The 144,179-nt window shown below is 40.4% G+C and overlaps 1 protein-coding gene across 1 annotated transcript; it reads left to right on the top strand.

Moving 5' to 3' along the window:
• Nucleotides 1–23,926: 23,926 nt before the first annotated feature.
• Nucleotides 23,927–100,143, top strand: LOC140741608 (neurexophilin-1). The gene is made up of 2 exons (XM_073071906.1): nucleotides 23,927–24,304; nucleotides 96,897–100,143. Exons 1-2 carry the CDS (start codon nucleotides 24,245–24,247, stop codon nucleotides 97,647–97,649), a joined length of 813 nt encoding a protein of 270 aa, XP_072928007.1. The 5' UTR covers nucleotides 23,927–24,244; the 3' UTR covers nucleotides 97,650–100,143.
• Nucleotides 100,144–144,179: the final 44,036 nt, after the last annotated feature.

The raw sequence follows: 144,179 nt of genomic DNA, 5'->3' as shown, positions 1-144,179 counted from the left end.
AGTATTTCACTTTCTATGCATTTGAATTACAAAATCCGTCACAATTGTACCCTTGAGGCACATAGCATGATCAGGGAAATTGAATTGTCTGTTTCCATGCTTGAAACCCAGAGTTGGCTGAAAACACAGCATTGACTAATTTCCAATTAAGTCTCGGCTTGAAAACTGAAACATGCAAATGTGAATGGGAAACAACCTGATCTTCAAACAGGGAATTGGACAGTTATAAAGAATGAGAGCTGCATCCACCTGTGCTTATTGGGACAGTTTATATTTGAGCCACTTTTTGAGATTCAAAAGTGCCTCAAATACATACAAACTGAAGGCAATCACATAAACTGAAGAAGGCAACAATGGGTCCTTCTCTAACAACATACTAATGAACTAAATGTAACAGCATTTTGTTCCTAAACCCTCCTTTATTTTGTGTGGGCTGTGATTCTTTTTTTTTATTAACAAAATATACTTTATTCAAAAATAAAATTATTTACAATACACCATTGGATAACTCTCAATCCTTTACAGACATTTCCATTACATTTTATACATTTCCACACGTTCAACCACTCACGTAGCACTCTGGCGGTTTATCTTTACACACCATTGTTGAGGGGTAAACTCCCCACCACCTGACCCCTCGCACTCCCTAAACTGTGGTCCTTCCCCACCGGGCCCTTGCGGTGGCCGCACCAAGTTTGAGTGCATCCCTCAGCACGTACTCCTGCAGCCGAGAGTGTGCCAGTCGGCAGCATTCCCTGACGGACATCTCCGTGTGCTAGTAGACCATCAAGTTTCGGGCTGACCAAAGAGCGTCTTTCACCGAGTTGATGATCTGCCAGCAGCACCGGATGTTGGTCTCGGTGTGCGTCCCCGGGAACAGCCTGTAGATCAGAGAGTCCTCTGTCACGCAGCTGCTGGGGATGAACCTCGACACTGTCCCTTCCATCCTCCTCCACACCTTCTCCACAAACCCACAGTGTGCAAAGAGATGGGTCACCGACTCCTTCTCCTGTGGGCAGAGGGGTGAGGAGACGACGTTCCGGGCGTACAGGAGGGATCGGACTGGGAGGGCCCCTCTCACCGCCAGCCAGGCGAGGTCTTGGTGCCTGTTGGTGAGGTCTGGCGATGAAGCATTTTGCCAGATGAACTGGATGGCCTGCTCAGGGAACCACCCCACTGTGTCCATCACGTCCTTCTCCTGCAGTGCCTGCAGGACCTTACGTGCTGACCACTGCCTGATGGCCCTGTGGTCAAAGGCGTTGATCTAGAAGAACTTTTCTATGAAGGACAGGTATGGCGGCAGCGACCAGCTGACAGGGAGTGGGGCCAGACCCATCCTTCGTAGCCAGGGTGACAGGTAAAACCTGGGCACATAGTGGTACTTGGTGCCCACGTACCTGGGATCCACACACAACCTGATGCAGCCACACACGAAGCTGGCCATCAGGGTGAGGGTGACATTAGGAACATTTTTGCCCCCATTGTCCAGGGACTTGTGCATGGTGGTCCGTCTGACCCGCTCCATCTTCGATCCCCAGACGAACCTGAAGACGGCTCGGGTGATTTCCAAGCTGAAGGAGCGGGGGACTGGCCACACCTGTGCCAAGTACAGCAGCCCTGAGAGCACCTCACACCTGATGACCAGGTTCTTGCCCATTATCGGTAGGGAGTGCCCTCCCCACAGTCCCAGTTTCTTCTTGACCTTGGCAGTCCGCTCCTGCCAGTTCTTCCTGCACGCCTCGGCCCCTCCGAACCAGATCCCCAAGACCTTCAGGTGATCAGCCCTGATGGTGAAGAGGATGCTGGATTGGTCAGGCCAGTTGCCAAAGAGCATGGCTTCGCTCTCCGTGTGGTTGACCCTGGCCCCCGACGCCTGCTCGAACTGTTCGCAGATGCTGATCAGCCTGCGAACTGACTTCGGATCAGAGCAGAAGATGGTGATGTCATCCATGTACAGGGAGGTTTTGACTTGGGTCCCTCCACTGCCTGGCAGTGTCACCCCTCTTATGCCCCCATCCCTCCTGATGGCTTCGGCAAAGGGTTCTATGCAGCACACGAACAAGACAGGGGAGAGAGGGCAGCCCTGCCTGACTCCAGACCTGACGGGGAAGCTGTCTGTTTCCCACCCGTTGACCTGGACTGCGCTACAGATGTCCGTGTAGAGCAGTTTGATCTAATTCCGGATTCCCTCCCCAAATCCCATTTTGGAGAGTACATCCGCCATGTACGTGTGTGATATCCTGTCGAAGGCTTTCTCCTGGTCCACGCTGACCAGGCAGGCGTCCACCCCCCTGTCCTGCACGTAGGCGATGGTGTCCCTCAGCAGCGCGAGGCTGTCCGAGATCTTCCTGCCCGGTACAGCACAGGTTTGGTCTGGATGGATCACCTGCTCCAGTGCAGACTTGACCCTGTTGGCAATAACCTTGGACAGGATCTTGTAGTCCACATTCAGGAGTGAGATGGGCCTCCAATTTCTAATGTCTTCCCTCTCCCCCTTCTGCTTGTAGATGAGGGTGATGATGCCCTTCCGCATGGATTCTGAAATGCTGCCTGACAGGAGCGTAGCGTTGTACACTTCCAGCAGGTCGGGGCCCATCCGGTTCCACAGAGCCGAATACAACTCGACCGGTAAGTCGTCGCTTCCGGGAGTCCTACCCGACTCAAAGGAACGGACGGAGCCAGTCAGCTCGTCCAGGGTCAGCGGCTGCTCCAGACTCTCCCGCTTGCCGTCGTCTAAGACCTGCGGGATAGACGACAGGAAGTTGCGGGAGACTGTGGAGTCTGTGACCTTTTCTCCGTACAGACCGGCATAGAAGGACCTGCAGATCCTCAGTATGTCTGTCTGCGAGGACGCGACTGAGCCGTCCTCTTCCTTAAAGTTGTGGATCACAGAGCTCCCCCTGTGCACCTTTTGGAAGAAGAATCGTGAGCACATCTTGTCCTGCTCCACGGTTCGGATCCTTGATCGGAAGATGATCTTGGAGGATTCGGCGGCAAAGTGCTGGGCTTGCCGGCCCTTCACTTCTCATAATTCTTCTCTGACTGTGGTAAACTATGTATACCTGTCTGGACACGTCCCTCTGCTGACTGCTGCTGTGGCTCCTCCCACAGACCCCTGGATAAAGGTGATTGTGTCACTGCTCCTCCCTCAGTCCAGAGCAGTCATCCAGCATGGAGGTGCTTCATTTTACTGCTAATAAAAGCCTTTCAGTATTTACTCTACTTCCAGTCTTTTGGAGTTATTGATAGTGCATCACTGACATCCACCCCCCTCGACTGCAGAAGGAGTTGCTGCTGCAACTCTGTCTGGAGCTTATACGGTTCCCTTTGCCCCTGCCCTGCTTTCTGGATACCCTTGAGGATGAAGAACCTCTTGATGTTCTCCTTGGTGGTTTCCCACCAGTGAACCGGGGAATCAAAGAAGACTTTCAAGGTTCTCCAACCTGTGTAATCCTTCTCTAGTTCCTCGATGTTCTCTGGGGTCAGCAGCTTGACGTTCAGCTTCCACATCCCCCTCCCTGCCTTCCGGCCCTCCCGCAGGTGGCAGGTTTTGGAGAAGCAGAGCGCCTATCCTCATGTCTGTTCCACCACTCCACCAATAGGTTGGGCTTGTACAGCGTTATTTCCCATTAAGAATCACTATGGCACAATCTCTATCCATGATGATACAACATTGTGATTCTTTTACAACTCCTGAAGTGTAGTCCCATTACGGTATGTAACCACATATGTAAATTCAAACTGAACTGATTATCTGAATGTTGATGGCAGAGTTCAACAATTTAGATGCCATCGGACGTGGAAGATTTGGACTCCTTTATTTTCTGGGTAACTTTAAAAGGAAGATTACACTTTTCTATTTTGCCCATTTTGCCGATTTGCCCATTTTCGATCTTATGATGAAAAAAATAATATTGATGAAGCAGCTCAAAGATGAGAAAATCTGCAAATGCTAGAAATCTAAACAACACACACAAGATGAAGGGTGTCGGCCTGAAACATCGACTGTTTATTCTTTTCCATAGACACTGCCTGGCCTGCTGAGTTCCTCCAGAATTTTGTTTGTGTTGATGAAGAAGCTAATGATGGTTGTCTTAAGCCAGACACTGCCCCAAAAGGACCCTATGGTCATAATTAACCTAATCTTTTTGTTAGATATAGTGTAAGATTTTTCTCTTTGATTCCTATTGGCTTCAGTTTTACTCTCAAATCTTATACCACATTTGATCAAATGCAACCTAAATACCTGAGAGGGAATTTAATCTCACTCCTGGAATTTGGTTCTTTGTGCATGTTTAGACCAAGACTATGGCAAGATCCTGAACTGAGTGATTCTGGAGAAACCAAGACCTGACCTTCACATCTAATTAATGACAATAGCCAATTGACCAGTAATTCTTTTTTTTACTTTCCATGTACACTCACTGATCTGCTGATCACCTCTACCATTTTACATTTCTGTTTTATTTCCAGAACTTGAGCATTTGAGGAAGAGAAGCTAAAATCAGATGTATCTGTCATGGTCCGGATCGGTTTCCCTTTAAATTTATCTAGGTTGTGTTTTGATCCGGACCATTGACTCCTTGTTCCCCTTTGATTCCCTGTTTCACGTGTCCCTCGAGCTTGGTGATTAAGGTAATTTACTCTCAACCAAACCGGCAGTTTATAAGCCCCTGGCTTTAGTCGTTCGGTGCGAGAGCATTATGGAGCATTAGTGAAGTCACCGTAGCTACCGCGAGCCAAAGTCACCTAGCCAGAGCTAACTAAGTTTCTTGCCGGAGCAAGCCAAGACTCCTCCCACAGCAAGTGGCAGCAATTCTCCTTCCCTTGCCAGAGTGAGTCCGGGCAAGGTTAACACGCCAGGGGTGAGTTAAGAGCTCCCACAGCTTGGAACAATCTTGGGTCCAGTGATAGTACCGTCCGTGGTTTTGTCACCGTATATCCAGTTCAGTAGGCAGGCCAATTGCCGCTACTTGAATGGACTGTCATGGTGTGATCTCTGTATCCATGTCCTGTCTAAAGAGGGGTCCTGGCCCTGTACCCTAGAAGGGTCCTGACCCCGGTGTTGAAGAGTCCCGGCTCCATGCCTGGTGTCTTAAGGCAGAGTGCTGGCTCAGTGTTTCATGTCCTGTGTTTGATTATCAAGTCCTGGTCCTGGTGTTCCAAGTCCAAAGTATCAAGTGCTGGCCATGGCGATCCAAGTCCCAAGTCTCCACGTCCGGGCTGTGGCATTCCTCATCTCCAAGTCCAGGCCATGGCGTTCCATGTTCTAAGTCTCCAAGTCCAAGGTCTGTGTTCCTCCAAGTCTCCAAGTGCAAGGTTTGTGTTCTATCCTTGTGTCACGGTTCTCCTTGTAAAGAGTAATAAACACTATTTTATTTAACTTTAGAAAAACATGTTCGTGTCCTGCTTTTAGGTCCTCCTCAAGCACCCTTGACCCCCAACTTGTAACAGTATCAGTGTTATGGTGGAGTAAAGGGAATTACACCTCTAAGAGGACAACAACTTTGTTGTAGGGTTTGGAGGCTTACATGCCGCAATGACCCAGAGAGCTATATTGGCTGGAGTCAGAGCCTTGTGCTTTAGCTCTTAGTAGGGTTAGCCATGCCAAACAGGTTAAAGGGTAGAGGCCAGACTAAAAGTGGTCCACTGGTCCTCTGGTTCGGGAGTTCATCTTAGGGCAAAGAACACTGACTGGTCAAAACAATTGCTGTGGAAACAGCAATGAAGTATCCTTTTTTGTTGCTGCCCTAACAGGCAATAAGTAAGTAAGGGAAATTACAGAGGCATGAGAGAGGAGCTGGCCAAAGTTGAATGGAAGGAGACACTAGCAAAAATGATGGCAGAACAGCAATGGCTGGAGTTTCTAGGGGAAACTTATAAGGTGCAGATATATCCAGAAGATGAAGTGGTATTCTAAAGGGAGGATGACTGACAAGAGAAGTCAAAGATAAGATAAAAGCAAAAAAGAGGGCATATAATAGAGCAAAAACTAGTGGGAAGTTAGGGGATTGGAAGCTTTTAGAAACCAACTAAAAAGACATAAAGAGAAAAAAAAATGAAATATGAAGGTAGGCTAGCCAATAATATAAAAGAGGATATAGAACATTTTTTCCAGATATATAAAGAGTAAAAGAGAGACAGGAGTAGATATTGGGCTATTGGAAAATGATGCTGATGCTGGAGAGGTAGAAATTTGGGACAAAAAAATGTCAGATGAACTTAAAAAGTATTTTGTATCAGCCTTAGAAGAATGGGGGGGATCTCATTGAAACCTATTGAATATTGAAGGACCTTGACAGAGTGGATGTGAAGAGGATGCTTCCTATGGTGGGGGAGTCTAGGATCAGAGAGCACAGTGTCAGAATTGAGGGGTGCCGATTTAGAGCAGAGATGAGGAAAAATTTCTTTAGCCGAAGGGTGGTGAATCTGTGTAATTCATTGCCACAGAAAGCTGTTCAGGCCAAGTCATTGGGTATATTTATTCTTCTAAACTCAAGCGAGTACTGGTCCAGAGCCATCAAACAGTCCTCGTGTGTTAACTCTTTCATTCCTGGGTTCATTCTCGTAAACTCCCTCTGGACCCTCTCCAAAGCCAATACGTCTTTTCCTAGATAAGGGGCCAAAACTGTTCACAATACTCCCAGGTGATAGGTCCTTGATTAATCAGGGTGTCAAAGGTTATGGGGAGAAGGCAGGAGAATGGGTTTAAGAGGGAAAATAAATCAGCCATGATCAGACTTGGTGGTTTGAATGACCTAACTCTGCTCCTATGTCTAATGTCTAATGGTATTTAGCCACTGTCAAAAGTAGATTGTTACTGAGTAAATATCAATTAATAAAAATTTTCTAAAAGCCAGATGACCAGAAATTATATTGCACATGCATATAGCCACCATTCAAAAGCTTTAGTTGCCAAAGGAACACCTATCACATCTTAACAAGGATGAAAAAATGTTGCCTAAACTTGAGGTAGGGCCCAGACTGTCAGGACAGGGGAGCAGGCTAGCTGTTGTACGTCTAATCCAGATTGAAAGTCATTGGGAGCCTCAAAGTTTTATTGGTGGGGGTCATTGCAGGCTTGCATGGAGGTCATGAATGAGGGATGCCAGATCCTGGATTGATTGCAGTGATAGCAAAAGAAAGATGAGTGGCTGGTGGGAAATCTATACTGCTGTGTGGGGTGACCCTAAGGATAAATATACTGTGGCTCTCTCCCATACTGTTCTACAAAGATTTGGTTAGCAGAGGGAACTAGGGCTGAAAGGAGTGCACTGTGCTGTACTGCACTGTGTATGTTCTAAATGGTTGTGTTGTAGAGGGAAGACTGAACATGAAACAGCTACACTGTGTGGTGCCATTTAGAGTTATAATGATGCCAATTCCAAACTATCCAGCTTGGTTTGTTCAAGAGGTTATGAAGCAAGATGATTGCTCATTGACACAAATTGTAACAGTTGCACTAATTGCTGGTTAGATTGCACTTGGATTATTGACTGCAGGTCTGATCAACACACTATAGAAAGAATGTGACATAGCAATAGAGAATGCAAAAAAGATTCACAAAGATGTTACCTGGACTGGGGCGGGGTGGGGTTGGCTTGAATTATAAGGAGCAAGTGGATAGACTGAAGATATTTCCCTGGAGCAAAGGAAGCTGAGGGGTGATCTGACAAAGGTTTATGACATTATGAGGAGCATAGATTTCCCATAGTAGGGCAGTCTAAAGCTAGGGGGCATCTGTTTAAGGTGAGAGGGAAAGATTTGAAGGGGACCTGAGGGGCAAGTTTTCACACTGAGGGTAGTGGGCTTATGGAGCAAACTACTAGGAGAAGCAGTTGAGGTTGATACAATTATAACATTTTAAAAATGATAGGTACATTGATAGGAAAGATTTGAAAGCTATACGGGCCAAATACAGGTAAATGGTATTAACTAAGATAAGCATCTTTTCAACATGGCTGATTTGGGATGAAGGTCCCGTTTCTATGCTGCATTAATCAGTGAAGGTCACTCTAGGAATAATGAGGCCTAATTTTCCCTGCATTGTGCTTCTAATATCATCACACGTACTGGGAAATGCTGTCAATTTCCCAGAGTAGCAAATAGGTGTGGGAATACTCATTAAATATTTTGTGTTCATTTGTAAGCCTACTTTAAGTCATGTGCTGTGGAAAGAAACAGCATTCTGAAATTTAGTGCCAGGGCCAGTTTGTCTGTATCATTGGACTGGAAACTGAACATAAATAAAGTCTTAGCTATCTTGAAGAACACATGAATAAGAATTTTGTTTGCATCTTGCATCCTGTGTGGACTCCATGGGGAGTGTAAACTGACATTTGATTGTGCTGCTTCGGCAGGTGGCACCTCCACGATAGTTATTCTAAACACCGTTGCCCTCAAAGGCTGCATCCTCAACCCCCAACTCTATTCCCTGTACACTCAGGACTGTGTGACCAGATTCAGCTCTAACTCAATCTACGAGTTTGCAGATAATGCCACTGTAGTGAGCCGCATCTCAAATAATGTCGAGTCAGAGTACAGAAAGGACATGGAGCTCAGTGACATGGTGTCATGATAATAACCTTTCTCTCAATGTCAACTAAACAAAAGAGCTCGTCATTGAATTCAGAAAGGAGGGACATGCACATGCTCCTCTCTATATCAACGGGTTGAGAGGTTCAAGTTCCTAAATGTGAACATGACCAACAGCCTCCCTCGTGCAACTACGCTGATGTCATGACCAAGAAAGTTCTCCAATGTTTTTATTTCCTTAGGAAACTAAAGAAATTCAGCATGTCCCTTACCAATTTTTATTGATGCACAATAGAAAATGTTCTGTCTAGAGGCATAATAGATTAATAAAAGAACTGTTCTGCACATGACTGCAAAAAAATGCAGAGTTGTGAATATCACAGGAACCAGCCTTCCTTCCATGGACTCAGTCTACACTTCTCACTGCCTCAGTAAGGCAGCCCCACCCATCCCAGACATTCTTTCTTCTCCCTTCTCCCATCAGGCAGAAGATAAAAAAGTATGAAAGTCCATACCACCAGGCTCAAGGACAGATTCTATATCACTGTTATGAAATTCTTGAACAAACCCATTGAACAAGATAGACTCTTGACCTTACAATCTACCTCCACTTTTTTTGGTAGCTTTGACACTTTAATCTGCATTGTTATTGCATTGCCTTATCCTAGCTCAGTGCACTGTGTAATGAATTGATCTGTATGTACAGTAAGACAAGCTTTTTCACTGTATCTTGGTACATGTGACAATAATAAACCAATACCAATACAAAGTAATTTAATGTGTATACACCCTGCAATTTGCCTATCACCACAATAGGTCTACAGCAGATGCAATTTCACTGGTTCTCCACTCAGCTTTGGATCACCTGGACAATAGTAATACCTACATCAGTCTGCTGTTTATTGTTACTGCTCAGCATTCAACACAATCATACTCGCAGTTCTAATCAAGAAGCTCCAAAATCTGGGCCTCTGTACCCACCTCTGCAGCTGGATCCCTGACTTCCACACCAGGAGAGCACAGTGTGTACAGATTGGAAATAACATCTCCTTCTTGCTGACAATCAACACTGATGCACCTCAAGGATGCGTAGGTAGCCCGTTGCTCTACTCTCTCTACACCCATGACTGTGTACCCAGGCACAACTCAAAAGCCATCTATAAATTTGTCAATGACATAACTATTGTTGGCAGAGTTTCAGATGATGACTCGAAAGCATACAGGAGTGAGATAGATCAACTGATTGGGTGGTGTCATAACAACACCCTTGCACTCAATGTCAGTAAGACCAAGGAATTGATTGTGGACATCAGGAAAAGTAAGCCTAGGAAACACACACCAGTCATTATCGAGGGATCAGAAGTGAAAAGGGTTAGCAATTTCAAGTTCTTAGATGTCAACATTTCTGAGGATCTATCCTGGGACCAACGTATTGATGCAATTACAAAGAGGGCACAACAGAGGCTATATTAATTAGCAGTTAATTGGAATGTTGCCAAAGACACTTACAAATTTCTAAAGATGTACCAAGGAGAGCATTTTAACTGGTTGCATCACCATCTGGTATGGAGGGGCTACCGCACAGGATTGGAAAAAACTGCGGAAAGTTGTAAATTCAGTCAGCTATATCATGGACACTAGCCTCACCAGCATCAAGGATACCTTCAAAAGACGATGCTTCAAAAAAGCAGCACCTCAGTAAGGTGGAAACCATCATTAAGGACACCCATCACCCAGGATATGCCCTCTTTTCATTGCTCCCATCAAGGAGGAGGTTCAGCAGCCTGAAGACACACACTCAATGTTTCAGGAACAGCTTCTTCCCCTCCATCATCAGATTTCTGAATGGACAGTGAGCCCATGAACACATGTTTAGTATTTATCTGTCTTTTTGCACTACTTATTTAATTTATTTTATATATATACTTCCCAGTTTTTATTATTATGTATTGTAATGTACTGCTGCTTCATAACAACACATTTCACAACACATCTCAGTGATATTAAATGTGATTCTAATTCTATTTCTAATTCTGATTCTAGGTTTCTGTTGAATTGTACATTGCTAACAATTTATAGGAACAGGCTGAGCTAATAAGTTTGTTGATGACACAAAAGTCTGGGGTGTTGTGGATAGTCTGGGGGTTGTCAGAGGTTACAACGCGACATCAATAGGATGCAGAACTGGGCTGAGAAGTGACAGATGGAGTTCAACCCAGATAAGTGTGAGGTGGTTCATTTTGGTAGATCAAACTTGAAGACAGAATATAATATTAATGGTTAGACTCTTGGCAGTGTGAAGGATCAGCGAGATTGTAGGGTCCATGTCTATAGGACACTCAAAGTTGCTACACAGGTTGACAGTGTTGTTAAGAAGGCATATAGTGTGTTGGCCTTCATCAACCGTGGGATTGAGTTCAAGAGCCACGAGGTAATGTTACAGCTAAGTAAGAACTTGGTCAGACCCCACTTGGAGTACTGTGCTCAGTTCTGGTCACCTCACTACAGGAAGGATGTGGAAACTATAGAAAGGATGCAGAGGAGATTTACAAGGATGTTGCCTGCATTGGGGAGCATGCCCTGTGAGAATAGGTTGAGTGAATTTGGCCTTTTCTCCTTGGAGCGACAGAGGACGAGAAGTGACCTGATAGAGGTGTATAAGATGACAAAAGGCATTGATCATGTGGACAGTCAAAGACTTTTTCCCAGGCCTGAAATGGCTAACACAAGGGGGCATAGTTTTAAGGTGCTTGGAAGTAGGTACAAGGGGGATGTCAGAGGTAAGTTTTTCAGATAAAGAGTGGTGGGTGTGTGGAATGGGCTGCTAGTGAAGGTGGTAGAGGCAGATACGATAGGGTCTTTTAACAAACTCTTGGATAGGTACATGGAGCTTAGAAAAATAGAGGACTATGCGGTAGGCAAATTCTAGGCCATTTCTAGAGTCAGTTACATGGTCAGCATAACATTGTGGGCTGAAGGGCCTGTAATATACTGTAGATTTCTATGTTTCTATGTAACAGCATCCCAGTAGCAAGCATTGAGCAATTAACTTGTTCCCAAAATTCTTGAAAAACAGTCATCAAAACAAAGGAACACACACAAAATGCCTAGTAGGCAAGGCAGCATCTATGGAAAAGAGTAAACAGTCGATGCTTGGGCTGAGACTCTTCATCAGGACTTCTCTGTGTTGCTTGAATTTCCAGCAATGGCAGATTTTCTCTTGTTTAACTATTTTCTAAATGGAGAAAAAATACAAAAGACTGAGGTGCAAAGGAATTTGGGAGTCCTTGTGCAGGATTCCCTGAAGGGTAATTTGCAGGTTGAGTCTGTAGTGAGGAAGGCAAATATGATGTTCAAGAGGACTAGATATAAAAGCAAGGATGTAATGTTGAGACTTTATAAAGCACTGGTGAGTCCTCACTGGAATATTGTGAGCAACTTTGGGCCCTTTCTCGTATAAAGGACATTCTGAAACTGGAGAGGGTTCAAATGAGTTTCACAAAAATTATTCCAGGATTGAATGGCTTGTCATATGAAGAGCATTTAATGGCTCTGGCCCTCTATTCACTAGAATTCAGAAGAATGAGGGATGACCTAATTGAAGCTTATCAAATAGTGTAAGGCTTTGATAGATTGGATGTGGAGAGGATGTTTCCTATAGTGGGAGAGTTTAAGACCAGAGACAACAGCCTCAGTATAGACGGGAGTCCTTTTAGTACGGAGATGGGAGGAATTTCTTCAGCCAGAGAGTGGTGAAACTGTAAAGGCCAAGTCTTTATGTATATTTAAAGCAGAAATTGATAAACTCTTCATTGGTCAGGGTATGAATGGATACAGGGAGAAGGTAGGAGATTGAGGCTAAAAGGGAAATGGATCAGCCATGATGAAATAGCGGAGCAGATTCAATGGGCCAATGGGGCTTAATTCTGCTCCTATATCTTATAGTCTTGTGGTAACCCATTTCAATTTATCAATGTTGTTACAGCCATAGAAAATAAATAAAACTTAGTGATTAATACTTAGTTCTCAAGAATCAGAATCAGGTTTATTATTATCACTGGCATGTGATGTGAAATTTGCTGATTTAGCAGCAGCAGTTCAATGCAATACATAATCTAGCAGAGAGAGAAAAAAACATAATAATAAATAAATAAGTAAATCAATTACATATATTGAATAGATTTTAAAAATGTGCAAAAAAAATACTGTATATTAAAAAAAGTGAGGTAGTGTCCAAAGCTTCAATGTCTATTTAGGAATCGGATGGCAGAGGAGAAGAAGCTGGTTCCTGAATTGCAGAGTGTGTGCCTTCAATCTTCTGTATCTCCCACCTGATGGTAACAGTGAGAAAAGGGCATGCCCTGGGTGCTGGAGGTCCTTAATAATGGACGCTACCTTTCTGAGGCACCGCTCCCTAAAGATGTCCTGGATTTGTACGCTAGTGCCCAAGATGGAGCTGACTAGATTTACAACCTTATGCATCTTCTTTCAGTCCTGTGCAGTAGCCCCTCCATACCAAACAGTGATTGCAGCCTGTCAGAATGCTCTCCAAGGCACAACAATAGAAGTTTTTGAGTATATTTGTTGACATGCCAAATCTCTTCAAACTCTCCTGTCTTGCCTTCTTTATGACTACATCGATATGTTGGGACCAGGTTAGATCCTCAGAGAACTTGACACCGAGGAACTAGAAGCTGCTCACTTTCTCCAGACACACAAAATGCTGGTGGAACACAGCAGGGCAGGCAGCATCTATAAGGAGAAGCACTGTCGACGTTTTGGACCGAGACCCTTCGTCAGGACTAACTGAAAGGAAAGATACTAAGAGATTTTGAAGTTTTCAGACGACACTACCGTCATCGGACTCATCCAGAATAGTGATGAGTCTGCATATCGACAGCAGGTGGACCAACTGGCGCTCTGGTGCAGTCGGAACAATCTGGAGCTGAACACGCTCAAGACAAAGGAGATGACAGTGGATTTCAGGAGACATCCCCCCGCTATGTCTCCCCTCACAGTCCTCAGTAGCCCTGTGTCCACCGTGGAGAACTTCAGGTTCCTGGGAACCACCATCTCTCAGGATCTGAAGTGGGAGCAGAACATCAGCTCCATCCTGAAGAAGGCCCAACAGCGGATGTATTTCCTATGGCTCTTGAGGAAATACGGTCTGCCTCAGGAATTGCTGCTGCAGTTCTACACTGCAGTCATTGAGTCTGTCCTGTGCACCTCCATCATTGTGTGGTTTGGAGCCGCCACCAAGCAGGATAGAACCAGACTACAGCGCACAGTGAGGACTGCCGAGCGCATTATTGGAGCCTCCCTGCCCTCTATTGTGAACCTGTACTCTTCCAGGTTGAAGAAGAGGGCGGGGAACATCATAAAGGACTCCTCCCATCCTGCGCACGGACTGTTTGATCTGCTTCCGTCTGGTAGGCGCTTCAGATCCCTCCAGACTAAGACTAATAGGCACTGGAGAAGTTTTCTCCCTACTGCGGTCACTTTGCTGAACAGTTAACTGCCGGTTAACTGTCAGCTAACTATTACTTGGATTGCACTACCTGTATGTATAATCTATATTTTCATTTATATTTATCATTATTATTGTTATGAGCAGAGAGACAACATCTGCCAGAAGTAAATTCCTTGTATGTGCATAGGTACTTGGCGATTAAAGTCTGATTCTGATTCTGATTCTGATTCTGATTTGAAAGTAGTGGGGGGAGGGGGAAATGCGAAATAATCAATCTCTTCATGGACACCCTGCTCTGGATCTCTTTATTGCTAATTGCTGACGGGACAGCAACCTCATTTCGCTTTTCCCCATAGTTCAACCACTAATTGACTAACCAGCAATAAAAATATTTTGTATCACAAGTAGTTTTTATGTTCTGTATTGGTAGAAAAAGTTAAAAGAAACTTTTTCATATGAGGAATGAAACAGCTTACAGTAACCATCACACCATATTTCAGGCTATTTGCACCGATGATGAGTGAAGTTATGAATTGGTCAATTGTTCGATATTCCTCATCCTTTGTAAATAATAGGCACAGAAATCGACATTTTAAATTGTGAATGTATTAATAAAACAGCATTCTTGCCATGCCTTTCATGGTCTCAGATTGTTCTGAAAGACTTTACAATTAATGAAGTGCATTTTAAGTAATTTTTTGATTGGCTTGCTCCATATTTGATTCAATTTTTTTCAATTAATTCTTCTCTTCAAATTACTCTACAAAGCAGCATGAGCCTGTTGTAGTACGTAATGGCTTTTGTTTTGTGTTGAATGAAGCCATAGATATAATCAGCCCATGATGAAATAATGCTTGAGATAATTCCTAATCTTTTTCTTCATTACTGTCTTAGGTCCTTCCATGATAATAACCACACTATACTGATGGGTTAAACTAACTGATCAGGTCAGCTTCCTCCTGCAACACGTGGCAATGTGACTCACAGAAAAATGTAATTGAATTCCATGACAGTTAATGGAAGTGCTTGGTGTGGTGTGCAGATTCATTGTGACATACTAAATGTTTCCACTTTTATTCCATGACAGGTAATAATACGCTACATACTGCAAACAAAGTGGTACAAGAGATGAATTAGATTAAGAAGATTTAAGTTTCAAAAAATGTAATAGAAATCTGTGTGAGTTCTGAAGTGAGCAATTAATTCTATCAGAGTCCACACTTTGATAGAATCACAAGCCTATTGGCATCAATTCTTCAGCAACAACATGACAGCCAAATGTGGTGCAGTTCAAATCAACATTAAGCTGTCAAAACCACTGACATGGTTCAATAATTCCTATATCGTATTAACATCCCTCCTACTCCCAATCAAAGGCAATAGCAATTAGATTCAAATATTATCAACTCAATAAGTAGTCATATACTTGAAGAATTTTACAACTAAGCTGTTATTTAACTCCCCTGAATTCTTTTTAATATATTATTTGCTGTGAATATTGGCTGCTGGCATGAATTTAGTCAAGAGATGATCACTCATTACTGGGCAGGGATGGGTTATTCAAATAGTTAGCATAAACTCTCAACATGTCCTTCAATTTGTCTTGCAATGTACAGTGGCTTGTGACCTAATGGCATATCTGGAAAATAGTATTTGAAGCCTTACAGCTCAAATGGAACAGGATGTGCATTCTCAAGGACCAAAGATCAAGCACCATATACATTTACAGGTATCAGGAATTTGCTGTGGTGTGTTGGCATGACATGCATCAAAAACAACAATTATACAGAAAAAAGAATTGCATAAAAATAAAGTTAGAAGTAGAGATATGCAATAAAATGTATATAATACGTACAGAAATACCAACATGTATTTGCAATGTAAATAGCATTATGAAAAGTGGTTTAGTGGTTCAGTACAGTGCAGTGAATGAACTAACAAACCATAAAATGAATCTTATATTGGGCCCTCCTCCAATGTCAGAGCTACAGAGACAAGATGGAGTTACATCCCATTTCTAATGATTTGCCTCCCTTTTCTCCTGAGGCCACTGAATCATACAGCACCGGTTAGAATAATTTTATGAATCCAAACACTTATTAGGAATAACACTGCCACAAATCCTGGTCAGACATTTGAGAATGTAGTGCAGGGAATAAATACAGATGTAAATATATTCCTTTATATTTCATTGCCTTTCATTTCATTCTTTTATTAAATTCTGTTACCAATTCACTGATTTATATAAATGTTTCAAATTGTGGCCATCACAGGAGACTTCTACCTTGATTTCCCCTACTTACTGAGCCGATGGAGAGAAACAGACAGGTCGGGTGGGGGAAGTTTAGCTCTAGTTGATTCCCAAAAGGCATTGGTGTGTTCAAATGCACAATATCACATGCTGCCATTCAGTAAAGCTCTAATATTATATTTTGATTGTTTGTGTAATATTTTCCTACTTAATCTCAAATAACTTTTCAAAATAATCTGATATTAAAGTTTGTGTACAATTTACTTCAATATACAGCTTCTACATAAAATTACCCCAGAACTGTCAATCAGATGTATCACTTGTGCAAGTGTTATGGATTAAAACTACCACATGGATTACATCAATTATTTGGATTCTACCAGCCATATGCATAACGTGAACCATGTATTTTTAACAGTGTTTTCAGATTGTACCAACAAAATCTATTTTGCCAGCCTTATTTTACAATATGATTATATTTGTAACTGGTTTGTACCATCCATGCTGATTAAGCCTTCAGCAGTAGCTACAGAGATTGCGCCAGATAAATTCAATTAGAACCTGTCAAAGGATTTGCAGCTGCTGTGACATATCAGAAAAAGGTGCAAATGCAATAATCTTTCTGCAACTAAAATCCTGAGTAATGAAATAGCTACTATTTTTCTGATTCTAATTTTGGAATTGAGTTACTTTTAGAAATAAAGGTGGGTTCAGGTATGATATCATCACAGCTAATGACTTACTATAATTACTACCTAAAGATATTATCGGGATTAGGAATTTATTACATCATGTTTTATCTTCCAGTTGCTTGTGCCATGTACTACTACAGTTGGTAATTCTCAGAAATCAATATTGAAAACCTTTTAGTACACAGAACATAGAATATTACTGCACAGGAACAGGCCCTTCAGCCCACAATGTCTGAACCAACAGTTACTCCAATCTAAACTATTCTTTGCACAGCCTTCTATTCCCTGTCTGTTCATGTGTCCATCTAAATGTTTTTTAAACATTGCTCCTATCTTTGCTTCCACCCCTGCCACTATATAAAAAAATTACCTCACAAATCTCCTTCAAAGTTCCCCTTCTCACATTAAACTTATGCCCTTTAGCTTTTCACATTTCCATTCATCTATCAGATCATCTACTCAGACTCGAAAGCAAAAGACAACAAGCTGTGCAAGTGCAAAATAAAAAAGGGATAATAAATAAATAAGCAATAAATATCAAGAAAGTGAGATGAAGTGTCCTCAAAAATGAGTCCATAGGTTGTAGGAACAGTTCAGTGAAAGTTGCAAGTGAAGTTGAGCGAAGTTATCCCCACTGGTTCAAAAACCTGATGGTTAAGGGATTCTCAATTTTTATACTCAATGACCTGACTGATGAAGGCAAGCCTGCCTTATTCCTTCTTTACACCCCATCTACTTTGTTGTCACTTCCTACAGATTTGCATCCTTAGATCCCTCTGCACCAATCCTCATAGAGGGATCAGAAGTGGAAAGAGAGAGCAATTTCAAGTCCCTGGATGTCAATATTTCTGAGTATCTAACCTGGCCCTAACATATTGATGCAGCTATAAAGAAGGCAAAACAGGAGCTATATTTCATCAGGAGTTTGAGGAGATTTGGTTTGTCTTCTAAAACACTCAAAAACTTCAGAGGGTGTAACGTGAAAAGCATTCTGACAGACTACATCAACACCTGGTATGTGGGGGGGGGGGGCGGGGGTGGAGGGCTACTGCTCAGGATCGAAAGAACCTACAGAAAGTTGTAAAATTAGTCAGCTCCATTTTAGATGCTAGGCTCCGTAGCATCTAGGAAATTTTCAAAAAACGGTGCCTCAGAATGGTGGTGCCCATTATTAAGGACCCCCATCACCCAGGACATGCCCTCTTCTCATTGATACTGTCAGGAAGGAGGTACAGGAGCCTGAAGGCACACACTTGGAGATTCAGGAACAGCTTCCTCCCCTCTGCCATATGATTCCTAGATGGACATTGAACCCATGAACACTACCTCACTATTTTTATTATTTCTGTTTTGCATTACTATTCTTAATTTAACTATTTAATACACGTATCATTACTTACTATAATTCTCTCATTTAGTTTTCTATATTTATCATGTATTGGATTGTACTGCTGCTGCTAAGTTAACAAATTTTATGACATACTTTATGCCAGTGTTATTAAACCTGATTCTGATTCTCTTGAGCATAAGACCCATCCAATCACTGTCCAACCAATATTGTGGGCACCACAGTCACGTTACAGTTAGAGCTATGCTATTACATCTTGGGGCATCGAAGTTCAGAGTTCAAAATTTTTTGCTGAAAATAAAGTATGTAAAGAAATCTTAAATTCCGTGAAGATGCTCAATTTCACTATTTTTAGATCGTACTGATGACCCTGAAGAATTAAACTGCTATAAATATTTATTTGCTAATTTAGTTGCAAGTTCTGCACATTAAAAAATATGGAGACAATGGAAAGAGATTCAGGAATAATTAAGAATTAAAACCCATTACATTCAAATATAACTTTGATATGAAACAGTGTTGCTGCTGAGTTCACAAATGTGAATCAACTGATAATAGTGTTGAAACTACTATTGAAGTCTAACTCCTAATCATTATTTATGAGATGATTTCTGCCATCCTTTCCTGTAGAGCTGTTATTGGCAATTATTCGGCAGCAATTAGTGATGATTCCATAGCCTGGGAAGGTGATAATTAGCCGCAGTAACAATACAAATGATAACTAACTGAAGTCAATTATCACAACAGGCTGCACCATGCAGCAGTCTTCAGGATGTATTGGGAGGTGAACCCATGTAATGAATGGAGCATGATAACACCACTGATGGTGTGTTAAAAGAACATCGGCACTAATGCAAAAGAATGTCATAACTAATGGTACAATTATGTTGCAGAACAGCTTTTGTGGAATTATGCATGAATGGAACCATTTACATTGCTTGCTAGATTGCACACACCACCTGCAGTGCTGGGAGAACTCTCCAAATTTCTTAATATTGCAATTGGAAATTTCAATAAAGGTCATTGATGTGAAGTGTTAACGCTTTTCTCTCTCCATGGATGCTACCTGACTTGCTGTATATTTTCATTTTCTGGCTTAGATTCAAATTTCCAACATTTGCAAGTCTTTTTGTTTCTCAATTGCTATTTGTCGCAACTACGGATTCAGCAGCACAGCAGATTCGGCAATTGCGTTCGTGAATTTGCGCGTGTCAGCTAATTACTATTTCAGTGTGATAGTATTTAACGCCATTAATTCTGTCGCAGTGTTTGTCCAGACTTGAACACAACAACGTCGCACTACCTGCTTGCATTCGGCCTTGCCTGAGAAATTGGACTGTCGAGTCTACTGACTCTGAAGACTAGCGGTATTCGTTTTATTCTCAGTTGTTCTTTTCAGCTGCAATATAGGCTTCATTTTCCATTTCAGAGTTTTAGTTAATGGCCCTGTTTGGCTCAGTGTTTATTGTTTTCTTTTCCCTTTAACACTGTTCGCATTAAAGTCTGTGAACTATCAACCAGCTTCAGTGTCTCTCACTCTGCACTAGGGCCATATCCACACCAGGTGACACTATTATAGACAATGACCAGGTAATTTTTATTCAACTCATTGTGATGGATTGTACACACAAAAGTTCATATGCATTTTTATACAACCAAGATTACTCTTCACTTTTCTCAAGCGCTCCATTCATGAAATAGTTGGCAGGTCCAACGGATCACGGATTAAATAATTGAGGACATATTCACTACCTATAAGTGGAATTCTGAGTATTTCAAAAGCTGGCAAGTATCACAGCAGCAGACTGTATCTCCTGAATAACAGTTATCTACAGCACTGGAAATCCAACCAATTATCAGTGTGAAAGTGTCAATTATCATTGACTGAAATTTACAATAAGTTAAAATCGATTTTAATATGAAGAAATATGCTGCACGGATGTAAATCAGCTGATATTGGTATTGAAAGTTTTATCAAAATCCAGCCTTTAATCATACTTTGGAAATTGCTTCACAATATCTTTTCTTGTAGATTTAGTAACCACTAATTTAGGTTGCTGAACCTTGAAACCAATCTCATGAATTTAAACCGAATCACCTCAAACCAACTATATCCTTCCAAATGCAGTCTCACCAAAACCCTCATAGATCAAAACCTCACAGCTGGCATAAAGCCCATAGTCTACCAGGCAGTAGTGATCCCACTTCTCCTCATCTCAAACCATTGGAATGCTTCGAACATTGCCCTGCAATACCATCCAGATTTCATTGTCGGGATGAACAAACATGTACATATAATTCTGTGCTACATTTGCAGAATCTGAGAGATAGGATCATGGAGTCATAGAGCACTAGAGCACAGAACCAGCCCCTTCTAGTCTGTGACGGTCTAATTTTCTGCCTAGTCCTATCTAATCAAATGCCCCATCAAGCGTTTTTCTAATTAGCAAGCATGATTTCCCTGTGGAGTTATTACATTCCCCCGTGACTGTGTGGGATTCTACACCCCCCCCCCCCCCACACCACCCCGTGCTCTGATTTCCTTCCATATCCCAAAGACATGCAGGGTTGTAGCACATTAGCATCACAGTGGGACAATGTTGAAGTTATGTAGTAAGGAAGTACAAGCAATAAAACCGTGTTAACTCTGCCTAACCAAATTGTGATTTTCTCTTACCACATCATTAATAATGGGTTTCAGCAAATTCCTGCCAACTGATGCTGGATCAAAATTGCCTAAAATTATTAATACACTGTGAAATATTCAGAACATTGACTTTAAAATACAGCCCAAACATCAAGGTGTGGAATTAGGAAAAATTCCTACAGACAAAGTGCTGGATAAATCTAATGTTCTCTCCCTGAAAAGACATTGACAAATTAACTGCCAAAGGTGAAAAGAATATTTTGCACTCAGAAATGGTTTTCAAGAAACTTCAGGAAACTGTTTCATTATTCGATTCACTATGTTTGATCAATATCTAAAGTACTTTCACTTTATCCAATCTCTTTTAAAATCTTTTTTAATGCTACTTAGCTAAGCTTTTGATCAACTATCTCAATGTTCACTTCGGTGGATTGGTATTAGAATTGTTTTATAATGCACCTGTAAAATGTTTTGGGTAATTATGCAACATCAAAGAAACTGCATATGTGCAAGGTTACATTGGATGCTCTAAGTTGAATAATAGCACATCACTAGCAGCATTAGTCTCCATTGGTGTCACTCTCCCTCAGAAAGTCTTATTGACCACAATGGAAGCTCTGATTTTGGCCAACATCCTAACTTGAGCAAATGGTTTCCAGAACAGCAAGGAAAATATTGACTCCGAGACAATGATTAACGTCAAGAAAATTATCCCTGCCACCCTCCTCTCAATCTCTTCTATTTCGAGCTGAATCTTTTATAAAGAGGTGGATCAGTAGTGCATGACTTGACAGTAAAGATAAACAATAAAACCTCATTGAAAGTAAGTTGATATGAAATGCTGGGAATTTCTGGAGAATGTGTTGGGGCTTAAGTGGTGAAGAATTTGTGAAAAGGTTTCTTTAGAGAGCAGGCTCTGATCTGAAAATACAAGAGCCTCACACTACAAAACAGCTGGTGAGTTTATGCATAATCAAAGAGTTATAATTCACATTAAGAGAATGTTCCAGAATTTGTAACCGGGTAAAGCTGTCCTGTCTGAAGTTAGGATGAGCATTTTGTTTTACATCAGTGATTTTCATCATCTTTTGGTGTTACTGTGTCCCTAAAGCCTAGCTAAGATTTGTATTGAGTTCAAGACGTTGTGCCTGTTCTTTAAAGTTGTTTTTGTTTAGAATTCTACTGTACTCATATTTGAAACTTTCCAGTTCAAGATGACTAAAATAATTGCAAGGAAACAAAGCAAAAGGAGTACAGAAGGAGGTATTTTGTTTCTATTTCTCCGTGGTTGATTTGTTCAATTCTTAAGTCCATTGTGCTCCATATTTCGGACACATCCGCCTTAACATTAACAGAATGACCCTGGTTTTGAATGCTTCAGTTGTCCTGATATCCGCAGATCTTTGCGGAGAGTTCTAGTTTGTATTGATTTTAACTGAAGGCTATCTCCCAAAAGCTACTTCCGGACCAACCGAATGCTGCCAACGTTCTCTGTTTTGTTTTCCACTGCAGATTTATTAGGTCCTTTAGTGTGGAAAAAATAAATTTTGGAAAATGTGCACTTGACAAAACGAGTTTTAAGATCTTCTGACCAGACGGTGACTGAATTGGCGAACACAAGGCGAAGAGGATAGTTTGCATTACGGGTGCTTGAAGTGATTTGTTGAGAATTGCCAACTGTATTTAGCTGTAACGTGAATGGACACTCCAGTAAAAAATGTGGCACTGAGTGCCCCAGGGAGGTGCGTCGATCCTACTATACACATCAGATGTTATATCTGGGGGAGTGATATACAGTATCTGAAAAGTCGACGGTCGTTTGGGTTTGACTCTGGGTGGGGGTGAACTTGCAACTTCAGAGAAAGGCGTCTATCGGTGTGTCTGGAACTAGGAGTTGATGGAATGGGTCATTTCGTGTCCATTTACCTACCCGAATACTAGAAGCTAGATACCAAAGAATTCATGCCATAAATAAAGCTAGTGTGAAGAAATGACCCGTTGCCACGGGTGTTAGGCGCTCTCCCACCGGCAGCTTGTAGCTAGTGAGAGAGCAGGTGATATTCAGTGACCGAGAAAGATAACAACAAACGCTCATTTCACCTCCACACTGTGGCATGTTTACTGCTAAACTTCCGGATACAGTTCATTTTTCAACACAGCGCTCTGATAATCGCTTGAAACCTCTGCCCCTATTAAAGTGCCTGCAAACTCTCCCGAAAACTTAAACTGAATTCATCAATTTAAATTGCGATTATAAAAACTATCAGTTCCAATCTGATTGACTGTGGTAATGTCAAGGAGGTCAATGCGGTCTGATTCAGTTGGATATGTAGAGTGGATTAGTTGGATTAGATTCGCTGTCATAAAGTGAGATCCTGCGATAGCTTCAATGATCAGTAAAAGGCAGCCATTGAAGGACACTCGGATCCTGAATTTAGAAAGAATTATGAGCTGGTTAGAAGAGCAGTATATGATGATTAAACGCTCAGACTGAAGTCTGACACGCGTGCCCACTGCTTGGGGTTGTGCCCGCCCTTTTCCGAAAATGAACAGGAGATTTCAAACAAATCGCGCTGCTCACTCTCAGTATGATCCGGCCACCTTTAGCACCTAACGCCAAACCCCTCAAAAAACTTTTGATGAATAGCGCTTTGAAATCTCCAACATCTTTTCTCTCAAAATTTCTACAGGAATAAATTATTTTAATAGGTTCTATATTTAGACAGACCACTGACTTTCATGCAATCTTTCTCTGTGAATTGTCTTGACACCATTATGTGATCACGTGGAACGTATATAAATTTGGCAACGTCTTGTAATTACAGAAGAACTTTGAGTGGAATCGCCTCCTCCAGGTCTTGCTCCAGAGTGTTGAGAAGTAAAAACAAGAGTAAAACTATTGGTTTCGCAGGTCCCCAGCTGCCGGTTAAAGCGCCAATCAGGTGCTGAGATCATTGAGCGAGACACCTCGGGGATCCAGTGATGATCCAGCACGCTGTGTATGAGTTTGGCTGTATGGGACTTGGGCTGAATGTTAAAGGTTGGAGTACTGACTCGCAATTGACTCTGTACATCTTCGCATCGTAGGCAAGGTTCGGAGAAATTACTAGAGGGGAATAAATTCTGCCTCAGACCCACCTACTTTAAAGGGTCAAATGCTCTGCCTGTGTGTTCATGAAGCTGCGTGATGATGGAATGGATAATTCCCCGTCCGCTTGCGCCCACCTTGTCGTTTGAGTGCAATCTGGATACCAGGTGCCACCTGTGAAAGAAGCCACAGCGGAAGAGGCAGCGAGTTGGAATGAAGATGCGAGCCCAGCACTGGTGCGTTGTTCTGCTCCTTCATCGCAGCCTGCACCTGGTAAGAGAGCCCGGGGTTACCGGTAGGTGGTGAAAACGCCATCCGTTCCATCTGATCACCGGCGGCAAGCCGCCAACTTCTGTGGACGGTATCAGTGCAACGGCGCCGCGGTTTGTTCGACCCACCTATTTGCAACTGAACCAGATCTTGTCTGCTATTTCCACACACACTAGACAAAAAAGTTTAAAACAAATAGCTTTGAGTGGGTTGAAATGACTGAATTCTTAGAATCAAACTCGAGTAGATCGTGCCTGGAGTCGGGATTACTCTGACTTTCCACAGCACTGACGAAGTCGATTCGTTTCGATCTGTCGTGAGGGAGCGGGTTGAGAGGGATCCAGGCAGAGGTGTGAACCCTCCTGGTCGTTGAAACCCCTGCAGTGTGTAGTCACTTGCAGTGTTTCTGGGTTTTGAGAGTTAAAGTTTCATTTCGGAGTTTCTGTATTGAAATTCGGATCGCAGTTCCGGGCTGCTGTACTAGACATGCGCCCATTGCCGAGACAGCGATGTTTGTAGCCATGCATTAGGAGGGGGATGGGGCTTAAGCACGACAGGTGGCTCTGGCTACGGGAAGCCGTGGTGCATCCTGTAGACCGTTCCACGCTCACCCCCTCCTCCGATATACTAAGCCGGTGCGCTTTATTGATGACCCGACGAGACTCACTTGTGGTCTCGGGTGATGGGGTCCGATCCTTCGAAAGGGAACGGATGTCTCATTTGTCCTATTTAACCTGGCATCACTGGAATCACCAACTTCAGTCTGTACTAATGTTCTCCTTCAGTTTGGACCTCCGTGGGTGAAAGTTCACCTCTTTGTCTATCAACCTGTGCCCCGTTGTGCTCCCTAATTGTTTGACCGCTCGGTTGTCTATCGGAAGGAGCAGCATAGTAAAAACTCTGAAGGGTTAAGTCTTCAGGTTTCGGAGTTGGCCGTGGACAAGGAACATGGACAGAGCGAGTAGACGGTGTAGTGTTTTCACAAGCCTTTCCCCTCTGTACCTCCGCACCACATTACACTACCCCCACCGAAAAGAATGGGTTCCTTGGGGCAAACTCATTGGCCGATCATCAGTTGCCGATCCTTCACGTAGGGAGGTCCATCCTGAGGTGAAAGATGTTTGTAGCGTCACCGCACGTCTTGACATTTCAGATAGGATTTGGGTTACGACTGAGAATTCCTAGGGTGCCGTTTATAGACTGGCTGAATGTGAGTGATATAAAGAGTGTCCTTACATCGTAAAATATAGGCCAATAAGAGGAAAAGCACGAGCTATTTAATTCCAGCGCCTATTATTGCTTTAATAAGCACTATAAATAATTCGGGATTAATTTTAACCTACTTAATTCTATCATAATTCAGGACTGGTTGTTTTTTAAACAGCATTTGTGACATAATCGGATTAAGTGTCTGAGTTGAGATATTGAGGTTGTAGTTACATTGTACTGTCTACAATTTCAAACCAGATCAAGGGAATTCCCCCAATGATTCCTTAATTTTCTTGGTTTTGGCGAACCTCATAATATCATCCTACTGATGATGATACTGGGCCACAATTCTTTTGCTTTACTATGGTGATAAAGTGGTGGTATATACACATTATGAGACTCTTGGTGTATATTCATACTTTCTGTAAGTATGTATCATAATATAGTTTCAGCATACTGTCAGTTTCAGTCTTTTCTTCCAATCATTTACCATCATATTATTATTAGCACACATTATTTGGACAGTGAATCACCAGAAATGACAATAAAAATAGGTTGAATATCTTCATCCATATAGAACAATTTGATTGCCTTTTCAGATTAAATCTTCCTGTCCATTTTGACTGGCAATGGGAGGTTATCTATGCACCTGGAATTCCCAAACCATTTTGTATTTGCCAACTGAAATGGTAATGAGCAAAATCATTTCCAAGTGTCAGTTCTGAATGCCACACAAGTCAAGTGACATTTAAATCTTTGAATGATGTAGTCCCCTTTATACCTTGCTGATGACAAATGTGTTTCCATCAGCCACCTCAGTGATGATGGATCTCTGCAAATGAATTATTTGGCAGTATTTCAATCAGGGGTTCAATTAACATAAACCGTAACAGTGAATTCTGAGCTGGATTAACCTTATCCAAATCTGAAGATTAAATTGTTGCATTATATTTACACAGCTATTTTCTTTATTTGATGCTTTACATAGAAAAGAGTTTCACTGACTTTCTTAAGGTTTAGTCACATTGACAATGAAGTCTGATTGGTGTGAAATTCTCAATTGTATATGAAGCCAAAAGCTGTTACAATGCAAGGTAAAATAGATCATTAGTTTTATGAAATAAGCCTATGAATGGATCAGCATTATTAAAGGGTTATTTAGGCAGTTCAATTCAGAAAAGAACATTGGAACAGCAGTGGGCCATTTAGTCCCTTGAAGGTGAATTGTATTGCATATTGTTCAAACTATTTTGCTTCATGTCCCCTTTATTTATTCTGTTCCAATTCTTTTTGGAGTGACAGGGAAATCTTTATCTATTTCTAAAGTGACACAGTCTTGTGGCTAATAGAGTAACTACCTCACAGTTACAGTCTTCAACCTGAATTGTAATGCTGTCTTTGTGGGGTTTGCCAATCTAGCTCAGGAGAACCAACACCTCTGTAGGAATTAATACTTTTGAAACTCATGACTACATTGTGCAGCATATTCTACTTCCTTAAAATAACAGTAGGAAGCAGTCACAAGGATGACTTTTATATTCATTGATAAACATTATAAACAAGTGGGCAATGTTTGAAATGATCTACCATTAGAATGTCTCACAATTGAATGCCACAAAGCAACCTGAGCGAATTTACCACTCTGGGAAGAAATTGCAGTATATCCAAGTTTTTTGACAAGTTCCTGCCATTCTGCTGTAGCCAGCTCTACAGCTAAGATTAGTTAACCAATATGGATCTTTCCATTGCTTGTCATTGTTGCAGGTAACTGGGGAAGCCAAAGAATGCTTACTAAAAATGCATAATTCAGAACATTTCACTCAACTGAATTTATACTGTATATTTCTGAAACAAATATCAATCAGAACTATAACCTAGATGCCACTTTTATTTCAAATGTGGTTTTAGTTCATAATTCTATGAACTGTTAAAATATAAATGATTATTTTAATTTCCCCCAGCCTTTGTGTGTTTAGCTGGCCTTTTGAAAATAGAATCTTGGTTTAATGTCTTCATTTCTCTGTAAATATGAATATACTTTCTGGGCTTTTTCTGTTATTGGCAAGGCTTGATGGCTGGAGCTTTTCTTTGTGAAAAAAATACATCTGGGTTTATATCAAAAATTCTTTGGAAGTGCATTTGAACATTTAGTGGAATCAGTTTTAGGTGAGTAAAAGCTGAAATGTTTAAATAATCTGTTTTACATAAAGTTGATGTCAAAACACAAATTTGGAGTTATTGCGATTCTGTGATCTTATCCCCATTTGTATTAATTACTGTAGATAGTTTTAATAATTTTACTGCTTCCCTTGCATTATTGCATTGGATATATGTGTTCTATGCAGAATCTCAATCAAAAGAGAAACTTGATTGGCTAAACAAAATAAATAAAGCCACCACACACAAAAAAACAAATAAAGGTGTATCTATTTAAAATTCATTTCTGTCAAACGTATGTATAATTTTAAGATAGTTTTATAGTCCAAGATTTTTTGACACTTTTCCACAGAAGTTGTTCTTTACAGGAAAAAGATCATTGGATTTTTCAAATGTATTTTCCCCATTTTGTTTCAACCTGTATTTTTTTTTGGCCAATGATACTTACTAATTGAGATTTGATAATTAATCAGAGTTTGATATTCCCAATTATCTGCAAATAATAAGACATCCATTACAGTAAGTATCTCCCACTACATCTGGATTAAGATATTCTGAAGTCCTTTCAAGACATGACTGCAGAAAACTAATATACATGGTTCAGCAGTCTTTCAAGTGAGTTCGGTTGTTATAGCCTCTAGGTTGTAGGACAGCTGTTGGTTATTCTGGGTATGATGACCCTTTCATGTACAAAGAATTATAAATGTATTATTTGTACTACTATATAAAGGCAAGCTGTACAGTTTGAATTAGATGAGACTAATCATAACTGACATGTTCCATATATCCCCTTGCTGTGAAATAAAGACAGATTAATGGTTTGTATTGCAAAGAAATACAATGATTATATCTTGGATTATCCTATTTCATAGTTGGATGTTAGGCGGTATGGGCACTAAGTCACTCACAGGATTGATCAAGACAGCAGAGTTTGAGCAAATGTCTAACATCTTAACGATGTAATGGCAATTGAAAAGATAGAAAGAAAAGTACCATCTGTGTGGATTTAAAGTGGTAAGTTCAACTTCTCTGCATAAAGCGCGGATATTTTTGAAACAATGAAACAAGAAAATTTGGTTTTAAGTATGATTCAGGATGTGACAGTATGTGTTATGCATTTTAAAAATGATTTTCATATAACAATGGCATGCATGTGAATTTAACTCTCTCTACACCTAGAAATATTCCGGATGAGGTTTTGCCAAAGCCTATTGCAATTCTAGCAAGCAACACACACAATTTCCAGCATCTGCAGAATCTTTTTTGTTTATGATTTGTAGCTCTACCAAGACTTATTTACTCTTGCACTCCAACTTTCTTGCAAATTAAGGCCTATATTCCCTTGGCCTTCCCTAATCTATGCTGTACCTGTAGTTTATTTCATGGCTTTCATGAAACAAGTTACTTACATTCCAAGCAATCTAATCTCTCTCCATTTTCACAGAGCCCACAGATGACCTTCAAGCACCCTTTTACAGTAAACTAATCCCCTTCACTCCCCCACCAAATTCTAACACTCACCGATACTCCCAAATAACCTATCAACCTGCATGTCTTTGGTATATGGGAGGAAACCAGAGCACCCAGAGAAATCACAACACCAGAAGTCAAGAATGAATCTGCGTTTCTAGAACTGTGAGGCAACAACTCTGAACAAAAGAAAGGAAGAAAGAAAGAAAGAAAGGGAAGAAAGAAAGATTAGCTTTATTTGACACAGGTACATTAAAACATCGAAGTATACAGTGAAAGCATTGTTTTTCATCAATGACCTACACAGTCCAAGGATTGTGCTAGATCAACCCGCAAAGTGTAGCATGCTTCCAGCATTAAAATACTATGCCCACAACTTACTAACCCTAACCTATATGTCTTTGGAATGTGGGAGGAAACCAGAGCACCCAGAGGAAACCCACACAATCATGGGGAGAGCATACAAACTCCTTACAAACAGTGGTGAGAATTGGTGATTGGTGGCACTGTAAAGTGATTGTGCTAACTGCTACACACTGTAGCTTGCCACTATACCAATAGTTGTGATTTCAGATTGATTTGGGCAGACTTTTATGACAACATGGGGATTTAAATCTTGAGGATATTAGTTCAGCAGGGCTTTTCACCCTGGAATGAACCTGAGTTCCTGGCATGGACCTTGAGCACATGAAACTCTAGAATTGGAGTTGGACTCCATGAGTTCAGTGCTCTGTGGAGAAACTGAGAAATCACAGCTAAATGTATAAACCTCTAGCTGGTCAGTCCTGCAGTTGTGCATGAAAACTGTAAATAATCAACATCAGAGATGAAAAAATGGTAATGTACAATCTAACAATATTTTGAACTCCATTCATTATTTTGCAAGTTAACAAAAAATTATCATGAAACAATCTCTTCTCTCATCTACCTGGTTTTTGTATAGATTGTTATTACCCTCTTTAAACTATTTTATACATTGTCCTTCGATGGACCATAAATGCTGGACTTAACTTGCCAGTAATGCCCATGTCCCTTATTTGAATATGAAGAAAAATAATTTGCCAACAGAGGAGGATGTGGGCAGGCTTTTCCAAGCCTGGGCTCCAACGAGCCATCAGGAGACAAAGGAGACAATATCAAAGATGAACAACATTCCCTCTGATTTTTTTTTCCAACCATTGCTCTGAGCAGGACATTTTTACATGGCCTGAAAATAGCGTGGCACTTTAAATATTTTTATATAATATGCATACTATGAATATTTAGAATGAAAATTGAAAAATCACATACTTTTGATTTTATATATTAATTGAAAGGTATAATGAAATCAGTACAACAAAGAAAATCTTTCATGTTTCATAAACCTTTTCTCATCTGCCTTTATTACAAATCCATTGTCTATAAACATTGTCCAGATTAACTTTGCATCCAGATGAAAGAAATCCTCATTAATCCTTACTCGATCATTCAAATGTTCCACTTCTCGTCTGTTTCTGGATTTACATTTGATTGAATTCATAAGACTGAATCCACGTTGACAATCAGCATGAGAAGCTTGAAATATTCCAACAATGTCAACAAGAATTGACAGTTCTTCAAATTCTTCATTCCAAAGCATATAGTTCAACATATCAGTGAATGTTTTAATTGAGCCAGTCTTAACTTTCTGAGAAATGACAAATTTGAAATCACAATATTGCTACAATAGTTTTGAGGCAACACTTTTGTTATAGTTTGTAGTTTTTTTGTCAGACGTACAACATATTCAAAATTGGTTGCATTGTCTTTCATCCGGTGGTTTATTATCGATGAGCTACTGACTTCCATTCTGTGTTTATTGTTACAGTTTGTAACAATGTTGTAACTTGAAATACTGACAATATAAATATATTGAATCTCTAAAATGTTTCAAAGTAAAGCTTGTGGCACATTTATTATTTAGAACATTTATAGATAATATTCATTAACATATTATTAATTACAAGATATTTCACAGTTATATTAACATGGATTTCAAAATTATATTAGCATAAATTCACAATTATGCTAACATTATATAAAAGAAAATACCAGCCATGTGGCAACAAAGGCTATGTGTGCGGGAGCACTTCAGTTACTGCGTGGTCGTGCACCTGTGCAGCTTAGAGGGAACAGTGGAGATGAAGATGAGATTAGTATCATGTCACATCAGGTACTGCAATGATTTTCTTCCAGCCATTTGCTAGAGTACTAATTTTCCTTACCAGGGACGATTCTTTTGGAAACTCAGGGGCCTAGATATGCTTAGTAATCAATCTGTTAAACATATCTTGAACAAGAATGCTCAATATTTAAACAGGCCATTAGGTGGAGCTGCCCAACAGTAACAGAGAGCCTCTCCCGACTAAGAATAGCAGAATCCAGCATGGTCAATAGCAGTAGAACTGGAGTGGATAATAATAATATTCAGGTGAATAAACGGGTGCTGTTTATTTACGTGAGTTGTGTGGGAAAAATGTCTTTCACAAAGTGAATAAGTGTGGCACTCTTTTAAAGGAATGCTGCAGATTTCATAGAATATGTATAATATGGAATTCTTAAATTAGGATAAGATACATTGGAAGAGAAAGTTAATATTCTGACTATTTTATTTGTCATATTATTTTTATTTGCCTTGGAAATAACATTAAAATATACATGTACACTCACAGTGCTGTGATAACTGGGATTACTGTTAATTAATACATTTGATGAAGTGTGCTAATCATTAGTCAATAATAATTCATATATTAATAATTCTGTAATGGAATGACATTGTGGATTTTCCCACAGCTCTACTGAGTTGTATGAGGGAAATATATTTGCTTGAGTTGTATCCAGATGACCTGGTCTCAGATTAAAGTTAACACTAACACAGAAATGGTGTAGTTATTTAAAAAAACATAACACTGCCTTCAAGTATATTGTCCCTTATTTTGTGGTTCCAACCCTCAAATGCATCCATTAGTCATCTATTAGTATGAAGAAGTTGATTCTGTAGAGTAGAAGACAACACATTTAGCTTGAGGTGTTTGATCAACATATTTGTATGTCAATATAATGTATTGCACACTGAACTGAATAAAACAATGGCTGCAAAAATACTTTGCACTTTTTTTTCAAAAGGTAGCTCAATATTGGTGTCCATTTATAATTGTGTTCAATATCTGGCTCTTACAGACCAAATAGTCCTATACCTGAATTATCTCTTAAGTGAACTATATATGGTTTTCATTCAATGCTCCTAAGTGTACTCATAAATGCTTTCGTACCTGTAATTCTATATTTGAATCATTCTATGTATCTATTTGTATGTAAGAGCTGCATTGCATTTTTCTGTATGTGCTTTCCCATGGATTAGTGTATTGTTCGAGTGTGTGAGTGTGATGGTGTGGAGAAAGCTGTTTCTAAATGATTTATCACAGAAACAAATATCAGGTGAGATTTGAGAATGAACGTGCACTTGACAAATGAGGCTAGGCTTCATCGCGGAGAGTCAGTTCACACGGGTTGGGTGGTTAATGACCTGCAAATTCTCCATCTCCTTTCTAACATTGTTAGAGTTACATCGAGTATTCCAAATGATAATGGAAATCATGGTCAATTTCTGAAAAATTATTTGGAAGGAATTTAGTAGGAATTCATACAATTTATGATAAGAATAAGTAAAGAGCTGCATCAATTCTCATTGGGAGAGACAGAGACAGAGAGGGAGAGAGAGGGAGAGAGAGAGAGACTGACTGACTCTCTGCAGTGGCGGATCCCACCAAAAGCAGCCTCGTCTGTTCATTAAACTAACAGATAAAGGCGCACTCTCAGGGACATTTATCTTTTCAATCGCACAATTGTCAGGATAGCAGCAATGCTTGAATGGAAGCTTAAAATGCATTAGATTTCACACTGGGGAATTAAACCTCTATGAGTTCAGGGAGTGAAATCTCCTAGAAAGCAAGAAGCAACCGCATCACATCGGACTCAGTTTGTAACCAGATGTCTCCAAGCTTGAATGCCAGAACTGCCTGACACGTGAGTATGCCAGCCACATCTTTGAAAATACTGTTTAAGCGTACAACTCATTAGGATTCCAGCCCTCAGTAGGTGCCAACAAGACTGGATAAGCACAGCTTTTTAAAGTTATTTTTACATTTTATTTGCATCCATTCACTTTTAATAATTTGCTGTTCCCCTGCCACTAAATGCTGTTCCTTCAAGTCCAGTCTACTTCTAGCCATCTGTGACCAGCCAGCAGAAAAAAAATGACTCATTCCTGTTGCTGTACTGCTCTGCCCAGTACTATATTGCTGTGACTTCAAATCAAGGTGATTTGAACTGCTGGTCACTTGGTCTAGATCAAATCTTTGTGAGGTGTAAGATGTTAACCTATGAAAAAGTGATTAATAGCTCACTGGAACATCAAATCACATAACGTCTTGATAAGAACCTTTTTTCTCCTATGACATAGCTTCATGTGCATCTGCATTCCATTAGTACATCGATGGACCATTCTTCTTGTAAGATCCTGAATAATCCAACAATGCTTTGCAAAGCAACCGGATTAATTCTCTTCACACAACACACACATCAGAAAGATGTACTCTCTCACATACAAATGTGCATATGGAGAAACACATACAGCTGTGCTCAGGACTCTATTTCTGGCTGTCTCTCTTGTACACACTCACACTTAGATACAAACTCACCCACACTCAGACACGTGAGTGCACGTGTGTACACACACATATGTGCACACTCACACCCACTTTACATCATGGATTATGAGAGAGAAATGTATGGAAATGGATGATATTGGGCTGGAAATGAGATTCATTGATGACACTGGAGCTTAGTACATTATTACAGGTGTTACTGCAGAAAAAAACTCGCATGTGGGATTCCCTCTGTAATCTGTCTTGAGTGCTTTCAGCTCATTGACCATATATCAAAAGTGCTGATGGAAGCTGGGATTGAACCTTCCTTCTGAACTGTTTAGGTCTAAACTTCAGCAGTTTAACTAAGGAGACTATTTTAACAGAATCTGATTCCAAGGTTTGTACATGAAATGAAGCATTGATCAGAATTAGACACAGGTGCCATTTTTAACCCCTGCTGTTTGGGATGCACAAATTGTTGCTCCCAACAAATCAGCTCAGATTAGTGATCCAACCTGGAACAGTCCAGACATGAATCATTCAATACTACAGATGGCTGAATACTCATGTACACAATCCATCCAAAAATTTATTATTATTTTAGTAGATTGTAAATAGCTGGCCAGATTAGGAGGAACAAAGTTTGAATAAAACCATTAAATAATCACTTTCATTTCATTGAAGCAAATAACCTACAAATATGCTTTAAAGTGACAGTAAGATAAAGGAACATGTAAATAGAAATAGGAACAAGTGTGGGCCATAAGGTCTTATCTACTATTCAGTAGTAGAGCTAATCCTCAACCTCAAATGCATTTACTGTTCAATCCCTATATCCCTTGATTTTCTTTCTGTCCAAACATCTATAAATCTTTGTCTCAAATGCTCCCCAACTAAGAATCCACAGGGCAGAGAGTTTCAAGGAATCACAGTCTGTTTCACTGTAGAAACTTCTATCTTAGTCTGAAATGATTTGCACCTTTACTTGAAGCAAAAATCCATTGGTTTAGAGTTTCCATCTATGAGAAATAACCTCTTAACAACAAAGTTCTTGCTTTCTTTGTAGTCATGATATTTTCCGGTAGCAACAGTTGCTTGTTAATAACACATATTAATTTTGAAGAGTAGGTAAATCAAGAGCCTTCCTTGTACTACCAATGTAGCTCTTATATATTACATAGTGAGAATTATCACTTGATTATTAACAGGGCACTTAAGTTAAGAGAATTAGCATTTCATATCAAGAACTTATCTCATAATTGCTCCCTTCTGTTTCCCTTCTATTTGGTTATTTAGCTTTCAAAACTCATTTTTTAAAGCCTTGGAAAATGCCTTCAGTATTTATTTATTCCATGCGGTCTTAAAATGGGATAGTTGGGCTAATTGAATAATTCACAAGTGACTTGATGGAGAAATGCTATTTGCCCACAATTTCAATAAGCTTTTGAAATGTGGCAGCTAGAATAAAGAACCCTAGAATGGATGAACAATGAATGAGACAGATCAATTGGTGAGGAGTGAGGTGCTGATGTGATAAAACAGAAGGGGAATGGAAGTTAGGAAGAAAAGATGTTTCTCAGATTTGAGATTCTGTGGAAGAATGTTTGAAAAGATACAATGTAATAAGCTTTTGGAATGCAGAATTTCTGCGAATTTTTCCCCTTTATCCTTAGCAATGTTAAATAGATTGACGAATTGTGCCTGAGACGATCAGATGAAAGTACACATTACACGGAAGTCTAGGAATTGTTGATCAGGAGGGAAGGGGAAAATTTAAAAAAGAAAAAAAAGTCTGGTAATTGTCAAAGCATCTAAACCCACTGAAAAGAAAGATGGGGAGTAAAACAACTGAATTTAAAGAGCTGTTCTGCAGACCTATGATTTGAAATCCTACATGACCCCTTGTGACTTTACTTCCAAAGAGCTGAGCCTTGTTACAGAACCCATGAAACTAGACTGCACTTTATAGCATCACCAATTTGCACAGACCCACAGATTCTAACACATCAGCTGTTTTCATTTAATTGTTGGGTGACATCTGGTTATTTCTGATTCCAGTGTTTGCTGATTGGCTGCTGTAACCCCAAGGTATTTGAGTTGGTCTGAATACGAGGCCAGATGGCAATTATTAAAGGCAGACCACATAGTTCTTCAGAAGCAGCTGGTTTGTGTGTTAAAGAAGACAAGGCAGCTGTTAACACCGGAAGGTGTTTACCTTGTGAATGGTTGTAAATCTACAAACAATTCAAGGAATCTAATGCCTGCTTAATCAACACCAGCAGACATATATCAAAATTGTTAAGGAATAGTTTAGTTTGGCATTGATATCCATAACATTTATTAGAATATAGCAGCTATTTACTCAGTTGCCAGAACCAGCTAGTCACCACTTCAGAGACTGCATTGCAGTGTTCAAAGATTCACATATAATGGATACAGTTACGTACTGATCTATTAAACTTGGTAGCTCAGGCACTGCTTTTCATCACCTGCAGCCCTATTTTACCTCCACCTATTACCTCTCAGCTTGTCACTATTTCTACTCTTCCCTCCTCTATCTGCCTATCACCCTTCCTCAACTGAATCTACCTATCACCTGCCAGTTCTTGTTCCACCCCTTCCCCTCACCCCTTTGTACTGGCTACCTCCCCTCTATCTTTCAGTGCAGACAAATTATCTCGACCTGAAATACTGACTGTTCAATTTTCTCTACTGACCTACTGAGTTCCTCCAGTAGTCTGCTTTTGCCCTGCGGATTCCAGCATCCCGTAACGCCATTCTTCATCTCTTTCCACAGGTATTTCCTGAGCTGCTGAATGGTTTAAGAATTTTATGTTTTTATTGCAGTTGCTCTGGAATATAATTTCTGTTAAATTAATAAATCTGGAATGAAAGGTTAGTAGAATTAATTGTGACCATGAAACTTACAAAGGATGTGAAAGCCTGTCCAGTTCAATCAGAAATACAAGAGATTCTGTAAATGTTGGAAATCCAGAGTATCACATACACACTGATGGAGGAACTCATAGATGATCATAGATTCCATAGATGTGGCCTGGCCTGCTGAGAACTTCCAGCATTGTGTGTGTGTTACTCCCATACAGTCATACTCTTTAGGGAAGGAAATTGCTGCCCTTGCTTTGGTAGCTTTACCAAGGTAATAATCCCCATCTTGTTTCTGGGTTTTACCCGTGGCCTCAATAGATGATTCTGCAAGAATACCTTCTCTAAGCATGTTGTTATGTCCTCCCTTATCAGAAAGGCAACACCCTATTCACTCTTACCTTTACCTCTGACACATCCAAAGCATCAGTATCCTGGAACAATCCTGCTCTTCTCTTAACCACATTTCTGTTATGGCCACAATATTCCAGTCCCTAAAGGCAATCCACACCCTTAGTTTTTCCACCCTACCTTCTCAGCCACACACATTGAAATAGATGCATCCTAAAGCAGTGTTCTATCTTTTTATTGTAAACATGGCTATCCTGATTGCTAGGCTTACACTCTTCAGTTGCTGCAGTACCTATATCTTCTCACTGATTTTGCTGTCTTGAGTTCCACCCCACAGCAAACTAAGTTAAGCCCTTCCTGGTGGTAAGAAGCAAATTTCCACACTAGGGTATAGGTACCCCTCCAGTTCAGCTGCCACTCATCTCTCTTGCACAAGCTGCCGCTGCCCCAGAAGAGATCCCAGTGATCCAAGGATCTGAATCCCTGCAAGACCCTACCCCTTGCTCTACCGATCTCATTTGTACCATTGAGTACGACAAAGTCTGGCTGTTTGCCCTCCTCTTTGAAGATTTTCTGCAGCTGCTTGTAGATATCCTTGACCCTGGCACCCAGGAAGCAACCCACCATCCTGGTCCCTGCTGTAGCCACAGAATCTCTTGTCTGTCCCCTCATAATCAAGTGTCCTATTACTATCACTCTGTTTGTCTGTACACTTTCCATCTAAGCCTCAGAGCCAGTCACAGTGCCAGATATTTGACTACTGCTGCTAGCCCCTGAAAGAACATCCCCTCAACAGTATACCAAAAGATATACCCGTTAGAGATTGCTTAAGGTTATTACAGCCAGTGATGGTGTACAGGATAAGCTCCCACTGCATATTAAATGCTCACAATAGCGTGCATCTCAAATAGCCTCTGATAACCAAGTCCAGCTCCTGGGCTTCACATGTGGTTTAGGTACTAAGCCCTGTGGAACTGTTTCCACTGACAGGAGAAGGGGCAAAGGTGGATTACTGGTGCCTTAAAACCAGTTGCTTCGGGCAGATGAGGCACGTCAGCTGTGGTTGGAAACCCATCTAGGAAAAGGAAAACTCTGATCTCAAACCTCTGCTACCTGTGGCTATACCCACTCATTGGGAAGGCTTTGGGAGTAAGCCCCGAGGGAAAACTCTGGAGCTGGAATCCTTAAGGCAGTCCTATGTTGAATTCACTGTTGAGTGGTAACTCCTGCAACCTGTTAGTGCCAAACTGAATCAGTCTCTGCCATTCCTTTGGATTCATCATCTGCATGGAAAGGTGGGCCTGCTACATGGGCAACAGCTTGCTCTCCATATCATACTGCCCAGACTTATATATCAGCAATCATAGACAGCTAAAACGCAACATCCATGGTCGATGCCAAACAACAGAGCTGCTCAGTTCCAATTAGTAAAAGGAATAGCCACAGGGGAACCATGCACTGGCTACCTGCTCAATTTAATTCTTCTGGTGGTCACCATCCATCTGAAACCTGCACCTCAATAAAAGTCTCATCTATGAAGCCCTCAGCTTTCTGGATGATAGTGAGTATCTCCAGATCCAGCTCCAGTTCCTTGACCTGGTCTGTCAGGAACTGCACCTGGCTAGACTTCCCATAGATGTCATTGTCGGGGAGACAGTGAGGTCCCCTGACTTCCCATATATTGCTGGTGCCCTAGCTGCCATTTTGCCTACAGAGAATCAAGGACTGAAGATGAACAACAAAATAAAACCTTAACTGTTCTTATCTGTGTTCTCTCACTGAAGCCTTTTTAAAGAGCTGCTGTCACTCCCAGCATCTGGGCCACTTACTCCACCTCTTCACACCGAAGCCTCTTAAGCCAAAGCCTCCCCGCTCATACACCAGCCCACTGTCACAATGGCCACGTTGTCTCTTAATCCCTCTCCCATCAGGCACAAGGTACAAAAGCCTGAAAGCACGCACCACCAGGCTCAACGACAGCTTCTACCCTGCTGTTATAAGGCTATTGAATGGTTCTAAAGATGATCTCTTGCCCACACAATCTGCCTTGTTATGACCTTGCACCATATTTTCTACTTGCACTGCACTTTCTCTGTAGCTGTTACATTTTATTCTGCATTCTATTATCACCTTGCCCCACTTAGTGGCACCGGACTCTGGAGCAAAGATTCCCGAGTTCGAATCCAGGTCGGGTTGAGCATCGAGCTAGCAACTCAGCCTTGTATAAACAAGAATAGTTTGCTACGTCATGACGGTGCCCCAATAACTCCACTGCCGAGTTAAGGGCTATTCTTCTTCTTCTATTATCATCTTACCTTGTACTATCTCAATGCATTCTGCACTGATGTGACCTGTGTGAGAAGTATGGAAGACAAGCTTGTCACTGTACCTCGGTACATGTGAAAACAATAAACCAATTCCATTTCCAATATATTACAATGGTTAGAGGCCCTGATCATCATGAAACTGGCCTTAAGTCGTTTCTTTCAGATCACCTAACTGAATTTAAATGATGAAATTAATTCATCCAATCCAGTAAATTCTACTCTCCTTCATGCCACATAACTGATGAACAGTGTTTCTGTCTCAGTTAACATCCTGACTCACTAGTGTGCAATGATCCTCCCAACTTCCTTTGAAACTACAGTCAGTAGCTTTTGCCATGCATTCCAAGTTACAACTTAAGTTTGATGCAATTCAGCTTCAGGATCTATGGCTTAAAACTTACGGAAGTGATGAGATCACACTTAAATGACACTCACTTGGATATCAAGCATTCTAGAAGGATCCTAATAATACTTTAGAGAGAAGAAAAACAAGCAAGATTATTTCTAAATTAGAGAGTTGAAAATGGTATAGTGAATGGAAAATGAAGTGATGACAATAGGAAATGTCCATGTTACAAAGGGGATTATTGTCCCCTGAGTATGCTAATTGATGATTTGTTGAGTTTGATAAGACCTTTAAAGGAATAAAGTCAGGTGTATCAGTATTACAGTGGAGTAAAGGGAATTACAGAGGCACGAGAGAGGAATTGATCAGAATTGATTGGAAAAGACACTGGTAGGGATGACGGCAGAACAGCAATGGCTGGAATTTCTGGAAGAAATTCCGAAGGCAAAGAAAGCAAAGAATTCATCCCACAGAGAAAGAAGTATTCTAAAGGCAAGATGACAGAACCATGGCTAACAAGAGAAATCAAAGCCAATATAAATATATATGCCAAAGAGAGGGCACATAATAGAGCAAAAATTCATCTGAAGTTAGAGAATTGAGAATCTTTTAAAAACCATCAGAAGGCAACTAAAAAGTCATTAAGAAGGTAAAGATGGAATACAAAAGTAAGCTAGCCAATAATATTAAAGAGGATACCAAAAATTCTTCAGATATATAAAAAGTAAAAGAAAGGCGAGCGTGGATATTGGACCACTGGAAAATGATGCTGGAGAGGTAGTAATGGGGGACAAAGAAATGGCGGATGAACTTAAAGAGTACTTTGTGCTGTATCAGTCTTCACTGTGGAAGACACTAGCAGTATGGTGGAAGTTCCAGATGTCAGGGGTCATGAAGTGTGAAAAGTTACGATTACCAGGGAGAAGGTTCATGGGAAATTGAAAGGTCTGAAGGTAGATAAGTCACCTGGACCAGATGGTGTACACCCCAGAGTTCTGAAAGAGGTAGCTGAAGAGACTGTGAAGGCATCAGTAATTATCTTTCCAGAATCACTAGATTCAGGAATAGTTCCAGCACACTGGAAAATTGCAAATGTCACTCCACTCTTCAAGAAGAGAGGGAAGCAAAGGAAAGGAAATTACAGGCCCATTAGTCTGCCATCAGTGATTGGGAGGATATTTGGAGTCAGAATAGAGGGGCAGCTTTTTAGAATGGAGCTGAGAAGGAATCTCCATAGCCAGAGAGTCGTGAATTTGTGGAATTCATTGCCACAGGCAGCTGTGGAGGCCAAGTCTTCTGTATATTTAACGCAGAGGTTAATAGATTCTTGATTGGTCAGGGCATGAAGGGATACGGGGAGAAGTCAGGAGATTGGGGGTGAGAGGGAAATGGATCAGCCATGATGAAATGTTGGGGCATACTCAATGGGCCAAATGTCCTAATTCTGCTCCTATATCTTATGGTCTATGGTCTTCAAGAAAATGCAGTAAAATTCTATTAATTTGGCATGTCTAGGACCTCCGGTCTACAGAGTTTTCAGACAAAATTTTCAGGTTATTGAATGCTTTTCCTATTCATACCTAATACAATCTAATTTTTAAAAAATGTTTCACGGTACAACAAAATACATTTTCCAGTGAATTGATAAGCAGACAACAGGATCCTGGTGAGTTGTGAAGGAACGTTGGAACAGGAGCAGTTGTGTGCACAAGTTGTGAGTTTAAAGGGAGCTTGGGAAACATTACCCAGCAAGGATAGCAGCTTTTTAGAGTTTTACTGTAATATTAAGAGCTTTCTTTTTGTAGATGAGTTTTGAATCAAATTGAGAGAGTTCGGGTAGGAGACCTTAGGGCAGGAAGCATAAGTTCCGATGACCTCATTGGGAGTCCTGATGAAGGGTCTGGGCAGAAATGTTGATTGTTTATTCCCCTCCACAGATGCTGCCTGGCTTGCTGAGTTCCTCCAGCATTTTGAGTGTGTGACTATTAGACAAAAATTAAGAAACATAGTTTCACACAGAGTGTTAGCAATGTGGAATGCACTTCCACAGGCTGCTAGTTAAATCTGAGGTTTCCAGACTTTTGTTAAATTTGACTTTTCGAGATTTTTGTCAGGCATTTTAAGGGATTGTATGCCTAAAAAGCTGGTAGGAATTCACAATTTGACTAGGAATGATTTTATTGAATAGCAGAACAAATTCAAAGAGCTAAATGGCTTTCTCATGTTGCCATTCTTCTGTGATTCCATACAAAACCCAAACCATTGGTTATGCATAGAGGAAGGTCCTGGAGTAGAACTTCATCCCCTGTTGTGCATGCTAAACTCTAATGACAGTAGTGACTACATGGACTGTATATTCCACACAAAAACAGTCTTCAACAGTCACCAGCAAAAAACATTTTGGGCACAAGTGACTGAAGCAGAATTTCTGAAATCTCATTCTCCTGACTCTGAAGTCAAATATTTGAGGATAATTGAACTTAATAAGAATGTAGTAAAAGATTAAAAAATTGTACTAATAAATGATGACAGAAAGTAAAAGGCTGGTGAACTCAATGGATTTCAGATGCTGTATTGTCATGGAAATGAAAAGGGAATGATCCCCAGAAATGAAACATGGCTAACAAAATGCTTTGATGGTGAAGGCTTAAGACTTGTATTTTTTGGATTTCTCCAGCTATTCTTCCTCTTGTTTAACGTCTCAGAACTTAACATAATTGCACAAATTAACTACAAAATATGTGCACAAATTAATATGTAATATTAGTACTATACTTCAGAAGTGCTTTATTGGTTAAAAACTGGTTTGTCTTTTCAACATTTGAAGTTCAAATTAAATTTTATTATCAAAGTACGTACGTATATGTCTGCAGATTTATTTTCCTGTCGGCATACTCAGTATGCAGAAAGCAACAAACTTTGCAAATGCTAATATAAATAAATAGCAATAAATAATGAGAACATGAGATAATGAGATAAAGAGCCCTTAAAGTGAGATCATTGGTTGTAGGCAAGTGAGTGTAGCTATCCCCTTTTATTCAAGAGCCTGATGGTTGATGCGTAGTAACAGCTCTTGAACCTGGTGGTGTGAGTCCTGAGGCTCTTGAACCTGGTGGTGTGAGTCCTGAGGTACTTGTACCTTCTATATGATGGCAGCAGTGAGAGGAGAGCATGTCCTGGGTGGTGGGGATCTCTGATGATGGATGCTGCTTTCCTATGACAGTGTTTCATGTAGATGTGCTCAATGGTTGGGAGGGTGTACCCGTAATGTACTGGGCTGAATCCATTATCTTTTGGAGGATTTTCTGTTCAAGGGCATTGGTGTTTCCATACCAGGCTGTAATGCACCCAGTCAATATACTCTCCACTATACATGTATAGAAGTCTGTCAAATTTTTAGATGTCATGCCAAATCGCTGCATATTCCTGAGGAAATAGAGGCACTGCTGTGCTATTTTTGCAATTGCACTTCTGTGCTGGGTCTAAGACAGGTCCTAAGAAACAGTAACACCCAGGAACTTAAAGTTGCTAACCTTCTCCACCTCTGATCCTCTAATGAGGACTGGCTCATGGACCTCTGGTTTCCTTCTCCTGAAGTCTATAATCCATTCCTTGGTCTTGATGACATTGACTGAGAGGTTGTTGTTATGACACCACTCAGCCAGATTTTCAATCTCCCTCCTATATGCTGATTCATCACCACCTTTGATTCGGCCTATAACAGTGGTGTCATCAGCAAATTTTGAATATGGCATTGGAGTTGTGCTTGGCCACACAGTCATAAGTGTAAAGTGAGTAGAGCAGGGGGCTAAGCACACAGCCTTGTGGCAGACCTGATAGAGATTGTAGAAGAGATGTCGTTGCCAGTCCGAATTGACTGGGGTCTGCAAGAGAGGAAATCCAGGATCGTATTGCACAAGGAAGTATTGAGTCTAAGGTCTTGGAGTTTATTGATTATTTTTGGGGGGATTATGGTATTGATTGCTAGGCTGTAGTCAATAAAGAGTATCCTGATGTATGTATTTTTGCTGTCCAGATGTACCAGGATTGAGTGAAGAGCCAATGAGATGGCATCTGCTGTGGACCTGTTGCTCAGTAGGCAAATTGGAGTAGATGCAAGTCATTTCTCAGGCAGAAGTTGATGTATTTCATCACCAACCTTTCAAAACATTTCATCACTGTGGATATAAGTGCAACTGGGTGATAGTCATTGAAGCAGGTCACCCTGCTCTTCTTGGGCACCGGTATTATTGAAGCCTGCTTGAAGCAGGTAGGTACCACTCACTACTGAATCGAGAGGTTAAAGATCTCAGTGAAAACACCAGCCAGTTGATCAGCACTGGTCTTTAATATATGGCCAGGTACTCTGTACAGTCCAGATGCTTTCCATGGATTCACCATCCTGAAGGCAGCCCACACGTCAACTTCAGAGACTGAGATCATTGGGGGGATGTGGGGGTTCACGAAGGTTCCTCCATGTTCTGCCAGACAAAGGGAGCATAGAAGGCATTGAGGTCATCTCACGGCGAAGCCCTGCCCTCTCCCATGTTACTTGAATAATCTTTGTAGGAGATGATAGCATTCGAGCCCTGCACAGCTGCTGAGGATCTCTCGTTGATTCAAGTTTGGTCCGGAATTTCCACTTCGCCCGTCAGATGGTTTTCCAGAGCCCACTGCACTCCACGCCTTCCCCCGTAAGCATTACCAGTAATTCAGTCTACTGACTTTCCTATGTCACTCACACAATGGTCTTTGATTTCTGAAGGTGGTAAAATCAATTCTGTTAAAGTGAATTCGCTGTAAACTACCAACCAGATTGATTATATTGTAAGTGGCCATGAGCAGAGGTGACTTGGTTCTCTGTAGTTATGGTGGAGTAATGTTTCACCGTGCTTCTTTAGAAGATACAAAATAAGTTGCATTGCACTGTCGAATTGCAATTTAAACCAGACCAGATACTTAGCAGTTCTAAAGCCAAATATTGGGGATGAAATGTCTTACACATTGACTGATAATCAGTGGTAGGTAATTGAAGGGAATGGTAAAGGAAGTTAAGTGTACAAGCTAATTCTCATGTAGTATCACTCATTTTGTGACTTTCCCCAGTATAAACTTCATCAGTATGTTATTGATCTGAATGGGCTGGAATTTATCTGAAAAGTCTTGGGGACCTGCAACTTCTGAAAGGACTATGGCTGCACAGCCTGAAGATACAAGACCCAGCATAGAAACCCTGGTGTTGAAAGCAGGTGGCAAACTGCATGCACACAGATGCAGATTTAGGGAGATTCTGTGGGATCTGGTGCTGAAATTTTTAGTCTGTAGATCAGAATTTAAATTAAGGCTATGGAACCACCTTGAATACAAAGACATTTGCAATGCAGTATAAGAAAGTTTAATGGTCTTTGTCTAGTAGCACTGCAAAATTCAGAGAAAGTTCTTCCTTTATCGGAGCTAGAAGTGAAGTTTCATCCCCACCAGCTTCAATAATGTTTCATCTGTATGATCTTAAAAGATTTTGGTGGGTTTGAGTGTGAGGGGCCACATGGGTGTGGTGTGACTTTAAATCAGATATTTGGAAAGAAATGACATGGTGCAAAATAAAGTAACATATCAAACAGTGTCTGCAAAGATCACTGCAATCTCATTTATAGTAACTATTAACTGAATGGCTCGAGGGAATTCTGAGCTCCACACTTTCCAATTGCATATCAATTTTCTGGCTTACTGCGATTTTCCATCAAACTAGAGCCCACATAACAAAACATGATATGCTTTGGGGTGATCAGAAGTATGAATGTTAAAATTGGTGCATTTATGTATGCATGTACCTGATCTGTTTTCAGCATAACGTTCACATACCTGAAGTACTTCTCATGAGAGCTCTGGTGGTTTTTGAGCTGGCTATCATTAAACTAAGTTACTAAGTCAGTGGTGCTGGAATAGTTAAAAGATAAAATCTTCTTGCCAGTTTATATTTTTCAACAAAAGCTAATTATCTGTTCAGTGGTACAACACTACAATGCTGCTTGGCAGGCTGCAGTGGAAACCCATCTGTTACACTGGACCCAAAGACATGCAGACCAGTTGACATAATGAGGTTGGGTTCTGCCATGCCAGATTCAAGAATGCAAACGAGCTGTCCATCTTCTGTAGCATTATAATGGGAACAAAGCCAACATAGTCAGTCTGGCTTACATCAAGACTAATACAGGTACAACAATATAACAGTAAAACATGTCTTAGATTGTTTTGAAAGATGAAGAGCCTGCTTCCTTGCCAGATAATATGATTTGAAAGTCCCTCAATCTGACAGCCAACTGCTGAATCCTATCAGCCTGGATAATTCTGGAAACTCGGAAGGGTTATGGATAATGATTCGCTTTCAGGACTGGATTCAGGACAGTAAGAGTCTAATACATTGCTGGACATGATGCCTTTTATGGGAGATGTTAAGGCAAGGTTATTTCAGATGGATAGTGAAAGATCATACTGCCACACATTAAGGAAATGCCACTGAACCCATTCTTAAAGTACCAGCAATCTACTCCCATCTGTTTTCTAGCATACAGCCTATATTCTTCTCTGCTGTGGTACTTCAGATACTCATCTAAAGGTAAGGTTATTCAAAGAGCAAGGATCTATCCTGATTCTACCAAAAATAAATTTTAGGATCAGTTATTTAATTTATAGCATATGGGACATATTGTATTTACAGTATGTTGCATTTTACAGTACAGAAATAGGGCATTCAATCTAAAAGATGGCATGGCTGTGTTTATTCCCCACATTTGTCTTTGCCAACAGTTTATCCCATTGAACATATCCTATTCTTTTCTTTTTTGCTAATTTTAATCACTTTTTTAACCACATCAACACAAATACTCTCAACTATTCTTTGTAGTAGACACACAATGTATAAAGGAGTTTCACTTGAATTTGTAAGGCATTTATTACTGAAAGCTTGTTATTTATATCACTTGCTTAATAAGAAAGGCAGTAAATTCATTGGATTATTGTGGTAAGCCTGTTATTTGCAGCTGGTATTGTCAATATTGCAGCTTTGATTTATTGGTAATTCCCTGACTATTTAAGGTAAAAACAACAACAAAAAAATAATCCCAGCATGTCTTGCCACATTGATGGAGCAATAAAGTCAGTGTTTCAGATTCTTTGAGGAACAATTTCAAGTGCTGACTTTCAGATTAGATGCTAAATCAATGCTCCTTCTGCTCTCATAGGTGGACACAAAGGATTCCATGATTCTAGTCAAAACAGAACAGGTGAGGAGACATAAGTGACTGCAGATTCTGGAAAGCTGGAATAACACACATAAAGCCGAAGGAACTCAGCGAATCTGGAGGGAAATGGACAGTCAACATTTCAGGATGTCCAGGTGAAGGGTCTGGAAAAGTCACCTGTCCTTTCCCTTCCTCGGGTGCTGTCTGACCCACTGAGTTCCTCCAGCTTTTGATAAGAACAGGTGAGATCTTGTAGTTACTCACCAACATGTATCACAGAAATGGTGTCAATAAAACAGATTATCTGCTTATTACCCATTGATTGTGGGAATTTATTGCATGCTTCAGGAACAAATAGTTCATCATAAACATTTTGGAAGATTCTGTGAATGTGAAAGGTCGAAAATAAATAAAGATTAATTTGTTCTTTTGCATTCAGTACCAACAATAATCATATACAAAAAATGTCTGTAGTTTGCATCTATTTTTGACTGCAGCCCACTGCCATGCTGTTTAAAATACAAAGCATATTTATGTTGCAACATTAATAGCTATAGCAGGAGCAGGAAATTACTAATTTAAGATCTAACTGCTTTGAGATTTAGGACGCAGTGAAGTACAGTCGGCAAAATAAATTAATCTTAATAGCCATGTTATTTATATCCTGTTCACTTCTTGGAAGGAGGCCCAGAGGTGGGTGGGAAAGTAAATATACTCTCCAAAGTCATATGTAGTGACAAGATCAGAATCAGAATCAGGTTTATTATCATTGAAATATGATCTGAGGTTAGTTGTTTTGTGTTAGTAGTACTATGCAAAGACATAAAAATCTATAAATTACAAATATATATAAACAGTACAAAAAAGAGGAATAACGTGGTAGTGTTCATGGACCATTCAGAAATCTGATGGTGGAGGGGAAGAAGCTATTCCTAAATTATTGAATGTGGGTCTTCAGGCTTCTGTACCTTATCACTGATGGTAATAATGAGAAGAGATCATGTCCTGGATGGTGAGGGTCCTTAATGATGGATGGACCCACCTTTTTGTGGCACCACCTCTTTAGGATCAAAGTTCAAAAAGTTCAAAGTTCCAGGTAGATTTTATTATCAGAGTACATACATGTCACCACATATAACCGAGATTCTTTTTCCGCAGGAGTACTTAGCAAATCTACAGGACAGTAAATGTAAGCAGGATCTGTAAACTGTAAACAAACTATGCAAATGCAGATGATAAATAAATACCAATAAATAATGAGCACGTTCTCAATGGTGGGGAAGGTTGTGTCCACGATGGAACTGGCTGAGTCTACAACACTCTGCAGGCTCTATACCAGACTGTGATGCAAGAATGCTTTCCATGATACATCAATAGCAAACTGACACACCGAACCTCCTGAAACTCCTAAAGTAGTAAAGCCGTTGTCATGCCTTCTTCATGATGGCATCGATGTGTTGGGCTCAGGATAGATCCTCTGAGACGTTGACAACCAAGAACTTGAAGCTGCTCACCCTTTCCATCACTGACCCCTCAGTAAGGACTGGTGTGTGTTCTCCTGACCTCTCCCTCCTGAACCCACAATCAGTTCCCTGGTTTTGTTGATATTGATTATGAGGTTGTTGTTGTGACGCCATTCAACCAGTCAATCTATCTCGCTCCAGTAAGCTTCCACATCACTGGGATTCTATCAACAACAGTGTTGTCATTGGTAGTTTCATCCAATTCAAGGCACCTACCTCCTTCCTTGGGCAACAAAAACTAGCAAACAAACATGTGAATAGCCAAAGAGTAAACTTTTGTCTCCTCTCCAAATCAGATTAATGAAACTTCAGGACACAAATCGACTAAGACAAAAACCCTGAAAAGAAAAGCTTGATAAAACTGGTGCACAATTCCTTTCAGTGCAAATGACGATTATTTATCTGTGGTGATAATTTAGCATCATGCAATAGATAGGGATAGCTTCACAGCTTCGAGCATTGTTAAACAGCAAAAGTTCTGTTTCTTTCTTGTTAATCTTTGCATTGGATATATTGTTTCCAAGGACAGTCTTACTTGATATTTTAGAATTCAGTTAAGTGATGATTCACCTTAATTCTCCTTGTACACCTAAGATATGTGTGCAGCATGGACATTTCACTTTTGTGTTTGATAATTCAAAATTTCAAAGCAGCGTAATAGAAACAATGAAAAATCACACCCAACAGGGCATACAAATATACAATGTGCAGAGGACAACAAACTGTGCAAATACAAAAGAATAATAATAATAATAATAATAAATAAGCAATAACTATCAAGAACATGAGATGAAGAGTCCTTGAAATTGAGTCCATTGGCTGTGCAAACAATTCAGTCATGGGCCAAATGAAGTTGAATTAAGTTTTTCCCTCTGGTTCAAGTGCCTGATGGTTGAGGGGTAGTAACTGTTCCTGAACCTGGTGGTGTGAGTCCTGAGGCTCTTGTACCTTCTTCCTGTTGGCAGCAGTGAGAAGAGAGCATACCTGCTTGGTGGGGGTCCCTGATGATGGATGCTGCTTTCCTGTGACAGCACTCCATGTAGATGTGCTCAGTGGAGGGGAGGGCTTTGCCCCTGATGGACTGGGCCATATCCACTACTTCTTGTAGGATTTTCCATTCAAGGGCATTGGTGTTTCCATACTGGGCTGTGATGCAGCCAGTCAATACACTCTCCACCACACATCTATAGAAGTTGGTCAAAGTTTTAGATGTCATGCTGAATCTTTGTAAAATTCTAAGGAAATAGAGGCACTGCCATGCTTTCTTCATAATTGCACTTATGTTGTGGATCCAGGTCTGGTCCTCTGAAATGGTAATATTGAGGAATTTCAAGTTGCTGACTCTCTCCACCTCCGCTGTGTACTGGCTCATGGACCTCTAGTTTCCCCTCTCTCGAAATCTATAGTCTGTTCCTTGGTCTTGCTGACATTGAGTAAGAAGTTGTTGTTGTGGCACCTCTCAGCCAGATTTTCAATCTCGCTCCTGTATGCTGATTCATCACTACCTTTGATTCAGCCAACAACAGTGGTGTCGTCAGCAAACTTAAATACATGGCATTGGAGCTGCACTTGGCCATACTGTCATTAAGTGTAAAGCAAGTAGAGCAAGGAGCAAAGCATACAGACTTGTGGAGGAGATGTTGTTGCCAATCCAAACTGACTGTGGTCTTCAAGTGAGAAAATTGAGGATCCAATTGTGCAGAGGTATTGAGGCCAAGGTCTTGAAGCTTATTCATTCGTTTGGGGGGAATAATGGTACTGAATGCTGAGCTGCAGTCAATAAAGAGCATCCTGATGTATGTATCTTTGATGTCCAGAAGTTCCAGGGTTGAGTGAAGAGCCAATGAAATGCATCTGCTGAGTATCTGTTGTCCTGGTGAGCACATTGGAGTGGATCCAAGTTGCTTCTGAGGCAGGAGTTGATATGGTTCATCACAAACCTCTCAAAACACATCATCACAGTGGATGTAAATGCTACTGGGTGATAGTCACATTCTTCTTAGGCACTGAAATGATTGAGGCCTGGATACCTCAGACTGTTGAATTATGTTGTTTTCTGGAATGAGGAATTTGTAAATTGATTGGGGAGCATGTTTATATAGTTCAGCATAACACCTTGGGCTGATGTTCTGTGTTCTATAAATTTGCTGCATATTTAGTTCAGGAGTGAATATGCACTGGCTTCCCATATTTACGTTCCTAAAACTAACACTATTTAACCGATGGTAGAAAATACAAGCATATGAATTAGAAGTGGGAGTAGTTCACTCCATCTCTAAAGCCTCCTCTACCATTTATTAAGATCTGATATTAAGTTTAACTCTTCATTCCTATCTACCTGTGATCACCTTTCACCATATTGCTTGTCAATATTTTAAACAAAACATTCCAAAGCCCTTTAAGGAAAATAAATTCAGCAACTCACACCTCTCTGGGAAAAATAATCACTTCAGCAACCCATTACTTTTAAAACTTGCATTCATATAGCTCTTCACAGTACAGAAAACAAGTCAAGGAATTTGGGGGATTAAGCAAACATTCAAGGTGGGAATGTTCACATTTGAAGCAGAAGCATTTGGAGGCTTTTGAAGGATGAACAACAGTTGGGCAAAGTCAATCATGCAGCATCAACGTAGCTGTAAATTCTGTCAGTGAATTTGAACCTGGATGCACAGAAGGTGAGAGCTGAGAGAACATGCTGTCTCACAATAATCCACTCTCCACATGCTGTCTTTGCTCCCCATGTGCAATGGTCAATTTGTCATGGTGCTTCTCTGTGTGAATTTCCTTTTTGCTATTGGTGCAGGGGGAGATCAAGGGCCTTATTGGTTGATAATACAAAAACTGCCCTAAAGATATGCTGAATGTAAAAGTAACTACACTGCAAAGCAGCTGATTGAAGGAGTCTTGTGTGCCTCGGTTAGCTGCACTCCCATGGTGTAAAAAGCTCCTTGGGCAATATTCCTCACACTTTGCTGAACGAAAGCATGAATAACAGATTGCACTGTTATTAAGAGCTTTAGCTGATTTCATTCTGTCTGTCAAACTCTTCTGAATAGTTGTGAATTGTAACAATTTAAAATGGATCATTGTGGCCAATTTGCCCACTTTTCTGTATCTTATATGTAGTTATATAATGATGCTTATGCTTACTTCAAGATCTCTGAAGAATTTGAAATTTAAATATAATTGAACCCATGAACCAAATTATTTGCAGCAAATTACAACAGACAGCAATGAGATAAAGAAACAATATATATTTTGGTGGTGTTTGTTGAAAGATAAATGTTGACCCTGGGTGTTTATATATTGTCATAATAGCTTCCACATCAATTTTGAGCAAACAAGTAGTGTGGGTTTTAACATTGCTTGAAACACAGTGGTCTGATAGAAGTGTTCTGGAGTGAGGCTTAAATCACTAACTTTCTGAGTCAGAGGTGAGAATGCGAATATCAAGCTCTTGGCTGTTCTGTTTTCCTCTATACACTGCCAAGGTTGCTACTTCAGTGACATCTCAGTTCCATTCTCAGCCACTCTGGAGGCTGTAAGAGGCTGTAAGAACCCATTACAAACTGCTGTGAGTTATGGACAAAGCTCAGCAGAATAAGAAAGCCAACCTTCCCTCCACAGATTCTGTCTACACTTCTTACTCATACCTTTCCTACCATGAGCAACACATGCAATATGCTTGAGGAACTCAGCAGGTCAACTGTTTCTATGGAAATGAAGAAACCGTTGATGCTTCAGGCTGAGACTCTTCATCAGGGCCTTATGCTGGATATTTTCTATTCTCTGCTTTCCCATCAGGCAGAAGATACAAAACTTTGAAAGCACATACCACACATACCACCAGGCTCAAGGGCAGCTTCTATCTATAACCATATATAACCATATAACAATTACAGCACGGAAACAGGCCATCTTGGCCCTTCTAGTCCGTGCTGAATGCTTACTCTCACCTAGTCCCACCGACCCGCACTCAGCCCATAACCCTCCATTCCTTTCATGTCCATATACCTATCCAATTTCTTTTTAAATGACAATATCAAACCTGCCTCTCCCACTTCTACTGGAAGCTCATTCCATACAGCTCCCACTCGCTGAGTAAAGAAGTTCCCCCTCATGTTACTCCTAAACTTTTGCCCCTTACAGCAGTTATTAAACTATTGAGTGGACAATTGAATGGACTCTCGATCTCACAATCTACCTTGTCATAACCTTGCACCATATTGTCTGCCTGCACTGCATTTTCTCTGTAAATATAACACTATGTTCAGCATTCTTTTATTGTTTTCCCTTGTACTACCTCAACATACTGATGTGATTATGTGAACTGTATGGATTGCATGCAAAATGAAGTTTTTCACTGTACTTCGCTACATGTGACAATAATAAATCAATTACTAATTAAAACCTTGCCTACGAATTGTGCACTTCCTGAATTGTGTCAAGTGACTGTCTGTCCCTCTTTGATTATTTATTTCTTTGCACAGCAATTTTCTGGTCATAGTAAGGAAACCAAATATTAATTTATCCATATCTGGCAATGGTGGTAAGAGAGTAATAAGGCCAGGAACCTCAACTCCTTAGGGTTCAGTAGGGTATTCAATATCTATCTAATTATACATAGGTTGCCACTTAATTAGATACACATGTACACCGCTCATTAATGCAATTATCTAATCAGGCAGCAACTCAATGCATAAAAGCAAGCAGACATTATCAAGAGGTTCAGTTGCTCTTCAGACCAAACATCAGAATGGGGAATAAATATGATCTAAGTGACTTTGACCGTGGAATGATTGTTGGTGCCAGACAGGGTGGTTTGAGTATCTCAGAAACTGCTAATCTCCTGTGACTTTCACACACTATGGTCTCTAGAGTTTACAGAGAATGGTGTGATAAACAAAAAACATTCAGTGAGTGAGAGTTCTGTGGGTGAAAATGCCTTGTTAATGAGAGAGGTCAGAGTAGAATGGCCCAACTGGTTCAAGCTGACACAAAAGCAACAGTAATGTAAATAGACATGCATCACAACAGTGGTGTGCTGAAGAGCATCTATGAATGTACAACATGCCAAACCTTGAAGTGGATGGGCTTAATAAGAGGCCACTGAGTTTCTGAGTTCAGTCAGGACTCAAGACACCAAGCCTGGCAAAAGTGGGATAGGAAAAACTTGAATGAATTTTGTTTGCTGACATGTAGAGCTCATATTATGTCCATATCTACCAAGTTACTGTCTCTGCTGCAGTTTCAATGGAAATCATCTCCACTTTACAGTTAAGAACCAGGCTAATATTTTCTGTTGTTCAACAAGTCTCTTCCTTTGTTTTAAGTGTCTAATTATCTGCAGCTTTGCAAATTAGGAGGTTCCTTTTGGAGTCAGTGTTGTAATTAGTCTGTTTCTATCTCTTGTACAGTTATTTTCCTATTTGCTTGGATTTTCGTACAATTTTTTTTGTCCCACATGCTCCACCAATTAAGATTTTTACTTGCAGTAAATCCAAAAGACATATAATATCTCAAAGTATTCTAACTGTCTGCATTAAATAACTGTACCAGTGAACTCAGCAGAGAAAACATTAAAATTACAGTGCTATTGGTTCGGCAAAAGGAGCTTCCAACTTTGTGTCCCTATTGAATTTAGAATCAATAGCAAAGGATCCTCTTCTATGTTAAAATGATGCTGCTCTAATAATGTGTAAATCTTTGGTGAATTTATCTTTAAACTTTATTGATATAATTGGTATGGACATTTGTTATTTTCTCACTCAGAACTATTGTTTAGTGGGATGTCTCAGTTATGTTTGGCTGTACAGTAAATATAGACACCAATATTCTAGCCCAGATATTTCAATCACACCTGAAAATCTCACCACTGTTAGTGACTGGGCTCTGATCAGTACATACAATTCTACTGCCTATCAGGAGCGCTTGCTGTCATTGTTGCTTACAAGTACAGTTTGCTGTAGTTTGAAATATTGTTTAAATAGACACTGTAAACTTTTTCCTGCAGTAACTGGAATTTGCCTTTACAAAATTAATAAATCACCACCCAAAAATTTGGGATATAGAATAAAATTCACTCTGACAGAATTCCAGTGAAAAGAAAGTAAATAAATAAACATCTTTTTTTAACTTGTATTTTTGACACATGCACAAAAGTTTCAGGAGACAGGTAAATGGCTGACTGTCTGGAGAGCAAAGGGAAATGGACAGTCAGTACTGTACAGAGTATCTCTCTAGCCATTCCCCTCAATAATAAGTACATTGTTTTGGATACTGTTGAGCAGGGCAAAGTTGCAATGAACAGGTCTCTGGCATTGAGTCTGGCGCTGTGGCTCAGAAGGGAAGAGGGGAAGATGAGACTGCATTGGAATAGTTAGAGGACTGCATCCCACAGTTAGAGGAGTAGATGCAAGATTCTGTGGATGTGATAGAGACACCCGGATGATATGTTGCCTCCCAGGTTCCAGTGTCAGAGATGTTTCAGATTGGGTTCACGACATGCTAAAGGTGAGCAGCCAGAAGTCATGGTACATGTTGGCACCAATGACATAGGTAGGAAAAGCAAGGAGGTCCTGAAGTGAGAATTTAGGAAGCTATGTAGAAAACTGAAAAGTAGGACCTCCAGGGTAATAATCTCTGGATTGCTGCCTGTGGCATGCACCAGTGATTATATGAATAGGATGATTTGGCAGATGAATGTGTGGCTGAAAAACTGCTGCAGGAAATTATGGTTTCAGATTTCTGGATCATTGAGATCTCTGCTGACGAAGGAATGATTTATAGAAAAGGGATGGGTTACACCTAAACCCGATGGGAACCAATATCTTTGTGGGTAGGTTTGCTAAGGCTGTTGAAGAGGATTTAAAATAATTTGGCAGGAGGATGGGAACTGGAGGGATAGGGCTGAGTTGAGGACGGGGCTGTTGATTTACAAGCAGAGGCAGTGTGTAGTGAGACTTCACTGTAGAAGCCACTGGCAGTATGCCAGAAATTTGGGAGTGTCAGGGGGCAAAAGTGAGTGTAGCTGCTATTACGAAGGAGAAGGTGCTGGAGAAGTGAAAGGTCTGAAGGTAGAAGAATCACCTGGGCCAGATGGACCACTCCAGGGTTCTGAAAGATGCAGCTGAAATGATTGTGGAGAGATTAGTAATGATCGTTCAAGATCACTAGATTCTGGTATGGTTCCAGGGGACTGGAAAATTGAAAATGTCACTTCACTCTTCAAGAAGGGAGGGAGACAGAAAAGAGGAAACTATAGCTCAATTAGTTTAACCAGGAAAATGTTGGTGTCCATTATTAAAGCTGAGGTTTCAGGGTACTTAGAGGCACATGATAAAATAGGTCAGAGTCAGCTTGAGGGGAAATCTTGCCTGACAAATCTGTTTGAATTCTTTGAAGACATAGCAAGCAGCATTGACAAAGAAAAGTCAGTAGATGTTGTTCACTTTGACTTTCAGAAGGCCTTTGACAAGGTGCTGCACATGAGGCTATTAACAAGAAATGAGCCCATGGAATTACTGGAAAGATACTAGCATGGATAGAAAATTGGCTAGAGGCAAAGATAGGGAATAAAGGGAGCCTTTTCTGGTTGTCGGCCAGTGACTAGTGGTCTTCCACCGGAGTCCGTGTTGAGACTGCGTCTTTTTACATTATATTATCAATGATTTGGATGATGGAATTGAATACCTTGTGGCTAGGTTTGCGGATGATATGAAGATAGGTGAAGGGACAGATAGTGTTGAAGAAGCAGAGAATCTGCAGAAGGATAAGATAGATAAGAGAATGGGCAATGAAGTGGCAGTTGGAAAATAGTGTAGGGAAATATATGGTCATACACTTTGATAGAAGGAATAAAGTTTTAAATAAAATTTAAAAATAAAATTCAAAAATCAGAGGTGCAAAGGGACTTGGGAGTCCTCCTGCAGGATTCCCTAAAGGTTAACTTTCAGGTTAAGTTTGTGGTAAGAAAGCAAAAGCAATGTGAGCATTCATATAACCATATAACAATTACAGCACGGAAACAGGCCATCTCAGCCCTTCTAGTCCGTGCCTAACGCTTACTCTCACCTAGTCCCACTGACCCGCACTCAGCCCATAACCCTCCATTCCTTTCCTGTCCATATACCTATCCAATTCTTTTTTAAATGACAAAATCGAACCTGCCTCTACCACTTCTACTGGAAGCTCGTTCCACACAGCTACCACTCTCTGAGTAAAGAAGTTCCCCCTCGTGTTACCCCTAAACATTTGCCCTTTAACTCTCAACTCATGTCCTCTTGTTTGAATCTCCCCTACTCTCAATGGAAAAAGCCTATCTACGCCAACTCTATCTATCCCCCTCATAATTTTAAATACCTCTATCAAGTCCCCCCTCATAATTTTAAATACCTCTATCAAGTCCCCCCTCAACCTTCTACGCTCCAAAGAATAAAGACATAACTTGTTCAACCTTTCACTGTAACCCAGGTAACATTCTAGTAAATCTCCTCTGTACTCTCTCTATTTTGTTGACATCTTTCCTATAATTCGGTGACCAGAACTGTACACAATACTCCAAATTTGGCCTCACCAATGCCTTGTACAATTTTAACATTACATCCCAACTCCTATACTCAATGCACTGACTTATAAAGACCAGCATACCAAAAGCTTTCTTCACCACCCTATCCACATGAGATTCCACCTTTGGGGAACTATGCACCATTATTCCTAAAATGCTGGTGGAATGCAGCAGGCCAGGCAGCATCTATAGAGAGAAGTGCTGTCGACATTTCGGGCCGAGACACTTCGTCCTGACGAAGGGTCTTGGCCCGAAACTTCGACAGTGCTTCTCCCTATAGATGCCGCCTGGCCTGCTGCGTTCCACCAGCATTTTGTGTGTGTTGCTTAAATTTCCAGCATCTGCAGATTTTCTCGTGTTTGACCATTATTCCTAGATCACTCTGTTCTACTGCATTCCTCAATGCCCTACCATTTACCATGTATGTTCTATTTTGATTATTCCTACCAAAATGTAGCACCTCACACTTATCAGCATTAAACTCCATCTGCCATCTTTCAGCCCACTCTTCTAACTGGCCTAAATCTCTCTGCAAGCTTTGAAAGCCTACTTCATTATCCACAACGCCACCTATCTTAGTATCATCTGCATACTTACTAATCCAATTAACCACCCCATCATCCAGATCATTAATGTATATGACAAACAACATTGGACCCAGTACAGATCCCTGAGGCACACCACTAGTCACCGGCCTCCAACCTCATGTTGAGAGGTCTAAAATATAAAAGCAAGGATGTAATGCTGAGACATTAAAAGGCACAGGTCAAACTGCACATGGAGTATTGTGATCAACTTTGTGCTCTTTATCTAAGAAAAGATGTGCTGTCATTGGAGAAATTCAAGAAGTGGTTCATGGGAATAATTCCAGGAATGAAAGGGTCAATGTATGAGGAGCATTTGATAGCTCTGAGTGGGTACTCGGTGGAGTTTAGATGAAAGATGAGGAATCTCATTGATTCCTATCGAATATTGAAAGGCAAAGATAGACTGGATGTGGAGAGGATGTTTCTTATAGTGGGGGAGTCTAGGGCCAGATGGCACAGGCTCAGAATAGAGGGATAGAGGGATGTCCAATTAGAACAGAGATTAGAAGGAATTTCTTTAGCCAGAGGGTGGTGAATGTGTGAGATTCATTACCGCAGACTGCTGTGGAGGCCAAATTATTGGATGTATTTAATGCCTGATTAGTCAGAGCATCAAATGTTATGGGAAGAAGGCAGGAGAATGGCTTTGAGAGGGATAATAAATCAGCCATCATAGAATGGTAGAGCTAAATAGCCTAATTTTGTGCCTATATCTTATGGTCTTATTGTCTGGAAACTTGAATTGACACTTTCATGCATGATTTCCCACAATTTCCTTGTCAGTGGCTCACACTGTCCTTGCAGAGCTCCTCCAGAGAGTTGTGGAAGAACGTAAACCAAATTGTGCCATGATTACCCTTTATTGGACACTCCTAGGACTACAAAATCTTTGCAGCATAACCTTGGATCAGAACTGCCATAAGGATGAGTTACCATTGATTCTTCACCCCCTCCAAAAGGTACCAAATGCCCACAATATGACCTACTGAACCACAGGCTCAGAATGAAGCACCAATCTTCACATCCTACCTGCTCCAGTCTCTTGCCTGTTTGTGCTACACTGTCCACAAACTTGCATAAAGACTCTCCACCTCCTAGTGTTCTTGATGCAGGCACCCTTCCCATTGTAGTCATTATAGACCCATCATCTTCATTGATTGACCTGATTCTGACTGCAGTGAACCCATCTCCCTGCTACCAATATCCCCAAGCATAATTACAGATCTTTCCATCCACCCACAGCAGCCAAAGAGCTTGAAGAATGCTTTGCAGCAAGCTGTCAGCCATGGCTCAGTTAATATCGTACTCCTCTAGGAGTTGGCTGGCTGGTTGTATGAAGGCCACAGCACAAAAATTGGCCCTCTTATCAATGGATTGCTGAGTGAATGTGACAGAATCAGAGGCCCCGTCTCTGGACAGGATAGCCCTGTTATGTTTTGTAACTCTAGCATAAAACTAATTGAAAGAAAAACATGAAAGCCTGGGGATAAACTCATGTACATTTAGTTTTGTTTTTACGTTAGAAAGGCGCACAATGTGATGAGGTGACATAATGACGTATGCCATTCATGCACTTTTACATATGACTGTAATGAATTATGTAAACAAAGAATGCTGAATCAAACAATATATGAGGAAGCTTTAAACAAATCCGAGATGACTACCTGTTGAAGTGCAGTGAGACATTCGAATTTTTAAAAAAGCAAGGAGAGAAAGACAGTTAACTTAAATAAAAATAGCAGAAATGGCTGGCTACATCAGAATGATAGGCGTGATAGGCGTGATACAACAGATACCTGGGTGAAGTATACTGAGTGATTTAAGCATTATTTTAAAGCAAATCAAATAGCCGATGAGAATCGACTACCAGTTTTGCTGAGTGCAATTGGTGGAAAAGCATAGTCTGCTTAGAAATGTGACTGCTCCAAACAAACCAGCGCAATGAGCTTTGCTGATACCATGAACGTAATGCAGGAACATTTAGAACTGAAACCACTGTTGATTGCAGAACACTTTGGATTTCATAAGCAGAATCAAAGAGAAGAGGAGTCCATTACAGCTTACGTGGCTGAATTGAAGAAATTGTCTGAGCATTGTCAGATAATTGATGGACTTAGTGATGCACTAAGAGATTGTTTAGTTTCTGGAAGCTTACAAGAAAGCATTCTAAAATGGCTCCAAACTGAAGCATAATTTGCATTTTAAAGAGCAGTTGAAATCACTGTATCAATGGAAACAGCAGCCAGAGACTTGATTGAGTTGCAGTCAGGAATGAAAGTGAGTGTGAACAAAATTACAATATCTAAACAGAAACCTGTCTGGCTGAACAAATTGTGTTACTGTTGTAGCAGGGACCCACATACACCAGACCAATGCAGGTTTAAATGCAAAACTTGCAGAAAATGCAACAAAGTAGGACACATACAAAGAGCATGTCAGGCAGACAAAAATAAATGGACTGCACAGGGAAGAGAAAAGATAAAAAGTCAAGTTGCAGTTTCAAAAAGAGCATGTTGTTGATGAAAATCTGATAATGATGAGACTGATACAGGACTGGGCAGCCTTAAGATTTACAAAGTGAAAACTAATAGGAGACAAGCAATATGGCTTACACCAGAAGTAAATGGCAAATTAATTGAAATGGAATTAGACTGTTTCAGTCATTCCACAAAATTTGCTTGAAAGCCATTTCAAAGATATTGAACTGAAGCCTGCAGATGTCCAACTAAGATCTTATACTGGAGAAAAGATAATTCCTGTGGAAATGACATTTATAACAGTGAAATACCAGAACCAGCAAGCTACAGTGGCTTGCCATATCTTCTGCAATAGAGTCAATTGAAGTGGATGATGCCACTGCAGGGTTCAAGGATGACATTGGAAATCTCAAACATTTCAAGGGTAAAATAGTGTTCAATGAAATGCCACACACAAGTTTTACAAAGCCCATCCGGTTCCTTATACCATCTGTGATAAAGTAGCCAGTGAGCTAGATCACATGGAGGCTGAAGGAATTCTTTTCAAGGTTGAATGGAGCTCATGGGCAATACCCCATGCCCATGTGTAAGTGGAGATCTATTTTATATTGAGTTGGAGTTTATAGCTAAGCAGTGAGGAGTGTGTATTTAATATTTCAATAATATTTCAGTAATATTGTAAATATATCATTTATTTAAGTATTCTTTGCTGTTGTGTAAATCATTATGGGTTATATGTAAAGGTACATGAATGGTATATGTCATTACACCACTACGTCATATGCATGCACCTCACTAAAGTAAAAGCAAAACTAAACTCCTGTGTTTCTTTCCAATTAGTTTTTGTAGTTACAAAATATAATAGTGCCCATCCTCCTAGATCCCATGACACTATTTTGAAGAAGAATAGAGCAGTGAGGAATTGCTGCCTCACACTTTCAGTGAACTGGGTTCAATCTTGTCCACATTCTCCCTGTTACCTCCCACGTCACAAAGCATGCGTGTTGATACGTTAATTGGCCAATATAAATTGTCCTCCATGTGTAGGTGCATGGTAGGATCTGAGTGGGGAGGATTTAATAGGAATATGGAGAGAACAAAGTGGGTAGGATTAGGATTAAATGGGTGTTTGATGGCCAGTCTCAGAAGGCCAAATTACCTGTTTCTGTGCTGTATCGCCCTGAGTTACTGAGTGATCATTGCACACCATAAAATGTTGATTACCACACCACTGACACCACTGCCTGTGGGTTGGGGTTGGGGTATGCATTTTAAATGTATTTTATTAAAGAAGGATGATGCCTATTTGAATGGCATCTTTCAGGAATTGTATGCTTTACTGAGACTGTCGATACTGTTGTAAAGAGGGAAAAGTTGTATACAGGTTTCTTTTGTAAGGCAGCATGATAATTCTGTGGTTTGGTACTGTTGACTGACAGGATGATTATTGGCCATAACACAATTGCTCTGAAATAATGCTAAAGGACCTTTTAGGAGAAAACAGTCTTGGTTTAATGTCTCTGCCAAAAGGCATTAATTCTGCTGAGACATGTTGCCTGGTGTCAAGAGACAGGATGGTGGAAAAGTCATTTTCAGTAAAAGAAAATTTTAGGCAAAAGCGTTGTTTAGGTGAAGTGACTGTAATCAGAATTCAGTGACATGCAGTCAGGGCAGGCTGTGCCTACTTGGTAAAAATTAAAATTTAAGTTGTATTTGATTACTTAATGTTTTATACTTTTACAATAAATATTTAACATAATGCAAATAATTTTAGTAGAAAGTACCAAAATTATTTCACTATGACTATACACTAAAATGTATGACATTATGCCTCATAGCTGTGGAGCTGAATTCATCCCAGTACTTAATGACTCAATAACACGTGAAATAGTGATAAACTGCTACTGTTTTCACTCATCCTCAATCCAATCACACAATACGTAGATGCAGGGGTGGCATTTGACTGAAATCACATTGTCTTGCTCAGATTTTTGTGGAAATAAAATGGGACAATGCAGAATCTGTTGCTGGGGTTGTGCTTTCAAGCCACATGTAAACAAATGACTGGTCTATGTATTTGGGGTTTACATGGATAACGATAAGCTCCACCTCAAAATAGAGTCACAAAGACACACAGAACAGAAACATGACATGGAGTACATAGTGACCATCAACCACAGATTGATAGTCATACTTGGTTGTCAAGGACACTTCGGCACAGGTACAGAGTCTACTGGATACCCAATCCCTCAGTAGATCCTCATCAATCAGGAGGAACCAAGGATCCAGTGGGCTCTGAGCCACATCCAAATTGTAATTGTGGTTGGTGAGACCAAGACTCGTCTGAGTTGGTGAGGACCTTTCAGGCATGGATACAGGTATAGAACAAATCTCCATGTTCTCCAGCAAACAGAGTGTAATATCTCTCATTTTATACACTGCCTCTCAGAGAAGAAGAGGTTGGGTAATGTCAAATCTACAGCACACCCCCCCCCCCAAACTTCTGTCTTTGGAGCTTTTAATGCTTGGTGGTCTGGGTGGTAGTCACACCATCTTGATGCTGGACTCCCATGACTGAGAGAAGTGTGTCACAGACAGGACTTCAGGGACTTGACATCACCCTTTTTCCTCTGCGCCAGTCCATCCCATTTACATTCATTATACTTTGGATATACTTCACCACTTTAATCCAGTTCTGCAGTTCTCATGAGCTTCAGAACAGGTGTACAATCCCACTCTCCTTCCATCCAACATAAGGAGTAGAATTAGGCCATTCTATCTGCTCCGCCATTTCATCATGGCTGATCCATTTTTCCTCTCAGCCCCAATCTCTTGCCTTCTCCCCGTATCCCTTCATGTCCTGACCAATCAAGAATCTATCAACCTCTGCCTTAAACATACATAAAGATCTAGCCTCCACAACTGCTGTGGCATTGAATTCCACAGATTCATCACTCTCTGGCTCCTCATCTCCATTCTAAAAGGATGCTGCTCTATTCTGAGACTATGTCCTCTGGTCTTAGACTCTCCCACCATAGAAAACATCCTCTCCACATCAACTCTATCAAGACCTTTCAATATTCAATAGGTTTCAATGAGGTCACCCCTCATTCTTCTGAATTCCAGTGAATACAGGCCCAGAGCCATCAAACACTTTTCATATAACAAGCTGTTCAAACCTGGAGTCATTTTTGTGAACCTCCTTTGACCCCTCTCCAGTTTCAGCACATCCTTTCTAAGACAAGGGGCTCAAACCTGCTCACAATACTCCAAGTGAGGCTCACCAGTGCTTTATAAAGTCTCAACATTACATCCTTGCTTTTATATTCTAGTCCTCTTGAAATGAATGCTAACATTGTATTTGCCTTCCTCATCACAAACTCAGCCTGCAAATTAACCTTTAGAGAATCCTGCATAAGGACTTATGTTTTTTGTTTAGAAAATAGTCAAACCTTTCATTTCTTCTGGCAAAGTGCATGACCATACACTTCCCGACACTATATTCCATCTGCCACTTCTTTGCCCATTCTCCTAATCTGTCTGTCCTTCTGTAGCCTCTCTACTTCCTCAAAGCCACCTGCCACTCCATCTATCTTCATATCATCTGCAAATTTTGGAACAAAGCTATCAATTCCATCATCCAAATAATTAACATATAATGTAAAAAGAATCAGTGCCAACATAGACCCCTGTGGAACACCACTAGTCACCAGCAGACAACTTGAAAAGGCTGCCTTTATGCCCACTCTTTGTCTCCTGCCAGTCAGTCACAGCTTTATCCATGCTAGAATCTCCCCTGTAATACCATGGACTTGTAGATTGTCAAGCAGCCTCATTCCTGGATTTCAGTGCTTTAAAAGGGATAGAGGGGAGAAAAGGGGAGGAGGGGTGGCATTACTGGTCAGGGATACTATTACAGCTACAGAAAGGGTGGGTAGCAGGATCCTCTTTTGAGTCAGTATGGGTGTAAGTCAGGAACAGGAAGGGAGCAGTTACTCTACTGGGGGTATTCTACAGGCCCCCTGGTAGCAGCAGAGATACCGAGGAGCATATTGGGAGGCAGATTTTGGAAAGGTGCAAAAATAACAGGGTTGTTATTATGGGTGACTTTAACTGCCCTAATATTGATTGGCACATGATTAGTTCCAATGGTTTAGATGGGGCAGAGTTTGTTAAGTGTGTCCAGGATGGATTCCTGTCACAGTATGTTGACAGGCCGACTAGGCGGAATGCCATACTAGATCTAGTATTGGGTAACGAACCGGGTCAGGTCACAGATCTCTCAGTGGGTGAGCATCTGGGGGACAGTGATCACCGCTCCCTGGCCTTTAACATTATCATGGAAAAGGATAGAATCAGAGAGGACAAGAAAATTTTTAATTGGTGAAGGGCAAATTATGAGGCTATAAGGCTAGAACTTGCGGATGTGAATTGGGATGATGTTTTTGCAGGGAAATGTACTATTGACATGTGGTCGATGTTTAGGGATCTCTTGCAGGATATTAGGGATAAATTTGTCCCGGTGAGGAAGATAAAGAATGGTAGGGTGAAGGAACCATGGGTGACAAGTGAGTGGAGAATCTGGTCAGATGGAAGAAGGCAGCATTACATGAGGTTTAGGAAGCAAGGATCAGATGGGTCTATTGAAGAATATAGGGTAGCAAGAAGGGAGCTTAAGAAGGGGCTGAGGAGACCAAGAAGGGAGCATGAGAAGGCCTTGGTGAGTAGGGTAAAGGAAAACCCCAAGGCATTCTTCAATTATGTGAAGTACAAAAGGATGACAGGAGTAAAGGTAGGACCGATTAGAGATAAAGGTGGGAAGATGTGCCTGGAGTCTGTGGAAGTGAGCGAGGTCCTCAATGAATACGGTATTCACCAATGAGAGGGAACTGGATAACAGTGAGGACAATATGAGTAAGATTGATGTTCTGGAGCATGTTGATATTAAGGCAGAAGAGGTGTTGGAGTTGTTAAAATACATTAGGATGGATAAGTCCCCAGGGCCTGACGGAATATTCCCCAGGCTGCTCCACGAGGCAAGGGAAGAGATTGCTGAGCCTCTGGCTAGGATCTTTATGTCCTCGTTGTCCATGGGAATGGTACCGGAGGATTGGAGGGAGGCGAATGTTGTCCCCTTGTTCAAAAAAGGTAGTAGGGATAGTCCGGGTAATTATAGACCAGTGAGCCTTATGTCTGTGGTGGGAAAGCTGTTGGAAAAGATTCTTAGAGACAGAATCTATGGGCATTTAGAGAATCACGGTCTGATCAGGGACAGTCAGCATAGCTTTGTGAAGGTCAGATCATGTCTAACAAGCCTGATAGAGTTCTTTGAGGAGCTGACCAGGCATATAGATGAGGGTAGTGCAGTGGATGTGATCTACATGGATTTTAGTAAGGCATTTGACAAGGTTCTGCACGGTAGGCTTATTCAGAAAGTCAAAAGGCATGGGATCCAGGGAAGTTTGGGCAGGTGGATTCAGAATTGGCTTGCCTGCAGAAGGCAGAGGGTCGTGGTGGAGGGAGTACATTCGGATTGGAGGGTTGTGACTAGTAGTGTCCCGCAAGGATCGGTTCTAGGACCTCTAATTTTCATGATTTATATTAACGACCTGGATGTGGGGGTAGAAGGGTGGGTTGGCAAGTTTGCAGATGACACAAAGGTTGGTGGTGTTGTAGATAGTGTAGAGGATTGTCGAAGATTGCAGAGAGACATTGATAGGATGCAGAAGTGGGCTGAGAATGAAGTGGGCAGATGGAGTTCAGCCCGGAGAAGTGTGAGGTGGTACACTTTGGAAGGACAAACTCCAAGGCAGAGTACAAAGTAAATGGCAGGATTCTAGGTAGTGTGAAAGCGCAGAGGGATCTGGGGGTACATGTCCACAGATCCCTGAAAGTTGCCTCACAGGTAGATAGTGTAGTTAAGAAAGCTTATGGGGTGTTAGCTTTCATAAATTGAGGTATAGAGTTTAAGAGTCGTCGGGTAATGATGCAGCTCTGTAAAATTTTGGTTAGGCCACACTTGGAGTACTGTGTCCAGTTCTGGTCACCTCACTATAGGAAGGATGTGGAAGCATTGGAAAGGGTACAGAGGAGATTTACCAGGATGCTGCCTGGTTTAGAGAGTATGCATTATGATCAAAGATTAAGGGAGCTAGGGCTTTACTCTCTGGAGAGAAGGAGGATGAGAGGAGACATGATAGAGGTGTACAAGATATTAAGAGGAATAGACAGAGTGGACAGCCAGCGCCTCTTCCCCAGGGCACCACTGCTCAATACACGAGGACATGGCTTTAAGGTAAGGGGTGGGAAGTTAAAGGGGGATATTAGAGGAAGGTTTTTTCACTCAGAGAGTGGTTGGTGCGTGGAATGCACTGCCTGAGTCAGTGGTGGAGGCAGATACACTAGTGAAATTTAAGAGACTACTAGACAGGTATGTGGAGGAATTTAAGGTGAGGATTATATGGGAGGCAGGGTTTAAGGGTCGGCATAAAATTGTGGGCCAATGGGCCTGTACTGTGCTGTATTGTTCTATGTTCTTTGTTCTATATGAAACACCTTGTAAAAGGCCTTCAGAAAATTCAAGTACATAACATCAACCAATTCTCCTTTGTCTATCCTTCTTGTTATTTCTTCAAAAAATTCCAACAGATTTGTCAGGGAAGATTTTCCCTTGAGGAAACCATGCTGACTACGCCCTATTTTGTCATGTTCCTCCAAGTACCCCTAATCCACCTCCTTAACAATCAACTCCAGCATCAAGAAGGTCTGATAATCCTCTACTCTAGAGGCTTCATGTGTTCCCATTTACCAACGCATCATTTGTCTTCACATTGAGCAACTTCCCATTCAAATTCACTCTCTCTGGAGAGAGATCAAAGGTGTAGCTAAAGGCACTTACAGCAGCTCAAATTAAGCCCTTTAGTGGGATACTTGGAACAGCCACTCTTTCAGCTTTACTCAGGCCCACTTCCCAGTTCTTTTTCCAGTCCAAAGATGTTGATTCCTGCACAGGTGCAGAACTTGAAAATGTTATCTATTTTGTAGCCATTTTCAACCCTGTTCTCTCCTGACCCCTGGCTCTTCTTTGTATTTATCCTGCATTTCAGGGGATAGGCTACCCACCAACATTTTCCACAAGCCTACAAACTCCACTGCTACCCTAACTATACCTTCTCCCAGCTTGCATTATGTAAAGAATCCAGTCTGTACTCCAAGTTCCTTTGTCTCCTTCACATTTGCTTCAACAATAATACATACTACACAGGAGGCTCTGAAATGCACCCAGAGTAGTAAGAGGAGACCTTAACTACATCTCATCTATTTCCCCAATATATACTCTCAGCCCTTCCCTTCTAGGACAGAGCTAGAACAAAGTTCCTCACCTTCCACCCCACCAACCTTCATCAGATCATCTTGCACAATTTCAAAAAGGATTCCCCCACCAGACACATATTCCTCTCCCAATGCAGCATTTTGAAGGGATCACTCCCTTCACAACTCTTGGCTCCACTCTTCATTCCCTGTCCCCACTCATCCTTCTCTCTCCATTCCCCCCCATCTTATGGCACTTCCTCATGTAACAGCAACACTTGCCCCTTCACCTCATCCCTTTCCATCAACCAGAGACTCCCGTCTTTCCGGTGAAGCAGTGATTCACTCACACTTCCAATCCAGTGTACTGCATTTGATGTTCACCTCCTCATTGGAGAAACCAAACACAGAATTGGTTATTTGTTTTGTGGAGCGCCTGTGCTCATTCCACAGCAGTCACTCTTAGCTTCTCATTGCCTGCCACTTTAACTCACTCTCTCAATCCCATGCTGACCTGTCAGCCTGTGGCATCCTGCACCATTACAATGAGGCCTAATGCAAGTTTGACTTCCATTTGGGCGCCTTGCAGCCTGTAGAATTTCACCAAGGGAACACAAGAGACCGCAGGTGCTGAAATCTGGAATAATAATCTGCTTGAAGAACTCAGTAGGTCAAACAGGATCTACTTGAGGAAAGGAATTGTCAGCAATTTGAGTCAAAACCTTATTTTGTTCTAATTGTGTTCTTTCTTATAAAAATTCTGAATATTTTATGTTTAATTTGTTTTTTTTTTAAATGTGACTTATTTGATGCTACTGCATGTGCCTATGATGTTGCTGCAAGTAATGTTTTCATTGTACCTGTCCATACATGTACTTCTGTATGTGACAATGGTCTCAATTCTGATTTTGACTCTTGATTCCTTCCCTCACCCCCCCACCACCCACAGATGCTGCTTGACCCACTGACATTCTCCAGCAGATTTTGAATTCAGTATCAAATTTTCTAGGTTTAAGTAACTCGCTCTGTCTTTCAGTTTGTTTCAGAATTGGCCATTTCTCCTTCAGAATCAGAATCAGTTTGATATGATAGGCATATGTCATGACATTTGTTGACTTTGTGGCAGCAGTAGAATGCAATACATAATGATAGAATTAAAAATACAGTAAATTACAGTAAGTATAGTGTACATATATAATACAGTGTGTGTGTATTTAATGACATATATAATGTATATTAAATAGTTAAATAAGAGGTGCAAAAATAGAAATAAAAAAGTAATGAGTTAGTGTTCATGGCTTCAATGTCCACTGACCAATCTGATGACAGAGGAGAAGAAGCTGTTCTTGAACTGCTGAGTGTGTGCCTTGAGGCTTCTGTACCTCCTACCTGATGGTAACAATGAGAACAAGGCATGACCTGCGTGATGGGGGTCGTTAATGATGGATGCCACCTTCTTGAGTTCTTGAGGTATCGCCTCTTGAAGATGTCCTAGATACTACAGAGGCTAGTGCTCATGATGGGGCTAAGCTAAACTTGCCATCAATTTGGCTCAGATTTTTTTTTCTACACAGTCTAGCCTGCTGGCATGTCCCATCATCTTACAAGTAACAGCACATTAGACAGACAAGGCAGCCTAATATGACCTTAACTGACATATTAGGTCATCTGTCTGAAGATATCAGGAATATTACCCTTACTCTACCCAAACTCCTCCTCCAACTTCTCTACTACCTAAACGAATTCATTTTCTCTCCCTCCCAGTTCTGTTGAAATGTTCTAGACCAGAAATTTTAATGGTTTCTCCTTCCACAGATGCTGCCTGACCTGCTGAACTTTCTATTTTCAGTTTAAATTCTGGGAGTATTAATGATGATGAAATAATGTTGTTGATTATGTGGGGAGCATTGATGAGTCAGGTGAGGGGATGAAGTTGATGAGGTTGATATGTGTGGGGAGTAGGGCTGATATAGTTTGGAGCAAGTGTATTGACAGTGGAATTATGAACAGTGCACACATATGAGAAGGACATGGCGATTGTAGGTACAAGAGATTCTGCAGATGCTGGAAATCTTGAGCAACACACGCAAAATGTTGGAAGAACTCAGCAAGTCAGTATTTTTTACAACAAGCAACTTTGCAATCTCATTCAAATTAAAACAAGTCTGCTAGTACCCTACCATTTCACCCACTGTGTGTTAATGTCAGAATTTTGTTTTGCACTATCCATCACTGCCAGAATTGCCAGGTATTGAATCTGAAGTAGGAAGTTCCTTTGTTCACACTTCTCCTATAGTCCCTTAACCACTGGAGAAGCTTGGGAAGGAGCTTTCTCTCTGGGCACTTTCTCAGCATGAAGTTGAGAGATTCCATCAAGAACCAGAAGAACCAGCAGAGGCAAGAAGCCATTTCCATTTCCAGTTCCATTATCTTAGCTGAAGTCAGTTATTGAAATCCAAATTTCCCTTGTGGTCTTTTCCCAGACCTGAAGTTCCTTACAAGCACATTCCTCAATTTGTGACTGAAAATGACAACTGATTTGAAAATTTAATTAAGGTTTAATTATTGCCTTAAAGCCTCAGACTTGCACTATTTATCTGCTACATAAAAGAAGTAATTAGAACTCAGATCACTCGTACACCCTCTCATTGTGGTCAACTCAAAATGAATCACTTCTTCTGTCACAATCACTTCACTCCTTCACTGCACACCATCACACATGTCCTTAAACTGTTTCTAGCATACTTAGTCTGAAATTTGAAGCACTTGATGCATGATCACTTTTTGTTATTATTGCCAGCAGTTCAAAATAAACAAAGTAATAAATCTCATGTATTTTGGACTCCCTGTTAAAATGTTTTTTCCAGTTTTATTTTTGAGAACTGCGTTATCAGAATTTAACATTTAACTATATTGTTCCCCTTTGCCATTTCCTCTGAGTTCCTGATGGCTCACTGGCTCTCTTGGTTTTGCTGGTAACCTTCTACCATCAATCACTGTTCTACCCAGCCCCATTATCGTCTGTCCACCCAGTACAAACTAGTGCTGGCTTGTGCTATTATTGTATGACTAGGTGTCTGTGAAATCCCTGCTTACAAAGAACTCTCTGTGAATCACATGGTGTTTAACTGATTCCTGAACAATGACCATCTCAGAATCTTCAGACTGCTTGGTTTCTGTTTGGACAAGGTATATTTAATTGTGACAGAAAGTAACCATTAATTATTTGAAAAGATCGTGATCTAAAGTGTGGACACAGTTTACTGATGGAAATTAAAGACTTAGCCTTTCTAATTTTGAATAAACTTCAGACTTTGGTACTTCTGCCAAGATGACAGAAGCTTGAAATAAATGAATCAAAGTAATTGTGGGAATTTGTCAGAGCATTTTCTTTTTATAGGCTTGCCGGTAGCTAACTCTGACAATAGTAATAATCTGAATCGAGCTCAAATTGGATTACAGGAACTACATCAGAGCTTAAGGAAAGGATCTGAAGCAAAAAAGAAGCAACTGGCAGCATCCCTTTGTACACTGGCTAAAGCATAATATTCCTCTGTGGCCATTAATATTAGACACCTGTCAGAGTTCTGGACTCTGCTTGTAGACATCTCCGCATCCTGGGTTCTGTTGAAAATGTAAAACTGAATGTTGGAAGTTGAGTGCAGTTGTAGCCTTTACTATTGCCAATTCCCGATTGATGCTGAAGACCAAAGAAGAATTTTTCAGAGTGTGATTATGTGTAATAGCTGGAGCAGGGTGATAAGGAAGAACAAAGAAAGACTGATATTCTTGAAAAACATACACATGAAGCCTGTCAACTTTTTCCATTCTACTTATCTCTCTCCACATGTTGTGATAGGGTGGTCAAATGAGTTATAAGTGCAAGGCAGATATTCTCCTCATAAATAAAAACCAAAAATTCATGAGAATGCTGGAAATCTGAAGCACTATTAAAAACCACAAGTTCAGTAGGGTCAAGTTTTTTGCTTCTGTCAAAGACTGTGGATTGAAGTGGCACATAAGGAGCCTGTGCAAACTCCTGAGACCCTGCAATCCTGAGTCTGGGTGCCGCCTGTGAGGAGTTTGCACAAGCTACAAAAACTAAGTGGGATGCCTCTGAGTGCTCTGATTTTCTTCCACATCCCAAATACATGGTTACTTGTGAGGTGATGATGGATTGCTGGGCAATTGATGGTAATACGAGGTGGGTAAAATTGGATTAGTGTAAATAGGTGCTTGTTGGTCAGCATGACCTCAGTGAGCTGAAGCAACTACTTCTATACTGCATTTGTCTATGACTCTGTGAGTGCAGTTTTAGCAAACAAGGAGGCATTTTCAGATATTCAGATATCTGTCTTCAGGTGAAAGTCAAAGATCACATTGCAGTTAAGAAAAAGGAACAAGAATTCATTCCATTTTCCAGTTTTGCACCATCTACTAATTGAAAAATTATGGCTTGCTTCTGCAAATTATAGACCTAAAAAGCAGAGGCCCTAACACCAACTAGTGGAGAATTGTATGATTCTCTTCATCCAATTGAAGAAACATTCATATTGATCCACATTTGTCAGTTACTTTTGTATCATTGTATCAATGTCCATTTGACAACTAAATGTCATAAAGTCACACTCCCTAAACTCCAACATCTGAATGCCTGCAGATGAACTGCAGCAAACCTTGGGTTTGGGGGATAATTTTAGCCCAATCCATTGACAGGAATCTGTCAATACTGCCTGCACAATGTAGCTTTGGAAGTGCAGGCTCGAAGGGCCGAATGGTCTACTTCTGCACCTATTGTCTATTGTCAAACTTGGCAGAAGCCTCCTAAAGTCAGGGTCTTCACTAAAATTAGATAAAAGAGTGGGCAGATACTTTGAAGTCTTTGGGGAGTATTGCATCCTTTTAAATTGACCTTGACCTCTGCTGTTGCAGCCTCAGAGCTGTCAGCATGAAAGCTCTTTCCTCACTACCACAGGTTGGCAGCTCTCAAGTGTTCTGTTGTGTCCAGACTGATTTCCTAGACACCCTGCAACTTACACAGAAAGAATTATGTTTTCTGTTGTTTATATTGAAGCTCTGAGTTATTAAGAATATAAATACTTCAGCTGTGTGCAAAGGTTTCTTGATAAGTTGGGACTGTTAAAGAAGTGATGAAATTCCAAGAGTGTCTATTTAGTGACTGGATGGACATTTTAGGGGCAGTCTGAATTCCAATTTTGACAATATCAACTAATTCACTCACTACACTGACAGTTAAGTTTTAAGTAGATCTGGGAAACCATGGAACAAGCTGCTCAAGAGAATTCTAAGTTCATGAAATTTTATTTCTGAATGGCGTCACATGCCAAATCAGTGCATAGAAATGTTGACGCAATTTTTTTTAACCTGGGCACTGTCAGCTACAATTCACCTTAATACCCATTGCACTTTTAGGCAACAATCACCAATCACTGTGCTTGTCCTACGACGCTGTGGTGGCCAGTGCTATCATGTTTGCTGTTGTGTGCTGAGGTAGCAGGCTGAGGGTAGCAGACACCAACAGAATCAACAAACTCATTCATAAGGCCAGTGATGTTGTGGGGGTGAAACTGGACTATCTGACAGTGGTGTCTGATGCTGTCTGTCCAAGTTGCATGCCATCTTGGACAATGTCTCCCATCCACTCCATAATGTACTGGTTAGGCACAGGAGTACATTCAGCCAGAGACTCATTCCACCGAGATGTAACACTGAGCATCATAGGAAGTCATTCCTACCTGTGGCCATCAAACTTTACAACTCCTCCCTCGGAGTGTCAGACACCCTGAGCCAATAGGCTGGTCCTGGACTTACTTCCATTTGGCATGATTAACTTATTATTATTTAATTATTTATGGTTTTATATTGCTATATTTCTACACTGTTCTTGGTTGGTGTGGCTGTAACAAAACCCAATTTCCCTCGAGATCAATAAAGTATGCCTGTCTGTCTGTCTGTCCTACTGATAGTGTAGGTCACACATAGTACATTGTCTCCACTTCAATGTTTCAATCGTTCCATAGTTCCATTTAATATCTGATCATGTATACGGTATACAGCCTGAAATTCTTGTTCTTCACAGACATCAAAAAACAGAAAAAAATCCCAAAAAATGAATGACAGAAAAATGTTAGAGCCCTAAAACTCCCTCTCCCCCTCCCCATGCACAATGGGCAATGGTGAAGGGGTGGGGTGGGGTGAAATTGATATTCATGTCAACAGTCTGAAGGTTACCCAAACAGAATATGAGGTGTTGTTCCTCCAACCTAGTGTGGCCTTATCCCAACAGTGGAGGAGGCCATGGATGGACATATCGGAATGGGAATTGGATGGGAAAGGCCACACTTAGGTTGGAGGAACAATACCTTATATTCCAATGGGTAGTAATGCCTTCCCCCCACTCACCCATTCACTATTTCCCATCCCCTTGTCCCTTTCTCATGTTATCTCCTTGCCTGCCCATTGCCTCCTGCTGGTGCTCCTTCCACCACCCCCTTTTTTCCTTCTTCTATGGCCTTCCGTCTCTTTCACCAATCAATTTCCTAGCTCTTTGCTTCATCCCTCCCTCTCCAGGTTTCACTGATCACCTGGTGTTTCTCTCTACCCTCCCCCCACCTTTCGAACCTACCCCTCGGCTTTTTTTTCTCCAGTCCTGCCGAAGGGTCTCGGACCGAAACATCGACTGTATTCTTTTCCATAGATGCTGCCTGGCCTGCTGGGTTCCTTTAGCATTTTGTGTGTGTTGCTCAGATTTCCAGCTTCTGCAGATTTTCTCTTGCTCGCAACAAAACTATTCACCCAATAATTTGACATGCCACAGACTCTCTCTCTCACTGACAAAGGACAGAGAGGTGTCACTCTTTCCACAGCGAGAGGGGAGACCAACAAAACAATCACAATTATGATGTTACAGTCTGCCACGTTGCTTTTATTCTGAGTTTCTCCCGACTCGAGAATTGACAGCAAATTCTCTCCTACCATTGGGGTGGGGGGGGGGGGGAAGAGTTCACCTGAGTACAGAGGCCTCTGACAGTTGCATCTGCTGTCGCGATGTTCCGTTCTTCCGCAACACCTCAGTCGGCGACTCTAGCATAGAAATGACCCGTGTACAAGGCCATAGGACCTCACCTTGAAGGCACACCTGTCTTCCAGGCTGCATCCTGTGGATATTGAAAAGGGCCAGTCAGTGAGCTCCGGGAATGGGAACCACCAACATAAGGAACAGCAGTGTGAGTGCAGCTATAGATCACAGACTCCGACAGAACCTCCATCCACCTTGAAAAGGAAAAAGGAAGCATTAAAGTGAAGAAATTAAAGTACTTCTGCATAATTTCAGCTTTTGTGTGCAACTTAAGAGCTTCATTGACCTTTAAGAGAGCAACTAAGCACATTTCACACCAAGGTGGGCAATAACCTTACATGTTGCATTCACCAGCTTCATTTTGCAATGTGCTCAGTGTTTGACTGTTGTCCCATGACTGAATCAATTCCTTTCATACAATGAACATCACATTCACATGCTGTCTCTGCCTCAGTGTTTACCCTGTACCATGCAGTGAGACACAGTCAGATACTGCCATCATGGGGTCAGACAGGACAGACGAATGTCCATACATGTAGAATGATCATCATGTGTCCTCTGTTCCTATATTTTCCTTCAGCTCCAAGATAGCCTTTTCTGCACCAGTTCTGGGCTACCATGGGAGAGTTCCTTCTGGGATTGATATCCTTCCCAGAGATCGGTGCACCAAAGTCACACCAGTTGTTGTTGAGAATCACATAGGTCCTGTCATAGAGACAGAATAGTGCAGATGCTGGTATCTGAAGCAACAAGCAATCTTCTGAGGAATTAACAAGGCGAACAGTATTTGTATGTTCCCTCTCTCCCTCCTCAGGTGCTGTTTGATCTGCTGAGTTCCTTTAGCAGATTGTTTATTGGTCCTGTTACATTGTGTGGTTCTGGCCCTGAAGCTGTATTTTGTGGCTATTTCATGATTTTTTATGATCCAATTGGCAAGAAAGCTCAACACAGCATGTTTAGTGCACCAATAAAGGGTAAATGCCAATGTATAGCCAGTGTTTGTAGTTAAATGTTTTAACTTGGAATGTTCACAGTTGGAATCACCCTATTAAGCGTAAGAAAACATTTAAGGTTATAAATCAATTCCAGCCTGATATAATTTTTGCTCAAGAGACGCATATCAGGTTATGTGATAAAAATCGATTTTTTAAGTTTTGGAAGGGCCCTTTATTTCATGCAAACTCCCAGAGTAAAACTAGAGATGTTTCTATTTTTATCGATTCTAATATTCCTTTTAGTCAGGAGGATATTATCGCTGATATTAATGGTCGATTTTTAATTGTTAAAGGAATAATTTGTAATAAGAAAATGGTTTTGGTTAATATTTATGGACCAAATGTTGATGATCCCTTATTTTAAAAGCTGTTTTTGCTCTATTACCTGATTTAAATGAATACGTGTTATTAATGGGTGGTGATTTTAATACTTGCTTAAATCCTTTAATGGATAAGTCATCATCCAACCATCAACTTCCTAACCATTCTGCATCACTTATTAATTCCTTTTTAATTGATTATGGTTTAATTGAGATCTGGAGGCAAATGCATCCTAATGATAGAGAATATTCCTTTTTCTCACATGTTCATAATAAATATTTGAGAATTGACTATTTAATAGTCGACCCTCAACCTTTATGTAATGTTCAGAAATGTGAGTACGATGCGATTGCTATTTCTGATCATGCTCCTTTAAATTTAATATTTGAATTGAAAGATGTTGTTTCTACCAGACCATTTTGGCGTTTTCCAGAACATTTATTACAAAGTGTAGAATTTGTTGAGTTTATTGAAACTCAGATAAAAGAGATTTATCTCTTTAATAATATAGGAAACGTCTCCAAGTTATTAATTTGGGATACATTGAAAGCTTACTCATGTGGTCAAATTATATCATATATAGTTAAATTGAAGAAACAAACAAGAATGGAATTAGATAAAATTTCTAAACAAATTAAAGAATTGGATAACATTAATGCAATTTCTCCAAATGTTGTATCATTTAAAAGAAGAGTAGAACTACAATCACAGTATAATTTGTTATTAACATATCCTATTGAAGGATATTTGCTTAAATTGAAAAGTCAATTTTATATCTCTGGGGATAAAAATAATAAGATCTTAGCTTCCCAACTAAGAGCAGTTAGAGCTAAAAGACAAATTTTAAAGATTTGTAAAAACAATGGAGATATAGTAAGTAACTATGAGGATATTAAGACCCTGTTGAATGTTCTTCATATAGACCTATTTCACTATTAAATGTGGATGCAAAAATTCTTTCTAAAATAATGGCTAACCACTTGGAAAATATTTTAATTAAAGTTATCTCTATGGACCAAACAAGCTTTATTAAAGGCTGTTACTCCTTCTCTAATGTTCAGAAATTGATGAACATTATTTATTCACCATTATCTAAGCAACCTCAATGTGTTATCTGTCTTGATGCAGAAAAAGCATTCGATAGAGTTAAGTGGCCATACTTGTTCAAAGTATTAGAAAAATTTGGTTTTGGTAATAATTTTAATAGATGGATTCAAACGATCTATAAGAACACTATTGCCACGGTCAATTCTAACAATTATAGGTCTTCTTTCTTTTCACTTTCTCATGGTACTAGACAGGGATGTCCATTAAGCGCTTTATTATTTAATTTTGTATTGGAGCCTTTAGCTATAACATTACGGGAGGCCAAAAATATTCATGGTATTTCTATAAATGGAACCATACATAAGATTTCTCTTTATGCAGATGATCTTCTGATTTTTATTTTGAATCTTGAGGAATCAATTCCTAATCTTTTGGAAACACTTATAGATTTTGGAAAATTTTCAGGATATAAACTTAATTTGAATAAAAGTGAATTGTTTCCATTAAATGCTCCTGTTAGTACATATAATGATATTCCTTTTAGAATTGTTAATACATTTAGATATTTAGGTATTATAATTACCAAAAAATATAAAGATCTTTATAAAGCTAATATAGTTCCTCTAGTAGACTCCATGAAATTATTACTTTCTAGATGGAATCCACTTACTCTTTCTTTAATAGGTCGCACCCATGTTGTGAAAATGATGATTTTACCTAGATTTTTATGTTTTCCAAAATATACCTATCTTTTTAACTAAAATTTTTTTTGATCAACTTGACTCTCTTATTTCTTCCTTTATTTGAAACAATAAGAGACCAAGAATTAACAAGTATCATTTATAAAAACACAAAAAAGATGGTGGACTTACACTTCCTAATTTAAGACTGTATTATTGGGCTGTAAATATTAGACAATTATGTTTTTGGTTATACTGGCTCAATAAGAGGCAAAAACCACTTTGGGTTGATTTGGAATTAAAAGCTGTTAAACAATTTCATTTAACTTCAATATTAGGAGCTCTGTGTGGCTCTCTAAAATTCCAAATTTAAATTTTTACCCGGTTATTAAACAATCTTTATGGATTTGGATTCAGTTTTGTAATTTTTAAAATTTTAAACAATTTAAGTTGTCTAGTTTTTTATATCGAAACTTTTCATTTAAACCTTCAATAACCAAACCCATTTTTCTCCTATGGAAAAATAAAGGGATCCATTTTTTTATAGATTTATTTTATAATAGTCGATTGATGACTTTTGAAGAGTTAATTAATACTCTCTTGCTCATACACATTTTTTGCAATATTTTCAGGTTAGACATTTTTTACAACAATATTTACCTAAGTTTCCATACTTACAAGAATCTGATTTGTTGGATACTATTTTGAAATTGAATCCCTTAGTGAAAGGTTCCATTAGCAGAATTTATAATTTACTCTTGTTACAAAAGGAGAACCTATAACTAAAGATTAAACAAGATTGGGAGAGAGAACTTAATATGACCTTTGTGAATGAAGATTGGATTCGAATTTTGAAAAATGTAAATTCTTCATCTATATGTGCCAATCATTGTCTAATTCAATTTAAAATTGTCCATCGTTATTATTTAACAAAGGAGAGACTATCCAAAATATTTCCTAGTGTAGTTAATTATTGTGATAGATGTAAAACTGAAGTAGCTACTTTGTCACATATGTTCTGGTCATGTTCTACATTAAAACTGTTCTGGAAATCTTTATTTTCTACAATCTCTAAAGCTTTGAAAATTAATTTACAACCTAATAGATTAACTAAAAACACAAAATGCTGGCAGAACTCAGCAGGCCAGACAACATCTATGGGAGGAGGTAGTGACAACATTTCAGGCCGAAACCCTTCATCAGGAGGGTGATGAGGGTGATCAGGAGGAAGACTACCTCCTCCCATAGATGCTGGCTGGCCTGCTGAGTTCTGCCAGCATTTTGTGTTTTTATTTATTTCCAGCATCTGCAGATTCACTCATGTTGCTAATAGATTAACTGTTCTATTTGGAATAGTTCCACATCATATTCAGGGTATTTCATCTTCAGATCAACATGTAATTGCATTTGTTACATTGTTGGCAAGAAGGGCTATTTTATTAAAATGGAAAGATATGTCTTCCCCTACATTGATTGAATGGTTTTCTCAAGTAATGTTATGTCTCAGTTTGGAAAAAATTAGAAGTAGAACTTTTGAATCTCGATTTGATTTGAGAGAAGATGGGGTTCTTTTGCCAAATATTACCATTTAATTTGAATTATTCTACATGGTTTCCTTCCAATTTTATTATTTTTTTTTTTTTTAAATGTGAATTGGTGGTTGATGAATTTTATTTTCTATATATTTAGATGATGGTTAAACATATTGCTTCCGGGGTTTGATTCCTAATGGGTTTTTTTTGTAGTTAATGGGTTTTTTTTCTCTGTAAGACGGGGTTCTTTTTTTCCCCTTTTTTCTATATATAATTTTTTTTTCTTTTTTGTATATTATGATTAGTTTTTTTTTCTTTTTCAGCTCTATTAATTGTATACATATTAATTTGTTGATATTTTGTATTATTCTATAGTTGTAGAAGATTATGTATTAATAAAAAGATTCTAAAAATGAAAATGTTTGTAGTTAGAGAAATAAATAGAATTTTTTGTTCACTATTTTTCATCCTTTATACATGCTTTATCTTACCTTTAATTATACATAAGGATGACCTCTGACAAAGTTATATTTTGTATGTATATGCCATCTTCAATAGCTCTGAGAAGATGTATGACTTTGAGTGGCAATAGAATAGAATAGAATAGTTTTATTATACAAATTAAAATGAACCGAACTAATCTTTTCATTTGTCTTTCAAATGCATTGCAAATCATAGGTTTCAGCTTTCTCAGCGACTCTGTCCTTAACAAATGCGAAGGTGTACTAAAGGCAATGCAGCCATAAATCATTTTCAAACGGAACTTTCAGATTCCGTTAGACAGACGTGCCCATTAGTTACTCTGCCTCAAATGTCTACTGAGTTCTCGTTTAGACAACCCACTAAAAGTAATACATACAAAAATTTAAAAATTAGGCCCTTGCAGAGAAACACATTACCTTCATCCACAAATTTAATATTTCTCTGAAGGTGAAATTCATTCAAGAGAAAAGAAAGAAAAAACAGTTATTATTCTTGATTTGTTATGCCAGATGGGTGTCTTATATGTACAGAGATCTGCCATTATATATAAATATTGTTGAATGACTAAGTAACATGTAAATATTGTTTCTGCTCATTTGATCTGGAGTACCCATTCTCTCCCTCTAGATAACTCCCATTGACTTTCACCATGGATTTGGGTGCAGGCTGGCACGAAAAAAGATCCCTTCAATTGCTTTCAGAGTTTATATAATTGAAGCCGCAGAGAACTGGTCTGGTTGATACTGCTTGAGACCTGGCTCTCAGAGCTGTCAGAAACAAATGAGAAGATTGCTGCTGTTGTAGCAGGCTTAATTTCTAGGTCCTATTATGGCCAAAGCCGTCTGGTTCACAATGATTGGGAGTTTCGGTTATTGCAAAATGTGGTCTGCTGCACAAAACCAGCTGCAGTCCAATTGGCAGCTGTCATTTCATTTTGAAGCCCAGAGACTGAAAAAGAAATTAAAAAATAGAACTGCAGATGCTGTAAATCCAAAATAAAAGCAGAAAATCTTGCAAAATCTTTGAAGTCAGACCGTATCTATGAAAAATGCCAGAGATTTTTTGACTTTTCATCAGAAGTTGACTATTTTAAGTTGCAGAGATGGGAAGGGATGGTGAGGACAAACAGATTTTCTGCAGCCAAAATGGATGACAGATGGGTGTCCACTGGGAAAGGGTGATGTGGTGAACTACATATACCTGTCTGGACACGCCCCCCTGCTGACTGCTCCAGTGGCTCCTCCCACTGACCGTGGCTCCTCCCACGGACCCCGGTATAAAGGCGATTGGGGACACCATCCTGGCCTCAGTCTCCAGGATGCAGTGTGGTGGTCAATTGCTGCTTGTTCTTTCTTCCAGCCAATAAAAGCCTATATCTCGCCTCACGTCTCCAAGAGTTATTGATGGTGCATCAGGTGAGGAAGGCTTGTTAGTGCTACCTAATCTGTCTGGATGTAAATAGGAGGAGAAACATAAACAGAATAATTGTACTGGGACTATGTATCAACATCATAAAGGATCCCACCCACTCTGCTTGTGGACTGTTTGCCCCACCCTTATCTGAGAAGAGACTACATAACATCTATGCTAGAACCACCAGACTCAAAAACAGTTACTTTCCCTAAGCAGTAAGACTGATCAACACCTCCACCCACTAACCCACCCCATCACCCCACCAAACCACCTCCTTAATTTTATAATTTCCAGTCAGTCACCTTCTGTACAGACATTGTTGTGCCTAGCATCACTTTATGGACATACAATCAATCTGTGCATATGAGCTATCATATGTATTTACATTTAATGTGTTTTTTTATTATTGTGTTCTTTACCTTATTGTGTTTTTGTGCTGCATTGGATCCAGATGAACAATTATTTCATTCTCCTTTATACATGTCTACTGGAAATGACATTAAACAATCTTGAAGGAATAAAAATACAGAGCTGAGAGTTCAGGTCAACAACCTCCCCATAAAAAGCCATCCACCTGAAATGCAACTCTGTTCTCTTCCAATAGACTACATCCAATCCACCGAGCACTCCCAGCACTCCCTAATGAAACCTCAGTACCAGCCAGTTCTGATACAAACTGAAAATGCTGGTAAAAGCTGGTTGTCTGAAATTTGAGCAAGCAATTCAGTGTAAAGCCCCTTATTCTGAAACAATGATATCTAGTTCCAGATGCTAGAGAAACATCCTTTCCAATTCCTCTCTGTCAACACTCTCAGGATCATTTCCCATGTAGTCCAATGAGAGTTTGAGGGCAACATGTTACCTTCAATATAAGCACATTGTAGCTCTTAGGCTCAACATTCAATTCAACAATTTCAGGTTACCAGTCCTTCTAGATTAAGCCAGTATTGACCATGTAGGTGTGCTTATATGGTCAATACTGTGTTTGGACTTGTGTGTGAGCATGCATGCGAGTGTGTGCGTAGCCATGTGGGTATCATTTCACGTGTGGACTTGTATACATACTGCAGAGGCTGGACTTTGTTCCACTTCCAGTTGAGTGCAGCTGCATGAGGTAGTTCAAGGAGCCACTGTGGTATATTTAGTAAAGTTACCACCTCACAGCTCCAGCAATCCACTTGTGATCCTGATCTCCAGTGCAGGCTGTGTGGAGTTTGCATGTTCTCCCTGTGACCATATGGTGTTCTGGCTTCCTCACACATCCTAAACCCATGTATGTTGGTATGTAAGTTGTCTCCTCTGTGTAGATTTTGAGGGGAGTTGATGGGAATGTGAGAATACAATGGGTTCAGGATTGAATAGATACTTGATAGTCACTATAGAGTTGGTAGACTGAAACACCTGTTTCCATAATTTTTGACTCTATAACCATGAGTCATCTCACAATTTTGCAACATACACAAAATGCTGGAGGAACTCAGCAGGCCAGGCAGCATCTAGGAAAAGAGTACAGTCGACGTTACGGGTTGAAACCCTTTCTCTCAATTCAGTATTTTGCTCTCATTTTATACTTTTCTTTATATATATTTCTTGTAACTTATAGCAATTTTTATGTATTGCACTATATTGTTGCAGCAAAACAACAAATTTCATGATGTACGTTCTGATTCTGAGTGTCTGGCCCATTCCCACTTTAAGCTGAATGGAGACACACCTGAATTACAAAAACAATAACTGCTGGGGGTATTCAGCAGGCCATGTAGCATCTGTGGAGAGAGTTGCTACTCTTTATCAAATAGTGGAAAAAAACCATGAATGTTTCCTGATGCTAGTCTGAAATCTCCTCTTAACCAGTCTCCACCTATGGCCTGTGTCCTCGTTGATGGATTAATTTTGAAGTACCAGCTGGCATCCATCTTACTTATACCCTTAATGATTTTGAACACCTCTATCATGTCTCCACTCATTCTATGTCTACTTAGGCTAAAAAGATTTAATTCTTTCAATCTTTCTTCACAGCTCATACTCTGCAGACCTGGAATGAGTCAAGTCGGCCTTCTCTGAACTTTCCAGTGCTTTCACATCCCTCACACAATGTGGAGACCAAAACTGTACATAGTATTCAAGTGTGGCCTCACAAGTGCATTATACAGCTTAAGGAGAATGTCTCTTCTCTTGAACTCCACTGAGTGCATTATATAGCCCAACATTCTATTAAACTTCCTAATCGCTTCTGTGCATTGTCTAGATGTTCATAGTGGTGAGTTTACCAGGACACCCAAATCCTTCTTATACAGTGTACTTTCTAACTCAATACCCCCATTTTATATTTATATCTAACACTTTACTTTAAATTTCATCTGCCATTTATCTGCCCACATCCGGATTTTGTTTAGAAACATAGAAAACCTATAGCACAATACAAGCCCTTTGGCCCACAAAATTGTGCCGAACATGTCCCCAACTTAGAAATTACTAGGCTAACCCATAGCCCTCTATTTTTCTAAGCTTCATGTACCTATCCAAAACTCTCTTAAAAGACCCTATTGTATCCACCTCCACTGCTGTTGCCAGCAGCCCATTCCACACACTCACCACTCTCTGAAAAACTTACTCCTGACATCTCCTCTGTACCTACTCCCCAGCACCTTAAACCTGTGTCCTCTTGTGGCAGACATTTCAGCCCTGTGGAAAAAGCCTCTGACTACCCACATGATCAATGCCTCTCGTCATCTTATCCACCTCTATCAGGCCACCTCTCATCCTCCGTCATTCCAAGGAGAAAATGCTGAGATCACTCAACCTATTCTCAGAAGGCAAGCTCCCCAATCCAGGCAACATCCTTGTAAATCTCCTCTGCACCCTTTCTATGGCTTCCACATCCTTCCTGTAGTGAGGCGACCAGAACTGAGCACAGTACTCCAAGTGGGGTCTATATAGCTGCAACATTACCTCTCGGCTCCTAAATTCAATTCCACGATTGATGAAGGCCAATACACCAGACGCCTTCTTAACCACAGAGTCAACCTGCGCAGCAGCTTTGAGTGTCCTATGGACTCGGACCCCAAGATCCCTCTGATCCTCCACACTGCCAAGAGTCTTACCATTAATACTATATTCTGCCATCATATTTGACCTACCAAAATGAACCACCTCACACTTATCTGGGTTGAACTCCATCTGCCACTTCTCAGCCCAATTTTGCATCCTATCGATGTCCTGCTGTAACATCTGACAGCCCTCCACACTATCCACAACACCCCCAACCTTTGTGTCATCAGCAAACTTACTAACCCATCCCTCCACTTCCTCATCCAGGTCATTTATCAAAATCATGAAAAGTAAGGGTCCCAGAACAGAACAGATCTAATTATATTGACTCTGCTACCTGAATGTCATCCCTAATTTTGTGTTTTTGGCAAATTTTATGAGTTTATTTGTTATGTGCTCATCCAAATCATTAATATAAATTAAAAACAGTAGGGGCCCCAAAACTGATCCCCACGGAACCCTAATTATACCATCTTCTAGGTGTGAAAATGATCCTCCCACCATAACTCATTGTTTTCTGTTTTTGAGTCAATTTTGCACCCATTCACACACTTTACACTGAACCCCACCTCCTGTGATTTGATTATTAACCTCTCGTGGGGTACCTTGTCAAAAGCCTTCTGTAAGTTCAAGTAAATGATATCATAAATTTTAGTTGCCTCTTCATGGAACTCCAGCATATTATTAAAACATGATTTCCCCTTTCTGAATCCATGCTGGCTTTCTGCTAACATACCTGTTCTTATCATCTGCTTTTCCATTTCATTTTTTATTATTGTTTCCATTATCTTACCTGTGATACACACTAAGCTTACTGGTCTATAATTACCAGGGTCAGTGTGGTTGTTCTTCTTATATACCGGGACAAAGTTAGCCTATTTCTAGTCCTGATAAAGTTGATAGAGTTGTTTATTGAAATCACTATTAGCACTAGGGGGTCTATAACATACACCCAATGTTATTCCTTCATCCTTATAGTTTTCAATTCTCACCCAGATATCTTCACTAAGTCTTGATTCATCTCCTATCACAATCAGCCTCACATTTAAGTTCTTTCTTATGTATATGGTAACTCCTCCACCTTTACAATCTTGCCTATCTTTCCTAAGTAAAGTATATCCTTTAACACGATATTCATCATCATCCATTGAGGTCAGCCTGGTTTCAGTTATTGCTATTATATCATACTTATATGCACTTGCATATAATTCTAGCTCATTTATTTTATTCTTAATGCTTCTTGCATTTATATAGGCTATCTATAGTCTATTACTGATGTATTTCATCCAATCCTGACCTATTTTTATATTTTTGAAGCCTATAATCGGTTTATGTCCTAATATGTTATTGTCCACTATGGTGTTTAAATAGTTGAGCCTGGTTGGTTCTAAGCTCCCTGCACCCCCCCCCCCCCCATTCCCTAGTTTAAACAGTCATCAACTAACTGAAGCATACGCCTGCCCAGTACATTAGTGCCCCCTCCGGTTCAAATGCAACCCATCCTGGTGGTACAGGTTCCATCTGTCCCAAAAGGCACGTCAATGTCCAATAAACCTATTTCTTTCTAAACTACGCCATGATTTGAGCTATGTCTTTAATCTTCTCATCTCTAATCTCCTCCATCTTTCCTGGACTGACAGATGGCACAGGCAAAACTTCCGAGAAGTCCACTTTCCATCTGTCCCTAAGCTTCCCACTTAACTCTTTAAATTTACTTTGCAGAACTGACAGCCTACCCTTACCTATGTCATTTGTTCTGATGTGAATAATGACTATTGGATCTACCCCAGCTCTGGTCAGGAGCTTATCTACACATCCAGGGAGGTTTCCTACCAGTGCTTCTGGTAGGCAATACACCATACAAGACTCCTTGCCAGTACACACCTGATTCTTAATCCCCCAGATAATTGAGTCCCCTACTATCACTAATTCCTTTTCATTGGGTTTAGGTTTAGGAGTAGAGAGGTTCCTGGGAGGGCTCTTCTGTCCTGCCTACCACCTCAGAGCATCGCTAGATGTTCAAAATAGTTGGACAATTCCAGCTCCGGGGTTGATGTCTCCAGACAGGGTGCACCTCTTACCCTGTGCTTCCTCACCCACCTGTCTCTTTCTTTCTGGTTTGGAGTCTCCAACCCATGGCTTTCTTGGGGTGCACACTATCTCCCTAAAGGACAGCTGGAGCACATCTGCCAATTCTCTACAACATAGCAGGTCAGCTACCTCCTCCTCAAGTTACGGGGCTTTCTCCCCATAACTTTTGATGCCGTGGCCAATGAAGAACCTATCAATCTCTGCCTTAAATGCACCTAACGACTTGGCCACACCACCCTTGGGTTAAAGAAATTTCTCCACATCTCTGTTTCAAATTGACGCCCCTCTATCCTGAGGCTGTGCCCTCTTGTCCTAGACTCCCCACCATGGGAAACATCCTTTCCATATCTACTCTGTCTAGGCCTTTCAACATTCGAAAGGTTTCAGTGAGGTCCACCCTCATCCTTCTAAGCTCCAGCAAGTACAGGCCCAGAGCCATTAAACATTCCTCGTATGATAACCCTTTCATTCCCAGAATCATCCTTGTGAACCTCTGAACCCTCTCCAATGCCAACATACCTTCTCTTAGATAAGGAGCCCAAAACTGTACACAATACTCGCAGCGAGGACTCACCAGTGCCTTTATAAAGCCTCAGCATCACATCGCTGCTCTTGTATTCTAGACCTCTTGAAATGAATGCTAACATTGCATTTGCCTTCCTCACCACCGACTCAACCTGCAAGCTAACCTTCAGGGTGTTCTGCACAAGGACTTCCAAATCCCTTTGCATCTCAGAATTTTGGATTTTCTCCTCATTTAGAAAATAGTCTACACATTAATTTCTACTACCAAAGTGCATGACCATGCAATTTCCAACATTGTATTTCATTTGCCACTTTCCTGCCCATTCTCCTAAGTCCTTCTGCAGCCTACCTGTTTCCTCAACACTACCAACCCCTCCACCAATCTTCGTATCATCTAAAAAAATCAGCAGCAAGGCCATCTATCCCATCATCTAAATTATTGATATACCGCATAAAAAGAAACAGTCCCAACATTGACCCCTGAAGAACACCATTAGTTACCGGCAGCCAACCAGAAAAGTATCCTATTATTCCCACTTGCTACCTCCTCCTAAATCAACCAATGTTCTAACCATGCTAGTGGCTTTCCTGTAATACCATGGGCTCTTAATTTGGTAAGCAGCCTCATGTATGGCACCTTGTCAAAGGCCTTCTAAAAATCCAAATACGCCTGTATACAACATCCACTGCATCCCCTCTATCTATCCAACTTGTAATCTCCTCGAAGAATTCCAACAGGTTTGTCAGGCAAGATTTTCCCTGAAGGAAACCATGCTGATTTTGTCCTACCTTGTCCTGTATCATCAAGTACTCCATAACCTTAGCAATTGACTCCCACATCTTCCCAGCCACTGGTCTATAATTTCCTTTTTGCTGCCTTCCTCCTTTCTTAAAGCGTGGAGTGATATTTGTAATTTTCCAGTCCTTTAGCACCATGCCAATGGTTTTTGAAGGATCATTACTAATGCCTCCACAATCCCTTCTGCGGCCTCTTTCAGAATCTGCGGGTGCAGTTCATCTGGTCCGGGTGAATTATGTATTCTTAGGTCTTGGAGCTTTTTGAGCACCTTCTCCCTTGTAATAGTAACTACACTCACTTCACTTCCCTCACACCCTTCAACACCTGGCACAGTGCTAGTGTCTTCCACAATGAAGTCTGATGAAAAATACTAATTTAGTTCATCTGGCCACCTCTTTGCCCCCCTGTTATTATTTTTCTAGCTTCATTTTCTAGCAGCCCTATATCCACTTTCATCTCTGTTATTTTCTATATACTTGAAAAAGTTTTTTCTGTCCACCTTGATATTGTTTGCTTGCTTTCCTCCTAATCGTTCTTTTTGTTGCTTTCTGTAGGTTTTTAAAAACTTCCCAATCCTCTATCTTCCTCTATTTTTGTTTTGTTGTATACCCTCTCTTTTGTTTTTACAATAGCTTTGACTTCCCTTGTCAGCCATGGTTGCACTATTTTGCTATTTGAGTATTTCATTGTTTTTGGAATACACATGTCCTGCACCTTCCTCATTTTTACCAGAAACTGAAGCCATTGCTGCTGTACTGTCATCCCTGCCAGCATCTCCTTCCAATTTATTGTGGCCAAATCCTCCCTCATACCCCTGTAATTTCCTTTACTCCACTGAAATACTGCTACATCAGACTTTACTTTCTCGTTATTAAATTTAAAGTTGAACTCAATCATATTGTGATCACTATCTCCTAAGGGTTCCTTTACCTTAAGCTCCCTAATCACCTCTGGTTTATTACATAACACCCAATCCAGTATAGCTGATCCCCTAGTAGGCTCAATGACAAAGTGCTCTAAAAAGCCATCTCGTAGGCATTCAACAAACTCACTATCTTGAGATCCATTCCAAACTGATTTTTCCAATCTACCTGCATGTTAAAATCTCCCATGTCTATCACAACATTGTCATTTTGACATGCCTTTTCTATTTCCTGTTGTAATCTATAGTCCAAATCCCTATCAATTGTACCTATCAACGAGGCACATGATGATGTAAACCGCCAAGCAACAATTACTTTGGAATGTTTCAGAGGAAATTGGAGCATAGTATCCTGGTGTGTCCATCACTGTGCCCTCCTGAGATAACTTGGAATTTACTCTGCAACAGTGCATTGTGACCAATGTAAGATGAGTCTCATACTTACACTTGGCTCCTTACCATAAAACACTGCACTGATTCTCCCCATTTTTCCCAAATCACTGCTAAGTACTAATGTTTATGATTTAACCCTGTAAACTTTTGATCTTGCTGACCACTACAACTCCAACCACAGCCTCTACAATCTCCCATTTCTCCTGACAGATGCTCTGTTGAACAGCCCCTAGTGCCTCTCTCCCCATCTTTGCCTATGTGATGGAGGTACCTAAATATCAAATGTTTCTCTTGGCATGGTCCTCAGGCCTGGATGATCCAGATTCAAACTCAAGATACTCTTCAGTATAAATAGCCCCACTATGACAAATTACACTATAGTACAGAATCTGATTGCCCCTCCACATTAACCACACCAAATCTTCTTCCCCCAGTACATCACAACGGATGAAGTACATATTCTAGTTGGGCTTACAGAAGATGTCTCTCGCTCCCAGCTTACCTCCTTTGCCTGCAATCACTGAGCCTGGCCTTGGACTTCTCTGATCTTGCGCCTTGCTCATAACTGAAATTTGCTGTAAAACATAGAATAGTGCAATAAGTAGTGTAACACCAGTTTATTGCAGCCATATCACTATGCTTGAGTTTATAGAAGTCATTCCAATATCAAGCAAAATATTTTTACAAAATTGAAACTTCAAAATTAAGTCAGGGATATCAAGTTGTTAACTCTATGACAAGCTAAGTTCAAAATACTTTGAAACATCCTCTTAAATCATTCACAGGTCCATGTACTCCAGCAAGCTGTTCTTTGATAAAGCCTTGATAAATAAAAGATATAGTTAGTCAAATTATTTGGGATAACCTTTCTCTCCCCTGAAATTTGCTTTGTGATTTAATTAATTAATCTTCTATCTGACATTCTCAATATTTAAAATGAGCTGAACATTTATATGACAACTGAATATAAGCAGATGATTAAATCATAAAAGAAAGTTCAACACTTTAATAAGGTGTTATAAAAATTTGATTAGTTCCAGTTATTAGAAAGTTCTTAAGAGCAATTATATCAGCTGTTATAAAGCCATTCTAGTGTTACTGATAATTTCCATCTTCATTTGTTTAAACTTGGCCCACATATCATTTTGAGAAATACTGTTATTTTTGCCTCAACCCTCTCAAAAAGCAAGCCGGCTTCTCTACCAGGATTGCAAACTTAAATATGTTTTCAGAAATACTTCTATTTCCCCCTCCCCATGTAACAGAATAGGAATTTTAATAATATAAGATTAGTGTACGGTTGGTGTGAATGGGTGCTCAATGGCCAATGTGGATTTCAAGGACTTTTGGGCCTGTTTATGTGCTGTATGATTCTATAAAGCTAAGATTTACAGGAAAATATGTTGATGCAAACATTGAGCCTGATTTTATTGTATCATTGTACTTAATGGCATTTGCTTTCAGCTGGGCTTCATTGAGATATCTTTTATACCACTGCAGGTGAAAGATTGGGAAATAACAAGCACAAGGCAAAAAAGACCAATGTGTCTAAACTAAAGGGCCTGAATTCAATGTCCACTCATAAAAAACATTCAAATGATGCAGTCACACTACATATTCCTGCCCACTGTGGTGGAAAGCTGAGGGGTCAGATGTTAAGTGCTTTGTCCTGGATTCATTGCTGAGTCCAGTGGCAAGCAGAAGATGCAAAAGCCTGGAAACATGTTCCGCTAGGCTCAAGGATAGCTTCCATCTCACTGATGAATGGAACTTTCATATAACTAAAAGATGAACCCTTGATCTCCCAGTCTGTCTCATCATGACCCTTGCATTTACTTGTCTACCTTCAGTACACATTCTCTGTAACTGTCACACTGTATCTTGGGAATGTGATAATTATAAATCAATTACCAACTTACAAATCCAATTTACAAAAAATAATTAAATTAGTGAAAAAATGCCAATATTTACAAAATGATATCTGCAAGAAAACACAATAATAGCTCTGTACTTATTCTTGTCGAGTGTGAACTCCTGGCAGCCCCCTCCTCATCTCTCTCTCATACTGAGGGCGAATAACTCCTTTTTATTCAGCACTTGGACATACCATCTTTAATTACTAACAAAGTTAACTTAAGAGTATACGTGAATTAGAATATAATGCACCACACAATGTAGTTATAATCATATTACAAAATAAACAGAAGTATCCACCTTAAATATAGGATACATTCAACATGTACACATTTACACACCCCCATACTAAATAAATAGAATATTCCACCATGTCTGGTGGGAAAGGCACCATAATGCAAACCTGAGCACATCAGCTAGGTCTAGGGCCAAGCAGTGAAACAGCAGAACGCTCCACACAATCACACACTTACAGTTAAGTACAAATAAAAAATAAAATTAAACTAAACTTTGGTGTCAGACTCTGGATGCATGCAGCAATGTGGAGGGGCAACAGTGGGTTAATTATGAGAATATACTGGGGAAGACATTGAAGTGTGTAAACTCACCACAACGAGAGCAGAATGACAAAGCAATGTTTGTGTGTGAGTGACTGCACGGGGGTAAGGAGTGTGTTTATCTCTCTGTCACATGCATATTTGCTTTTAATTCACCGAGTCATGTGATTTACTTGCCAGAAACACCACACTACCAGCTACACTGTGGAGAACCCCTTTTGTTCAGGTTTTCCTTCTGTTTTATACATTTTATATAGCATTGGTAAGTAAAAAAATATTAGTCAAATTACACTGGATAATATCTGACGTTTGCTTCTTTGAACACAATGGGTCCTGTAATGTTATTCTGGCCTGAGAAATATTAGCTACAGTGGGTGAGAATATACAGTAGAACTGAAAATTGTTTTTATATATATATTCATCTAGTGAGATATTTTAATAAAATCATGCACTATAGCTGGAATTAGTATGAAGTTGGACTGACTGGTAATTGAAATATTGCAGCTTAAAAGGTGGCACTATGCTGCCATGATCTTGAATAAAATTGAGCCATAAGAGTTTTGCTTTATTATCATCATAACTTAATCATCATTCATTTCTCAGAGACCCAATCTCAATCATTAGCAAAAGAGAAAAAGTGAATGCACTGTGTGAGGAGATAGTGGGTATTATCGGTCTCCACAGAGAAGCAGTAAGCATGATGATAGGGCTGGAAATAGGACTAATCATTTTAACAAAAAATCTTTTCTTACGGTAGTTAAAGTAAGAGGATATGTATTGCATAGATTGTATATAAATCTCCAATTAATTCAAAAAGCTAACTCCAGTTTGCAGAAAGTAAATACAGTTCGTTCATATTTTTGTACTCTTATGTTATGCCATTTAGATAGATAGATACTTTATTGATCTCAAAGGAAATTACAGTGTCACAGTAGCATTACAAGTGCATAGATATATAAATATTAGAAGAGAAGTTGAAAGAATAAAAAATAAGTTACCTCAAACAGCTAACAGGAGGGGGTCATCACTTCCCAGGCTATAGGTTGACTCATTATAGAGCCTAATGGCCGAGGGTAAGAATGACTTCTTTGGAGCAGTGCAGTTGTCTTAGTCTGTCACTAAAAGTGCTCCTCTGTTCAGCCAAGGTGGCATGCAGAGGGTGAGAAACATTGCCAATACTTGCCAGGATTTTCTGTAGGGTCCTTTGTTCTACCACAGCCTCCAGTGTACCCAATTTGACTCCTATAACAGTCCCAGCCTTTCTAATCAGTTTATTGAGCCTGTTAGCATCACCCGTGTTGATGCCATTGCCCCACACACCACCATATAGAAGATTGTACTGGTGACAACAGACCGGTGGAACATTTCTCTTTGCTTTTCAATTTTTTGCTTATGATAGTCTTTTCCAATGTATTATTAATCCACTCTATTAATTCCACTCTAAAACCTTGTTTCATTGGGTTCTTATTTCATGGGAGGGAGGGAGAGAGACGGAGGGGGAGGGGGAGAGGGGGAGAGAGCAAGAGAGGGAGAGGGATATATATATATATATATATATATATATATATATATATATATATATATATATATATCTTTTAACTCCATACCAGCCAGACAGTAATAAGTGAAATTTCTGGAGACAAGAATCTATGGGAAATGGGTTGAGACTGTAAAAGTAAAAGCCAGTGAAGATTTGCTGAGCATGCATTTTGTTTACAGTAATAGAATTATTTGTGACATAATGGAAAGGTTGATGAAGTTAATATGGTTTATATGGCTTTGCACCACTTCAAAAGGCTTACAATAAACTTAGTAATGGATTGAAATCCATAAAATAAATGAGGCATCTATTGCAGCGATATGAAATTGGGTGAAGAATCAAGAGCACATATTCATTATTATTTATCAAACTGGAAACCATACAATGATATGCCCACTGTTCACTCCAAAGGTTATTTCAAAATCCTCATTTCAATATTCGTGACCCATACTTCAGCTTACAGGTAGAACAGAACTCAGGCAGGTAGCTCAATGATGAAGAATATGGTAAAAATATTTTTTAAAACAGCGGACGTTGGAAATCTGAAATACGAACCGAATTGCTGGAACCACCCAGTAGGTCAACATTTCAGGTTCAACACTCTTCATCGCAATTAAGAAAAAGAGAAAACAAGTTAGTTTCATGTTGTAGAGAAATTGGAAGAGCGAAGGATAAAGGAAATATTTCCGATAAAGTGAGATCAAATAAGTCCTGACAAAGGGTTTCGGTCCGAAACGTCGACTGTACTTCTTCCTATAGATGCTGCCTGGCTTGCTGTGTTCCACCAGCATTTTGTGTGTGTTGCTCAGATAGGTGGATATGACATTGAGATGCAGATTGTGCATCTTTATTTATTTTAGGTGATGCTGATAACAGGGTTGTGGGATACACACAATAATTCAGGTTATACCAATGGAGAGGGACAAAAAAAGCCAGAATCACAAAATGGCTGGTAGAAAAACCTAGTTCTAGTACAAAGAGAAAAAAAGAAAGAACGAGAGGGAGATAAAGAGAGGGTGGAGAAAGGGAGGGAGAAAGAATGGCAGATGAGGCATTGTTCCTCACTGAAGAGGATAGTGGCATTAAAATACAAGAAAATAGGCAGAAATATGCTAGATACAATTTACTGTAGAGAATCATGAAATATTTCAGATATTTTTAAGAGAAATAAGGAGGTGGAATATAAATAGAGACTACTATTTAAAGAGGGAATAGGGAGACATGCAGGTTTACCCACACTGATGTGTAGAAGTGGGATTTCTAGCAGGAAAATTGCCCTCCAATGGGTACATAGCCTTGTAATTCAGAATCAGAATCAGGTTTATTATCACCAGCATGTGACGTGAAATTTGTTAACTTAACAGCAGCAGTTTAATGCAATACATAATCTAGAAGAAAAAATAATTAAAATAATAAATAAATAAATAAATAACTCGATTACAGTATATGTATATTGAATACATTAAAAATTATGCAAAAAACAGAAATAATATATACTAATATAATAATATATTTTATATATATTGTTACGTACCCCGTAACTGGGTGTCTGACCAGCAGAGAAAGAAGAATCCGTTGGAGTCTGGTGGTACCAAACTAAAGATGTTTATTAGTAAACTACACAATACAATATCAAAAATGCAAATATACATATAAAACAAGTTAGCAGTAATAAACCTAAAAGTGTAGGAATAATAATAATCAATAATAAACAAGCTCTATCAATGTCTAGGGGTAAATGAATTGTCATAGGAAAGGATAGAGTTCAGTTCATAAATGCTGAAGTAGTTATGGTTGTTGTATTGAAATCATTGGAGAGAGAGAGAGAGAGAGCAAGCGAGATGTAACAGCAACTGCTGCCAAACCTTCCGTTGCTTTCTTAATCCGTCGTATCGTTGTGGCCATTCAGTTATGACCCCTCTGTTCTTCAGCTAGACTGTTCTTCTGTGGTGGACTCGTCACTCTGGTATGAGTGGACACACACACAAGTCCCCACCGGCCCTGCTGTAACACTGTGAGCTTTACTGACCGATCTCCTGGTTCGGTCTTCGAAGCCCCCACCTTTCTGTGGTGTTACCAACACTCAGTCAGTGTCCACTGGTGTGTCTGAAGGGTGTCTCTCCAGACCTGTCTTTTTATCCCTACTAATGGGGTCTCAGCTATCCATCAACTCTGAATGACTGTGTCCATCAAATCAGGCCACTCCTGCTATCTCCTGAGGAATGTTAATGAGCAAAGTACAGTCCTTGTAGTAGAAGGTAAATAATCCAGGAAGAGTCATAATACAGTAAATCAACAACCTCTCTCCCCCTCTTATCTGTAGCAAATGTTCTTGTCTGGGCTTTATCTCTCTCTCTCAATAGTATCATAGCAACAGCAATAGTTCGTAGTTCTCAGGAGGGGGGTTGGGAATGGTTAACTCTGCACCCCATTGACCATCAGGTCTGTTCATCACTCATAACAATATGATAGAGATCTTGACACCCAGGAACTTGAAACTGCTCACTCTCTCCATTTCTGATCCCTCCATGAGGATTGGTATGTGTTCCTTTGTCTTACCCTTCATGAAGTCCACAATCAGCTCTTTCATCTTATTGATGTTGAGTGCCAGGTTGTTGCTGTGACACCACTCCACTAGTTGGCCTATCTCACTCCTGTACGCCCTCTCATCACCACCTGAGATTCTACCAACAATGGTTGTATCGTTGGCGAATTTATAGATGGTAGTTGAGCTATGCCTAGCCACACAGTCATGGGTATACAGAGAGTAGAACACTGGGCTAAGCACACACCCCTGAGGTGCGCCAGTGTTGATCGTCAGCGAGGAGGATATGTTATCACCAATCCGCACAGATTGTGGTCTTCTGGTTAGGAAGTCGAGGATCCAATTGTAGAGGGAGGTACAGAGGCCCAGGTTCTGCAACTTCTCAAACAGGATTATGAGAATGATGGTATTAAATACTGAGCTATAGTCGATGAACAGCATCCTGACATGATGCAGAAACTTCACAGTGCAAAATTAAATCTGACTCTCTGTGGTCCACTCTCTTGTAGTTTCCAACCTCAGCCATGGACAATTGCATTGTTGTGTCATGTGTATAGAGAGCAGGTAGGTTTGCAGCTAATCACTAACAGGCTGATTGACACATGACCTAGTTTCAGTTGAGAAAGGGATTTATGGGAAACTGATAGTAACTTGTCATCATGTTTTTACTAGCTTGTCGCCATGCAAGATAAGGAGTGGGGTGATAAAAAGGGGAGCTTGAAATTTTCCTTCAAGTAAAGATTATTTTCAGTATATCTTGGGTAATTCCTGTGCATCGGTGTACAGTAGAAGGAACCAGTATATCCGTTGAATATTTGCTAACTTTTTGAGAGCCACTCAATTACTCTTGCTCTATTTATCATTTCCCATGGACCTGGAATATTCACTTTGAAATGTTTATCCAATCCCCTTTTAATAATTCCTGTTGAATCCAAAAAAGATTACAAATGTGGGAAGTGATTGCTAAACTCAATAGGGCTTAAGGGCATCCATACCTGGAGTACTGATGCAATTAAAGGAAGGAGTTATTGCATTAGAGATAATTCAGAGAAGATTCACTTGGTTGATTCCTGGGATGAAGGATTGTTCTATGATTCATGTGGAAGAATTTATTGATGATTGGAAGAATACATTTTATCTTATGGAAAGATTTAAGATTTTGAGAGGCTTTGACAGAATGGATGCCTTGACAATATTTCCTATTGTGATTATAAGAATGAGGAGATACAGTTTTGGAATAAAAGTTCAGCCATTTCTACAGAGATGAAGGGGAATTTTTTTCTCAGATATTTGGGAATCTTTGGAATTTCTACCCCCAAGAACTACAGAAGTTAAGGCATTCTGTGTATTCAAGTTCAGATGTTACTGAATGGTGGAACATTTCCCAAGGGACCATGTTGCCCAACGTGTTGCTATTTCTGATGAGATTTTGATCTTATGTATGACCTCCCTTTCAAAAAGTGCACTCAGCTTTCCCACATTTGCAATATTTTGCTTTCAATACAAAATATTATATTGATCATACCCATTAATTTCTTTTTAAATGATATTTACTATCTTTTTTTTGCAGGTTGCATTTACACTTGGGAATACATCCAATGATGCTGAAGATGCAAAGTCCATTGCCTCTAAAAGTACACAAAAGCATATGTTAATCAAGAGCAACAGAATGTCTGCCCTCAGCCAGTGGGTCATGCATGCAGGGAACTCCACAATTCTCCGCTTCCCACTCTCCTCACCAGTCTCTTACTCCAAGCAGGATATTTGGGCTTGGCTGGGAAATATTTCTGATCAACATGAAGACCCCAATTCCAGAGTCAAGAGGAGACCAATTGTTAAAACTGGGAAATTTAAGAAAATGTTTGGATGGGGTGATTTTTATTCTAACATCAAAACTGTGAAGTTAAACCTCCTCATCACAGGAAAAATCGTAGACCATGGAAATGGTACATTTAGTGTGTATTTCCGCCATAATTCTACTGGCCAGGGAAACATATCAGTTAGCCTTGTGCCACCCACAAAAGCTGTTGAATTTGACCTGGCTCAACAAACAGCGATTGATGCCAAAGATTCTAAAATATTTAACTGCCGCATTGAATATGAAAAGATTGACAGAGCAAAGAAGACTGCACTGTGTAATTATGACCCATCCAAAACCTGCTACCAGGAACAGACCCAAAGCCACGTGTCCTGGATTTGTTCCAAGCCCTTTAAAGTCATATGCATCTATATTTCATTTTACAGCATGGATTACAGGCTGGTACAGAAAGTGTGTCCTGACTATAATTACCACAGTGACACTCCCTACTTTCCCTCTGGTTGAAAGCTTTGGGAGGAGAGAATTGTTCTTTTTTTTCTTATTAATGTGCTAAGATGGAGTGATTGCCAGTTAGGTCATAATCTGAGGTTCGTGGTGATTACAGTTTAAGAATTGTTGTTACGTTATTATGTGCCTATTATTACAGCATTCTGCAGTTCTGTAAATGGGAGTAAAATATGTAAAACGTCCAGCACGAGAAAAGAACTCATAAAGGCTAATGCGGAGAATCAACTTTCGAGGAACACTTCAATATTTGATGTCTATTTCTGCAGTATCAACAATCAATTTAGGAAAAGCTGTTCAGATTCCTATTGAAAGAGCAAAGGATAGATTAATCATTATTGTAATTATCATCGAAAATCACATTTAATATTGAAACCTATGAGTCATTTTAGGTTCAAAAAACATTAGATCAATGTTAAAATGGATGAATAATTAAATAACTGGCTCCACCATTAGCTGAAGACACTGACAAATTATGGATATTATGCAAAGAGCCCACACGCCTCAAACACTTTCACCCAAAATGTCTTGTTTAATAATTTCCATCTCTCCTGGTTCCTGGTGCGCCTCTAGACTTCATTGCATCAGTTTTATAGGTCAAGCAGAATTAATATTACATTATTTATCACAGCATTTAGATAGAAGGAAAAGAGAATCTCACTATAAAGGAAAATGCAGAAGGAGATTTGCTTAGTAACAATGCTTGCTTTTTTCTCATGGTAACTTTGTAAGATTCCTTCCTATCTTTTAACTTCTTGCCTACTTGAACAGCGTTGGCTTATGGATACTTTTGCAAGAGCTACCTTGGAATCTTATAGCCAGCTGATGTTTCTGAACATAAGGGACAGTTTGCCAAACAATTAACAATAGACTTCTAGTTTATCTATGTGAATGTGGGAACTGGGAAAAAGAAAACTTTCTTCTAGTACCTCCAAGAAATTAAGGCACACAGATGTTAAAAAGGTTTGTAGTCTATTGAACTGTTACTGGATGTACAAAGAAGACTTGGATGAAAGGCTTGAAGGATGTGAGTACAAATCACAGCACAAGTATTTCAGCTATTATAAATAACACCATCGTTTGGACTGAAAAACCTCTGTTCCACATTGGTGTATGTAAAATGTTATGCCCTTGTTGTAGGTCCATGTGCATTCCCATTTTTCACTCAGAATCTCCATGGCCAGGGAGATGATTTTCAAATGATCTTTACTTGTCAGCCAGAAAGCAACAACAACCACCTTTGAACTCTGAAAGCCAAGTTTGTGTAAATATGTTGAATGTTCACTGTTAGAATATGAATTGTAGGTTATATACAGTATAAGTTTTTTGTCAGAGAAACTTTCTAGATTAATCAAAAATTGTAACCTTTTGAAGAGAAATGTATATAAGTGATAAACAGGTGTGAGCTGCCTTGAGTATTTCTCTTTGCTTAAATTACCCACAATCACACAACAAGTAACTTTGTAGGATTACCTTATGAGCAGAAAGACAACCTCCTTAAAAACTATACAAACTTCTGTGGTTTCTGTCACATAACAGTTAACCATGGGTGAATGGCAAAATTATTCAAGTGGTATATCCCAAGAGAGATAGAAGAAAATAAAAGGACATTTACTTATATATGATTGGTTGTTCCTAAGGTCAGGTAACTGAACTTAAAACTACTGTCACAGGGCTGGCTGTTAGGAGGATTGATTGATCGGCCTTATTGTGCACCTAATTTCAAGTTAAATATGCATTAAATAAATAACAAAAGTAATCCATTTTATTACTGTGGAATGACAAAATGACTAGATTCACAATGTTGGATTTAGTATCGACAGTATCCTGAACACACACATATTTGGCTATATGAAACCTCGTGTAACTGAAGCTTTGATGAAGATGTGTAGAACACCCAGCAAAATATATGTTCCATACTGATCAGTATTTGGATGTCCTTGCTCTCTGTTGGATGGGCTGCATGGCCTCAGGGCTGGGTCATGATACAGAACCATGTTATGTTTGAAGGCAACAGTTCCACAAATGGTGCACTTCCATCACAACAAGGATGTCTTACTTCAGTCAGTATTAGAACAACGTTAAAGGGAACCAGAGATACATTCACGACTTGCATCATTCTGATTTTACAAGGAAACAGTTAAGGAAAGAATTGTGTGGTTGTACAAAACTAAAAGAATGAATTAAAATTTTCATTCAGAATTCCCATTTCTGTATATTCATCACAATACTGGCACAACATTTTTCAGTTCATTCTATCCTCATAACCATTAATTACATACTAGTCACCTTGGCAACATGCATAATTATGTTAATAATATGTTTCCTAGAATGGGCATATAGAATAATAAAGCTGGATATCTCACCTTATCTTATCAAGGTAACTTATCAAGGCCTGGCATTAATGGCAAGTTCTTCGGTTATTAGTCTGTGACTTACTTACTCCTTTTGAAAATGTGTGGCTACCATAAAAGGCATTATGCTATGAGCTTCCTCTCACACTTTATTGTGTTAGCTAATTGCAACTTTTAATGACTGAGCTTTATGTGCCCGTAAATTGATGAGTTCATTATGGCAATGAACTTCAGAGTTAGATAGATTAATAGTTAAGAAAGTCTGAACTTTGAAATTCAAGAACAGGCCTTTCCACCCACCACACCTAGCTCAATGACCAAACACCCACCAAAACTAATCTTCTGGCATTTACTCTAGACATCATGAAACTGAAGTATTACAAATGGATTAATTTAAACCATGGTAGATTTTTCCATTTCTCACATCTCTGTATAGGAGTATAGAAGTGATGTTATATTGCAGTTCTGTAAGTCAATGGCAAGGTCGCATTTGGGGTACTGTGTACAGCTTTGGTCCCCCTGTTATAGGAAAGACTTAGTTAAACTGGAAATAGAGTGGAAAAGATTTATAAGGATGTTGCCAGGACTAGAAATTCTGAGATATAGGAAGAGATTGGCCAGGAATGAGAGGAAAATGAGGAGTGTACTTATAGAAGTGTTTAAAATTATGAGAGACATAGATAAGGTGGACGGTAACTATCTTCCGCAGGATAGGAGAGACCAAAACTCAAGGTTATAGACAGGGTGAGAGAGGAAATATTTAACACAACAACTTATTCATGCAGAGAGTGGGATGTGAGCTACCAGAGTAAGTGGTTGAGGCAGGGACAGTAGAATAATTTTAAAAACATTTGATAGATTCATGGAGGGGAAGGGCTTGAAGGGATATAGATAGATAGTTTTTTTATCCTAAAGGAAATTACAATGTCACAGTAGCATTACAAGTGCATAGGTATACAAATATTAGAAGAGAAATAAGAAAGAATAAAAAATAAGTTACCTTAAAAATAAGATGTACAAGATTACAAATCAAAGATTACAAGATTTACAAGATGTCTAAGTTTACACTGATAGGATGGTGGTGCAAGAATTACCGTAATATTACACAGTAATGGTGCACATTCACACTGTCCAGATAAGAAGTGATTGTAGTATTGCACAGTATTGCACAGGGTGTCCATGATAACAGGAGGGGGTCATCACTTCCCCAGCTATAGGTCGACTCATTATAGAGCCTAATGGCTGAGGGTAAGAATGACCTCATATAGAGCTCTTGAAAGTACTCCTCTGTTCAGCCAAGGTGGCATGCAGAACATAGAACATTACAGCACAGAAACAGGCCTTTTGGCCCTTCTTGGCTGTGCCGAACTATTTTTCTGCCTAGTCCCACTGACCTGCACCTGGGCCATATCCCTCCAAACCCCTCTCATCCATATACCTGTCCAAGTTTTTCTTAAATGTCAAAAGTGAGCCCACATTCACCACTTCATCTGGCAGCTCATTCCACACTCCCACCACTCTCTGCGTGAAGAAGCCCCCCCTAATGTTCCCTTTAAACTTTCCCCCTTCACCCTTAACCCATGACCTCTGTTTTTTTTCTCCCTTAGCCTCAGTGGAAAAAGCCTATTTGCATTCACTCTATTTATACCCATCATAATTTTATACACCTCTATCAAATCACCCCTCATTTTCCTACGCTCCAGGGAATAAAGTCCTAACCTATTCAACTTTTCTCTGTAACTCAGTTTCTCAAGTCCCGGCAACATCCTTGTAAACCTTCTCTGCAGTCTTTCAACCTTACTAATATCCTTCCAGTAATTCGGTGACCAAAACTGCACACAATACTCCAAATTCGGTCTCACCAATGTCTTATACAACCTCACCATTACATTCCAAGTCTTATACTCAATACTTAGATTTATAAAGGCCAATGTACCAAAAGCCCTCTTTACGACCCTATCTATTTGTGATGCCACTTTTAGGGAATTATGTATCTGTATTCCCAGATCCCTCTGTTCTACTGCACTCCTCAGTGTCCTACCATTTACCTTGTATGTTCTACCTTGGTTTGACCTTCCGAAGTGCAATACCTCACACTTGTCTGCATTAAACAGAGGGTGAGAAACATTGTCCAGAATTGCCAGGATTTTCCGTAGGGTCTTTTGTTCTATAATAGCCTCCATTGTGTCCAGTTAGACTCCTATAACAGAGCCAGCCTTTCTAATCAGACATAGGCCGAGCTGGTGGACAACGTGGCAGGCATGAACGCATTGGTTCGAAGAACTTGTTTCCATGCTGTATTGCACTATGACTGTTGTTTACCTCAAATGTATATCAGTATGTATGGTCAAGACTCAAAGGGGAACATTTATACCTAATTACTTGAGTGGGATATCTCAAGATTGACAGAAGAATGGAAAGAACAAATTGACATCTATATCACAGATTTAGTTTTGTAAACCAATGAGGTACATTTATCATGTAATCACCATAAATTATAAAGGCAAACACCAGGTTCTATTAACGACAATGGGATAAATGTTTTTTATTTTGTTTCAATGATACCAATTGATGATTTTTTTTCAACTGCTTCTTCTCCCAGTGCATTGAATGCCTTGGGAGTATTTTACAATTAAGCAGTGTTGGATAAAAGTGAAATACTAATTATTTTGCTTGACAAAAACAGAATGAGCAAGTGCACCTCTAAATATATACAAAGTTTTCAGTGACACTTTTCCCCTATAATTGAGCTATTTTGATGCCTACTTATGTGTTCTCATATTTGCTGAGTCATTCAGTCAAGATGAAAATTTTACCTGAAATAAAAGTTTTCAAGCTTGAAAATTAAGAAATTATTACAACAAACTGATTTTCTTAAATGTAGGGATTATTATTACTGATATTAGGGGATAAACACAATGATGCTTTACTTAAAGATGTTAGTGCCTATGTGAAAATTACTCCCATCATACTAAGTGTTCATCAACAACAGTCAGTTCTCAGCAGATCCACAGTATTAGGAGTCAGTGCTTTCATTCCAGCTTTGTTACTTCTGAGGTAGCTTAAAAAATACAGGATCCATAACTCTGCCACAGGCGGGCAGCTGGTGCCTCACTGAGTGGCTCAGTGGGGTGTTTTGAAAGCTGCTACTCTTTCTTCCACTACCTTTTCCCATCATAGAGACCCAAGGTCCTCAGTGCCTTCCTGGATGCTCCTTATTTACTTTGAGCAATTGGGAGCCAGGTATTCCGATAAACTTGTTTGAATGTTAACACTTTTATAAGGAGATCTTAAGAAGATCTTTAAAGTATTTCCTATGTCCTCCTTGTTATGACTGAACTCAGAGTAGAGTGCCTGTTTTGGTGTCAAGCATTGGACAGCAGGACCTACCAGTGGGAATGGGTTGCGTGTGTTAGGGAAATTGGCCTGACAACACTGGTATTGGGTTGCCTATAGAGCCAATAGATCGTTGAAATTGTGTTGGGGCCTCTCCAGTGTTTTGAAATGCCTATTATAGGTTGTCTATAAGCTCTGAATCATACAAGAGAAGGGAAGTCACTGCTTGGTAGACCAATAAGTTGAACATAGAATGTAGAACAGCACAGTGCAGGCCCTTTGGCCCACAATGTTGTGCCGACCTTTTAACCTACTCCAAAATTAATCTAACCCTTCCCTCCCTCATAGCCCTCCATTTTTCTTTCATCCATGTGTTCAAGAGTCTCTCAAGTATCCCCAATGTATCAGCCTCTACCACCACCCTGGACAGTGTGTTCCATGACTCACTACTCTGTGTAAAAAAAATCAAGTATGTCCTCTCATATTAGCCATTGCCATTCTTGGAAAAAAGGTTTCTGGCTGTCCACTCTATCTGTGCCCCTTATCATCTTAGGCACCTCTATCAAATCATCACCTCCAAAGAGAAAAGCCCTAGCTCACTCAAGCTTTCCTAATAAGTCATGCTTTCTAATCCAGGCAGCATTCTGATGAATCTCCTCTGTGCCCTGTCTAAAGCTTCCACATGCTTCGCATAATGAGCCAACCAGACCACAGACAATACTGCAAGTATGGTCCAACCAGACTTTTATATCACTGCAATAATACCTCACTGCACTTGAACTCCATCCTTCCAACTAATGAAGGCCAACACAGCTTCTTAACTATCCTGTCAATTTACATGGCAACTTTGAAGGATCTGTGGAGATGGACAGCAAGATCCCACAAAGGTACATATTTGGAAATCTTGCTCTTCAAGTACTCTTTTTCTCAGTCAGCAAAAAGCTAGCACAGGAACCAAAGTACTGATTGGCATAAACTGGTATTACTCTTCTGCAATAGAGTATTTTGATTTTCTGCTATTTGAAATTTCCATTTCCATCAACTCTGTTGTTTGTAGCAGAGATATAAATTCAAGGCAAAATCTATAATAAAGTCGCTCTAGTCTTTTCTCAATGAAAGAGAAAAACTAATGAGGAGGATCTGCAGTTTAAAGCATTTTCAATCAGTTCTAGATTGCTTGTCAGGAGTACTTTGAAATATTTGTTGTTCCAAAGAATAAGAATAAGAATGAACTTCCTTTATCAACTATGTCAGAGACTTTTTGCTTAACAGGAGAATCTTCCCCAGCAGTACCATTCCATGTGTGGATGGATGATCCTAAATGAATCCCATTGTACTATCAGAATCCAGGAACCCAGAGACTTTAACATTGGCAACATCAGTCCAAGTAACATATAAGATGGCTAGTTCAAAGAATAATGTAGTGAGTGTACCTTCTAGGAGGGAAAAGTGGGAGGCAATTGTTGTCTTTATGAATTTGGTTTTGTTGTGAAGAATAACTTGGTCTGGCATCTCAAGGACCACATACAGACCCAACCCTCACCCAACCTACCCCCACCCCTAGTAAGATCATTAATTCTCACTCTAATATAGAACCAGCATGGTGCAGTCATCAGCTCTTTCATCCCAACCCTGAAAAATTGGATATGGCCAAAGGGAATTCTACTCCGAACTTCAAAAATCCAATGGGGAAGCACACTGATACACTCTAGTGACCTTAAAAGTGCAATTAGCAATGAAAGAGTAAGAAAACAGTCCAGTGGAGCCCTCCTCCTGAAAAAATGGTTTGAACATAGCTTAGTCATGTCCAACTGCCTGTTTTATCAAAGGAACATAGAACATAGAATAGTACAGCACATTACAGGTCCTTCGGCCCACAATGTTGTGCTGACCCTCAAACTTTGACTCACATATAACCCCCCACCTTAAATTCCTCCATATACCTATCTAGCAGTCTCTTAAACTTCACTAGAGTGTCTGCCTCCACCACTGACTCAGGCAGTGCACTCCACGCACCAGCCACTCTCTGAGTGAAAAACCTTCCTCTAATATCCCCCTTGAACTTCCTTCCCCTTAACTTAAAGCCATGTCCTCTTGTACTGAGCAGTGTTGCCCTGGGGGAGAGGCGCTAGCTGTCCACTCTGTCTATTCCTCTTAATATCTTGTACAAGAACAATGTCTCATACAATTCTCAATCCAAGCATTGGATTGAGGATTGCCTTGAGGCCATTAATGTTGGGGAGAAAGCAGTGGAATGGGACTAACTGAATCATTCTTGTGGACAGCCTGCAAGGTCTCAGTGAAGCAATGGTCTTCTGTGCTTGAATATCCCTGTCCAAGACTTGTGATAGAAGGTTCAGTTTCTAACACTGTACACCTCCCAACTCTGGTACCATGCCTCCATTTACCAATTCAATCACTCAGCCCCAAACAATTCCCACCAGCCTCAGCCCTCCAACTGACAGTGCTCCTCAAGTCATAAACCAGATCGTCTGCTGAAAGATCACATTTCAGTCATGTAAAATTAAAGTGGCTCGGTCACAAACTGCTCAGGTTTATTCTTTATTTCTGCCTATGTTAACATATCTCTGATGGAGCAGTGACCAAATTCAAAAACAGCTTTTTCCTCACTACCACTCACCACTTTCACATCCCCTTCCCAGTGATGCTGCCACATTATTGAACCCTTAATTCTATCTCTTCCATTATTGACACTTCAGCATTTCTTTTGTACCAGCTCACTCTGCACTAGTATACTTTGCACCATTCTGTTGTTTTTGCACTCAATCACTGTTCTTATTATTGTATTCATTGTTACCTGTACACTGTATACACTTCAAGATTCATGCAAGCAAGGAATTTCATTGTACCCTGGTGTATATGACAATAAACTTATCTGAATGAAGGTGAATGAGATCCTGACTTTGAAATTAGAACACAATTTCTATTAAGTTTGCTTTAGTGAACTACCATATCCTCTATCATGCAATAAAATTAGCAAATATTTTCAGTTTCACAGAATGACTGATGTTGCCACACAGGCCAAATCTTACATTAAAAACTCTAGTGCAGGAAAATTGATTTTAATACCATAGAAATATTGAGCCTGCCAATTTTTTGGGGTGAAATCTATAACAACAGGTACTTGATTTGGTTCTGGGTTTGTGACCGGACAAGTATGAGACAGCGCTGTCTTAGAGTGGGCCATAATGGTGCACATGAGCCCTGTGATGTGACAACAGCTGTACCTCAGCCCATCCTCAGTATAGCAGTTATAAAGACATCCAACGCTTACTGTTCTCCAAAGGTGAAGTGAGTGAATTATCTCTTCACAATCAGACTTTAAAAGGAACTAAATCTGATTTAGCTGGGTGAAATGAACTTAATTTGATGTTATCTGAAGCATATAATGCTTTGATTATTTTGCGAATGTAAGAGTTTTGAAATAGTGCATTTGACATCAAAAATCTCCCTTGTCTTCTATCCATGAAAATCTCATTTTCTATCTGAAAGGTTTTGATTAGTTAACAGTTGCATTTTTATCTAATAGCAGTAAAAGGCCACAGCAATTTTATTTATCCTGTTTCTGCTCACTGTACAATTTAGCACACATCAATGACCCGTCACACTGTCCAACACCTACAGCCAATATTCTGGTAAGAATCTATGCAGCTGGATTTGTTGGCTTGGTTCCATTGGAGGAATGAAGTCAGGGTTATTAGAAATTAGACCTTCAATCAGCAGCCTTAAATAATAGAGACATTCAAGGCACAGCAAGATCAGGCCTGTGACAACTGGAGGTGAAACTGCTGATCCGTGCTCACTGAATTGCCTTGATTTTCTTGGCAAACTCAGACGGAGTGCTTGTCTTCCACTGGACCTTCATAGGATAGAGTGTACATGGCTACAATGACAGCTAGCAGGTGACATAATTATTACCAACTTGGAAATAACATTTGTATATATGACTGGATTAAGAAAGAACCGAGAAATGTATGTTTTGTATCTATTTGATGAAGAAAGTACTGAGAAGCTAAAAATTAACTTAAAAAATTAAACTAAAACTATCAGGGAAAAAGCATCATGGTTGATTAAACAAGATGCCCAACCTAGAACTCTGATTGTTCTGTTCACGCTTTCTGCTGAAGCCTAGCAACTCCCTGCAGGAGGAAGACAAGCCACAGATATGATCATCAACATTCTGGTCTCCTAGTGACTGGCTCAGATCAGCCTGGGATCAGGTGCATTCTTGACAGTTCAGCTGCTGAGGCACAGAAAGGCAAAAAAGCTGAATAATGCACAGAAGTCCTTAGTTCTCATCATCACTGTCATAACTAAAACCTTAATTCTGTTTCCTTAATCGGAACTAAATCTTGGTGATCTTATAAAATTGTAAATTGGACAGTTTTTGTGTCTTTTTTTAAGTCAGCAGGTTAGAACAGCAAAGCAGCAGGGTGATTGAAAACAAGCAGTATGCAAGCTCATACCTGGAAAGATGTTGGCATTTTTATTTATTCATTAAGATAGTTCAAGGAAGATTCATTGGGTTAATTCTTGAGATAAAACTGTTGATGAATAGTTGGCTTGGTAAGGCCTAGGCTCAGAGTGCACAGAATGAGAAGTGATCTTATTGAAACAAAATATTCTGGGGGGGGGGGGTGAATATACATGTTAGGTGCTGAAAATTATTTCTCTTCATTGTGGTATCCAGAACTAGGAAGCGTTGCTTCAAAATAAGTGGTGACAACTCAAGACAGGCATAAAATCATTTCTTCTTTCAGAGAATAGGGAATTGTTAGAATCCATTGCTCTAGAGAGCTGTGAATGCTGATTAGTTGGATATGCTCAAAGTCAAGATAAATAAATATTTGATCTATAGGGAAGAATTACAAGAACCAGCAAGAAAATGGAAGTGGCCAAGATCAGATTAACCATGACTGAATGGTATAGCAAGTCAACACACCATGAGGTCTATTCCTTTCTTAGAGCTTTCCTGCTAAATACAATGAAGATAGATCATCTGATGTTAGAACATCTGTAAAACAAACTTTGCTTTTATTCAGGTGGTGCAACAATAATTAGAACAGATTGTACAGTTATGGAGCTTTACTCATTAACAACAGATAAAATAGAATTGGCTCAGTAGAAGCACAGAGGCTCAACTGGTAGAGCTGATGCCTGACAACACTAGCAACCCAAGTTTAATCCTGACCTTGGGAGCCATCTAGGTGGAAATCGCAAGTTTTCCCTCTGAGGGTATGGGTTTCCTCCGGGTGTTCAGGTTTCCTCCCAAAGACATGTGAGTTGATAGGTTAACACGAGGAAATCTGCAGATGCTGGAAATCCAAGCAACACACACAAAATGCTGGTGGAATGCAGCAGGCCAGGCAGCATCTATAGGAAGAAGTACAGTTGATGTTTCGGGCCGAGACCTGACGAAGGGTCTCGGCCCGAAATGTCGACTGTACTTCTTAGTATAGGTGTTGCCTGGTCTGCTGCATTCCACCAGCATTTTGTGTGTGTTGACAGGTTCATTGGCTGCTGTAAAATTGTCCCTAGTGTGCAGGTGAGTGATAGAATCTGGGGAAGTTGATGGGAATGTGGGGAGAAATAAATGGGATTAATTAATGTAGGATTAGTGTAATTAGGTAGTTAATGGTTGGCATGGGATTTGGTGGACTGAAAGATCTGTTTCTGTGCTATATGATTCTATAAGGTGAGATGCATGAAGCTGCCTCAGCATTCTGAAAGGTGTTTTGGACAGTCAATAATTGGAACATTATTGGTCTCTAAAATGGAATGTATGTGGTCTATATATGAAATGGGTGGCTGAAAAAATTGTGGAGGCATTACCAATAATCTTTCAAGAATCACTAGATTCTGGAATGACTCCAGAAGACTGGAAAATTGCAAATGTCATTCCACCTTTCAAGAAAGGAGAGAGGTAGAAGAAAGGTAAATTATAGGCCAGTTAGTCTGACCTCTGTGGCTGGGAAAATGTTGGAGTCAATTGTTAAAGATGTGGCTTCAGGATACTTGGAGACACATGATAAAATAGGCCATATTCAGCATAGTTTCCTTAAGGGAAATTCTTTGAAGAAATAACAAGCTGGATAGACAAAGGAGAATTGGTTGATATTGTGTATTTGGATTTTCAGAAGGCCTTTGATAAGGTGCCTGCCACAAATGAGGCTGTTTAATAAGTTGCAAGCCCATGGCATTATAGGGAAGATTCTGGCATGGATAAAGCAGTGGCTGACTGGCAAGAGGAAAGAATGGGAATAAAGGGAGCCTTTTCTACTTGGCTGCAAGTGACTAGTGGTGTTTCACAGGGATCTGTGCTGGGACCAATTCTGTTTTACTTCATACGTCAATGATTGGGATAATATGAAGATAGATGGAAGGGCAGGTAGTTTTAAGGAAGTAGAGAGGTTACAGAAGTACTTAGATTACGAGAAAGGGCAAAGAAGTGGCAGATGGAATACAGTGTCGGGAAGTGTATGGTCATGCACTTTGGTAGAAGGAATGAAAGGATGAGTATTTTCTAAATAGAGAGAAAATACAAAAAGAAAAAGTGCAAAGGGACTTGGGAGTCCTTATACAGGATTCCCTAAAGGTTAATTTGTAGGTTGAGTCTGTGGTGAGGAAAGCAAAAGTGATGTTAGCATTCATTTCAAGAGGACTAGAATATAAAAGCAAGGATGTAGTGTTTAGGCTTTATAAAGCACTGGTGAGACCTCACTTGAAGTATTGTGAGCAGGTTTGGGCCCCTTGTCTTAGAAAGGATGTGCTGAAACTGGAGAGGGGTCAAAGGAGGTTCACAAAAATGATTCCAGGTTTGAACAACTTGTCATATGAAGAGCATTTGATGGCTTTAGGCCTCAATTCACTGGAATTCAGAAGAATGAGGGGTGACCTCATTGAAACCTATTGAATGGTGAAAGACCTTAATAGAGTGAATGTGGAGAGTAGATTTCCTATGGCAAGTGAGTTTCAGACCAAATGACGTAGCCTCAGAATAGAGGGGTGTCCTTCAGAGTAGAGATGAGGAGGCATTTCTTTAGCCAGAGAGTGATGAATCTGTGGAATTTTTGCCACAGGCAGTTGTGGAGGCCAGATCTTTATGTATATTTAAGGCAGAGGTTGATAGATTCTTGATTGCTCAAGGCATGAAGGGATATGGAGAGAAGGCAAGAGATTGGGGCTGAGAGGAAAATTGGATCAACCATGATGAAATGGTGGAGCAGACTCAATGGGTCAAATGGTTTAACTCTGCTCCTATGTCTTATGGTCACAAATTGATCTCAAATACACTGATATTGAACTCAAATATATTGAAGCTCCATTCTTCAGGAAAGTATCTGATATTTCAGTTCTCTCATAATGCAAAATAAGAAATGACATTCATTTTGTAATAAAATTACTATTTCTTGTTAGTGAATGTCTCTGTAATAATATAGCTAGTCCATGAGGAGCAGAGGGATAAATACCACATCAATGGAAACAGCTGCCTTAAATCTTTAAGCAGTTAATCTCTGCCTGATTACTGGCCTAATTAAACTAGGTTAAATAATTCATTCCACCTCATCTGGTCAATGTAAGGTCTGCACAAGTCATTATTTATTGAATCAGAACAGAAGAGATTGTAGTACAATGTGTGCTTCAAATTGGTCACTATGAAAATTGGTGAGATTACAATATTGGGCTTCTTTAAATGTTGAAGTTAAACCCTATGTTTATCTCAATCAACTGAACATCATTTTAATATTTTTCAACATTAATTAATCCTTGGCATTGAAAGGAATTCTTAGAAATCAGCTCTCCTTAAAAGCAGGTTGTTAATTTTTGCCAACACTGAAATATTATGCTAATAATAAAAGTTGAATTTATTCTAATGTTGGTATTTCATTAAAATTTCAGTTTAATTACAGAAATATTTAATGTTACAAAAATACAGTTGACAGTTCAGTTTGATTATGAATATATATTATGTTTTAACAGCTTAATTTACCCATGAAAATTTAAATTTTATTATAAAAGTCTATAATGTTTGAAATCCTATTTTCATTTAAAATAATTTACTCTTAAAATGCTTCACTCTAACTCTGTACTCAAAGTAATTTATTCTTTCTGATCTTTGAGCTATATTTATTTATTTTTTCTATTCATGTGAAGTCCCCAACTTCCTCTCTTCAAAGCCATAATCATATTGTTACTATTGAGAGTAATATCCTGCCTGACTTGTAGGTACAACTGTATGAAATGACTTATTCTCATGGGATGGAGCAAAGACTGGGAACTCCTAAAATCAGGAATTGCTCCCTTCACCTGTTATTATAGCAACCATATTGTCAAGTGATTGGAGGAACACATAAGGGCATTAAGTTAGCTCAGTAGGATGAAGAATGACCAAGATCTAGCAAAAGTCCAGGCAAACTTTCTCTCAAAAAGCCAAGTGAATGGAAGAGTTTCCATATTAATGGCTGGCAAAATTGTTTCTTGTGACACTTGCTAAAGAGGTCTCATTACCTCTATTCTCCTCAGGTCAAACTATAACTTAATGGATTTGGGGAAAACTTCATTCACTTTATGTTCCAGCTACTGGTGCATTCACCTGGATTCCAGCTGGAGCTTAGCATGGATATCAAAAGAATTTCAAGGCCAGGAAGTACCCATGAAAAAGTCATAAATGTACAACAGTAGCAGTTTAAAGAGAGAAATACAAGTAAATGAAGTGGTAATGGTTTAGATTGTTATATGTTTTGACAACTAATTAGCATTGTTTATTACAATTTTGATGATATCTGATTTATCAATATATACATTTTTTGAATGATTTCTTTCAGGATTTTCATTAACTTACTGGATATATTATAAACACTTTTCGGGCCTCCAGCCAGGTACAGGTGTCGATTTTAACTGACGTTATGATGACAAACTCCATCATTTTCATCAGGGATGATGCCTAGGTACTTCTAGTCCGGTGGTATTTACCTGATGAAGATGGCAGAGTTGATTATCAAAACGTTGATTAAAATCAGCACCTGGACCCAGCTGGAAATCCAAGAGGACTTGATGCATCCTATACACTGGGAAAGCACATGATCCTTTTTTTAAACTGGCTAGCTACTTAATTAAAATACCCTCAATACGATTTACATTTATCCAAGTTGTAAGCTGGTTTCAATTTTTCTGACTGATGAGTAAATCTAATTCTATCTTTAAAAAAAGTTTATTTGAAGAAAACTAAAGAAAATAGATGATGACATGGTCCAGACTGTGAATACTGGAATACTTTCACTGTAAATAATCTTTCACAGAGAGAAATTTTATATATTATCTCAGGAGTAACACCAAGGGAACAAAAATAAACCTACACAGTTGCTCTTGACTGGCAAGTAACGTAATTGAACTTTTAGATTAAATTTGTATCAATAGTCTGTATGGTAAGTGCAAATTAGTATAATGTGAGTCTTTGATCTTAGATCAATGAATAATTTGTTAGATATATATAGTTCTAAAGATTTGTGTGGAGTCAAGGTAGGAAGTGAGTGCTGTGATGGAACCTAAAGACCAGACATCCCCACTGAGAATTATTTATAACTATCTTTCATGAAGATGAGTTTTTATAATGCATTATTAAGATTTTCCATCCTTTCTCCCCTGGTAATTTCATTTCTGTTTAATGTTATTCATTAAAGGTTTAGTTGCTTGTGTTTGTTATGAATGTATTTATTAAACTGATTGTCTGAAATAATTTATGAGTATATTTATTATGCTGATTTTAGCTCAAATTTCTCTCAAGTACAACAGTATGTTCAGTATACAATGCTGTGCATAACACCTTTGGCTAAAGGATTCTATTTACTTTCAAATGTAAAAATAGAAAATACTCTTCCAGATAGTAAAATATAAAATAGAAATTGCTGCAGAGTTTACATTTCTTCACATTTGAATTGATGCCACAACATAGAGCAAACTGTTTAGAATAAGTTAGAACAGCAGGTTATTAATTACTATAATTCCAATCCAACAGCATTTCAAATTCTTTAGCAATTTAGAAACTTTCCTTAGCAGTCACATTAATAAGGAAATTAATTCTGTACTTAACAAGTAGATTTTCATTCTCAGGAAATACATGTTTGACAATGCCATAGCCAACAAATTTCTGTAGGGGATGTTTGATAGTTCGCTAAAACACTTAAAATGCCAGTAAGTGATAATTGACAAGAGGTAGTTTGTTTGAAGGAGGCAATTTTTTTTTCACTAAAACTGCCCTTCAATCAAAGTTGCCTGAGTTCATTCTCCTGATACTTGGGTTATATGCTCATTACTGTACTTCTTAAATAGTGTTGTCATTTGATTAAATTTCTGAACAAATTGTTAGTATTCAGAAAGGTATATTAAAAATGGGAGAAAAATATAACTGGGTAAGAAGTCTTTACTGTTTCTCTGAAATTTAATTAGAGCAGGCTTGAGCACCAATGACCAATTGCATTCCAAAAGAAAGACCAAGTTCTCCCACTCATTACCCGATTCCAGAGAGGATTGTTTGGATTGGCACAGACATAATCTGTTCCTGCATTCTTTTGTGTTCTAACGTGGTTGGTGAAGGATTGTGCTGTGACAATGATTAAGCACAGACCACTCTGATCTCATCCAAGTCACAAACTCTGAGGAATTACGTGTTATGTTTTTGTTTGCCATCAAACCATCAATAACAATACAATAATCACATATCGTGACCGCAAAGGGACAACTATGGAAAGGACAGCAGTGTTTTTTTCTCTATTGATGAGAAACTAAACGAAGTTCCTAAAAAAAACATTTCTACTTAACTAGTGCTGTTGCCAGGTAATAACATACAAACGTTAGGATTACATTTTCCTTGGGGTTCCTTAAAGACTGGATACTGAGAATGAAAATTACACTTGCATCCAATCAGCTCTGTTCCTTTTCCCAATGGAATAAAAAAAACTACCTTCCAAGTCCCAAAACCTGTTGTAACAATCAGTCTCACACCTGGTTCTATTTAACTCCTGTACATAGCCCCAAGAGATATTTGCTTATTGAGTAGATCGGCACGCAATCTTAGAGCTATTTTACCCAATGCTTTGCACATATAACACACTTAAGTGCCCTTCTTTTTCCATACTTTTAATAATTACATAAGAAACAGGAGATTGAAAGGCCATTTGACCTCTCACATCTGCCCTATTTTCATGTTTTTGACTAAGTTGTTTAAATTCCTACACTAACACAGGTTGATTGGGATGAATAGTACTGGATAATTTCACCTTTTTGAGTGAAATATAATCCAAGACCCAATGTGAATGGAGAATGCTCATGAGCCATTGAAAAGGTCTACCTCTATGCAGCTTTCAAAATGGTACTTGACAGACAAAAAAAAATGAACTAATTGTCCGTGCTGGGAATGCTCACTAACTTCACATAATGATTGCACCCAGTTTACCAGTTTCCATCTGATGCTGCAATATTAATGTCCACCTCTTCATGACAGGATGGGAAATCCTGAGACATAAAATGTGGGCACAATAAATAATTCACACATTATATTAAAAGGAAAAATTGGCCCCTGTCTCAATTGTGGCAGAAAATTGTGCAAACATACTTGTACTAGCAGTGAACAAGGTTAATGAAGAGATTTTTTTTCCCTTTATTTTATTCTGTGAATTACATTTTCAATCAGGCGTTAGATTTGAGGAATAGACATCTTCATTTTCAAGCAGTTGGTGTCAACGTGAGACACTTCGAGTTTAGGTAATGCTTAGGTAAAGCTCCCTCTAGTGTGACCTAACCATACGCTTCAGATCTAGCCACAGTGATTGCCCAGTGATGCGAATTTGATGTCCATTTCTCATCACAACATCTGAATGTTCCGATTAGCTATTGAAATTTAGCAGCAATTAGCACTTCATTTTGGTGTGGTGCAATTGCCTTTAGATTGTCCAGATACAACTCACATGAGTCAAAGTCAATTTTATTGTCGTATGCAACAGCACGCATACACAAGTGTAATGAAAAATTTATTTGCACCAGATCACAGACACAGAGCATAATATAAATAGCATTTACAAGAAAAACACAACTTAAACACAAATTATATACATTTTTTAAAGGAACAAAACTAGAATAAGTAAAAACAAGGTTCATTTTAGTGCAAAGTGATCATAATGTTGCTAAACTGTAGTGATCAAAGTTATGCCAATTGGTTCAAGAACTGTATGGTTGAAGGAGAATTGATGTTCATGAACATGGTGTGGAAATTCAGGCTTCTGAACCTCCTAACCTCATGGTAACTTTTAGAAGATGGCATAGCCCAGATGGTGGGGATTGTTAATAATGGATGTTCCCTTCTTGAGGCAGCACCTCGTGTAGATAATATTAATGGTGGGGAAGGATATCCCCATGGTGTATTGAGTTGAGTCCACAAACCTCTGCAGCTTCTTGCATTCCTGCACATTCAAATTGTCATACTGTACCAGACCATGGTACAATCACTCAGGGTACTTTCAACAGCACATCTGTAGAAGTTTGTTAGTGTATGATGACAAGCTGAAACCCCTCAAACTCCAAAGAAAGTAAAGATGCTAGCCCACTAATAGAGACTGGAGAGACAAATCTGTACAACAATATCAAATAATAAGACTACTTTAAATATTTTGATGATGGCTTATATAGTGGGTTCAAATTTAATCCGTTATTAGATAAGGATACGTCACTTTACTGACAGAGTCAAGAATGGGAACAGGAAAGTATTAACACAGTGATCGATAGTATGGTGATAGAACAGTGGAACTGCTGGACCAGTAACCCAGTTATTAAGTAACCTGGTATAAAAAGAATAATAATAAGTTCTGTAATGATAATTGTAGAACTAGTGGATTGTTGAAAAGAATCCATCTGATTCACTCACATTCTTATGGAAAGAAAATTAGCTTTCCTTCCTGGGTCAGCCCTTGTAGATCCACAGTCAGCACTACAGTTGACTATCACTTCTCATGGCCCAATGTAGCAATTATGTTCAGATAAACACAGGGATCATCAGGTGACACCCACATCCAGTGAAAGAATAAACTAAACAGGTGAAGCACCATTTTCATTCATTTTATAAGCTCCAGCAAAACAAACCATAAAAAATATGTTGCGGAAATCTGCTTGATAATGTAAACTGGACAGCAAGAAAGTCCAAAGTTCAAAGTAAATTTATATCAAAGTACATACAAGTAATCATATACAACACAGATTCATTTTCTTGCAGGCATTTTCAATAAATCCAATAACTATAATAGAATTAATTAAAGACAGCATGAAACGGGTGTACAGCCAATGTGCATAAGACAACAAACTGTGCAAATACAAAAGGACAGAAATAATGATAATAATAAATAAATAAAATGATAAATATCAAGAATATGAGATGAAGAGTCCTTGAAAGTGAATTCATAGGTTGTGGGAACACTTCCGTGATGGGCAAGTGTGAAGAAGTTGGAGCTGGAACAAGATGAATTCTGGATCACTCAGGGTGCTGAGGGGCTGATAGATAGGATATATAGGGAGGTAGTTACACCCAAGGTGCAGGACACAGGAAACTGGTTGACAGTCAAGAGGGTGGAAGGGATTAAGGAGCCAGTGCAGAGTAACCCCGTGGCCATCCCCCTCAACAACAGGTATATATCACTTTGGATACTCTTTTGGGGGGAGGGTGTTGATGATCTAGCAGAGGAAAGTCAGAGGTCAGGTCTCTGGCACTGAGTCTGCCTCTGCGCATCAGAAGGGAGGGGGGGGGGGAAAGAAGAGGCGTACTATGATGATAGCAGATCCATTAGTTAAGTAAACAGGATGGAGGTTCTGTGAACGAGAATGAGATTCCCAGATGGCATGTTGCCTCCCGGATGCCAGGGTCTGGGACATCTCGGATTGAGTCCTCAGTATTCTCAAGTGGGAGGGTGAACAGCCAGAGATTGTTCACCAATAACCTAGGTAGAAAGAGAGACAAGGTTACGCAAAGTGAGTTCGGTGCTAAGTTAAAGGACAGGACCTCCAGGGTTGTGATCTCAGGGTTGCTACCTGTGAGGCCAGAAATAGGAAGATCATACAGTTTAACACGTGGATAAGGAATTGGTGAAGGAGGGAGGGCATCACATTTCTGAATCATTGGACTCTCTTCCAGGGAAGGTAGGATCTGTACAGAAGGGACAGCTTGCACATAAAACTGGTGGGGGACCAATATCCTAGCAGGAAGCTGCATGGGGGGGGGGGGGGGGTTAAACTAGAGTTGCCAGAGGATGGGAACCAGAGTGGAGAGGTTGTAAAGACAGATGTTGTTAAGACCTCAGATAAAGTCAGGGATTAAAAGGTTGAGGATGGCAGGGCTAATATTTTGAGTTGTGTATATTTCAATGCAAGAAACAATGAAGGAAAGGTGGATGAGCTCAGGGCATGGATCAACACCTGGAATTATGACATTGTAGCCATTAGGGAGACTTGGTTGCAGGAGGGGCAGGACTGGTAGCTCAATATTCCAGGGTTCTGCTGTTTTAGACGTGACAGAGAGGGAGGGATGAAAGGGAAAGGGGTGACATTGCTAGTCAGGGAAAATGTCACAGCAGTGCTCAGTCAGGACAGACTGGTGAACTTGCTTAGTGAGGCATTATGGGTAGAACTGAGGAATAAGAAAGGTATCACTACATTAATGGGGCTATATTACAGACCACCCAACAGTCCATGGGATTTAGAGGAACAAATTTGTAGAGAGATTGCAACCTGTTGCAAGAAACATAAGGTAGTTATAGTAGGTGTTTTTAAAATTTCCACATATTGACTGGAACTCCCATACTGTGAAAGGACTGAATGGGATAGAGTTTGTCAAATGTGTTCAGGAAAGTTTCCTTAATCAGTACATAGAAGTCCCAATGAGAGAGTGTGTGATACCTGATCTCCTATTAGGGAATGAGATAGGGCAGTCGACAGAGGTTTGTGTAGGAGAACACTTTCTATCCAGTGACCATAATGCCATTATTTTCAAAGTAAATATGAAAAAAGATAGGTCTGGTCCATGGGTTGAGATTCCAAATTGGAGCAAGGTCAATTTTAATGTTATCAGAAAGGATCCGGCAAGTGTGGATTAGGACAGGCTGTTTTCTGGCATTTTGGTAGGTCAAATATGATGGCAGAATATAGTATTAATGGTAAGACTCTTGGCAGTGTGGAGGATCAGAGGGATCTTGGGGTCCAAGTCCATAGGACGCTCAAAGCAGCTGCACAAGTTGACTCTGTGGTTAAGAAGATGTACAGTGTATTGGCCTTCATCAATCGTGGGATTGAATTTAGGAGCCGAGAGGTAATGTTGCAGCTATATAGGACCCTGGTCAGACCCCACTTAGAGTACTATGCTCAGTTTTGGTCACCTCACTAAAGGAAGGATGTGGAAACTATAGAAAGAGTGCAGAGGATATTTACAAGGATGTTGCCTGGATTGGGGAGCATACCTTATGAAAACAGGTTGAATGAACTCGACCTTTTCTACTTGGAGCGACGGAGGATGAGAGGTGACCTGATAGAGGTGTATAAGATGAGAGGCATTGATCGTGTGGATAGTCAGAGGCTTTTTCCCGGGGCTGAAATGGCTGTCACAAGAGGGCACAGGTTTAAGGTGCTTGGGAGTAGGTATAGAGGAGATATCAGGAGTAAGTTGTTTTTTTTAAAAACGCAGAGAGTGGCAAGTGCGTGGAATGGGCTGCCGGCAACAGTGGTGGAGACGGATAAAATAGGGTCTTTTAAGAGACTTTTGGATAGGTACATAGAGTTTAGAAAAATAGAGGGCTATGGGTAAGCCTAGTAATTTCTAAGGTAGGGACATATTCGGCACAACTTTGTGGGCCGAAGGGCCTGTATTGTGTTGTAAGTTTTCTATGTTTCTATGTAAGTGGGAGGCCTTCAAAAGTGATATTCTGAGAGTACAAAGCTTGTATGTGCCTGACAGAAAAAAAAGACAAGGATAACAGGTTTAGGGAGCTTGGTTTATGAGAGATATTCAGGTCCTGGTTAAGGTAAAAAAAAAGAGAAGCATATCAGGTATAGGCATGTAGGAACAAATGAGATACTTGAGGAGAATAAAAAATGCAAGAGGACACTTAGGAAAGAAATCAGGAGTGCTAAAAGGCCAGCATGCAGTTGCTCTTACAGACAAGGTGAGGAAGAATCCTAAAGGATTCTACAGATATGTTAAGAATAAAAGGATTACTCAAAACACTTCACCACTGTGGATATAAATGCTACTGGAAGATAGTCATTGAGGCAGGTTACCACATTCTTCTTAGTCACTGGTATAATTGACAGTTGCTTAAACAGCTGGGTACCTCAGACTGTTGAAGTGAAAGGGTAAAGATCTCAATGAACACTCCAGCCAGTTGATCAGCATAGTTCTGTAGTACTTGGCCAGGTACCCCATCTGAGCTGGATGCTTTCCATGGGTTCACCCTCCTGAATGATGCTCACATGTCAGCCTCAAAGACTAAAGTCACAGGACCATCAGGGGCTGTGGGAGTTCATGATGGTTTCTCTATCTGCCAGTCAAGATGGTGCCTTGGTCAACATCTTCTGGAAAGACCATGAAACTGTTTATTTCACTTGTTTTGCATCTGTTTTTCATCTTGAATGTGTTCCTGGAAATGTTACAGCTTGCCATTTACAGTTTGGATACAGATTGAGTGATCCAATGCTTCGTTGTCTCTGAGAAGATTCTGGGAAGCAGTGAGCATGGGCCTCGAGGCGAAGAAACTACGAAACAGGTCACAAGCTGATGTGCAACGCTATTTTTGCCAATTAAAGCAATGAGGAAGATTGGAGCATCATGGCAAATGTGGAAGGAGAGTGCCTTTTATTTGCTGATGGGAATGCTATGCTGCTGGAGAAAAAGCCTGTGTGGCATTATGCTGTGCCCAGAGTGTAGGCCTTTGTGTTCAAGTGGTGGTTTTCTCTTTCAGTAATGTTGGAAGATTACCAATTTTCTGCATTTATGAATTTGGAATATGGACTAAGGACTTTCAGTCTTATGGTTTCTATATTCTGTGTTTTCACTCATTCTTTCTCGTTGTGTTTTTGTGCAGGGGAAGGGTGTTTTGGGGGCCGACATTTTTGTTGCGTTCTGTGCGGGGACAGGGAGGTGAGTGGGGTGGTTGTTGATGATCACGTTGCCATTCTTTTTTGTGTGTGGGGGTGGAGGGGTCGATTTGCTGTTTCTCTTTGAACTGACTTCCATGGTTGAAACTTATTGCTATCTGGAGAAGAATCTCAGAGTTGTTTAGTGTATACACACTTCAATAATAAATGAACTTCTGAACTTTTAAAACTTTTTGACTCTTTGTTTTGATGGACAAAGTGAGCATAGAAGGCATTTAGCTCATCTGGAGGTGAAACCCTGTTGTAGCCTATGTTGTCTGATTTTACTTTGTAAGAGGTGATAGCATTTAAACCCTGCCAGAGCTGTCAAGCATCATTCAGTGATTCAAGTTCAGTCCGGAATTGCCATTTCACCCATGAAATAGCCTTCCGGAGATCGTACCAGCCCCTCTTGTAACTTCCTTAGTCACCACACTTGAATGCCTCTGACCTGGCCGTTTGTGGATCTCAGAGTTCATCCAGGGCTTCTGGTTGGGGAAGACTCAATGCTTTTGTGAGGACACGTTTGTCTACAATTATTTTTATAAAGTTTGTGACAACCATAGAGTATTCATTCAGATCAACAGATGAGTCCTTGAACATGCCCCACTGCAAGCTATCGAAACCAGGGTCAGACTTGCACAGTGAGCAGTAGGGCATTGAGGATTACAGTAGAACAGAGGGACCTGGGAATTGAAATTCCAAGATCCCAGGGAACCAAGCTTGCAAGAGTGCAGTGAAAATTTACGAGGATATTGCCAGGCCTTGAGGACCTGAGTTCTCAGGAAAGATTGAATAATTTAGGACTATTCCCTGGAGCATAGGAGAATGAGGGCAGATTTGATAGAGATATACAAAATTATAAGGGGTATAGATAGCGTAAATGCAAGCAGGTTTTTTCCACTGAGGTTCTGCATGACTAAAATTAATGGTCATAGGTGAAGTGTTTGAAAGGTGACATGTGTAAAGGGAACATGAGGGGAAACTTCTTCACTCTGAGGGTGGTGAGAGTGTGGAACGAGCTGCTGGTGGAAATGGTGGATGTGGAATCAATTTCAACATTTAAGAGAAATCTGGATAGGTGCATGGATGGGAAGGCTATGGAGAGCTATGGTCCAAGTGCAGGTTAATGGGACTAGGCCTCATAATAGTTTTACACAAAGGGCCCTTTTCTGTGCTATAGTTTTCTATGACTCTAATTGAGACAAGAGTCCCAGACACAGATATCAGCTAGGTTGGCAGATATGAAAAAAATCTGGAATTGTTAACAGCATTAACAAGCACAATGCTGTTATCAATTCAAAAAGACTGACAATAACTGAAATTTACAATACCTTGCTGCTAAAGTGTAGCCTCTGCAGGAACATGGGAACACACATCCCATTTGTAGACAGCAAGCTGCCAAGAACAGTATCATGATAATGAGGTAACTTCCCTTAACATTAAGGTAGCATTTGATGAAGAACAGAACATAGAACATAGAACAGTACAGCACAGGAACAGGCCCTTCAGCCCACAATTTTGTGCCAAACCAAATGAATTAGTAATCAAATGGCCAACTAAACTAATCCCTTCTGCCTACACAATGTCCATATCCTTCCATTTTCCTCACATTCATGTGCCTATCTAAACATCTTAAAAGTCCCTAATGTATCTGCCTCCACCACCACCCCAGGAAGCATATTCCAGGCACCCACCACTGTGTAAAAAAAAAAATCTCCCCTCAGCCTCTGCTGCTCCACAGAAAACAACCCAAGTTTGTCCAACCTCTCATTAATCCCAGCAACATTCTAGTAAATCTCTTCTGCACCCTATCTGAAGCCTCAACATCCTTGTTATAATGGGACAACCAGAACTGTATGCAATACTCCAGATGTAGCCTAACTAGAGTTTTATAAAGCTGCAACACAATTTCCTGAATTTAAAACACAATATCTTGACTAATAAAGGGAAGCATGCCAAATGCCTTCTTAACCACTCTATCAGCCTGTATAGAACATAGACTAGTGCAGAACATTACAGGCCCTTTGGCCCAATGTTGTGCCGACCCTTAAACCCTGCCTCCCATATAACCCCCCACCTTAAATTACTCCATATACCTGTCTAGTATTCTCTTTAACTTCACTAGTGTATCTGCCTCTGGTTTATCAATACACTAGTGTATAGCTACTCTCTGGGAGATATGAACTCGGACCCCAAGATCCCTCTGCTCATCAACATTGTTACGGGTCTTGCCCTTATATTGTATCTTTACATTTGACCTACTAAGGTGCAATACTTCACATTTGGCTGGGTTAAACTATCTGCAATTTTTCTGCCCATATCTGCAATTGATCTATATCTCACTGTATTGTCAGTCATCTACACTATCCACAACACCATCAGTCTTTCCATCATCTACAAAATTTACTAACATTTATACTGTCATCGAGGTCATTTATATACATCACAAACAGAAGAGGTCCCAATACAGATCTCTACAGAACACCACTCATCACAGACCTCTTCCAACCACTACCATCTGTCTTCAATGGGCAAGCCAATTCTGAATTCAAATGGTTGATTCACCATGGAGCTCATGCAGTTTAATCTTCTGGATGAACCTCCCATGAGGGACCTTGTCAAACACCTTACTAAAATCCATGTAGACAACATTCACAGATCTACCTTCATCAATTACCCTCATCACCTTGTCAAAAAAACCCTATCAATTCAGTAAGGCACAACTTCCCTGTACAAATCCAAGCTGGCTCTCCTTAATTAGGCCATGATTTTCCAATTGCACATAAATCCTATCCCTACCAATTCCCTCCAGTAATTTCCCTACCACTGACATGAGACTCATAGGTCTATAGTTTCCAGTATTATCCCTGGTTCCCATATTGAATAATGGAACAACATTAACTACTTGCCACTCCTCTGGGATCTTTGCTTGTGGCTAGAGAGAACACAAAGATATTGGTCAAGGCCCCAGAAATCTCTTCACTTGCCTCTCAATAACCTCAGGTATATTGCATCAGGCCATGAGGACTTACCACTTCAATGCTCTTTAAGAGACTGAACACTCACTCCTCATTTACTTTCAAATTCCCTGGCATATGAATACTCTCGGCACTGATCTTCCTATTCCCCACATCCTTTGCCTTTGCAAATACTGATGTAAAGTACTCATTAAGGACCTCACCCACATCCTTCGCATCCAAGCAAATGTTCCCCATGTTATCCTTGAGTGATCCTAACTTCTCCCTAATTATCCTCTTGCTCATGATGTATGTATAGAACACCTTGGGATTTCCTTTAATCCTACTTGTCAAGGACTTTTCATGGCCCATTCTGGCTTTCCTAACTCCCTTGCTGAGTTCTTTTCTGGCTTCTGTATAATCCTCAAGGGCTCTGTTTGATTCAAGCATCCTAAGCTTTACAAGGGGTGATTGATAAGTTCGTGACCCAAGGTAGAAGGAGTCAATTTTAGAAAACCTAGCACATTTATTGTTCCTACATTTACACACTGAGTCCAGCAGTCGTGGAGCATATGGATCCCTTCTTTATAGAAGTCGGCATCTTGGACCTCCAGAAGTGGTCCACAGCATGGGGTGATTGATAAGTTTGTGGCCTAAGGTAGAAGGAGATGAGTTATTAACTTCAAACTTTCTGCATTTTGACTCAAAGAGTTGACCTGCATGTGCATGTAAGGAGAGCTGTATAACTCTTCTCCTTCTACCTTAGGCCACGAACTTATCAATCACCCCTGCTGTGGACCACCTGGAGGTCCAAGACACTCTCGTTACATGCACATGCAGTTCAACTCTTTGAGTGATAATGCAGAAAGTTTGAAGTTAATAACTCATCTCCTTCTACCTTGGGCACAAACTTATCAATCATCACTGCTGTGGACCACTTCTACAAAGAAGAGATCCATAAGCTCCACAACCGCTGGATTAAGTGTATATATGTAGGAGGGGACTATGTTGAAAAATAAATGTGCTAGGTTTTCTAAAATTGACTCCTTCTACCTTAGGCCACAGACTTATCAATCACCCCTCATACATACTTTTCCTTTTTCTGCTTGACAAAATTCATCACCTGACATCCAAGGTTCTCTTACCTTGTCCTTCCATCTGACTGGAACATCCCTGTTCTGCACTCTGCACAGTTGGGCTTTAAACACCCTCCACACGTCAGATGTGGACTTGCCCAAAAACAGCTGTTCCCAATTAACTCTTCATAGTTCCTGCCTAATGCTCTTGTAATTTGCCCTGCTCCAATGTAGTACTCTCCCTTAAGGGTGAGTCCATACTTATCCTTATCTGTGGCTATCTTAAAACTTAACAGGTTGTGGTCACTGTTCCCTAACTGTTCACCCACTGAAAGGTCAGTCACCTGGCCAGGCTCATTCCCCAACATCAGATCCTGTACAGCTCCTCCTCTTGTAGGACTATCTACATATTGATTTAAGTAGCCCTCCTTTATGTATCTAACAAATTCTGTCCCATATAAAGACTAAAATGGTCCCAGTTTATATTAGAGAAGTTTAAGTCCTCCATAACAACAAGCCTGTTGTTTTTACACCTTTCCTTAATCTGCCTGCATATCTGTTCTTCAATGTCCTGGTAGGTATTGGGAGGGGGTGGGGGTGGTCAGAGTGATCGCACCCTCCTATTTAGTTCAATCCATATAGACACAGTGGATGAGTCTTCCATTTTATCCTCTCTGAGTGCAACTGTGATGTTGTCCCTGATTAGTAGTGCAATTCCAACCCCCCAACTTTTACCTCTCTCTCTATCTTTTCTAAAACACCAAAACCCTGGGATATTAAGCACACATTCCCCTCTCTCTCAACTAAGTCTCTGTAATGGCCACAACATCACAGATCCATGTGTCATTTATTTCAGCATCAAGGACCTCTGATAAAATTGTAGACACTGAAGGGAAAGAGCACCAGTGATTGGAGTCATACTCACCCAAAGACAGTGCGTCACATTTTTGAAGATCAATCCTCCCAGAAGAACACATTTAGGAGTTCCTAGGGACAATATCCTAAGCCTGACCATTTTCAGCTACCTCATCAGTGACCATCCTTCCATCATAAGATCTGAAATGAGAATACTTTCTGTAATTGCACAATGTTCAATTCATCTTCAACAAGTAAAAGTCTAAACATTACGCATAACACTCAATGGAATTCATCACTGAATCCCCCGCTATCGATATCCTGAATTGGTGTTGAGGGGAGTGGGGCAGTTACCATTGATCAGAAACTCAGATGAACTGAACCAGCTACATAAATACTGCGGGTACAGAACACAATACTTTAGCACAACCTCACAGTGCTTCAGGAGATGACATAAAGTCCCAATGGCCACATTAAACTTTTCTGGTTCCATGGTCCAACTGAGTTGGGCATCTCACTGTCAACAAATCAAATCAAATCAAATCAAGTTTAATTATCATTCAAACCATACATAGATACAGCTGAATGAGACAGTGTTCCTTTGGAGCCAAGATGCAAAACTTTCGAAGTTGCAAGCAAACATTCAAAATAGTGATCAAAGAAGCATATCCACTCAAAATAAAAACATATATATAGTCCAAGACTCTGAGTGACAATGTCCAGCAATTGATGGTACAGTCTCCCGGCAGTGCGCAAATGCATGCAATTCAGCCTGTCATCCCACTGTTCGAACACAAGAGGGCAGCACTGATGGGTCAGGCCCCGGCCAAGTGCAGACACCACGCTATAACACTTCCGCGTCTTCTCACCTAGTCTGCAGCAGCAGGCGAGCCCAGGACTTGAGGCCTAGTTCTCGCTACAACCGAGGCTCACTGCTCTCATGTTGCCTGTTCCTCCAGAGAAGGGTAAAAGGCCTGCGGCAACTTACATTATCACTGTCCAACAGAGTCTTGCAGTCACAAGTGAAATGTTCGAGACAATCTCCCAGGGTTATACTGCACTAACTTCGATGCTTCTGAGTAGCGGGCAGCAACACGGTCTGCAGCCAGGCCAGCTCCTCCAAACCCAAACTGGCTCCTCCAACACATTGGTGGCCTCCTCCAATATCCTGACCAGCTCCTTCGCTACCCAGACCGACTCCTTCAACACCTCACTGGCTCCTTCTCCAACATCTCGGCCGACCCCTTTGACACCTCAGCCAGCTCTGCCTCCAACACCAGTCCAGCTACTCCGATCGACGAGCAGTTCACTGTTGGAGTAGCCCTGCAGTACCCAATGTTCTTGGACTAGAATTGTCTTTGGATTGTAAAAAACAAATTTTACAAAGAAAAAGGCACCTTCGGTTAATCCCTGAGAGGCTGCCGCATTTGTACACACTACCATCTTACTGAGCTTGAGGTCCTAGCTTCCATGTCAACCTGTCTGACAGTGTCACAACTGCTTGTGTTATCAAAAACTTTTACAATAACACAAATAATCATGGATATTTAAACACAATGTAAGTAGACTAAATAACTTGAAAATTAAGAATGATTATAAAGAGATTATAAAGAGATATTTAAAACACATAAGTAAAACATTGATATCAATTAAAATAATAACAATTTTCAATCCAGATCATTGACTCCATTCAAGCAGAATCACAGAGAGCTACAGCATGGAAACAAGCCCACTAAATTCACCCCAACTATCAACATCTACTTACATTAATCCCATCTTTTATTATCCCCGCATTCTCTTCAACTCCTTCCAGACTACCAATCAACCAATCAACTGAGCAATTGACAGTGACCCATTAAACTACCGAGTTGCACATGTTTGGGATATGGAAACAAAAGAACTCAGAGGAGAACCCCACAATAATAGGGAGAACGTGTAAACTCCACACAGAAGTCAGCTGCCTACTGTTCCATGCCCAGACCACATTTTGGTAAATTGGATCACTTCGCTGTCCTTTTCCTACCTAATTCAGGCAGAGGCTAAAAAGCAAGGCTCCAGAGACTAGGATAACAGTGAGGAGGAGGCAGATGAGCATTTACGGGACTGTTTTGAGTCAGTGGACTGGGCCGTATTAAAGCACTCATCTAGAGGTCTGAATGAATACATCATGATTGTCATGGACTTTATTAAAACGGCAATAGATAAGGGTAACCCCACTAAATCATTCAGAATCTTCCCCAGTCAGAAGCCCTGGATGAACCATGAGATCCAAAATCTGCTGAGGGCCAGATCAGAGACATTCAAGTCTGGAGAACAAGTCAAGTCAAGTCACTTTTTATTGTCATTTTGACCATAACTGCTGGTACAGTACACAGTAAAAACAAGGCAACATTTTTCAGGACCATGGTGCTACATGAAACAGTACAAAAACTACACTGAACTACGTAAAAACAACACAAACAAAAAAATCTACACTAGACTACAGACCATAAAGTGCACAAAACAGTGCAGGCATTACAATAAATAATAAGCAAGACAATAGGCACAGTAGAGGGCAGTAAGTTGGTGTCAGTCTAGGCTCTGAGCATTGAGGAGTCTGATGGCTTGGGGGAAGAAACTGTTACATAGTCTGGTCGTGAGAGCCCGAATGCTTCAGAGCCTTTTCCCAGATGGCAGGAGGGAGAAGAGATTGTATGAGGGGTGCATGGGGTCCTTCATAATGCTGTTTGCTTTGTAGATGCAGTGGGTAGTGTAAATGTCCATAATGGTGGGAAGAGAGACCCTGATGATCTTCTCAGCTGACCTCACTATCCGCTGCAGGGTCTTGCGATCCGAGGTAGTGCAATTTCCGAACCAGGCAGTGATGTAGTTGCTCAGGATACTCTCAATACAACCCCTGTAGAATGTGATGAGGATAGGGGGTGGGAGATGGACTTTCCTCAGCCTTCGCAGAAAGTAAAGACATTTTTGGGCTTTCTTTGCTATGGAGCTGGTGTTGAGGGACCAGGTGAGATTCTCCGTCAGGTGAACACCAAGAAATTTGGTGTTCTTAACGATCTCTGCCGAGGAGCTGTCAATGTGTCTGAATGTGAACAAAACAAAAGCGATGGTTGTTGACTTCAGGAGGGCATGGAGTGACCACTCCCCACTGAACATCGACAGTTCCTCGGTGTCTCATGTCTCATTGTTATTTATTGCTATTTATTTATATTTACATTTGCACAGTTTGTTGTTTTCTGCATTCTGGTTAATCTTTCATTGACCCTGTTATTGTTACTATTCTATAGATTTGCTGAATATGCCTGCAAGAAAACAAATCTCAGGGTTGTATATAGTGACATATGTGTACTTTGATAATAAATTTACTTTGGACTTTGAGTTGTGAACCCAGGTCTCTGGTGCCTTGAGGCAGTGCCTCTACCACAGATCATACCTCCGGTAGAGCCACTAATACGTTGGTATAAAGGTGGCATAAGGTTGGCATAATGGTGATGAGTCAGATATGAAATGCCTTTCAGCACTGGACACAAGACTAGATCCAGCAGACTGAGGGGTCATATATGACAACACCCAAGCTCAATCACAGTTTGTACCTATGCACACAGTGAAGTCAAGAATGCATTGGCCTATGCAGTATTGTCCTCTCCAGTACAACCAGCTGAGCAGGAGCAGTATCCAACACCACTCTAATACTGTGTCCTACATCTGGATAAGGTATGCATCCAATATTCACACTTGGGAAACTTGAACCTGAAGTTGAACTAAAATGAAGATTAAATAATATGAACTATTATATTTCAAGATAGAAACATAGAAAACTTACAACACAATACAGGTCCTTTGGCCCACAAAGTTGTGCCGAACATGTCCCTACCTTAGAAATTACTAGGCTTACCCAAAGCCCTCTATTTCACTAAGCTCCATGTACCTATCCAAAAGTCTCTTAAAAGACCCTATCGTATCTGCCTCCACCACCGTTGCCGGCAGCCCATTCCACACACTCACCACTCTCTGAGTAAAAAAACTTACCCCTGACATCTCCTCTGTACCTACTCCCCAGCACCTTAAACCTATGTCCTCTTGTGGCAAACATTTCAGCCCTGTGGAAAAAGCCTCTGACTATCCACATGATCAATGCCTCTCATCATCTTCTACATCTCTATCAGGTCACCTCTCATCCTCCTTCGCTTCAAGGAGAAAAGGCCGAGTTCACTCAACCTATTCTCATAAGGCATGCTTCCCAATCCAGGCAACATCCTTGTAAATCTCCTCTGCACCCTTTCTATGGTTTCCACATCCTTCCTGTAGTGAGGCAACCAGAACTGAGCACAGAACTCCAAGTGGGGTCTGACCAGGGTCCTATATAGCTGCAACATTACTTTTCGGCCCCTAAATTCAATTCCACGATTGATGAAGGCCAATACACCATACGCCTTCTTAACCACAGAGTCAACATGCGCAGCTTCTTTGAGCGTCCTATGGACTCGGACCCCAAGATATAGAGATGTTTGTCATATCAGGTTGGTTCCTTCACTGATGTGTTATATGCACCTGTGAAAATCAGTTAATCATCCTTCAGTACTGCATGAGTAAAAATTGGTGTTTTTATCCTAACTGAAATTCAGTTAATTCAGTTCCATCAGTTTGTCGGTGCGGGCAGCGGAGCGGGAGTAAGGAGTGTTCGTGATCGACATACGACTGGAGATCGGAGGATCAGCCGTTGTAGGTAGGCCGAGACCCTCGGACCTACCTGGAGAGTACTTGAGGAGGAAGGTAAAGCTGCGCAAGCGCGGGTGACGTCAGTGGCGAGCGTGGGCTTTAAAAAGCGACCCACTTTCAGGAGCGGGCAGCGTCGGTGCGGGCAGCAGAGTGCACAGTAGCAGAGTGCTGGGCTTTGGCGCAAGAGGACTTCGACAAGTCTAATCTAGGATCAGGTAATGGGGGAGATGGTTAGAGCAGTGGTGTGCTCCGTATGCAGTATGTGGGAGGTCAGGGTCAACACAGTTGTCCCTGATGACCACACCTGCAAAAGGTGCATCCAGCTGCAGCTCCTATCAGACCGAGTTAGGGAATTGGAGCAGGAGCTGGATGAACTACGGATCATTCGGGAGGCAGAGGCAGAGATAGATAAGAGTTATCGGGAGGTAGTCACACCGAAAAGACAGGAGGTAGGCAAATGGGTGACAGTCAAGAGAGGCAGGGGGAGCAGACAGAGAGAGCAGCGCACCCCTGTGGCCGTTCCCATCAACAATAAGTATACCGTTTTGGATACTGTTGGTGGGGATGACCTACCAGGAACAAGCTGCAGTGGTCCTGTCTCTGGCACTGGGGTTGGACCCTTGACTAGGAAGGGGAGGAGGGAAGAGAAGAGAGCGGTATCGATAGGGGATTCTATAGTCAGGGGGGCGGATAGGAGATTTTGTGGGGAAGATCGGGAGTCCCAGATGGTATGTTGCTTCCCTAGTGCCGGGGTCCGAGACATCTCAGATCGGGTGCAGGATATTCTCGAGAGGGAGGGCAAGAATCCAGATGTTGTGGTCCATGTAGGGACCAATGACATGGGTAGGATGAGTGAGGGGGTCCTGCGTAGGGAGTTCAGGGAGTTAGGTGCGAAGCTGAAGGGCAGGACCTCCAGGGTAACAATCTCAGGATTGCTACCTGTGCCATGTGCGAGTGAGGCAAGGAACAGAAGGATTATAAAGATTAATACATGGCTGAGAGGATGGTGCAGGAGGGAGGGCTTCAGGTTTGTAGATAATTGGGCTTTGTTCCAGGGAAGGTGGGATCTGTTCCGAAGGGACGGTTTACACCTGAACTGGAGCGGTACTAACATTCTTGCAGGGAAGTTTGTTAGTGCTTCTTGGGGGGGGGTTTAAACTAAATTTGCAGGGGGCGGGGATCCAGAATGTGAGAGGATAGCGAGAGGAAGAATAAAGGACAGGTGGGGACTACACGGTTCCGGAATATTAAGTGTGTAGTAGAGGAAGTTGGGGCGGAACAAGTGATAAGGAGGACTCATGTACAGAGGGATGGTCTGACGGAACATGGAGTTAAATGTGTTGAAAGAATAAGTAAATTTAGGAAGGACAACAAAATTCTAGGGGTGTATAGCCCGATGGGAGTTCGGGGAGCTGGGTTAAGCACAATAGGCAGCGATTCAAACAGAGAGAGGAGAAATGGGCTAAAAATTCTATATCTGAATGCACGAAGTGTCAGAAATAAGGCGGATGAGCTTGAAGCCCAGGTGCGAATGGATAACTATGATGTTGTTGGGATAACGGAGACATGGATGCAGGGAGATCAGACCTGGGAAATGAATGTACAAGGGTATACGTGCTATCGTAGGGACAGAAATGTGGGCAGAGGGGGTTGGGTGGCCCTGTTGGTGAGGAATGAAATTCAGTCCTTTGCAAGGGGGGACATAGGGTCAGGAGAAGTAGAGTCTGTGTGGATAGAACTGAGGAACAGTAAGGGCAAAAGGACCCAAATGGGTGTTGTCTACAGGCCACCAAACAGTAGCATGGATATTGGGTGCAAGTTGAATAGGGAGTTAACATTGGCATGTGGCAAAGGTAATGTCGCAGTAGTTATGGGGGATTTCAACATGCAGGTGAACTGGGAGAATCAGGTTGGTGCTGGACCACAGGATAGGGAGTTTGTAGAGTGCCTACGGGATGCATTCTTGGAACAGCTTGTATGAGAGCCGACCAGGGACAAGACTATTCTGGATTTAGTGTTATGTAATGAACAGGATTTGATAAGCGATCTCGCAGTAAAGGAACCATTAGGAGGTAGTGATCACAATATGATAAGCTTTTATCTGCAATTTGAGAAGGATAAGGGCAGCTCGGAGGTGTCAGTGTTGCAGATGAACAGGGGAAACTATAGAACCATGAGGGAGGAGCTGGCCAAAGTTGACTGGACGGATAGCCTAGCAGAAAAGACAGTGGAACAGCAATGGCAGGTATTCTTGGGAATAATGCACAAGGTGCAAAATCAGTTCATCCCCCAGAGAAGGAAGGATTCAAAGGGGGGAAAGGGGCCACAGTGGTTGACAAAGGAAGTCAGAGATTGCATAGCATTAAAAAAAAGGAAATATGACAGAGCTAAGGTGAGTGGGAGGACAGATGATTGGGAAGTGTTTAAGGAACAACAGAACTTAACTAAAAAGACAATACGGGGAGAAAAAATGAGGTATGAACGCAAGCTAGCCAGGAATATAAAGGAAGATAGCAAAAGCTTTTTTAGGTATGTGAAGAGAAAGAAGATAGTTAAGAACAACGTTGGGCCCTTGAAGAATGAATTGGGTGAAATTGTTATGGGAAACAGAGAAATGGCAGAAGAATTTAATGAGTACTTTAGATCTGTTTTCACTAAGGAAGACACAAGCAATCTCCCAGATGTATGGATGGGCCAAGGACATAGGGTAACAGAGGAAATGAAACAAATTGACATTCGGAAGGAAACGGTGATGAGAAGACTGATGGGACTGAAGGCTGACAAATCCCCAGATCCAGATGGTCTGCACCCTAGGGTACTAAAGGAGGTGGCCCTGGAAATTGCGGATGCATTGGTAATCATTTTCCAATGTTCCTTAGATTCAGGATCAGTCCCTGAGGATTGGAGAATGGCTAATGTTATCCCACTTTTTAAGAAAGGAGGGAGGGAGAAAACAGAGAACTATCGACCTGTCAGCCTGACATCGGTGGTGGGGAAGATGCTAGAGTCCATTATTAAGGATGAAATAGTGACATATCTAGATAGCAGTGATAGGATTGGGCCGAGCCAGCATGGATTTACCAAGGGTAAATCATGCTTGACTAATCTGTTGGAGTTTTTCAAGGATGTAACCAGGAAGTTAGATGGGGGAGATCCAGTGGATGTAGTGTACCTCGATTTTCAGAAGGCATTTGATAAGGTCCCACATAGGAGATTGGTGGGTAAAATCAAAGCTCAGGGCATCGGGGGGAAGGCATTGACATGGATAGAAAACTGGTTGGCAGATAGAAAGCAAAGGGTAGCGGTGAATGGGTGTTTCTCGGAATGGCAGGTGGTGACTAGTGGGGTGCCACAGGGCTCGGTATTGGGACCACAGCTGTTTACCATTTACGTTAACGATTTGGATGAAGGCATAGAAAATAACATCAGCAAATTTGCTGATGATACTAAGCTGGGTGGCAGTGTGACATGTGATGAGGATGTTAGGAGAATTCAGGGTGACTTGGATAGGCTGGGTGAGTGGGCAGATACTTGGCAGATGGCGTTTAATGTGAATAAGTGTGAGGTTATCCACTTTGGGAGTAAGAACAGGAAGGCAGATTATTATCTGAACGGTGTAGAGTTGGGTAAGGGAGAAATACAAAGAGATCTCGGAGTCCTTGTTCATCAGTCACTGAAGGTGAATGATCAAGTGCAGCAGGCAGTGAAGAAGGCTAATGGAATGTTGGCCTTTATTACAAAGGGAATTGAGTACAAGAGCAAAGAAATCCTGGTGAGACCACACCTGGAGTATTGTGTACAGTTTTGGTCTCCAGGGTTAAGGAAGGACATCCTGGCTGTAGAGGAAGTGCAGTGTAGATTCACGAGGTTAATTCCTGGGATGTCTGGACTGTCTTACGCAGAGAGGTTAGAGAGACTGGGCTTGTACACGCTGGAATTAAGGAGATTGAGAGGGGATCTGATTGAAACATATAAGATTATTAAGGGATTGGACAAGATAGAGGCAGGAAATATGTTCCAGATGCTGGGAGAGTCCAGTACCAGAGGGCATGGTTTGAGAATAAGGGGCAAGAGTTAAGGAAAAACTTCTTCTCCCAGAGAGTTGTGGGGGTCTGGAATGCACTGCCTCGGAAGGTAACGGAGGCCAATTCTCTGGATGCTTTCAAGAAGGAGCTAGATAGGTATCTTATGGATGGGGAATCAAGGGATATGGGGACAAGGCAGGAACTGGGTATTAATAGTAATTGATCAGCCATGATCTCAAAATGGCGGTGCAGGCTCGAAGGGCCGAATGGTCTACTTCTGCGCCTATTGTCTATTATGATTTATCCTCTGATACTATCCAACCAACCTTGATCCTAGGGGACTGAGGCTCAAGGGCCAACAACCCAATCTTCCAACTTGCGAAGATCCCTCCAAGGTGCAAAGGCCTCACCTGAGGCACTGACCTGAAATTTAATGGATCCATCCAAGCTCCAGCCCTGACCCTTGCCACACTCTCTTAATCCACATCCCTGAACCTCTGTCCCCAGCTCTCACCCCATTCTTGATGAAGGGCAGCAACCCTTCCTTACTTCAGTCTCTAGCTGCTAGTTTTCACTCCCCTCAGATACATTTTCATTTGTAGAAAAATGTAAGGCCCATTTTGCAATACTGAAATTCAGCCCCCAACTGCCAAATTATTTGGATACAAGAGAATTTCTAGGCAAATTGCAGTTTGAGTTGGTTTGTTAATATCTTGAAATGGCAAACTGAAACAAACCTGACCCTTAATCCAACTTTATCAATTCTGGCATTGCAATATTTAATAAAATAACTTTTTTGGAACTTTAGAAATTCTATCCTGATTAGGAACACTTTGATCTCCCATTGTATCTGCCACAATTCTGTTACATGTTCTGTATATGTTACATGGATCATCCTCACAATTTTTTCACTTGAAGTAAAATATTCTTCCAAAAATGTAATTCAAATATTCAATAGCTGAGACCCTTTATTGCAATCAATAATCTTGATAAAATAAAATCCTTTTTGTTCTACTGCTCATTATATCGTCCTGAATGATCAAATACTCAGGTTGAATAAAGTCCATACTATGTAAATAAGAAAATATTAAACACACAAAGTCATAATGAATACAGCACCCTTTGAGTCCCTTCAGCCCAATGAGTCCGCATCAACCATAAAACACTCATTTATAGTAATTCTATGCTAATTTCACTTCATTTTCCCCACACTCTCAACAACTTCTCCTGGATTCTATTATTCACCCACATATTAGAGGCAATTTACCTAACAACTGCATGTCTTTGGGATGTGGAAGGAAATCAGAGCACCTGCAGAAAAGCCAGGGGTTCACAGGGAGAATTTATAAACTCCACACTGGATGGGAAATAAGATTGAACCTGACATCACTGGAGCTGGGTCACTGAGCTGTCCAAAGGGAGTGGATTCTATCTGAACATTAGATTACAGGTTTAATCTTGTGATTCATAACTCATTTTGAACCTAGAGATGTCAAAAGAAAAGCCAAGCAATTAACTAGCATCTGCTGTATTGGACGCAGAAGACTATTGAATCGTTTACTGAAAGATATGTTGCCTCTCTAAAAGTTCTTTCCAAAGTAAATGAAGGAAACTAAAGATCTCTGGTGGCTATAGGCAAAATGGTTTCCAGTCAATCATTCGGTCTCTGGTTATTCCTAATGGACATACTGACAAATCTGTGATCAGAAAGTAGTGTTTTATGCATTCATTTTCAGTTGATACAACTCCTTAGAGTATTCTTACCAAAGGAATGATTTTATCACACATGCTCAGTAAAGAAAGCACCAGCTATTTATTTCTGTTAGCTAGCTAGGCAATCACATTTTTTCAAAAGCTCTGCATCATTAATATAACCAAAACATTATTATCACAAGGCAACAGATTTCTGTTATTTAAAGAGATAAACTTTAAAGTCCTTTAGAAACCTTACTTACATGGATTCAGTTGATTAAGAATGAATCTGAATAATCCCCTAATTAAACTTTGAAAAGATGAAATCGCACATTTATTTGGACTGCTCCATTTAGCAGCTTATTGCTACAAGGTTTCTTAAATACATTCTTCCTGCTGCATAACTTTAATCCTGCTAATGTACCTGTTCTCTACTATGACTGCACCATTATTATCTTTAATTTCAGTTCGTATGCAGTAGAAAATTCAGCTTTGAGTTCAACCACAAGGTTGAACTACCTGCAAAACACCTGAAGTCAAAATGACTAATGTACCAATGACTGCTTTGCAGTTTCATTTAGTATGAAAAATTAGGCTTCACAGACCTGTATAAATGCTGTGCTGTTTTCCAGTATAAGAGGCAGAAATAAGTAAGGAAGACTCCCTGTCACAAGGAACATGATTGTAATACCCCCATGAATCTAAAGCTTTTAAAATTGCCAAAGAGCTAATGTAGGATATTGGAACATTATCGTGTTTTGGAGTTCACTCACAGCAAAACCTTTCTGCTTTTGGCAAAGTTTATCCCAGAATGGATTATTGCTATCTTTAGGCAGAGGAAATGAAAATCTATGACATGTATGCAAATCTCATTTCATTAGCATAGCTTCAAGTGCAGATTTGGAAAGTGTACACAATGTATAATTTTCAGAAGCTGGAAGTTATGCAGAAGTGAAATTGTAAATGTATTTATTATTTATTGACATACATACTAGAAGCATGGAGTAGGTGCTTCTAGTCCTTTGAGCAATTCCATTTGGGCCCTGACAGCAATCTACTCAGGTCTCCCCAGCCCAGGCCTGCCAGAGTCTCTCAGGATCAGGATTTGAGGGTTCCCTTTGGATCAGGGTGCTCCATCACTATTTGTTACGGGTTATGAGACTCTGTTCCATTTGGGTGAGGTTAGACCAGAAGATATAGGATAAGAATTAAGCCATTCAGCTCATCGAGTCTGTTCTCCATTCCATCATGGCTGATCCTGGAACCCATTCAACCCCCTACATCTGCCTTCTCGCGATATCCTTTGTTGCCCTGACTGATCAGGAAACTATCAACTTTTGCCTTAAATATACCCATGGACTTGGCTTCCACTGCAGTTTGTGGCAGAGCATCCACAGATTTACTACTCTCTGGCTAAAAGAAATTCCTCCTTACCTCTGTTCTAAAGGTTGCCCCTCAAATTTGAGGCTGTGCCCTCTAGTCCTGGATACCCCCCACCATAGGAAATATCCTCTCCACATCCACCCTATCTAGTCCTTTCAACATTCGGTAGGTTTCAATAAGATCCCCCACATTCTACTAAATTCCAATGAGTACAGGCCCAAAGCTGCCAAATGCTCCTCATATGTTAACTCCTTCATTCCTGGAATCATCCTCATGAACCTCCTCTGGACCCTCTCCAATGACAATACATCCTTTCTGAGATACAGGGCCCAAAACTGTTGACAATACTCCAAGTGCGGCCTGACTAGTGTCTTATAAAGCCTCAGCATTATCTCCTTGCTTTTATATTCTATTCCCATTGAAATAAATGCCAACATTGCATTTGCTTTCTTTTCCACAGACTCAACCTGTAAATTAACCTTCTTGGAGTCTTGCACGAGGATTCCTAAGTCCATCTGCACCTCTGATGTTTGAACCTTCTCCTTATTTAGATAATAGTCGCAAAAGCACTTTTTCCTTTGTAATAACAATGACACTCACAGACCTCTGGCACAGTGCTAGTATTTTCCACAGTGAAGACACATTCAAAATACCCTTTAAGTTCATCTGCCATTTCTTTGTCCCCCATTACTACCTCACCAGCATCATTTTACAGTGGTCCAATATCAGCTCTCACCTCCATTTTACTCTTTATATGAATGAAAAATACATTTAGTATCCTGTTTTATCTTATTGGCTAGTTCCTTTACATAAATGCATTGTCACAGATTTCCCAACAATGTATTCCATCTGCCACTTTTTTGCCCATTCTTCCAATTTGTCTAAGTCCTTGCTTTCTCAGCACTACCTACCCCTCCACCTATCTTTGTATCATCCGCAAACTTTGCCTCAAAGCTATCAATTCCATTATCTAAATCATTGACAAACAACATGAAAAGTAGCGGCCCCAATACTGACCCCTGAGGAACACCACTAGACACTGGCAGCCACCTAGGCCCCTTATATTCTCACTCACTGTCTCCTGCCTGTCAGCCATTCCGCTATCCGTGCCAGTATCTTTCCTGTGATGCCATAGGATTTTACCTTGTTAAGCAGCCTCATGTGTGGCACTTTATCAAGTGCCTTCTGAAAATCCAAGTAAATGACATTCACTGCCTCTCCTTTGTTCACCCTGCTTGTTACTCCTTCGAAGAACTCAAACAGATTTGTCAGGCAAGTTTTCCCTTCACAGAAACCATGCTGATTTTGAACTAATTTAGTCTCCTAGTACCTCAAAACATCCTTAACAATCAACTCCAACACTTTCCCCACCACGGAGGTTAGGCAAACTGTCCTGAAATTTCCTTTCTTTTGCCTTCCTCCCTTCTTAAAGAGTGGAGTGACTTTTGCAATCTTCCAGTCCTCTGGGACCATGCCAGAATCAAGTGATTCTTGAAAAGATTATGACCAATGCATCCGTTATCTCTTCAGCAACCTCTCTCAGGACTCTGGGATGTAGTCCATCTGGTCCAGGTGACTTATCCTCCTTAAGGTCTTTGAGTTTGCCTAGCACTTTTTCCTTTGTAATAGCAATGACACTCACTCCTGCTCCCTGACACTCACAGACCTCTGGCACAGTGCTAGTATTTTCCACAGTGAAGACACATTCAAAATACCCTTTAAATTCATCTGCCATTTCTTTGTCCCCCATCACTACCTCACCAGCATCATTTTACAATGGTCCAATATGAGCTCTCACCTCCATTTTACTCTTTATATGAACGAAAAAGACTTCTAGTATCCTGTTTTATATTATTGGCTAGTCTGCCATCATATTTCATCTTTTGCCTTCTTATAGCTTTTTCAGTTGCCTTTTGTTGGATTTTAAAATTTTCCCCATCCGCTCACTTTTGCTACATCATATGCCCTTTCCTTGGCTTTTACGCAGTCCTTAGCTTCCTTTGTCAGCTACAGTTGCCTACCCCTCCATTTGAGAACTTCTTCCTCTGTGGGACATAAACTATTCCCAGAAACTTCAGCCATCTCTGCTCTGGCATCATCTCTGCCAGTATCCTCCTCTAATCCACCTGGGCAAGCTCCTCTCTCATACCTCTGTAATTCCCTTTATTCCATTGTGATACTGACACATGTGAGTTATGCTTCTCTCTCTCATTGCAGTATGAATTCAATCATATTGTGATCATTGCCTCCTAAGGGTTCCTTTATATTCAGCTCCCTGATAAGGTCTGGGTTATTATATGACACCCAATCCAAGATAACCTTTCCCTGAGTAAGCCATCTCATAGATATTCAAAAAAATGCCATCTCATAGACATTCAAAACATTCCCTCTCTTGCGATCTGACACCAACCTAATTTTCCCAATCCCAATACATATTGAAGTCCCCCATTACAATTGTGCTATTACCCTTATTGCATGCCTTTTCTAGATCCCTTTGAAATATCAACCACACATTTTGGCTACTATTTGGAAGTCATTATGATTCCCATAATGTTTTTTTACCCTTCAATTTCTTAACTCCACCCACAAAGATTCAGCATTCTCTGACCCTCTGTCAGCTCTTACTAAAGATGTAATTCCATCTCTTACCAACAGGGCCACACCACCACCTATGCCTTCCTGCCTGTCCAATACAAAGTATGTCCTTTGACGTTAAGCTCCCAACTCTGGCCTTCTTTCAGCCATGACTCAGTGATGCCCACAACATCATACCAACCAATCTCTAATTGCGCCACAAGTTCGTCCACCTTATTCCGAATGCTACGTGCATTTAAATACAGCACCTTCAGTCCTGCATTCTTCACCCATTTGAATTCACCCTGTGGTACAATTTAACTCTTTGCTTTCTCTGTATGTGTATCTAACCATTGACTTGTCCTTTCTTACATTCATATTACATATTACATCATCTACTTGTAAACCTGCTGGCTCATCCTCAGCTCTTATCATCCTGTTTCCCATCCCGCTGCCATATTAGTTTAAACCACTCCCAACAGCTCTAGTAAACCTGTCTGCAAGGATTTTGGCCCCCTTCAGACTTAAGTGTAACCCATCCCTTTTGTATAGGTCGCACCTGCAACAAAAGAGGTCCCAATGATCCAGAAATCTGAATCCTTGCCCCCTGCTCCAATTCTTCAGCCACACATTTATCAGCCACCTCATTCTATTCCTATCCTCACTGTTGCGTGGCACAGGCAGCAATCCTGAGATTTGAGGTCCTACTTCTCAGTTTCCTTCCCAACTCCCTGTATTCTTTTTTCAGGACATCCTCCTTTTTTTTCCCTATGCCATTGGTTGCAATATGTACCACAACTCATGGCTGGTCACCCTCCTTTTTCAGGATATTTTGGACATGTCCAGAAACATCTGAGGCCCTGGCACCTGGGAGGCAAACTACCATCCATGTTTCCTTTTTGCATCCACATAGTCACCCATAATATAGAGTCCCCTATTACTGCTGCCATCCACTTCAGTTCCCTACCCTTCTGAGCCATGAGGCCAGACTCAGTGCCCAAGGCATGGTTGCAGCTACTTCCTCCAGGTAGGTCCCACACCCTCCCAACAGTACTCAAAATGGACTACTTATTTTTGAAGGGGATGGCCACAGAGGTGCTCTACACTATCTGATATAATCCCTTCCGTCTCCTGACAGTCACCCACTTAGCTGTCTCCTGTGGCCCTGGGGTGACTACCTGCCTGTAGCACCTGTCTATCACCTCTTTACTTTCCCTAACAGGTCAAAGGTCATCGAGCTGCAGCTCCAGTTCCCTAACATCTGCATCTCAATGCACCTGATGCAGATGTGGCCATCGGGAAGGTTGGAAATCCCTGATGTTGGAAGTTCCCTATTCTCTCTAGAGTTGAATAAAAAATAAGGAATAAAAACTAGCCTCCACCCATTCTTGCTGAAGCCCTGTTGAGCTAAAGCCTTACTACTCTGACTCAGTCTACTCTGATGATGACTGTTCCCATGATGACCACTCCACTAGGCGGTAACTCTCTTTTATAGAGACTGGGTTTTTAAAAGCTCTTTGTCGGACCTGCATGAGAACACTCCTCTTGTGTCTGCATAGTACTCCAATCAATGACTCCTGTTGAAAACTTCACTGCCTTTTCAAGCTCTTTGTTGGACCTGCATGGGAATTTGCCCTGTATTAGGAAGCCTTGGGAGTTGAAAAGATCGGGATCAAATATAGAACCCACCATGACCACCACAAGACAAGAGACCACTTCCCATTAAAGTCAACCTTCCAACAACTACAAAGGGATCCCATCACCAGACACTCCTTCCTCTCTCCTCTCCACTTTCTGCAGTGATCTCTGTCTGTATTACTCCCTTATCCACACAACCCTCCCCATCAATCTCCCTCCCTCTCTAGACACTCACCCTGAAAACATGCAAAGTGCTACAACTCCTCACTTGTCCCTTTTTCCCTATTTTTCCTTATTTTCTCTCTCACCGTGAAACAAAAGGCCCCCATCACTCTTTGATTTCCTCCTTTTTTGACCCTCTCCCAACACTTACACATTCTTCTCCACTTCCCTTCCCTTTATTCATGCTCCACTATCCTGTCCTATCATTTTCCATCATCTTCAGCTCTTTGAAACATACATCTATCACCTCCCAGCTTTTGACTTCATTCCAAACTTATTTTCTTAATATCCCTCACTTAATCCACAAGGAAATCCTCTTGCATTTGTACAGAGCCCTGGTGAGACCACACCTGGAGTATTGTGTACAGTTTTGGTCTCCAGGGTTAAGGAAGGACATCCTGGCTGTAGAGGAAGTGCAGTGTAGATTCATGAGGTTAATTCCTGGGATGTCTGGACTGTCTTACGCAGAGAGGTTAGAGAGACTGGGCTTGTACACGCTGGAATTCAGGAGATTGAGAGGGGATCTGATTGAAACATATAAGATTATTAAGGGATTGGACAAGATAGAGGCAGGAAATATGTTCCAGATGCTGGGAGAGTCCAGTACCAGAGGGCATGGTTTGAGAATAAGGGGCAGGTCATTTAGGACAGAGTTAAGGAAAAACTTCTTCTCCCAGAGAGTTGTGGGGGTCTGGAATGCACTGCCTCGGAAGGTAGTGGAGGCCAATTCTCTGGATGCTTTCAAGAAGGAGCTAGATAGGTATCGTATGGATAGGAGAATCAAGGGATATGGGGACAAGGCAGGAACCGAGTATTGATAGTAGATGATCAGCCATGATCTCAAAATGGTGGTGCAGGCTCGAAGGGCTGAATGGTCTACTTCTGCACCTATTGTCTATTGTCTATTGTCTATCACCTGCTAGATCTTGCTCCATCCCTTCCCTCCACCTTTTTATACTGCTATCACCCCATTTCTTTCTATTGCAGATAAGGGTCTCAACTGAAAGCATTGATTGTCTATTTTCTTCCGTAGGCACTGCCTGTCCTGTTGAATTCCCCAGTGCTCATTGTGCTGTGCCATGTTCCAGCATCTGCAGTCCTTTGTATGAGAACGTCTGAGCATGAGAATGAGCTTGGATGACAATTGACTCTGGTTGACAAACTCTTTTACTGATGTACTGGAAATCATTTATCACTAGTTTGCTAGTGTTTGTTTTAAATGAAAGGATCTCAAGCCTCAGTATTATAGACCAGAATAATGCCAACCAAGAAGGGTTTCAGTATAAGGCCAACACATAATGAGTTCAGAATTCAATTCTGGCACTGTCTGTAAGTACTTCCCATGAACTACATGGGAAGAACTTCTACAAGTACTTTGGTTTACTCCCACAGTCCAAAGATGTACCAGTTAGTAGGATCGTTGGACATTGTAATTGTCCTGTGATTAGGCCACTGTTAAAAAGTTGCATTTCTGGAAGGCGTGGCTTGTTGAATTGGAAGGGCCTGGATCACTAAGTAATAAATAAAAAAGCCACAACGCAGAGACCTGTGAAATGTTGAAGCTGATGAGCCACACGCAGAATGAAACTTGAACACCATTTATACAACGTGTGGCACTGATGAAAATTGAAAAGAGAAATGAAAGTAAATACAGTTGTTGACAGCTCTATTATGTAGATTGAGAAGTTCAACAAAATACCATTAATCAAAAGCTCACTGAATTTGAAGGCACATTGCAGTGAGACATTGAAATCCTCCAGTCAGATACAAAGCTACCAATCATGGTAGATTACAACACAAACAGACCAGCTCTATTACAAAAAAGAATGGCTCAAGGAATTGAAAATAAATTGTAACAAAGCCTTTAGTGCAAACATCACAACTACATTGATAGAAGCTTCTGATGTAAAATGAAAATAGGTTCAAGATTATCCATACCAACAGTAAGGGGGACAATGTTTTCATTTGCAATAAGTCAATTTAGAGAGCATCTCAATAGAAAGCTACAATAGATGCATGGTCAAGATTGCTTGTCTACAGAGGTACATGGTGCAATTGCTAAATTACTAGTTAAATTGGCATATTGGCAAATTGGTTTGTTATTGTCATATGTATCAAGGTACAGTGAAAAACTTTGTTTTGCATGCCATCCATACAGAACATTTCAACACATCAGTATATCACGGTAGTACAAGATTACAATAACAATGCAAAGACAGTGTTACAGTGTTAAATTTACAGATAAAATATTGTGTTACAGTTACAAAGCATAGCCAAGTCAAAAGGAACCCTGCATACATGTAAAAAGGAACATAGGCCAATGTCATAGGAGAAAATGAACAGATATGACCCATCTAGAACCACTCTTTGCCTTCTGTGGGCAAGAAGCAACGTCCCCTTGCTAAGAAGCTATGCCTCCTTACTTTCTTAATAAGCCTTGCATGGGGTACCTTATCAAATGCCTTGCTGAAATCCATATACACTACATCTACTGCTCTTCCTTCATCAATGT

Source organism: Hemitrygon akajei, chromosome 18 (assembly GCF_048418815.1).
Source record: "Hemitrygon akajei chromosome 18, sHemAka1.3, whole genome shotgun sequence".
NCBI lineage: Eukaryota > Metazoa > Chordata > Chondrichthyes > Myliobatiformes > Dasyatidae > Hemitrygon > Hemitrygon akajei.
Note: the sequence above shows the minus strand (reverse complement) of the source record. Positions and strands in the feature narration are given on the sequence as shown.

Bases quoted from the DNA above. Each gene is read 5' to 3' on its own strand.
- LOC140741608 (XM_073071906.1), top strand. From the start codon at position 24,245: ATGAAGATGCGAGCCCAGCACTGGTGCGTTGTTCTGCTCCTTCATCGC. The intron at 24,305-96,896 runs GTAAGAGAGCCC...TTTTTTTTGCAG, and splicing joins TTCATCGCAGCCTGCACCTG to GTTGCATTTACACTTGGGAA.